Source organism: Watersipora subatra, chromosome 9 (genome assembly GCF_963576615.1).
Source record: "Watersipora subatra chromosome 9, tzWatSuba1.1, whole genome shotgun sequence".
Lineage (NCBI taxonomy): Eukaryota > Metazoa > Bryozoa > Gymnolaemata > Cheilostomatida > Watersiporidae > Watersipora > Watersipora subatra.
The window spans coordinates 59,230,572-59,352,439 of record NC_088716.1 but is presented as its reverse complement, the minus strand read 5'-3'; the positions used below and the strand labels follow the sequence as shown (position 1 = coordinate 59,352,439).

General features: G+C 36.7%; 4 protein-coding genes across 5 annotated transcripts; 1 reads left to right on the top strand and 3 right to left on the bottom strand.

Annotated features, from left to right (window-relative positions):
- Nucleotides 1–17,838: 17,838 nt before the first annotated feature.
- On the bottom strand, nt 17,839–23,896 carry LOC137404563 (biogenesis of lysosome-related organelles complex 1 subunit 6-like). The gene is made up of 4 exons (XM_068090790.1): nt 23,660–23,896; nt 22,593–22,680; nt 21,954–22,040; nt 17,839–18,291 (listed from the first exon to the last, which is right to left on the bottom strand). Exons 1-4 carry the CDS (start codon nt 23,890–23,892, stop codon nt 18,010–18,012), a joined length of 690 nt encoding a protein of 229 aa, XP_067946891.1. The 5' UTR covers nt 23,893–23,896; the 3' UTR covers nt 17,839–18,009.
- Nucleotides 23,897–37,538: 13,642 nt separating this feature from the next.
- On the top strand, nt 37,539–84,097 carry LOC137405291 (kinesin-related protein 4-like). The gene is made up of 43 exons (XM_068091520.1): nt 37,539–37,588; nt 41,139–41,236; nt 42,563–42,643; nt 42,746–42,873; nt 43,614–43,721; nt 44,349–44,501; nt 44,825–44,881; nt 45,189–45,322; nt 45,496–45,625; nt 45,962–46,207; nt 46,394–46,469; nt 48,602–48,772; nt 48,905–51,678; nt 51,765–51,856; nt 51,980–52,085; nt 52,397–52,462; nt 52,617–52,740; nt 52,851–52,980; nt 54,541–54,697; nt 54,794–54,892; nt 55,134–55,395; nt 57,884–58,050; nt 58,192–58,254; nt 58,395–58,659; nt 64,079–64,245; nt 64,377–64,439; nt 66,515–66,577; nt 70,732–70,996; nt 71,232–71,416; nt 71,539–71,601; nt 71,731–71,793; nt 72,648–72,728; nt 72,908–73,042; nt 73,147–73,236; nt 73,811–73,912; nt 74,140–74,259; nt 74,366–74,443; nt 74,604–74,703; nt 75,641–75,743; nt 79,472–79,545; nt 81,119–81,255; nt 81,772–81,958; nt 83,473–84,097. The coding sequence occupies exons 1-43, from the start codon at nt 37,539–37,541 to the stop codon at nt 83,568–83,570; spliced, it is 7,911 nt and encodes a 2,636-aa protein (XP_067947621.1). The 3' UTR covers nt 83,571–84,097.
- Nucleotides 84,098–84,946: 849 nt separating this feature from the next.
- LOC137404497 (uncharacterized) lies at nt 84,947–94,003 on the bottom strand. Its single transcript, XM_068090721.1, has 8 exons — nt 93,865–94,003; nt 93,539–93,629; nt 92,723–92,840; nt 91,866–92,037; nt 90,584–90,670; nt 87,682–87,778; nt 87,347–87,508; nt 84,947–85,718 (listed from the first exon to the last, which is right to left on the bottom strand). Exons 1-8 carry the CDS (start codon nt 93,944–93,946, stop codon nt 85,205–85,207), a joined length of 1,323 nt encoding a protein of 440 aa, XP_067946822.1. The 5' UTR covers nt 93,947–94,003; the 3' UTR covers nt 84,947–85,204.
- Nucleotides 94,004–97,786: 3,783 nt separating this feature from the next.
- LOC137403979 (uncharacterized) lies at nt 97,787–115,954 on the bottom strand. Of its 2 annotated transcripts, XM_068090128.1 has the most exons (7): nt 115,716–115,954; nt 111,715–112,481; nt 109,043–109,187; nt 103,436–103,725; nt 103,091–103,132; nt 99,903–100,050; nt 97,787–98,158 (listed from the first exon to the last, which is right to left on the bottom strand). In XM_068090128.1, exons 1-7 carry the CDS (start codon nt 115,733–115,735, stop codon nt 98,035–98,037), a joined length of 1,536 nt encoding a protein of 511 aa, XP_067946229.1. In that variant the 5' UTR covers nt 115,736–115,954; the 3' UTR covers nt 97,787–98,034. The 2 variants fall into 2 exon arrangements, with proteins under 2 accessions (XP_067946229.1, XP_067946231.1); XM_068090130.1 differs by lacking the exon at nt 103,091–103,132 and having other exon boundaries at nt 115,716–115,949.
- Nucleotides 115,955–121,868: the final 5,914 nt, after the last annotated feature.

The following is a 121,868-nucleotide window of genomic DNA, read 5'->3' as shown; positions in this document are numbered from 1 at the left end:
ATTTTATCTTTAAATTATTTTAATATAAGATTTAGCTGTGACATCATCACTGCTACGCCTAGTTATAATCTATTTTTGGGTTTTCATTGCATTTGAACATTTGGTAATATTTGGTGGCTGTGAAACCACATCCTTCCCTGTGGTGCCATATGCTGGCGCGCCAACTGGTTTAGTTTGGCAGTTCAGCTAGTTCATCACAAACATTGAATTGCATTTATTGTTTTATAAAAAAATATTCATTCATCTTAATAGCAAGGCGATATTAGATTGATCTACGAAATGCTTGTGAGAAATGGAAAAACATAAAATAGTTATTGCTGTTAAAATGGCTGAAAACTGAAAATAAAATTAATAAATATGAAGCTAGCTAAGAGTAATAAGTTTGTTTCTTGAAACATCCATTGCAAATAGTGATCCATCTATGTAATTAAGGCTGTCCAAGGTAGAAATACTGCAGTTCCCCGGTGGCCCACCTGCAAGAGAGACAACCACTAAACTAGTCCCCTGTAGAACTTTGGACTGTAGAATACTGTAGAACTTTTATGTATTAATGTACAGCCAGCAACTGAAGCTGTATTAACACTCTTTGAGTGCACAGGCTTGTATGAAAATTATTTACAATACAAATGTACATGTAGTTGTGTACGTATCTATCAAATGATGAAATAGTCTTAGATCCATTAACATCGCTGGCTGCCAGTCAAAACGACTTCGCGGAGCGGTTAAAATGGATAGCAAGAATGTTCTAGATTAAGATTTGACTGCAACCCTTTTATCTACCTTGTGCTACTACAACTTTGCTCTGCTTTACTGCTTTGTTTCTAATTGATTTTAGATACGATTGTAATAACTGCCTACTGGAGTTTAACAAGCCTAACAAATCATATAACCGGTGTGCAACTCAAACTAACCTTGTGTAATGCGATTACGGTGACACAACGTGTACATGTAACCTCTTTCTAGGTTAATGTCTCTCAATGATCCTCCATCATTCACCAATATATGCCCATTTACAGCCACAATGTCTCTAAACATTCCTCTTGCGTTTGTTTTCCCCGCTAGAAAGCTACCGCTGGTGCCTGGTCCACGCCTCAAACTCACAACTTTTTTGAGATTAGTAGGTCGGCCATGCACGATGTCGACCTGCAACAATTATTACCATTTTACAGTATTTAGCAATCACTTGACTTGAGATATTATTTTGGAGCACAACTCGAAGGTAATATTTATGTAATACAATCGAAGATTAAGATTACAGGTACGCACTGAATAGACATAAGAGCGCTGTTGGTCATTTGCTGTAAAATGTATGTGCGAGTCTGCGCAGCACATAGCCTCAAACTCTACGTCATCCGGTAGGTTAAGAAGCGTTGAGACTTCCACGTTCTGTTTCACAGCTTTTAATTTGGAGTTACCCTGATCCAGTACATAGACAGCGCCTGTGGAAAAGATTACATAAAAATACATAAGAATATGAATTGTATAAAACAGTTATTGTTGTGTTGGTACACAATAAGAATCTCCTAAATCGTTGGAAAACAGTTGTGCCAAAGCTAAGACGCTTTCTTTACAAGAGGATTGTTCGAAAACCCCCAACGCATTCTTCTAAGCCCACGATTCCATATACATTGTGATTGCTGTTTGGAATGGCAAGCATGTTCATAGCAATGATTTACATAAACTTAAGATTATTAGAAATAAAATTGTTAGGTAGCTACTCCAATTTATTCATAACTTCTAAAGCTGATTAGCAACCTGGTAGATTGACCACTCGCAGTTGACGTGATGGATCTTGCTAAGTAAGCATCTTAAAGGAAATCTCGGATAAGGCAGCAAATGGCATGCTGCTGTCTATGATTAGACTGCGCAGAAAGAAGGGTTCAACTTTAATCCAGTTCATTAATGGGTACCAAAAATTAATGGTCAAGTATTAATGGTCAACCTTGTTGTATTCAACAACAACCTTGTTGTATTCAACAACAAGCTTCATGAACATCATTAAAAAAACAGAAAAGATTATCTAGCAATTTTTTATATTATTAAAACTGTTTCGTGAAGAAAACAGTTTGCCAGATTAGAAGATACAGAATGTATTAATCAGTGACGCTAGCACCAGGCACTTATCATTGTGTGTCTTTAAAGAGTGCCACACATGCAGCTAGCATCAGGCACTTATCATTGTGTGTCTTTAAAGCGTGCAACATATACAGCTAGCATCAGGCACTTGTCATTCTGTGTCTTTAAAGAGTGCCACATATGCAATAGTATTCTTAGTTCTTACCTGAAGGATAGACACAGAGGTCGGCAGGTGAGTTGAACTTTGCTGCTATTCTTGCACCATCTTCATCACCAGATGTACCACACATGCCGGCCAACACAGAGAAACCTTCAAAAGTAAATCTATTCATGAGGTCTATTCTATAGAGCAATGAGATTTTGCTTTTAAAACTTCAGTCTATTACTCGCCCTCATCAACAAACAGCTGTAAGGGTATGCGGTAGTCATTGTTGTGGAGTTGTCCACTCATTAAATATGTATCTAGTGTATATTATAATTGTCTCTATAAATATTAGTGTTTTTGGTTTGGCATATGTACAGTTACAGTGATTGAAATACACATGGAAAAACCACGTCACACTAAAATTGAACTCAAAAACAACAGTTTGCAGATAGGCGGGCTAACCGCTACACACCCTGCCAACCTAGCATACTATGGAGTAATTATTTGGTTACTACTAACATGCTTGAAGATCATGATTGTGTTAGAGATCATGACTCTTAACGGTTATTCCAAGTACAATTATGCCTCATTGTCATGAGCGGGCTGCATGGCTTAGTGGTAGTACACTTTGCTTCACATTTATGCGTCTGCTGAATGCATGGGTGTGATTCCTGCGAGGGGCAATCTCTTTTTTTAATCACGCATGCTTAAGAGCGGACGCTCCTCTTATTATAATAAATATTAGATTATTAGCTTAAGTTACTAGATCAAGTTACTCAAATTCATCGGGTAAAGAAACTTAGCCAATGGTAACTACATTACCTGCCACTGTTTATAAGTTGTTTTAAATATTGAGTGAGTGTGTAGCATAAGAAATAAGATATGTTTTTCATCAATTTGTTTTAGCTGTACTTTGAATTTTTGAATACTTGAATCATGCATTGGCTGGACACACACAGAAATCAACAAGCATCTTCATTTAAAAGTTAGAATAATAAATGTTGTATACGCTGATTACAAATAAATTCCCTGTGCAAAAACAGTTTTTGTTAGCCGTGCAACACAGAGCATTCAGTTAGTCTTTAGTATAAAAAACTGTGTCCGTCCAAAGCCACGCTTATGTTAGGAAAAAAACTTATTGAGATTCGAACTTGCAACTTTTGGCTTTATATAACGAAGCGAACGGGCTGTGGACCAACCATTTAGAATGACTGTGCAGGTAGTTACAATCTGTGCCTTATCAGCACACGTGATGATGTCTAGCAGCGCATGAGACTGCCAGGGTACTAGTAGATAATAATTAAAGGTCGACTAAGGATCTTTGTTGCCTATTGACAAGTTCGCATCAATGTGTAAAATTTTTCAGTTTCATTTCAGTTTCAAAGCATTTTCAATTTACAAGCAGATATTGGTACTTACCGGAATCTGACAATGTGAGCAAGCAGTGTCGTCTCTTATCCACAATATACAACGCCTCATTCCACATTCTTATTCTTCTCGTTCCTTCTACTAGTACTTGTCTTCCTGTGCAAGGAAAGAAATATTATCTCTATACTAGTCAGTAACTTATGATTGTAAAGGATTGTTTCTTTGGAGCAGATTTCTACCCTTCTTACTAACATTAATAGCAATTGCTGGAAGTACAAGTTCGGGTGAGTTCTAAGCCGTAACAAAAGTCTTTAGTAGATTATTTTAGCAGTTTTCTAGCAAACTAGATTTGCTTTTAGTACTAGACATAATGCTTCCAACTGATTAACATATATCCATCCACAAGAACTATCTATTTCTGCAAACAGTCGACTCGCTTTAGGAATACAGCTTTTTTTATCTGGTTTGTCATATTGAGGAGTTATCATCTACTGTCACAATTCAAACATGAAACTAGCTGTTACATTGTGTATTGTACATTAACATTGTATATAGACACCTACTTTGCTCAACACCATATTTTACATTTAATTGTTGTTCAAATCTGCTAAGTAAGAAAGGAAGCTCACCCATACGCTCTATATCGGATCGTCGGCTCCATACTTGAGCTACAAAATAATAGTACAATCTTTATAGAGTCACAACTGCTTGGTAACACATCTTATTGTTGGATATTCCTAATCAAAATACTAACGTTAGGTTAAAATGAACTTGAGTGTTGTCAAAAGATTTGAACAAGAAAAAATCAAGTCCAAATGTGGAATGGTTTAGATACACAACAAATAGATGAGTACTAAGTTATTGTTCTAAAAGAAAACTTCTAAAAGATCATTTTTGTTTGCAAAATGGCTGAAAATGTTTTTCTGTGAATCTGTTTGCACTTTCTTTTTAGGTATTATTGATATAATTTAAAACACTGCATGCAGTTTGTCACAACGGATCAAGAGGGCGAGAAATTACACATGCGGATGTTAGTGCTCATAAAATAATGCTCTTGAAGCCCGTACCTTCATATAGGGGCATGTGAGTGCCTGGCGTGGTGTCAATGATCTCGATTCCACTACCTCTTTTACCAAGAACTAGGAAACGATTGTTAATGAACCGTTTTGGATACCAGGCTATCTGGCCATTCCAATTGGTCGTGTTTGTGACTCTGGATAAGTCAAGGACTGTCACATGTCGCACTGCCAGTGACGTCCCTGCTGGAATATACGCTAGTCTTGTAGTCTCGTAATTGAACAGAGATGGAGGAGGTGTGGTGACCTGAGCTCGGCTTGTTACCTGGAGCTCATTGTTTCTTGATGAGGAACGAATTTGGTTTATGTTTGTATTTTGACGTCTTCTTGTAGCCTCAAAACTGGTAAACTGACTGCGTTGCTGAGAGCTTCTAGCAAAGAAAGTGGAGTCTTCATTAGAACTATCAGCGTCTTTAGTATCTGTATTCAAGGTAGCTGCATTCCTAGTTGATACTGTTGCTTCTGTGGTAGGGATGATTACAATTGAAGTCAAAATGGTGATGTCAGCATTAGAAATGATGTCATTTGTAGTAGATGTTACATCCGTGGCTATAATTGGTGTATCTGTAGTAGAAGCTGTTTCATCTGTGGTAGAAGCTGTTGCATCTGTAGTAGAAGCTGTTTCATCTGTGGTAGAAGCTGTTGCATCTGTAGTAGAAGCTGTTGCATCTGTAGTAGAAACTGTAGCTTTGGTAGTAGAAGCTGTTGCATCTGTAGTAGAAACTGTAGCTTCGGTAGTAGAAGCTGTTGCATCTGTAGTAGAAACTGTTGCATCTGTAGTAGAAACTGTTACATCTGTAGTAGAAACTGCTGCATCTGTAGTAGAAACTGTTGCATCTGTGGTAGAAACTGTTGCATCTTTAGTAGAAAATGTTGCATCTGTAGTAGAAGCTGTTGCATCGATGGTAGAAACTGTTGCATCTGTGTCGGAAGCTGTTGCATCATTGTTAGAATTTACTGCACTTGTAGTAGAAATGGTGACATCTCCAAAGTTAAGGGCTTCAGGAGTGCGCTCATCTGTTGTTACTGGCAGTCCAAATGAGCGCAAAACTGAAGCTTGTTGCTGTTCGTCTGTCACCACTTGGCCATTTGATATGACGACTGTCGCAGTGTTTCGATGTAGTTGTTGTCGGCCACCATTGTGCTCAGGATTTCTAGCTGCTCCTGCAACATTTTCTCTATGGTTTAAAAAACTCGATAAAACAACATCAAAAAGTGATGGATTGCCAATAGACCTGTTGGACGTACCTTGTTGTCTTCGTTTTTTCTGTTTCTTTCTTTTTAACACAGAAGGTCTTGTGGGTGAAGCAGAGCTTGTGGAATCATTGTTGGGCGTTTTGGTTGTACCAGAGGTTTTATTAACTTTAGTATTGTTTCTCATTTTTTTTGTAGATTCTTCCCCCGATGTTTTTTTGTTCTGTGATCTATTATTATTAGAGTTTTTAGAACTTCCCTGTCGAGTCTTTTTTGCTGATTTTTTTGAAGAGTTTCGCACAACTGGTGGATTACCAAAGAGTCTTCTGATAGCTGAGATGTCATCTTCGGTAAGCAAGCCTGAGTTGCTCCTTGAGTAGCGAGGATACATGATTGTGCCTTTCTTGCTGGAGTGTCTTATGCCTAGAGCATGCCCAAACTCGTGCAAAGCAACAGTTTTGAACTTTGGTCCTACAGCAAAACAACAACGATATCAAAATATAATTATGTCAACATTGATCTCTACAGTAAATCAGCATCAATCTCTAACAGTACATCAACATCGATTTCAACAGTAAATCAGCATTGATTTCTAACAGTATGCCAAAACCGATATCCGTTAACATATTCTTTACAGTGACACCGCGTAATCGCACTCTAACAGTACGTGACCGTTTGACATGAGAGAAGATAATCTTAGATGACATAAAATCAGTTGCAATTTATCGAAATACAATTCATTATTAATTTATTCAAAGCCTAACTTATGTAAACCACAATTGGCAAGTGATAGATATATATTATCTTTTAATAGGACTAAGCTAAAAAAAATGAATATGATATCATTGTCAATCCTCTTTTGAGGGTGTTAGCTGTTATTTATACTGACAGCGCCAGTGCGCTTTATTGGTTGCACAACTAGAACAAAAAATACAGAAAACAAGAAGAAAATATTAATAATAAGACAGCCAACATTGAATCTTAGCAATCTTTTATCATCTTTCTAAATTTTATCATGCGGGTTTAACCGAAGTTCAATTACAAAGTTTTGGCGGGTGCATTATAACCACACTGATATTACTTCTTGGAGCAATTTGGAGTGCTTGATTCCACCAACAATTATTTTACCTCGAACATCTCCGTCATTCGTGTCACCAAAGTTCCAGCTTTCAGCTAAATCAAATATGATATCTCCTATAGGTGGGTAGTGTCCGAGGCCGAGAACATTCAGTTTGCTGTCGATTCGTTCAAAGTTTAGTCTTATGTCTGAGTTTTGTCCTGGCCTTACATAAGTGAGAACAAGGCCAGAAGCATCCGCCCATTGCTGAAATGTTTGGTAATATGCTGCAACTTTGTTAGTATGAGGAAATACACTAGTCTGTCAACAAGGCTTCTGGGAAAACTACAATTTTTCAAGTAGTCTATAGCTAGCTATAGACTATTTAAAATATATATCCTGTATAAAATATTTTATATTTAAATATAAAATACTGTGTACAATAAATATATAAAAAATATATGTCGTTACAAAAAAAGTAAATTTGAACAGAGAGCTCTTAACTCTGTGAGTTGAGTATATTAAAACTTGAAAATTTCAGTCAAAAATCATCTAGTTCATGTACGTAAAAAAATAAAATCTAACATGGCTATAGCCAGTTTTACGTTTAGTACTAATGATTCTGACTTGACCATAATTATTAGTAAAAATTAAAAACCTTAATATAAAATTTATTAGTAAGAGTTTTACTGTTTTTCATGCATTATGATGCAGCATTTCGATTAGCAAAAATCCTTCTTTAGCAAACCAGGGCTCACGGCACGCGTATGAACAGCATACAAGGACAATATAACAACTAGTGTGCTTTAATGAAGCAGCTCATCAACCAGTTTATGTCACTTTCAAGCCCTGTCTTGTAAATACAACCAAGACCCCTGATTCTAGACAGTATTAACAACTTTTCATTGACTGTGAAAGTACTTATGATAGCACAACTCCTTATGATAGCACAACTCCTTATGATAGCACAACTCCTTTTGAACTGAATTTCATATTGAAGCCCCAGGCTTAGAAAACTCAACGAAAAAAAACAAAGATCAAATATTATAAATACGGTAATTTTTTTCATATTTTTTCAAAGATGTGACTTTGCAGAGGTAGCTGAAGAAACATAATAATTGATGTACACCGAGTCTGATAGAGTCTGTATATTTGTTATGAATAAAAAATAAATATATTTATTGTAAAGATCTTGTTGTTGCTGGGAAGAAACTTTCTAGTTTTCCCTATTTTTGATTTGCATTACTAAGAAGTTCAATCAGCATGTCCTTAGAAACTAATGTTCTGTTGACAACCATTTTTTATTTTTCGAACAGTTTGAACTCACCTTAGCAGCCTCCTTAACGACCTTTAGCACCCGAGCGCGGTTGAATCTATTGGGTATGCTGTCAAGCGTGTAGGTGAGCTTATTTTTCCTCCATTGGTTACTTCTTGTCACTAAATGATATTTAGACAAGTGTCACAGAAGTGTCACACAAGTGTCACAGAAGCTCTCAGCAAGTATAATTACTTGTTTCGTCAGTTCTATTGTTATCAACCAAATAATTGAAATATTTTTATTTTTTGTACATTTTCAAAAGATTTGCTACTTAAATAGTTTCGACTTGAAAAAAAATGTTTAACCATATTTATGGTTTTTAGGAGTCTCCTGAGTTATGAGAATTTGGAAAAACCTATAAGTTTTTTCTGAATATGGTGAGTCTGACCAATGATATACAGCCCCCAAGGATAGCCAACGGCTATCATACGGGCGGGGTTTAATGATGGAGCTCTGTTAGGATTGTGCTAGCCTGGGTTTCGGAGCAAACACAACTCTCGCGGGGCGGTCACGTTGCCTTGTTAGGTTTTAGAAAACACGACTCGCTGTTATCGTTTCATCAGCTCATTCAGTCAGTAGGCCTCGCGGTTCACAATAGTAAACCTTGAATTTCTACAATGTAGGTGTGATACCTAACCAAAATAATGGATCCATGCAAAATAAAACATTTCAAATTACCTACTTTTAGTAATTTTAAAATTGGTAAAGGTCGTAGTAAATGCCTAAAGTTAACTATTTACTACCTCTTTATATTACATTATTATTATTATTTACTACCTTTGTGTTAGCCTTTGGATTCCATAATAATACATAGCTACATACTGGCTAATGTAGCTTAGCCCGTGTATAATAACTGTTACTAAAAGTATGTGATACGCGATGTGATAGGTATGTGATACGCGATGGTTTCCCAGGCTATCAAATTAGAATTTGATAGAAGAAATACTTGAGTAGCTAGACACACACTGTGTCTAAAAATACTCCAACAATGGTGGCTCGGCAATAAGCTCCAGAGTTGTCTTACCCTGTCAGTTATCCAGTTATCCAGCGCGGTGACAAGTCCAGTAATAGATAATCCAAACTATTACAAACATTTTGAGCTTACTCTTGTCAACATTGATAGTTTTATGATGAAAAATATATTTAAGTATTCAGTTGGATGATTTGGTACAAAATCTGGTGTTGTTCAAGAAAACGCTCCAGCAATCTTATGCCTCTACCTGAACGCTTTCCTCGATTCTTTCTTTTTTTAGAGCGGCTACTACTGCTTGTTTCCTCTTCGTCATCTGTGTCTGTGTCTTTAATTGCGCAGCGTCCTTCCAGAAATGTTTTTCTTGTTTCTTCATCTAATCTGCCTGCAAATATTATAGGACAGGTGAGATTCTCTTTTAAAGTCATTTGATTTTTTTCAGATTGACAGCAAGATGCAGGTGCTAGCATAGTGTCAGCAAAACGGCTGCTGTCGTTTAAGCAATAAATTGTGTATAAAAATGTGTGAAAACATATTGTGTCAAATGCTGCATAACTTGCTGAATATCCAACCATAAATGATTTGCACCTCAAAAATTATTTTTAGATATCACTTATTGATAAATTGTATTACATTTGCAATTAATTCTATGTATCTTGAAGCAAGCTCCACAATTGTGGTTTTCCGCCCGCCTTAAAAAGTACATTTTGCAGACCGTTTCCACTTAGTTTTCACTCCTGTCTTGCCATAAATGACTGCTAACAGGAGCAAAAAGAGCTCATTGAATAAATAGTTATATGTGTTGGCATCCTTATAGTTCTTCAGACTTTAGTTATTTGTACCCGATGTTTAAAAATGTCTACCTTATAAATTTAGTTTGTCAATTTCACTAAAGTTTTTAAAGCTTTTTTGTCAGTTTTGCACAGGTTGTGTAGCACTAGTACACTAGTAGTCCCATACGTGGAGATCATGTATCTAGAGGTGGGTAATAGCTGCAGTAAGGTAGTCAAGTGGTGCAGACGTAGCCAAATGTGCTACAACTTCACCACCTTGCTGCAGGGGTAGCGCACTTGGTTTCAAATCCGAGTACCTGGGTTTTAATCCCTTGTAGGAAAATTCTTTTTTCTGATGCTCTTAGCGAATTTTGGACAGATGGACAGACACGACTCTTTTTATAGTAAAGATCAACCAGCTCTGCCTACCTGGTTGGTTGCAAAAAGATGCCATTTTTGTTAATAGCTGCTAGCTAAATGTTACAACTTTATTAGAGATATGTGCAATGCCCACAGATATCTGACTACTCCCTAAAATATTACTTGTGAGACTCACCCGTGATGTTGAGGTTGTTATGTCTCTGATACTTCCTCAAGGGTCTCACCAGCAGCTCCTCAAGACGTTTATCCTTCAAACCTTTAACTGTAACTCCCTCATTCATATATCCAAACTGTTTAAGATATTTAGCGGCGTAAACGAGTCTGTTTTCAGTCATAGCATAGTCCAGCCTGTCTTTCCTCAGCTTGCCCTTGGCCTTTCCTCGAGAGATAATAGGTCTGGCATCAGCGATGACCAACAAGTTGCATGAAATCATGAAAAGATTCAGAAGGAGCATGTTCGGCTCTCTCCTACCGAAGTAACAAATGAAAATCTATAAGAAGCTTAGATGGCATTGTTTCACTCATAACCGTCAGTTGTAGGAAGTATTTCATTATATTCATACGGTAATCTCTGCTTTTAAGGATGCTTAAGGAAAATCCGGTTTCTGATCAGAAGCTGCGTGCAAATGATAAAGCACCCTGGGTTATGACATCAGTTGTCATCCGTGTCACGGGCGGGCTCCTTCATAAATCCTCATTATACCCAATTGTAATGGCATTTGTCTGTATGAAGTATCATTTTTGCTAGCTTTTAAGTGACAACTATCTACTCCCACGTGATAACTTATTATTAACACATATTCAGCATAATTTAATGTCAATTCAACTGATGCTGAGAAATTTTAAAAGCAGATTTTTAAACTTCGTTAAAAAAGTTTTTACATAGGACACAAGTTTACTTTGTTTATCCCCTGATTGTGAATGCATGTCTCACACCTGATTGTGAGTGCATAACTCACACCTGATTGTGAGTGCATGTCTCACACCTGATTGTGAGTGCATGTCTCACACCTGATTGTGAGTGCATGTCTCACACCTGATTGTGAGTGCATGTCTCACACCTTATTGTGAATGCATGTCTCAAACCTGATTGTGAGTACACGCCTCACTCTTGATTGTGAGTACATGCCTCACACCTGATTGTGAGTGCATAACTCACACCTGATTGTGAGTGCATGTCTCACACCTTATTGTGAATGCATGTCTCACACCTGATTGTGAGTACACGCCTCACTCTTGATTGTGAGTACATGCCTCACACCTGATTGTGAGTGCATAACTCACACCTGATTGTGAGTGCATGTCTCTCACCTGATTGTGAGTGCATGTCTCACACCTTATTGTGAATGCATGTCTCACACCTGATTGTGAGTACACGCCTCACTCTTGATTGTGTGTACATGCCTCACTCCTGATTGTGAGTACATGACTCACACCTTATTGTGAATGCATGTCTCACACCTGATTGTGAATGCATGTCTCACACCTGATTGTGAGTGCATGTCTCACACCTTATTGGGAGTGCATGTCTCACACCTGATTGTGTGTACATGCCTCACTCTTGATTGTGAGTACATGCCTCACTCCTGATTGTGAGTACATGCCTCACACCTTATTGTAAATGCATGTCTCACACCTGATTGTGAGTGCATGTCTCACACCTGATTGTGACTGCATGTCTCACACCTGATTGTGACTGCAGAGCTGTTCTTTTAAACTACATAACAGTTTGCAGTCGTTTCAACAAACTTCCAAGCTGCTTGTGTAGTAAATGCCTGATCGTGAAGTAACCTTAATTTCTCACAATTTAACAATGGCAAGTTGGGCTTTACTAATATCCCATCTCTAAATATAAACTCCACTATGTATTGGAAGTGCAAAATAACTAACGCTAGTTAGACTCTCTTAGCATATATATCAGTAAAGTTCTTAATCGCTGATATCAATTATATACACCATAGACAACAGTAAGACATAGACCATAGACACCAGAATCCATAGACAACAGTAAGACATAGACCATAGACACCAGAATTCATAGACAACAGTAAGACATAGACCATAGACAAAAGACACTATAGACAACAGTAAGAAATAGACCATAGACAACAGACCCCATAAACAACAGAAAAGCATCTGGACTTTAATGTTTGTAATTTATTGATTCATTGAAATTATTTTTAAATATTTTTTTCTGGTGACTAATCTGCCGTAAGCTGAGCTTTACTAGGATTTCTATCCATTTAAACACCAGCATTGTGAGACTCTTGGAGTATATTAGTCCTTCCCAACACTGGGAAGTTAGAAGTAAACTCGATTATCTTCAGTTATAATTTTTTACTAACCGTATAAAACTTTCTAACAACTTCAGCCTCAGGCTAGTTATCACATAAATATGTTTATGTAGAGCTAAATAAAAATTGTACTGGGGTTGTTAACACGAAGTGGAACAAGCAGTCTTTTAAAAACTGTCAAATAAAGAACAGCAAGAAAAATTTAACATGAAATAATTTTAAAAACTTCAGTACCTGGACATGCATTGATTTACTGGCTCTGACAGCTCTTGATATCTCATGTGCTGACCACCAGCTGCCCGAGCAGGCAGCTTGCTATGCTAGAAGCCGGGAAAGGTTGATGTTTGGTTCTGCTATTCTTTGAAAATTCATCTCACATCCTTCCAAGTTTTTCAGCTATTGTTTTATATTTCTTGTTTCTGTTTTTGCTCATAATCTTATACTCCTAAAACAGGTGAGAATAGATCCACCTAGAGTGATCATATTCAACTGGTGGTTTGGAACAACCATTACAGAGGTAGTACATACACAGCCTGACAACCATTACAGAGGTAGTACATACACAGCCTGACAACCATTACAGAGGTAGTACATACACAGCCTGACAACCATTACAGAGGTAGTACATACACAGCCTGACAACCAACAAAGTAAGTAGATTGGTGGAAAGTTTAATCCGTCACAATAAAATTAATGATAGATTAACGCAGTAATATCATGAGTAGTTGTCTGATTGAAATTTACTAATTCTACAGATGGTATTACATAATATCCAATATTGATTAATAGCAGTATAAAGCTCTTTGCTGATCACTCCTTATTATATATTCACAAAACTGAAATAGAAATATAATACCTTGTTCACTTTTTAGAGAAAAAACACTCATTTATCAAAAGGTTAACAGTTAATGGCAAATGTTTGACAGCGCTAATAATAATAGCAATAATTATGACCTTTATCAGCAGTAGTTGTAAAATGTTGTAAACTAAATTTATTTGTGCAAATTTGAGGATCATGCTATAAAATATTTATTTAATTATAATAAACACTATATTTTAAAGATGTATGTGTAAGTACACTCATGTATATTTAGTTTTAGGCAAATGTTACCCAATATGAGTATGTTAGCGGTCTCAGATGAACGATATAATCCAGCTAAGTTCTCTAGTTCTTATGATAAAACAGAGTGACAGAGATGTCTAGTGTCAACAGAAGTTGTAGGTAAACTGAAACCAACCAGGAATTGCTGCTTTAAAAACTTGAGAGCCTCTCCAGCTTCTGCCACACTAAAGTTATTGTGATGATTACTGTCTAACTTGCAGGGTTCGATGGCAGCAGTTCATATTGCTCAGTGTCTAAGGTCGGTTATTCAAACCCCGGTGATTCCATTCAGGACTTTGTCTATGGCTCTCAACAGCAGTTATCTTCACCTGGAGTTCTTCCTATTACCTTGCTATCCGTCTCAGCCATGTGTAACCATAAGTTCATAGGTTTCGCTTTTAATAAGAAAATGGTCATAATAATAAAGAAATTAAAAGATTGCGGACTAGGTTGTTGCCATGGTAGGCTGAAAACAGCTGAAAAGGCTTGTTCTATCCAAAAGCCTTTGAATCCTGGTGACAATAAAATGACTATGTGGAAAAGTCTTTAGTTTCCTTGCAGCTTCTTGAACAAGGCAACCTCTAGTTCAACTGCACTGAAATACAAATATTATGCTCCATTTTGATCATGCAACGTCAGTATTTAAGACGGCCATTCAAGCTAAGTTTATAATTGAAAAGATAAAAGTTATGATTTTATAAAGTAGTTTGGAATAAATGGATTTTTCAATATTTTTAGATATTGCTCTAAAGAATGTCATGCAAACTTGAACTTTTTATGTAGCCTCGAAAACCTCACAGGGAGCAAAAGATTAGACTCGGTAACTGCAAGAACAACTTGGTCTAATCCTAGGCATTACAGCTAATCATATTCTCACCAGTGACTGGATAATAGTCTCATCGCTAGGGTCTCTCACGGCCAGGATGTCCGGTAGACTCTCACGAGAATATGATAACACGAATTCAACTCTTGAATATGCTATATACTCACTCTTTGTAACCTTGACTATTTTTCTGGTAGCAACGAGAAGATAAACTTAGCCCATGCAAACGGCTAATTATTAAAATATAGGAGCTTAATTGAGACTTAGTGGCTGGCTGTTTCCAGTGTATACATTCACCATAGGACTTTTATTTGGTAGCGGACTGACTGACCTGGATGTCAAAGCTGATCATGTGACAGACCTGGATGTTCCAAACTGATTGCCAGACAGTCGTGACTTTACGAGCAGAGCTCTACACTACCAACTGGCCATCTATTAGATTTAGGCATTATTAATTGAGTTCTCACTAGACATAGACTCCATAGACTCCCCATACCACACATGCATGTTATATGATCACACTATCATGACATAAGCTAATGTTGTAACTATCTTAGCAGTGTGCTGTTCAACAGACTCACAAATGCCAGACTGTCAGATGACCTGATGGCAAAACCAAACCTCACGTGTCGAGTCTTGTTGATGTTTTTCCGAAGTCTATTTTGCACTCCTTTTATAAAAGAAATGTAAATGCACGCAAAATGAGCCAAAAGAGATGTCGCTAGTAAAGGTGGACTACATATTACCGACAATGTAGATAAAGAAGACAAGTCCTACACCACAACACAGGAATGAATACTGTAGCAGTTATCAGTGAAGCTTTTAGCATTGCTTCATTTGCTGCCCTATTGTAGCAATACTTCTCAGCTGTTTAGAGTGCGCACCTACATTTAATTGTGTTGCTATGGTTACTCAATATTAGATCTCTAAATTTAGAGTTGTTTTTCCTTTCAAAAGCTAATTGTGAATTGTGAAGCACTGTTTTCCTGTGCCATCATGATTTTTTCTCCATTCCCTTGTGTCAGCTGTGGAGTATGATGTCTGCTTTATTTGTAAAGGTTATGTATTTCTAAGAATATTGTTGCACAAACAATGGCTCAGTGATCTTGGCAGGATAAATCTAAGCCCAGTGGCAAAGGAAACCTCGACAACAGGAGACATGCCCAGTTGCAGAGAGCTACATAAGGTTGGATACTGCTTCTGTCACCACTGGTGGTCTTTTATGAGAAATAAACTTAACTTCCTGTTTTGAGGTCAGGCGCTCTAGATCACAAAACCATCTAATCATCTCTTGCCAATTGAACTCAAGCTCACTCCAATTGCCTAACCTTAGCTTTAACAACTGTATTCCTTGACTCAAGTTTAACCCTTGAAGGTTAGTTTTATTTCATTATTGATCAATATCTACTGTAATATAACTTTATTTTGTTGAGGTTCTTCCAAGGTAGAAACTGAAATCTCGACTTATAAATACTCTTCAATAGATACAAACACTGAGCAAGCAGTCATCAGCCAGGTATATCACGGTTGGGTGCTGCCATCAGCTAGGCATGTCACGGTAGGGTGCAACCATCAGCTAGGCGTATCACAGTTGGGTGCAACCATTAGCTAGGCATATCGCGGTTGGGTGCTACCATCAGCTAGGCATATCATGGCTGAGTGCAACCATCAGCTGGCATGTCACGGCTGGGTGCTATCATCAGCTGGCATGTCACGGTTGGGTGCTGCCATCAGCTAGGCATATCACTGCTGAGTGCAACCATCAGCTAGGCGTATCACAGTTGGGTCCAACCATCAGCTAGGCGTATCACAGTTGGGTGCAACCATTAGCTAGGCATATCACGGTTGGGTGCTACCATCAGCTAGGCATATCACAGTTGGGTGCTGCCATCAGCTAAGCATATCACAGTTGGGTGCTGCCATCAGCTAAGCATATCACGGTTGGGTGCTGCCATCAGCTAGGCATATCATGGTTGGGTGCTGCCATCAGCTAGGTATATCACGGTTGGGTGCTACCATCAGCTGGCATGTCACAGTTGGGTGCTGCCATCAGCTAAGCATATCACGGTTGGGTGCTGCCATCAGCTAGGCATATCATGGTTGGGTGCAACCATCAGCTAGGGATATCACAGTTGGGTGCTGCCATCAGCTAGGCATGTCACGGCTGAGTGCTACCATCAGCTAGGTATGTCATGGCTGGGTGCTACCATTAGCTAGGCATGTCATGGCTGGGTGCTACCATCAGCTAGGCATGTCACGGTTGGGTGCAACCATCAGCTAGGCATTATCACTGCTGAGTGCAACCATCAGCTAGGCATGTCACGGTTGGGTGCTGCCATCAGTTAGACATGACACGGTTGGGTGCTACCATCAGCTCTACTATGAGTGTCTGCTAAGTAGCGCAGAACAGAAACTGATCATAAAAAGGCCATCATTTACGTTCACAACGAGCAAGACTTCCATATGCTTCTCATTTGTTTAGATTTCATGTAATTCAACTCTGGAACACTCAAGATGACATACAAAAGTAAAAAATAACCCAATTTTTATAATAAAAAAACCTGCTAGGGTTAGAAAAATACTTGCTGCATGCACTCGTATATGCATTTAATGATTGGCAAAAGTTACCCAACATGGATATTTTGTCAGTCTAAGATAAGTGATATCATTCAGCTCAGTTCTCTTGTTTCTATGATAAAACAGATAGTGACAGAGATGTCTAGTGTCAACAGCAGACGTAAGCAAACTGAAACCACTAAAGAGTGCCTGCTTTAAAAACTTTAGAGCATCTCCAGCATCTGTGATACTAAAGTTATTGTGATGATTACTGTCTCACTCACAGGGTTTAATGGCAGAAGTTCATATTGCTCATTTTGAGAATAAAAGAGAAACACTTTGACACCCAACACTAGTAATTCAGTAATTAGTAATGTTAGTTACTATTTTATGAATATACATAATAAAATCTAAAGTTCTACCGCTTTATTCCTACTAGTTATTCCTGCTGCCAGAGTAGGAGCTTCTGTACAATGCTGACTAATTTGAATGTCAAGTGTACTTTTATACAAAACAAGGGTTGAAGATATCGAGCATTCTGTAGAGACACAAGATACATAGATTTAAAATTTCTAGCCAAACAGAAGAACCAACAGAAATGTAACATCATACTTATACTCCACGGGAGCACAACTCCTCAAAGGCATGTTTCAAGTTCGACAGTGATATAAAATGCTCAAATGCATGACTTAGTACACCGGATGAATGAGACATTTATAGTTTTGGTAAAGAAAAACAGCTTCAGATAAGAGTTTTGTTATTTTTTGATCGCTTATATTATTTAACAAATAATAACTTATTGAACAAAATATGATGAAAATTTAATAAATCATTGATAACAAGACAATAGCTAATGAGATGCTAGCAAAGGAACTTCTAGTCAGCAGGCATTGTAGCGTCAACATGAGGCTTTGTAGGGTCAGCAGAGGGTTTTGCGGTGTCAGCAGGGCGCTTCACGGTGTCAGCAGGGGGTTTCATGGGGTCTGCAGGGGGCTTTGCCAGGTCAGCAGGAGGCTTCGCCGGGTCAGCAGGAGACTTTTTAGAGTCAGCAGCAGGCTGAGCAACAAGCAGGTTTTCTCTCTCTAATTCCCTTCTCTTTGCTTCCTCGTCTTCAACTAGTGAACGAGCTTTCCATTCCTGCAGCCGGACACACTGCTTCTACAGAACCATTGAACAACCTCTCAGTCACGTATGTCAGTGGATAGTTCTTTAAAACATCATAAGTAGTCAAATTAAATGTACAGTAAAACTTCGACATCTCAGGCTAATTTATTCCATATCTGTTTCATATGTCAAACCCAGTTTAGGTTAAAGCAAATATCCTTATAAAAATACATTTGATTTCATTCATTCCAGAGCCCAAAAACTTGACGATAAACAATTGTGGTAATTACATGTATGGCAGGTGTTCCTTGCCTGTCTTGACAAACTATTATCATGTTATATCTTATAAATGATAATCTAAGCAATTTACACACATATTTAACAATTTACAATTTAACACCCAATGGCTCTTTTCAGGGTCACCAATTATTACAAGAGTTGTACAAATTATGTTGCAAAAGCATCATAAAATTAATTAGTTTAAAATACAATAAGCAAATAACTAGGCTGACTTGATTTTTGTCAAGGTCAGTTGCCTATGCATTTTCATTGAAACAAATTTATTGCCAATTGCTGCTTATTGTAAAGTTGCTCTATGTTAATCGTTAGAAAATTCTGCATCTAATGTAATATGGTTTGTGGTGATTTCTAGCAATATTAAGGCAGCAAATCATCGCTACTAGCAAATGAATCTTAAAATATGAGATGGTCTCAAAATTTCTGAAGGCACTATATACCTAGATATACAAGGACTCTAACCTCAGAGTCCTTGTTGTCCTTAGCCTGTCTTGTCAAACTGTTGTTTTTGCAAAGTTTTTCCCCCGTCGCGCGGGCGAGCAACACAACAGCTTGTCACAAGACGTACTGCACCTACAGCTGCACTTATAGGGAGTTGTTCTCTTCCATCTATGCGGCTTGGTTGCGATGTTATATCGGTCGCTCCATTGGTAATCATAACTGATTTCGCGCAAAAATTTATGTGGAAAAAAATAAGATTACAACGTTTAATCAAAGACTGTTGGTTGTTTACAACTCTGCTGTAAACTTTAGTTAAACTTGAGAATAAAATAAATGGAAAATAATATTCATAAGAACAAATAAAACTGACTGATACAAAAATAGAAGTAAAACTGACTGAGCGCACAAATAACGACATGTTTAGTCGCTGTTGTTGCCTAAGTTCTCAAGTTTTACTAACGTTTACCGCAGAGACCGGTCGCTGGTTAAACGTTGTAATCTTTCTTTTTTTTCTACATAAATTTTTGCGCAAAATCCGTTATGATTACCAATGGAGCGACTGACATAACATCGCAACCAAGCCGCATTGAAGGAAGAGAACAACTCCCTATAAGTGCAGCTGATGCATCAGGTGCAGTACGTCTTGTGACAAGCTGTTGTGTTGCTCGCCCGCGCGACAGGGGAACAACTCCGCAAAAACAACAGTTTGTCAAGACAGGCGAAGGAGTTCCCAACCTATTTCATTCAGTTTCCCCCTTATGCCTTCTCATGAATTTGATTCCCAACATACTTTTAACTCACATGACTAAAAACAACCAATACAAATTATAATCCAGTTTTATTGTACATATCTAAACACATAACAAAATATAATTAATTTTTAATTTTTTATACAACGCGCATACAACACGCAACAATACATGACCTTCGGCATGGGGGTGAATTGGTTGATGACTAGACTAACTTATTATTCAATCAAAATCTGAATGGATGTGTTGACATATATCTGGGTTCTGACTACTAGCTCATTATTAGTAACTAGTGTTATAGATATAACCAAAATGTTAAATAATGAAACCCAAATCGCACAGCACTGCAGTACATAAAATAAAAATTTAACAATTCAGACACCTCTCTGTTCCCTCCTTGTATATTCAAAATTCCCCCTAAGAGGGAATTCCTCCCTAGTTGGGAACCCTTGAATTGTAGCATTAAAACAAAAGCATTATATAAAATTATGTAAAAATCAAAGGTTTACACTAAATAAAATGTTGATCAATAGCAGATAGTTTTATTGTCACACCATTTTTATATGAACAACAGGTGAGTTGAGGTATAACCACTGCTATACAGGATACAGATAAAGAGGTGGTGATATACTGCAGATAGAGAGTTGGTGACATACTGCAGATAGAGAGGTGGTGATATACTGCAGATAGAGAGGTGGTGATATACTGCAGATAAAGAGGTGGTGATATACTGCAGATAGAGAGGTGGTGATATACTGCAGATAGAGAGGTGGTGATATACTGCAGATAGAGAGGTGGTGATATACTGCAGATAGAGAGGTGGTGATATACTGCAGATAGAGAGGTGGTGATATACTGCAGATAAAGAGGTGGTGATATACTGCAGATGGAGAGGTGGTGATATACTGCAGATAAAGAGGTGGTGATATACTGCAGATAGAGAGGTGGTGATATACTGCGGATAGAGAGGTGGTGATATACTGCAGATAAAGAGGTGGTGATATACTGCAGATAAAAAGGTGGTGATATACTGCAGATAGAGAGGTGGTGATATACTGCAGATAAAGAGGTGGTGATATACTGCAGATAAAGAGGTGGTGATATACTGCAGATAAAGAGGTGGTGATATACTGCAGATAGAGAGGTGGTGATATACTGCAGATAGAGAGGTGGTGATATACTGCAGATAAAGAGGTGGTGATATACTGCAGATAAAGAGGTGGTGATATACTGCAGATAGAGAGGTGGTGATATACTGCAGATAGAGAGGTGGTGATATACTGCAGATAGAAAGGTGGTGATATACTGCAGATAGAGAGGTGGTGATATACTGCAGATAGAGAGGTGGTGATATACTGCAGATAAAGAGGTGGTGATATACTGCAGATAGAGAGGTGGTGATATACTGCAGATAGAGAGGTGGTGATATACTGCAGATAAAGAGGTGGTGATATACTGCAGATAGAGAGGTGGTGATATACTGCAGATAAAGAGGTGGTGATATACTGCAGATAGAGAGTTAGGCTAAATGACATCTTATATTCTTTCTTTCTTACGTTCTTATATTTGATATTTTTCATATATTATTTTTCATTATCACATTCCACCAGCTTTTACTCATTTCAGACAGTTTTTTTATTTACATTATCTTCATTATGATCACTACTAGATGACTCCATAAAGACAGCAAAAAATTGATCTAAAAACGCTTGATTTTTTATAGTTTTGTGCTTTAATTTTGAAAAAGATATTACCTTCTCGTCGTTTTACTATTACTACCACTCACACTAGTCATCAGGCAACCCATAATTAGGTACTACACGCTATGCAGATATGTTTTGTATTTCTTTTTACGAACTAACACAACATATGTGTTAGTTTGTGATACTGAGCATTATACAACGCAGATATAGTACTTGCTGCCACGTGTGGTACATCAACATATGATGATAGAGCTGCTGAAGATATACACATTAATAAAACATTATTCATGAAGATGCGCAGTGATTAACAAACCTGGGAAGATTAAGACCAACAGAGACAGATAATCAATTACTCTTATTACACGGCCATCTTAAACGCAGGTGGTAGGCGCATGTGCACTATTCTTGCTCTGGTTGGATCTGAGGACATTCCCACGGCTTTCGGATTGAGAGGTAAACGTATGACAATGGGCGAGCCAAAATAACTTAATAAATAGGAAAAGAATAGTCTGATTTGATAGAATACCTTTACTTTAGCTGTCCTCAGTGAAATACCATGCATCATCTTCTGTATCCTCAAGAGTTTGGAGTTATAGTTCCTACACTTGGACAACTGGAAAATAACATGAATTCAATAAGAGCATCCCGGAGCCCTCTGAGAGCAGCGGAGACATCCCGGAGCCCTCTGAGAGCGGCAGAGACATCCCAGAGCCCTCTGAGAGCGGCAGAGACATCCCGGAGCCCTCTGAGAGTGACAGAGACATCCCAGAGCCCTCTGAGAGCGGCAGAGACATCCCGGAGCCCTCTGAGAGCGGCAGAGACATCCCGGAGCCCTCTGAGAGCGACAGAGACATCCCAGAGCCCTCTGAGAGCGGCAGAGACATCCCGGAGCCCTCTGAGAGCGGCAGAGACAAACTTAGTGACAGCTTAAACTCACGAGTGTTCTATGTTACTATAAACATGAATTTCAAGTTATGTTATATACATATGCCCTGGTGATATGCGCATATGAGTTTATAAATGCTAGAACATTCTTACGTTGAAGTAAATGGGGTCACCTGTCTGCCCTCCTCAATTGCAGCATTAAAAAGGTAAGTCTAACAATTTAAAGAACTGGCTAGATTGTTGTTAGCTTCTACACAATTAAGAGACTGTTCACACTAACCATGTCTTCCATCTGATTGAAGCAGCTGCTGGCTGAGAACTTTTCATTCTCGTGCTGGAGGGACTCGAGAAGGACAACCTGATTGTTCCTGTAGTAGAAAACAAGAAAGAACTGAAGCTTAAATCAACCAGCCACTAGTAGGCATCCAACTAACTAGTAGTTAGAAATACATACCGTATATGGTATATGCAAACTTAGCAAGCAGTGGATTGTGCTCAAATTGTTCATAAAGTATTAGATGTTTCACTCGGTGATGAATACTGGCTTGAGATTGCATGCATTAATGGTTTAGGAATTTTGGCCTTTTTCTTTTAAATAAAACACTGTTCTGAGCTTGCATCACCAGTAATGACTATACTAACAGTGACCAAAAGAAAGAATAACTCCTAAAGACAAAATAGCTCCTGAAATTTTCTTTAAAAAAGGTCCGTGAAATAGAATGACCTGAAATTTAGTGATTCTACATAAGACTTGGCTGAATAGCATAATGGTAACAGATAGTTTCATCTGAGCATGGTCATACAGAACCTGTAAAAGACAAGCAGCATAAATTCTAACAGTTAGGCTATTTTATGCATGTTTTCCACCACCTAATCTTGTGATTACTAAATACTAGCAAGATAGTGAACTACCATCACTGTTTTCACTGAGTACTTGTTTATTTTACTTATTGTATTGATAAAGATTTCAGTTTACTCTACCAATCTAAATCATTCGAAAGAGCGCTCGCGAGAAGAAATAATAGCACAGGGAACAGTAATAATAACAGTAATAATAACAGTAATCATAATAATTACAAGCAACGACAACGGCTAATGTTCAACAACATTATTGGCTTTTTGCCATAAAACTCTACTTTGCAGCTACAACAAATGTTCAAAACTTGACCGTTTATGGTTATAACTCAAACATGATGACAACCAGATTCTTTGGTTAAAACAAGGGAAGGATTAGTAAATCGTAGTAAATTAGTAGGAAATAGTAAATTCTTTACTATTTCCTAGTACAGGATTAATCACCTAATGGCTTTCTAATGCACTTGTGATTGTTGTAGTCAATTCCCTTACATGAGCTCTTGTAGTTTATTTTTGTTAGTTTGAGATACTTCGGAAATGTGTTCCTTAGAGATCAAGGCAGCGTGCTCAGCAAACTTATCTCGGTCTATCAACTGTGCAGACGGCAAAGGATCCTTAGGTGAACCTTCTAGATCTGACAGTTGGTCAGAACTAGTCACCTCCTCTACGATGTGCGGTGCCGTCACTTCTGTGTCACAGGATTCTCCACTCGACGAATTCTCCATCGATTACAGCTAAAAATAGCGCTAATTTTCAACAAAATTCAGTGAAAAACTTAAAGCATGAGCTGAACAACCATATTTTACTAATCCATGCTAATCCAATACTAATCCATGCTTACTTGAGGTAGAAAAACTGGCATCTCTCTGTCCATACCTGATTGCTAGTGGTCTGTACAGTGTTATACTCAAACTGCATGTCATGTGCAGTGTACAAACTTATTGTGAAAATTGCGAATGGTGAAATAACTTGGCTCGTAACAAAAGACAAGCAACAAGTACATAATATATGTATATATGTACAAAAAGAAAATAATATGGTACTCAATAATTATAACTGTATACAAACCTATCGAGGTGGTCAACGTATAATTTTACTACAACTACCATATTGTACGCTAGCTCCATCAATTAATTTCTGAAACGTATCTGACCGCTGTAAAATCATTGAAGATAGATAGGCAGCCATATTGGAGAACCTTAGTTTCATAGGCAAACAACATATCATGAGAACTAGCCTTAATTTAATTCACAGCACCCCCCCCCCCCCTAACTCCCAATAGCTACCATGATTTAATTTTCTATCTAAACTCGATAAAGACTTTTATACTATGGAGATAGTCACACTAGCAACTGATGTGACTATCTCTAAAATAGTTTCTTCCAGCCATACATAAAACAGAAAAAATGCCTAATGTTATGGTAGGCGTGTAACGCTGCAAGTAGAGACGATAACTCCACAATTAAGCCACCAGTTATTACAAGGCAAAACAACTCTGCATCTAATCAGTTCAGTATTACTTGGCCAAAGCCTAACATGAACTTAATGACAGTGAGTCGCAGTGTTTAGTACTGAAGCTATCCAGCTAACCTATATGCAAGGCTGCTTGCGGCTCATTGTTAGAGGAAAGTCAATATGTAAGTCGCTATAGTAACAATGGGTACGCGATAATGAGTAAGTCGCTACATGTTTGCGGCTCAGCATAATATATAACAACCTAGCGCACTTTACAGAGACATTTTTTGGAGAAATATGTAAATATGAGAAATATCTATAAATTCATAGAAACCATTTCAAGTCAGCTCTACTTGGAATACTCAATACTCGGCAGATCTATGACCTCATCAATCTTCCACAAATTTACTAGCATTAATGTCATAAATATATGCCAATGGCTGCAAATTGTCTTTCAGTGCACACATACTTGCTAGCAATAAAGAAATATTTGTTTACTAAACATACTAGTGCCTGTGACTTTGTATTTTCTTATAGACTGGCTCATTAAACCATAACTGTCACGTACAACTTTTATCGTATTTACTAGATACATCAGACACGCTGATTTTGATTTTGTACTCAAAATAAAGATTGGTCTACTAACTTTCAGAGTATTGAAGGCTTTTTATAGCCTTTTAATATCGGTCTCGAAAACAACACAGTCGGCACAACAAGCTCCGCCCATAAATAAGTGATGTAACCTAGCTTTTTAGGAACGGAAGTTAGGAATGTGTAGACCGATTTAGAATAATATAGATATTTTGGAAGCGATTCAAGATTGCGCATTTTTGACAGGTGTAATGAGTATGATTACAATTGCTCTTTGTATAGCAATATAGCCGCATAGTCCAGTGGATAACACATCTGCCTACAGACCTGGCGGTTCCAAGTTCAATTCCAGCGCAGAGTGGAGTTTTTGTTCCTGTAACTTTATCACTATAACTTTATTACTATAACTTTGTCACTATAACTTTATCACTATAACTAAACACACAAATGACAGACCAACAAACAATAAGATTTATACCTTATAGATTAAACCATAAATGTCGAGTACAACTTCTATCGTATTTACTAGGTAAATCAGAAGTGCTGATTCCGATTTTGTACTCAAAATAAAAATTGGTTCAATAACTTTCAGAGTATTGAAGGCTTTTTACAGCGTTTAAATATCCGTCTCAAAAACAACACGATCGGCACAACAAGCACTGTCCATAAATGTGTGCCGTAGCCTAGCTTTTTAGGAACACAAGTTAGGAATGTTTAATCCGATTTATGATAGAGATGGGTGTTTTAAAACCCATTATTATCTAAATTCAGCCTTAAAATTAAACTCAGTCTTTTCTGAAAGGTAAATAAGCTATTTAACATTGCATAGTTAAAAAGCGCGATAACAACGCTAGCTTGTGATAAAATCGCGCTTTTTTGAGCTCCTTTTTCTAAGGGTTAAGCCTATTTAAACATCATGTAACAAGCTACGAGCAATTTTAAATAGTTTATATACCTTTCATAAAAGACTGAGAATATTTTACAGGCTGAATTTAGTTAATAATGGGTTTTAAGACACCTATCTCTATTATTTTAAATTGGACTAAACATCCCTAACTTCCATTCCTAAAAAAAAGCTAGGTTTCGTCACATATTTATGGGCGGGGTTTGTTATGCCGATTGTGTTGTTTTAGAGACGGATATTGAAACGCGTTAAATAAGCCTTAATGACTTTGAAGGTTAATGTACCAATCTTTATTTTGAGTACAAAATCGGAATCAGCACTTCTGATTTACTTAGAAAATACGATAAAAGTTGTACGTGACAGTTATGGTTTAAGCAAGCAGTTATTTATAGAGTATCTGAACATTATTATACATCCACGTAGCCAATAAACAAACGTTACTAGACCTTTTCAAACTGAGTTTTCATTGTGAAGTCCATCCAATGAATGAACAGATAAATGTTTATATTAATTGGCAGCGCAAAAAAATTATGTTGCCTATTGTACAATTGCCTATGTACAATTTCTAAGCCCATAAATTTTGTGAATTGACAGCAAATTTGACATCTAGGTGATTTTCAATACTACATCGCCAGAATTGTAAATTACATCTTCCGTAATGGTAAGAACAGCAGAAGAAATGCACAAGAAATAGCACAAACACAGCACAAGAATATGCTGTGTTTCAACAATATATAGAATGATGCGAGCACATACATTGTAACATGTACAAGAAATAAATATTAAATATAGCCCACTAAAACTGTTAGCTTCAAGTGCCTACAACTCGTTTACCAGTAACTTGAAATAATGATAACAGTTAAAAAATAATAATCAGACAGCAATCGTTAGCACCCATTTAAAATAGATACTAATATTTTAAATCATGGCTTGTACAACAGTACAAAACCTGCAGTTATTACTGTCTGGATGACTGCTAAACTACTGTAATCTTCAATGTAAATCTGATTCTCTGGATGAGCATTATTCAAGTTTTTAGTAAATCTTGTCTAGTCTGAATGCTGAAACACATCTTCCTGCTCAGTGAAAACCTATGATTTTTTGCCCATCTCTAATGCATGTTAGCCATGAATGGCTTTGAACCTAAACTTGATTTAGAGGTCACGCTTTTGGCACACGATTCTTATTCTGTAGCTTTACTTGATGTTTTATAGCAACTACTTGCTCGCAAAAAGCTTTATGGCTGAAGGTCAAATTTAACTGCTACTTTTAATCTACATTTTTTATTAAATTGTGACTCTCACACACTATTACTAAGCGTTCAATAAGAGCACTGTTGTAATCAATACTAGTTGCCAGTACAGCGGACTCCCGGGTTACTGGCTGTTCCTATTCCTATCAACAAAATGTGATGCAAAATAATGGATTTCTTATGATTACAATGGTTCAATTCAATTCTGTGTGCCAGCTTTGGCCAAAATTTAATACTCTTGTGTTTGTCTCCATCGTAATTATGTGCTGTTAATGTAGCAATTGGTGGCCAGACGTGGTCTGAATTGCGACAGTAAGTAGATAGGAAAACCATGAAAACAGTATAATTCTTTCACCAAATAGAGTATCTTAATCTTAGGTTTTGCTGTTTATTGAAATTGAAAGCCTTCACCTACTACATGATCAATCTATGAAACTTTAATAGTTTTAGTTTGTCATGATTTGACTTCAAATTGTATTGCTGTTGAGCCAGAAAAATCACTAACACAATTTTACAGCTTGCTCATAAAGTACTTAGTGCCCCATGCATACTATAAGTCACTAATTTAATGTCTTTATGCCTTGTGCGCAACCTTTAATCTCATCTGAAATTCTTTGTAGCTGCTGCTCATCTCCAATGACAATGTGTTCCTATGTCATTAAATAACTGATTTTCTTGCAAAAAAACTTATGCTTTACAGTCTATTTAAACAAAAACGACAGTATAACTTAGAATACATTCTATTAGTACTGGAAGTAGAGCCTTTGCTTGATTCTTTTGGTTAAATTTGTAGAATAACGTATCATTGTTGTTACCAAAAATGGCTAAATAATCTCTAAAACTAGTTGCTCTACCCAATACTTGTAGCATTTTTTTAATAATCTAGTTTCAACGCAAACCTTTCAAATTACAAAACCAATACAAACATGCTAGTGAAATTGTATGCCCTAGCATGCCTGTATGATCATCTTCCTCATTAAATCACTAGTATCGCAACAGCTAAACATCTTTGTTACCCTCTTATTTTAAGTTGAGAGTGCAAAAAGACTGCATTGTAATGCTGTAAGAGCCTAAGAGTATCGAGTAAGAGTTGTTAAACAACTTCCTAAAGCAAAGTCGTTCCTGAACTATGAACGTTAATGACAATAGCACAAATCCTATCAAAATCAGATAACCTTACTAAATGCAAAATGCTAAATCAGTGCTACGGTCAAGAACGCAACTGCTTTTGGACTGCATAGCGATTTTTGGCTAATAACGACAACCCTTGCTTCGGTTATCTAGCCAATCAAAACGCTGCAGTTCGCCGCGATGTTTAATACGAAATTTTTGACCAGGATTACGCTGACCATTTTCTAATTGACCATACGTATTTTATCATGAGTTAATGGGGTTGATCGTCATTAAATTTTAGTATATCTTCAATAGTGGCTCTACAATCGATTGGTGTCTGCTTATAACACACCCAGTTTGTGAATAACTTTGTTGTAACACAATACTTCGTGACTGGTGAAGGCTGGACTTAGGTATTTGATTCGGCAGATCAAACATTGTTAGTATTACCTAACTGAGGTTGATCGAGACTTCGTATTTGCATTAATGCGTTGCTAGTTTAAGTTCATAATATTAGGTTTTCATACTTGCACGCCTTTGTATTTTAGTTTAAACAGAATTAAACTGTCATATCTGACACACTATTCATTTATAGAGATCCTCTCCGAGTGGTTTGATTTTTCTTCTGTGAATGCAGTTTTTCCTATCTATAAAATGTAAAATACTGATTCTTGTGATAACTTTATTCAATGAATCTAAAAACTCCATGACTATTTGACTTAATTTTTTGTCTATTCTTTTTTTTAATTGCAGTGTTATGGGTAGATGTAGAGAAATTATGTTATGCAAAACTAATCTGAATCCACACACAACATCAGTGTTAAAATTGTTTTGTTATTCTATTTTATTTTGACTATGTTTAGTTTGTGCACTTTTGCTTAGCTTGTGGGAGCTAATTTGATTATTACTGGTTCAGGTACAAGTGAAGGTGTTAAGCTATTGTAAGCAATACTGATATTTACCAGTAAAAGTTACTTTATTCTATAAGTGAAACAATTAAAATACACAACTAACAAACTTCTAAAACAATAATATTAATGACAAAAGGTTAGAATAGCTAATAAAAGTTACGTCCTTACTCGAACAGTCGTCCATGCTTGTTTGCTCAGCCTCTAATTTTTCTTGTGGTTTTCTGGTGAGGTTGGTTGGTAGGTTTAATTGCTTCGTCATGTTTTTGGCATGTTCACCATCTGGTTCTGATGCAATTTTTATGATTGAATCCAATTTTGAAGTTTCTAAATTGATTTTGACATTTTCTAATCATTTGATCTTTTGATGTCTTTGGGCGCCTTGTTGCTTGCACGTATTATATGCTTTTCCTGTGGTCTGGCTACATTCCCTGATGGTATGTTGTTTTTGCAGTATCTCCATTCAACAGCAGTACGAAGAATAGCCTACTAGATTTAGTGTTTACTACTAATTGCATTGATTCAATATATATGCCTTCTACTTCACGGCTTCAACTAACGTGGCTTCGGTGTATCGCAGGTTTTTGAAAGTCTTCGTTTAGGTACGTATAGCAATACACTGCCAGTCTATTCGCTGAAGCTGCTGAGAAATTATAAATTGTGGCAATCGAGAATTATATACTCGCCCTTATATATACAAAATGCAATATCAACCATTAATCTAGTTTTTTAAGTAGAAATTGTGGTGTTCCTCAGGGTTTTATTCCGTGTCCAACTTTATTCTTGATATATATTAATGATCTTATGTTGTCTAATAATTATTTAAAACCTATTCTGTACGCTCACGATACAAGTTTATTTTTTCAGTAGCAATTTAAATAATGCCAAATATAGTTAATGAGCTTTAAAAAATTAAATATAGGTGTAATACAAATTAATTACCTGTAAACATGGACAAAGCAACGTACATTGTAATGAGAAATTATCAAAACAAAATTAAATCAGAAAATCGATAAAATTATTTGATTTGGAGCTTCAGAAGATCAAATTCTTAGCAGTTTATTAGAACCATAGACCTATTAACTATACTAGACTGGGCAATGCGAAGCCACGGTGTCCTACATAAATAGCAACATTCCTCGTAACGTCAACGCTTTGTTCACTTGCAGCTGGTCAGGCAAGCGAGTCATCATTGTTTACATTGAGAGAATGGCTGAGACAGCTTTGTTGCTACATGTAATTTGAGATAACTACTAAAGTACACAAGATATTGGTTTAAAATTTTAGATGCAAAGCTTATACACTATGCTTTTCCTACCCTGCAAATTTGTAAACATAAAGTTGAATATTTCATATGTAAAGTGCCAGTAAAAATGTATATTGATCTATTCAAAAATATTGCAAAATTATCAATGTCGCTCTATGCTATGGGCTAACATGTCAGATAGCTAGGTGTACAAACTGATTTCAAATGCATACACTTTGGTAAATGGTACACTGATCGCAGTCTGCCATGAACATAAATGTTGAGTCTTAGGTGTTATGCAAACAGCATCAGAAAAATCGTAGAAAACAAACGACAAATGGTACACTTTTCTAGACATAATTATTGTGACAGGCTACACATGACTAAAGACGACTAGTCGGCTGAGCTTTGATCTAGGATTACTTTTGTTAGCTGCTACCTTTGTAGCCTCGTGGTGAATTCTAATTCTGACATATCTGGATGGGATAGTTTTAACTAAGCTGGCTGCGCTGTGACTTGAGCATGGAAATTCCTGATGCAAATTGCTTTGTAAAGCCAATGAAAGAGTCTTAGTGACCACCAGCTTGTGTATGTCTGCAGTGATTCCTTGTAAGTCGACACAACGCCGTATAATCTGTTCTGAGCCTAAACATATCTTTGTGATGACAGGATGAGGTGTAAACAGACCACCTCTATCTTTTACACTGATTAGTGTCGCATCATCCCTGGTGCGTAAAGGCATGGTCACACGAGCACCGAACCGAACTAAATGACGCAAAACGACGTCGCTCTCAGCTGTAAAAAGTTCGGCCGAAGACATTTCTAGCCGAAACGAACTATTTCGGTACTGCTCGAAATTTCGGGCCGAACCCTTGCTCTTATTGGCTGGTTAAAATTCTAGAATTCTAGCGAGCACGCGTCACATTTCTCCTTACGTGCGTATGAGTAAAGTTAAAAAAGAAATGGGACGATACTTTTATTTCGTTAAATAAACAACATGAAGCAATTTACGACAAGGTTCACCCGGACTTGTGATTGGGTTGCATAAATGTAAGATCTTGCACTTAAGTTTTGCATAAATGTAAGGGAATGGTTGTGATTTTCTTTCGTGTAGAATATAAGTAATGTGTCATATTCATCCTGATGAAGTATCGTTGACTGATTTATTTATGTAAAACCACAGTACTATGATAAAGACTGTTTTTGTTTGTTATGTACTCAGCATAGAAAAACATTCATATGTTAATAAAAAAATATAATTATGTTGATGGGAAGGGTTAGCAAAATCTTAGTATCGAGTGATTTATTTTGAGTAACTGAACGATCTTCTGATAAATCTGCTGTGTAATTATAATTTATAACTGTTCCTCAAAGTTTTTTGTTTACAATAGAAATATTTAACTCAAATACATAACAACTACTAATGAAACCGTGTCCTGTCTCTATACGTATGGTATCTAGGAAGCGAAGTGACTTCGGATGCCGTGTGACATGTGCCACGAACCGAACCAGCCTCCGAACCGATCCTACGTCGGTTCGGTGCTCGTGTGACCACGCCTTTAACCTGGACAGGAGGCTATAAAGCTGGTGCAGTCATTGCAGTTGAGTTTTAAGCTCCGTACCACATAGCCTGCTAAATAAATATTATATGTTAATATTATTATAAAAAGTATATGTATCAACCGTAAAATAAATTTACCTACATCTCACTGATCCGCTGCAGTATTATTTCAAGCCACTCTGCTACCTGTATATCTGTTCTATACACTAACAATAAGTGAAAGTAGCTAATACCAAAATACATGTACATACCTAAATCATGTACCACAATATGGGCAGTCATGCAGTTTAGCACATGCAGCTAGGCTGCAATGTGTGCCAGATCTCTTGTTTTGTAGAAAATTTGGAGGAATTGGTTGTATTTACCTACCGATGTACTCAACTATGTCCGAGACAGATTTTGACAGATCGATTTCCAGCCGTTCGCTTGATTCCAAATAATCATGGAAGTCATCTTCACTTTCTACAAGAATTTTTCTTCGTTTAGATGAGAGAAGTAGGGAGCAGGAGCCATCTGAGCTATCACAATCAAGACAGTTAGCACTCGTGCTTGGTGTGATGTCTGTTTTCACTAGTTGAGCTCTCAGAGCAGATTTGAAGCTCCGGATATCTTGATTATTGTTGAAACCTCCCTTGGCCCGAATCTTTGAGGACAGTGTTTCTATATGCTCTTGTTTAAGCTTGTACAGAAGTAAATACTTGGCCTCGCGAAATGTTTGAAAAATTTAATTCCCTATTCCAAGGTATGAGGTACGCTTATGTAGAGGGTCGGGAATGATCTCTTCAGATTGCTTGGCGGCTGTTGGCTCTTCATAGCAAAGTGAAAGTTCCCGGACTGGCTCATCTCGGTCTGGTGGAGATGATTTAGATAGTGTTGGTCGGCATAACAGTCCGTCTATGCTTTGGTTGAGTCGGTTGTAAATATTTTGGCGGAGAATCAAATACCCTTGGTACAGCAGTAGGTTCTAGTATGGCAGCCATCACCATACTCATTTACTAGCCCATGTCCACCTGCCATGGTCATGAAAAACTTCATGAAATGGACAACACTTTGTCTACTTCGCGGTTGGCACCTCTTTGTGCGAAGCAACTTTTCAAATATTAGTGCCAACAATGAACTTTAGGAAAACATTTTGGAATAACTATTATTTGTATGCATATCTCGAAAAAATCTGCAAGATTTCTTGCTCTTCATATCTAGGTACCTCTCACAACCACACTTGAAAACAATTTAAGTAAAATTTACCTTTGAATCATTTCCAGTGCTGGTAGTTGCTCCACTCTCCATGGCTTCCTACTTAAAAATATGGCCTGGACTAGGCAAAGTGAACAAAGCAACAAAGTGAACATAGACCTATTTTCTGATGCTGTTTGCATAACACCTAAGACCCAACATTTATATTCATCGCAGACTGCGATCAGTGTACCATTTACCAGTGGGTATGCATTTGAAATCAGTTTGTGCACCTAGCTATCTGACATGTTAGCCCATAGCATAGGGCAACATTGATAATTTTGCAATATTTTTGAATAGATCAATATACATTTTTACTGGCACTTTACATATGAAATATTCAACTTTATGTTTACAAATTTGCAGGGTAGGAAAAGCATAGTGTATAAGCTTTGCATCTAAAATTTTAAACCAATATCTTGTGTACTTTAGTAGTTATGTCAAATTACATGTAGCAACAAAGCTGTCTCAGTCATTCTCTCAATGTAAACAATGATGACTCGCTTGCCTGACCAGCTGCAAGTGAACAAAGCGTTGACGTTACGTCGCGAAGAATGTGGCTATTTAAGTGGGACACAATGCTGAGCCGTGATGCATTGGATTGCCCAGTCTAGTATAGTTAATAGGTCTATGATTAGAACAGATACCTGGTAAGGAATGCACACATTGGTGAGCTAAATAAGCAGATAAGATCCATGTCGAGTCTGATAAGTAAATAATCCAAATTTTTTCCCAGGAACTAATGTTATGGAACTAATACACCACACATTAGCTAAAATTAGCTAGTGTGTGGAGTCATGGGAAATGCTCCATTTTTATTACCATTGTTATTGTTATTTTGTACCACAAAAACGTCTAATGCGCATAATCTTTGCTAAACCACCTAAACCAAACTTCATCTCAGTCACTGTTTGTTCAGCTTTTTTGTGTTGCCTGTTGATGAACTTTACCAGTATAAAATTATCTTTATTACGAATTCAAAATTTTATTCAAGTGATTATAGAGTAATAAATTCTTGCTATGATACTAGATTTTAAAAAACTAATCCACCATTACCAATATTACTGCTTTTGTTCATAAAACAATTGCATACAGAGTTCCAAACGGAACAGCCTTCTAAGACTAAGCAAATTTTCAGTATTTAATAGCTGTAAAAGAAACATTAGAAGCCACTTGCTAAACCTAGATTGATCAAGACCTACTATTCAAATTTCGATGAAATATGCCAAATATTTCAACTTAGCAGTCACAATATGCCAACTTCTGTGGGCCCAGCGCCTCGACTAACTGCAGTTATACTGTACATGTGGGTTTCATCATACCTTAATATGTAGCAATTAATTGAGCTTTCATTTATTTTTTCCATTTAATCAATATTGTGACTATATCTTCATTTTTGCTTAACGTTATGTTTTTACTAATTGATGAAATAAAACTCATGCTACACGCACAACGAAACTAGTCAATCACAAACATGAATATTCAATAGGCCTATTGTCAAAGTATATATTATAGCATAAGTGCATTTTCTGACTTAAATACTGCAACTAAAGTTAAAACATAAACTGAACATCAATCTAGAAAACCTAAATTCATCTACTTATGAACCTCAAATAATATTCTCAAAACAGAGTATGAATGCAAAGTGAACAATCTGTTCATATGAAAGCTCCCTAGCAACAAGCTGGTTGATGTCAATGATAGTGAGAGAAGTACAATTTTTTCCAACAAAAACTTAAAATTGCTTTACAACTATTGAATGGAATTTGATAATTCCTCCATCCATAGAGAGTTGTCAATTTTCTCGTTTTTTTTTTCATTTTGTTATCCTGACACTGATTGCCTCAAGGAGAATCAGCATTGCCTTTACTTTAATTCACCCCTTCTCATGCTTCGCCGTTTAACTCTCATTAATCTTCTGCAGATTTCAGTAAATACCTTTAACCCTTTCGCGGGTGAATTTTCAAAACTAAATCAGACTCCCATGGGTGAATTAATTTTCTAAAAAATCAATTTTTCTTAAAAAGGTTCATACACTTTTCTGTGTGTTATTATGTGCATATATATATATGTTTAAAGGTGCATATGTATACGTGTATATGTCCATAGGCATATATATATATATATTATAAACAAATAAAAATGTATAACATAAAATATATGCTTTTCATAATAATTGTCTATTTACGAATGGTATTTTCGAAAGCATTCTCCTTTACAAAGGCCCCCATCACAGTCTTTGCACCATGTACTTATTCGTGTAACAAAGAGCTCCCACAAAGATGTACTTCCTGGATTGACAGGCTCAAAAAACTTTGCAATATACTCTACTGGTTGAGCATCTATCGAAGTAAATACTGGGCCTGTCACTGCTATAAACTGCTGAATTGTAGGGGATTTATCTCTGTTTATGTTGGTTATATTCTTCCAGGCACTGGCATCACTCCTACTCACATCCTCATCATTACTGTACCAGCCTTTTCATCACTGTCACTTCCAGATGTAAAGTCATTCCAATCACAATCCAAACCTGATTCACTGTCATCTCTTGCTACTAAATCTAAAAAGTCACTGTTAGCTCTTAATCTCTTAGTAATTTTGTTACTAGTACTTGCTTTATTAGAATAATCTCGGGAGGTTCTTTTAGAAGTCGCCATGACGGTAAACTAAACTCAAACCCTCGAAAAATTCGGTAAATAAAAGCTAAAACCGAACCAAGAAAAATAAAAGTTTATAAATTATTTAGAACAATTTTCTAATTTTTTTTGTAAGTTTATTTATTCATCACTGCTAAAAACGATCGTTTTTTTTCAACCTTAAAGTCAATTTTTGAGGCTAACCGAAACTACTATATCGTAGCTTGCTATTGGTAAAAAAAGTAAGCAAAAAACGGCATTTAGCTAACCATAAACTGCAATAATAAAATACGTTACCGAAACGACAAAAACGTCGCACTGCCCATTAGCAGCCGTATTGCAAAGCGACAAAAATGTCGCTCTGCCCGCGAAAGGGTTAAGCTGCATGTAAAAGGACATGTACTTAAAATGTACATTAATTGTGAAAGTTTTGGAAGCGTTTCAAGCGTTTTGAAGTAATGAAATTATGGCTTAAACTGACATAAATTACTTTTTATTTCTCAAAATTCTCTTTTCCTGATTGAGTTTCAAGCGCAACCCCTCAGAGTAGAAGGTAATATTGTACATAATACTGTCATGAGTTTCTAGTGGGCGATTACAGTGATTTTTTATACACTTGAATGATATCTTTTACTTTTGTACATTCGTAATTGAAAGGTATAAAACTGCGCATGATACAGCTCTGGTGTAATGTTCACCGTAAATGATGTTTAGTCTTTAATTGTAGCTTTTAAATAGAACAAATATTGTGTTTGGTTTCGAAAAATTTGTTACATTTGAAATTGTGCCCGAACAAAAATTGTTTTCGTCTTTATATGGTGCAACTAGCATGTTATAACTATGCACAGTCCGGTATGCTGCAAATATGCTGGTCATTGTTAATAAGATATTTTTAATGATTCCTCAAATCTTTGCCAAGAGCAATGGCTGAATTCCTTTGCATCTAAGGTTTCCATTGATTGCTACATGGAAACAGGCAAAACTACAACATTTTGATCCTCCACAAAACATACTGTGTTGATTATACTTTAAAGTATGGCTCTTACAAATAATTCTATAACACATCTAAAATTATAACTTAAATATTTCAAACATTATCTCTAATATCTGGTTTATATTAGAGACTTCTGTAATAATTTCTATGGATTAGGAATTTAGACTAATCAATACTGAATAAGCTCAGTAAGTTATTTCGATGGGTACATAATACTTTGAACATTTGGGTCCTACTCACTTTGGTTTCTTACTGAATTAGTTGTCATGAGACCGTATCGGTTTATTCTTATTTTAGTCTGTGCATCGATATATATATATATATATATATATATATATATATACTTATTTTGACACTTGTAGGTTATTATTATGCACCAGATTGTTGAATTCTATTAACAAGTATCATTTCTCTTGTTTTCTATTTCATCGATGCAACTTATTGTTACATCTTTTACGCAGATTCTTGTGTGATCAACATGGTAGATCGGCAGGTTGTTGCGGTTAGAATTCGACCTCTAATAAAAAGGTGAGAAATTTGTGCTAGTGTACACTTCTCTCTAATGTTGGTCCGTTGAATCCTAATAAAAGCTTCCATTAGTTTAAAACATACAGTCATACTTCAACTTACGAGCTTAATGCGTTCCGAGACTGAGCTCGTATGTCAATTTACTCGCATGTTGGTGCAATTAATTTATATATAGAACAATTAAATATATATTGATTGGTTTCCATACTCTAAAAAAGCAAATAAAACACTCAAAACGAGATATTGTAACAAAAAGAACATGTTGGTTATTGTCCTTACGTACTACATGCTTTCAAAAAGCAACAAATAAAAATAATGCAAGGAAATGTGATTAATTAAAATGTAAAATTAAATACATACAATAGCAGTTAACACTCGCATTTGCCAGGGAGGGAGATATAAGTTATCCTTCGTTACAACAGTTGACTTTGATAAATTTGGATTTTATCAGTGTTAAAAGACAAACTTAGAAGCAAACCTAATAGCAAAATTTCATTTTCAACTAAACGTAATTAAAATTTCTTCGGCGTTCATAGTTTCAAATTTCTCGCTGGTTAGCGAGAAATTTTTCCTTTGTTTCGCTTTCACGACTAGCCAGCCGTTTTAAGATAAACCTATCTAAGGACGTTTGCCTTTGTCGCCCTTGCAACATGTTGCGATTAGGACGAACACAAGTGTCCGTCACAAATGGTTAATGCACGACCACTAGCCAACTTTTCCGAATGTCTATTAAACAGTTTGGATAGATAGCGCCGGCCTTTTCACATAGCATCGTTTCAGTTACACTGTCACCAGCCAATTGTTTGTCCAATGCCATCAGCGGTCGTGAAGATCGCTGCACCGTTTAGAAACTATGGTTAGTCCTTTTGCGAACTAAATGCCCTGAATATAATCCTTCTGTTTGATAATTATGAATGTATTTCTGTCATATTGCCAAGCTAGCTCAATCACGCATACACATTTCACATATTTTTCCGTTTAATATCGACTGTTATCATTTGCTTTTTCTTGGTATTATCTTTCATTTTACTGGCAAACTTTCGGTCTACGCACAGTACTTTTAATTCACATAATTCTGCACAGAAAATCGTGCACAAAAACACGGTACAACAGTATAACCTGAGCAGTTGAAAAATACAGAGTGAGCCTGTTCTCATAAAACACCTCCGGCATACTTGGCAACTGACTCAAGTGCTCGTATCTCAAACATGGCTCGTATGTTAGTGCTAAAACTTGCTTGAAAGCTGGCTCGTATCTCAAGTTTCTCGTACGTTGGAGCACTCGTAAGTTGAAGTATTACTGTACATCGAAATAGTTATATATTCTGCAATGGCTTTTATTGGTTCATTTCTTTGTGTCTTTAAAGTACATGTGTTAACGTAGAATAAACAATTTGTAACGTTGACAAAATAAATATTCATATGACCCAAAAATTAAAATCTAATGATATATCATTTTCTGTTTATTTTTCGAAGTCTACTAGGCATTGATAAGTTACTATTACTATAATAATATTATACCAGTAACAGGCTCTGATCAAAGGAATTCATGCACGACAAGCCCATAAATGTTAGTTCTTGCAATGTTGACAATTGTGTCAGCGTTCATATCCATCAGTGGTCATTGTAACCTGTATTTATTTCAATATATTTTAAAACGTGAATAATTATGTCTATTATTTGTAATACGTGCGTGTGAGAGCCTATAATGTTTAGATATAGCAGTGCAGCTTCACAGAATTGCCTTTGCTTCCATTTGGTGTGCATCTTTTGTAAGGAATAATCTAACTGTTCTCTGACTGTTTGTAAACTGTACATAAATCTGTGACGCACAGGCAGCTTTTACTAGCATCAACTGAGGCCCGGCCCAAGCTGGCCAATAATATACGTCGTAACAAGGAATGTTAGCATTTCATCGTATAGTTTAATCGTTAGGCCAAGGCCGTTGAAATGATCACGAACATTTTAGTGTAACCATTCTTTTGCATGTGTTTGTGATGGCTACATAAGCTAAACATAAACGAAAACATTTATTCTATATACTAGAAATTTCCCTGTCATACAGCCTACGACCAAAGTGATATTGGAAAAAAGAAAGGGCACTGATGGCTGAGAAATGCAATATTAGCAGTCAAATGGCACTGCAGCGCAATAGGATAACTGCAATGGTAGCTGTAATGTACTGGGTGTGGGTGTTATTTTATACAACAAACAGCAATAATGAAAGGAAAAGATTATATGTTTGTATTTTTACCCCTGCAATAGGAGAAATGCAATATTGGCCAATATTAGAAGTAAAATGCACTGCTATTATTAGAATAGCCAATATTATTAATATAGTAATAATAGACAACCAATGCACAATTTTGTTTACATTTCAAAACGTCATAGCTAACAATATCAAGAAGTTGTGATATTTATATAGATTTTTAGAAAATCTATTTAAAAAAGTGTTTGGTCATGACAAACAGCAATAATGAAAGGAAAAGATTATATGTTTATATCTCTCCCCCTGCAATAGGAGAAATGTAATATTGGCCAATATTAGAAGTAAAATGCACTGATATTATTAGAATAACCAATATTATTAATATAGTAATACAGTAATAATAGAAAACCAATGCACAATTTTGTTTACATTTCAAAACGTCATAGTTAACAATAACAAGAAGTTGTGATATTTATATAGATTTTTAGAAAATCTATTTAACAAAACTACTTACAAAAATTAATAACAGTAACATATTACCCATCATCGATGTTGTTAGTGTGACTATAACACTTCAATAGTCATCCAAACTTATAATTAAATATTGTAATAATCTCATAAGAATCGTTAGAAAAAATATCATCGTCATTTCCTTTACTTTCACTGCTTTGGACATCAGTTAGAATACCAAAGTACTCAAAAAAGAAAAAGAATCGGCAAAAAAGAAACGATTTTTGTACTTCTACGTTAATTACAGAAACCTTCGGCAATTCGACAATGCTATAGACTGGTGAAATGTGCACGTTATTTTTTCGTGAAATGCGCACGACTTAATGGTTCTATTCTCTGCCGCTCGGCATTTCGTTTGCCGGTCTTAACTTTTATTAAACCAAGCTTTTCAAGCGTTTTTTGACAATTTTCGGCCAAATTAATCTGTCTATTTGTGTATAATCCGATCAGATGGGTAAGTTTTAAGAGACTGTCGACAGTTTACAAAGACTTGGTAACATATTTAAATAGGCTTATATGTGTTTTGTATCGTTATTATACTTTAACGACTCTACAAAACGATGGTTAAATTTGTTGATGATATTTCGATCCAAGGGTTTGCGACGTTGTTGATGAATAATTTTTCGTAAGTTGTGTGCACATGCATTTATCATAAAACTCTCAAACTTCGCTCCGCTTGTTCGGTCGTGGGATTATATTATATATATGCATCTTATTATAGTTTACTTGTTCTTAAGGGAATATCTTGGATGCTATTGGATTGTTAAACATTTGTCTCTAGCTTTTATATTTATATGAAGACATTCTAAAGCTTGATTATTGATACTTTTAGGGAAATTGATTCGGACTGCAAGATTCATTGGCGAAAGTTGAACAAGGAGGTTTTACGCACAGGAACAGGCGTAAGCTCGCAAGGCAGCTATGCATTTGGTAAGGTTAAGAAGCGCATCGCTCGCAAGTATCTTTGAATGAGTCTTTCCCTTAAAGGTTGACTTGCAACAAAATTCACATTACAGTTATTTGGTATCAAAAGATTCACCATGTCTTACTCTGTTGTGTTGTAGGTGCAAAATATGTGGAAATGCGATTACAAGCTCTTAAAAGCTCAAAAACGAAAAGCCGCCGTAGATTGGAGTCTGTTTATTTCTCTGACGTAGTCATTAATTGTGTCACGTGAATTGAAAGGCCAATAAAAAGCTCAATATAAAACTTATCGTAGCACTAGTTTATGACAAACACTTTGGGTTTTACCAAAGACCCCGTATCAAATATAGATGCTTGCTACTTTAGTTTCGTTTCGGCTTGATCTAATCGTCAAATCGTAATCTGATCATGTGATACAATACTTCGCAAATAATTTTTGCAGCACTTTTCGATTATCACAGGTGACCAACAGGCTCGTCATGATTATCAGACAATGATATCTACTCCTTCGAGTTAAGGTTAAAAAATTATATGAATTTTTACGGTAAGATATCAGTGCTAAAAGTGACAGCATTACAATAACGATAAATTAGACGCGTAAGAACGATAGACATGGTTTTATTGAATGCGTGAAGTATATTTGTGAAAATATTTCGACGAATAAGGTTGCATGAAAGTGTAAACAGAAACCATCTCCCACAACTACGTCACATTTGAGCCGTTTTGGAAAGAGAATCCAAACTACGGCGGTCTCGTGTGGCTGCAAGTAACTGTTCGTTTTTTAGCTTTTAAGAGCTTGTAATCACATTCCCACATATTTTGCACCTACAACACAACATAGTAAGACTTGATGAATCTTTTGATAGCAAATAACTGTAATGTGAATTTTGTTGCAAGTCAACCTTTAAGCCCGGTTCCCATATCGATTGCGATATCCCGGCAGTAACTTGCGCAGCAAAACGCTTGCGACGCTAGGTTCGGTGACATGCGTTCACATACAAAGTTGCATCGCTAATAATCGCCTAAAATGTTCGCCCGCCATTCCGTTTCGTTAATGGTGACCTTCACCTGTGCAGTGCATTTCGGGAAGGTTTTGTCTGCGGCTTTTCGTAAAATTTGAACAGTGCTAAACTCATGCATTGGCAACAGCTACCCAGCTGGCAACTATTGGCAGTCCCCAGCATGTAGGTTCACATTTCACCGCAATAGCCTGCGGTGCTGTCGCCGGTGCTTTGTGATGTATTTGGGAACCTGGCTTTACCTAGCTCTGTGTAGCAATGATAATAGAACTTGATTAGCTAACTTCATTAGCTTCTGGTCCTGTAATTGTAGACAAAGTGATTGGTCCAGATGAAGATAACCTAGCTGCTTATAAAGCCATAGCCCAAGATCTTGTGCACGGGGCAGTGAAAGGTAAGCACCTTATAAACCCTCCTTGTTTGTGAGCATTTGTATATGACTCAAAAGACTCGACCCACCGCTCATAACCAGAATGACTCATACTTGCATTGGCAGGCATAAATGGAACAATCTTCGCTTATGGTCAGACGGCTAGTGGTAAAACACATACGATGCTAGGCTCGCCAACGGAGCGTGGACTTGTGGAATACGCTGTCAATGAGCTCTTTGAGCTGGTTGCCGAGGTAAGAAATCTTGGCTTTGGCATCATATGTCAGTATACATGTAAAAGCTAGCGATGGTAGATTGCCATCTTGCAAGGTGCATGTTGAATGCAAGGCCTTTTTACTTGTATTATGCTGGTATGAACATGATGGCTGGGAATGCTGACTGGCGTCACTAGGTTGCCCGTGATATTAATGCACAAAGAAAATTTTTGCATTAAGGCAGTTTTATAGTGAAACCTCAGATGGCAAGGCATTCAATTGATGTCCCAACACGACCAATAAGATTGCAGTGAACAACCCAAATCATTTGAAACAGCCAATCATCACACTAGTAGTACGAAATATACTAATCACGCTTTCTTCAAAAAAACTCTGCAAACTTAGTTCTCCGTGTAGCCCATATTTCCCTGCAATGCTTTAGCATTGGTGGTGGCAGCCACATGATCCACCACATGATCTTCAGTTGGTAGATTGCTGACTATTAGAGAATCTCCATGCATTAAACTCGGTCACTTTGGTGTAACGGTTTTGTCAGCGGCTCATCGAATAACCAATGACCGTATGTCTTACAAACGACCAGGCAGTCACTTTTTGCAGTACAACTGAATTATGGTTTCAGTCATAGTTGCTTGTGTTTTATGCAATGATCATTACACCACTCAAGGTCGTTATGCAATCCACTCTATCACAAAGTCTAAAGCTTATAATTTATGGTCAAGTTGGCAGCATATATAAAAACCTACCGGTCTGTTTCACAGGCAGCTGATAGAGCCTTTCTTGTCAGCATGCACTATAAGGAGATTTATAATGAAGAGGTCATTGACCTTCTGTCTGGCAACCAGAACCTGAAGATACGGGAGTCAGAGGTAAGGAATCAGCAAGGTAAACCAGCCCAGTAGATGGCAGCAAGTTAATATAAATGGCTAGGCTGATATGGCAACCTGTTGAGAGATTTTACCATTGTCAAACAGACAATTGCGTAGTTTGTGTATGATTGGTTAAACCTACGCGCGCGTACATCTTTCTTACATCACGACGATCTTCTGCAGACATGATTTGTCATTTGATGGAAAAACTTCCTGCGATGTCTTATCGCAACTTATGTTTGAGGTGATCTGACTGCCAGGATGTTTCAAGATTAAAATCCAAAAAACTTGATCGCTGTTAAACCACTCAAGAAAAGTATGTACGAAATGACATCACTAGTTGCTATCATTGCTATAGTTAATATCAGCTGTTGCTTTCAAGAACTTTGCAGTGTTACGCGTCTCTATTCATACGGTCTTTTGCAACAATAGACATCATAATCGCACTTTAGCTTGATCTGTGCGTTTTAACCGCGATCAAGTTTTGTCGATTTTAATCTTGAAACATCTTGGCAGACAGATGACCTCAAACATCAAAAACAATCGCAAATGGTATAAAAGTACCGATACTTTCTGATAAAATTTACCAATATTTTGTGCAGGCTCATGTTTAATTTCGTTTTGCAGGATGGCTCAGTTTATGTAGACAATGTTCGTCAGGAGCTCGTGGAAAGTGCATTAGACTTTAAGAGACTTCTTCGTTCCGGTGACAAGGTCCGGCACGTTGGCAACACAAATCTTAATGAACGGAGTTCTCGGTCTCATGCCATAGCGACGCTGGTTTGTTATATTTGTCCTTAGTCTCTGTAGGCACCCTCTTTAAAGGGAGGGCTGCGGTGTTACAGCAGTAGCTGTAACACTTCCTGAGCACTTCCTACCTTATAATACTCACTCTTAGCCATTGATAGAGCTTTGTTTTAGAACGATGGTAAGTTGTATTCTCTTGTATTTTTCACAGCTAAATTTTAATTCGTTTTACTATTCGGTATGACAAATGGCCTACATGTTAGTGTTCTTTTAAATTGATTCTTTGCTCCTATGTGCATTGTAAACAACAACAATCATGTAAAGTCTCATACATGTAGTGAATAGTTTTCTTGTAGATAGTAGAAAGCCAGCTTAAAGGAGATGATGATGGAGCAGTTCTTGTCTCTCAACTGGTAAGATTGCCTCCTTTCCCTCCACAATTATCATGTGAGCCTCCCATATAGGCTCTCTTCTGTCTATGAAGACTTACTTTTCGAATGGTTGGCTGGATTGATGCTGATGTAATCATGCTGTTTCCAGTTCCCATAGTTTTTCGGGACCCGTGGACACGCTTCGGAGTTTTTTTGTGTCGAAGAGTGTGAGGAAAGCAATTTTAGAATTCTGATCCTGGGTTTTGTCAGAAATTTTAAAATTGTCCAACATTCTTTCTCTGTATGAAGCCTCAGTTTTGGTTGAAATTCCATTATCGGTTGCTTACAGAACTTTGTTGACCTTGCTGGCTCTGAGAAGGCGAATCAGACTGGAGCTGTGGGAGTGAGGCTCAAGGAAGGGAGTCGCATCAACACATCATTACACGCTCTAGCTCTCTGCATGAACAAGCTGGCTGAGAAAAGGTGTCATACATTTTGCCGCATGTCTTCGGTTCACCGGACTGTCCTTATTGAACCTAACCAAACTAGTAAACTCTTCAGAGAATGTTATTTGTAAGAATACTAACAGAGTAATGAGCGATGATGCTAGTATCAAACCTTAGTAGTACAAACCTTTTTTTGAACTACTTTTTCAGCTCTCACATTCCTTATCGAGACAGCAAACTTACGAGGCTCCTTCAAAATTCAATTGGAGGGAACTCACGGACAGCCATTATCGCCAGTATAACCCCTGCATCTGTTGATGAGACGGTCAGCACATTGAGAGTGAGTCTTTCAGCTTTTTCATTAATAGAATATATACATGTATGATCTATGACAGAATGGCTGTAAGAAGGCTTGTGTAGACAGTGTGTCTGGGACATGCCAAGCGAAACATTTTGATTCCTTTTGGTTGACTGATTACTTAGTACACTAGACACTCCCACAACTTAAATAATCTGTTCCAAGAGCGTTATAAGAATTTTACGCTGTATGAACAGTAAATTACTTTTAAATTGCCTGATCCATTCCAAATTCTTCCCAAACTCACCCAATTGGCTCTTTAAAAAGAAAAAACCTTTTAGAGTTGTCTACTGTATGTATTTATTTACTTTTGGGCAGTTTGCATACAGAGCGAAGGCAGTCTCCACAGAGCCGATTGTGAATGAAGTGATAAATGAACACACTCTGACCAAACGACTGGAGAAACGAATCAGCGAGTTGGAACTGCAACTGGCGCAAAAAGCCAATTTGGTAGGTTTAGCTCTGCTTTTATTGTTCACTGTGATCTATGAGCTGAGCTTGTATGAGTGGAGAGTCATCATTGATTGCCACTGTGAATGCACTGAACAGATGTGGTACCGAGTCGTTTGTATGGCCGTAGTTGCAAGCCCTCCATCCGTGAGGCTCTTATCAAATAGTAAATACAGTTTGAAAGTCTAGCTGTTGTATGCAAAGAGATATGTGCCTTTTGTTACCAAAGTTTAAATTATATGTGTATTCACACCTGTGAACAATACAAGTATGTCTATGTTTGAAAACTTTCTTGCCTAGGACTCTGAGGCTAAGAGTGTACTTCTGAAAGAGTTGCTACAGTCGGCTGTTCCAAAGGAGGATGTAATTGCTGTAGGTATCTTTCCACTGGTTTGGCATTGTATTTACTGTTTTTCTGGTATAATGTTCTTTGTAGACACTATATATGGTTACACTTGTATGATAGAGTGTAAGCTGTGTGTTGCTGCTCATTCCTCAACGCTAGACATAAAGCTGATAATTTGAACAATATGAGATATGGCGATATCATTTAGTAATTTTAATTGGATGAGCAAGCAGTGCATTGTCGCTTGAAATTGCAGAAAAACCGCCGAATGACATGGTGTGCCTCAAAAATCTCAGGACCACTTCTAAGCTTGGAGCAGGCAACAGCTGATAAAGGTACTACAATATTCTCTGTCAGTGATATGACAATGTAGCAGTACTTGTGTTGAGCTAAAGCATTGAGAGTGTAAAGAATTTGCCTCTGGCACATCGGTGAAGTTGTTTGAGGGTGTGCGCTGATTGTCATTTACTCCACCAATATTACAAAACAAACCCTAGTTCTATTGCGTAATGTCTGGATTTTAGATACCAACAACCCGAACTCAAGACATGCAGTTATGATTTTGATGCATCGACATAGTTGCATGAAAGTTCATTGACCATGCGAATTACCCCCAAGACAAAACTGGTTGGGTAACCTACCAGCTCAATAATTAAACTGTTTCAGCAAAGTTCACAATGTTCTATTTTTAATGAAGACAGAATTTGTTAAAGAACAATCAGTCGCAAAATATTAAGTGTAAGATGCTATTTAAGTAGTTGGAACAAAATGAATCAAAATAAAAATCAGTAAAACAGGAGAAAAGGTTAATAGATTACATATGATCCAAGACTTTAAGTTTTAAAATAAGTGTATAACTCTCAAATGATAGGACTCAGCAACTGCCTTACATTATATTGTAAAATAGCTCAACTTGCCTTGCTCTGTGTAGATCCAGTGGCTGAATACTGAACATAGAAAAATGCTGCAGTATTTCTGTTTTTACTATTTATAGGAGATAAAAATAAGTCAGGGTATCATCGGCTAAAAGAATTGTGACGTGCAAAAGATTACAACATGTTGTGAAAGATCCTGTGAAAAAGTTATGAATATTAAAGTTTCAAAAATAGTTACTTTTTTGGCTGTGTCTGATATTAAATTGTCATTTCTGGCTGGTCATTTCTTGCTTTGGTTTGGTCTTGGTTTGGACGTTTAAGGGAGGTAGTCCCTAGGCACCGTCTCAGGTGTGTATTTCGCTGGCTATCCTTTATTTACTGGATTTGGTCTCTCCTAACCCTTGGTCTGGTAGCTCAGGTGTTTGAAGGGACGGGTCTTGTTACCGCATATGAGATAGTGGAATTGCAGGTTATGGTAGTGTTGGCTCTCACGAAGTTGCAGCGTGTGTAATTTCCTAGCCATGGGAATGATCCTTTAGGTGTCGGATAATTAGGTTTTCGTAAGTCAAGACTTCTCCAGTTGGTGATTAATTGCAGCTTGTTGTTTCAGAGGTGTAGTGCTTTCTTTTTCAAAGGCCTATGTTCAAACAGCTTTTCGACGAGATTGGCAGTAAACGCTCTCTTTTCCAAAATCATGTTTATAAGAGGGTTGCTACTTTAATGCCCATCACAAGCAGTTGTGTGTTAATAGATAATGATTGGTTATCAAATGATTGGTTGAGACCATGGTTGTTTTTGAGTTGTGGCCAAACTCTATGTAAAATTTAGTCAGTAACAAAAATACGGATGCTCTGAATGACCTGAAATTTGGTGATTCTACATAAACAACTCCTTAAAAATGTAACGGTAACAGATTGTTTCATCTGAGCATGGTAAAGCATGGCCCCCTTTAGGGCTTGTTACAGACACGCAGCATAACCCATAACAGTTGCACCATTTCATGTGTGTTTTCCACCCATCTTATCTTTTGTTTACTAAATGCTAGCAAGATAGAGGACTACCATCACCGTTCTCACTGAGTTCTTGTTTATTTTACTTACTGTATTTATCAAGATTTCAGTTTATTGTAACAATCTAAAATGCTAATAATTGTTTGGTGTTGAATCATTATTTATGTATAGCATTAAACTTATAACAAGAAAATATATATGGATGCATTATCAGTGGCTATTGTTTATACCTTTATAAGGCTAGTGTATCCACGACCGCCGTTGTATATGACTGTAGGGGAACTTTTTGAAAGTGGGGCTGGTTCAAGCTCTTTCCGCAGGCCATCATTTCCTGGAAATGTTAGTCGGAGACGAAAAAGACAGGCTTCCGATCGGGTTTCTGCCAGCTCTTTTATTGAAGAAGAAGATGTATTCATGGAGCCACATAAAGTTTTCCGTCTCACTCCTGGTGTGTTTAGTTTCAGAAAGCACTATTCAATTATAAAATAATAATTTTTATTTTCAAGTAGTATGATAGTTTCCTGATAGATAATACTCTGGTCTTATGTCTTTGTTTAGTTTTTGTATGTACCTTTATCAGAACGGCCAGAGAGGGTCCAGGAAGATGATCAAGAAGAAGGTGACTCGATATGTTCTCTCCAGTCCAAACTATCAGTTGCTCTCAAACATAATCGAACACTCCAAGAGTCATTTGAAAAGTTGCAGAAATCTAATTCAGCATTAGAAATTGCAAAAAAGGAAGAAACTGTGAAGGCCCAAATTTTGGAAACAAAAGTGAAGGAATTAGATCAACAAAGATCAAATGACCAAATAGAATTGGAGCGAGCACTTATGAGTGTATCAGATGTTGACAAGCTCCCTCTTGATCTGAACACTCAGCATATGGACCAGGCAAAGCTATTTGAAAACTTTAAAAAGAAAGTAGCGAAAAAGAAACAACGAGAAAATGAAATGAAGGCTGAGCTCGAGCAAGCAAAAGCAAGAATATCTGAACTTTGTGGTGTTTCTTTAAAGCTAGATTTGATACAAAAAGAAAAATCAGAACTTCAAGAGAGACTGGAAACTAATTTAGTAGCAAAGGAAAAGCAAATAAAAGATTTGCTTTGTGAATTGGAACTAGCACAAAAAAAAGTGTTGGAATCTACTAACGTGTCAATAGATTATGATTCATTGAAAAAAGAAAAGGAGGAACTACAAGAACAGTTGAAAGTGAGTCTCGTAGCTAAAAAACAGGAAATGCTTTCTCATTTGAAGCAGGCCCCAGCTGATTCGGATTGTGTTTCTTTTGTGTCTGGTTTGCTACAACAAGAAAACACAAAAACACAAGAACAGTCGACGAGCAATTCGGCAACAAAAGAGCAGGAACTGAATGAAATGAGTTCAAAACTTGAGCAAACGGATAATATTGCGTTGGTGTCAGAAAATAGTTTGCTAGATCTCAATTTGTTGAAAAAGGAGCACGCAAAGATGCAAGAGACTATGGTGGCAAAAGAAGAACAAATAAAAACCTTGCTCGCTGACTTAAAACAGGCTCAGTCTGAGTCGGCTCGCATTTCACTCGAGTATGATTCACTGCAGAATAAACTTTTGGACACACAAGAACAGTTGACAGCAAATCTAACTGGAGAGCAGGAGAGGAAGGAAGTGAGCTTCAAACTAGAGCGAACAGAAAGGATGGAGCCAGAGTCGAGTAATCGTGTGCTAGATCGTGAATTATTGGAAAACGAGCGGGCAAGACTGCAAGAGCAGTTGGAAATGACTCTAGTAGCAAAAGAGCAACAAATAAGCGAACTGCTCTCTGAACTAGAACATGCACGGTCTGAATCGGCTAGCATTTCACTTGAGCGTGATTTACTGCAGAAGGAAAAGTCTGAAATGCAAGAACAGCTGACCGATCTAACCACTAGAGACCAGGAGAGGAAAGAAAAGAGTTCCAAACTAGAGCAAACAGAAAACGTTGAGTCAGGATCCAGTATATGTTTGCTAGATCGCGAACTATTGGAAAGTGAGCGGACAAGACTGCAAGAGCAGATGGAGATGACTCTCGCAGCAAAAGAACAACAGATAAAAGAATTGTTATCTGGCCTAGAGCAAGCACAGGCCAAGTCAGCCAGCATTTCGCTAGAGCACCGTTTATTGCAAAAAGAAAAATCAGAAATGGAAGAACAGCTGACAAGAGATCTTGCAAACAAACAGCAGGAGAAAACTGAGACGAGTTTAAAACTTGAGCAAGTAGAGAATATAGTGTCGGAGTCAGCTAAGCGTTTGCTAGATCACGACTTACAAGAAAAAGCGCGAGCAAGATTGCAAGAACAGATGGAAATGAATTTAATGGCAAAAGAACAGCAAATGAAAGAATTACTCTCTAGCTTAGAGCAAGCACGGTCTGAGTCGGTTAATATTTCACACGAGCGCGATATATTGCTGCAAGAAAAAACAGAAATTCAAGAACAGTTGACAAGAAATCTAGCATCCAAAGAGCAGGAAGTGAGAGAGATGGGTTTGAAACTTGAGCAAGCGGAGAACATGGTGTCGGGGTCAGCTCATAGTTTACTGGATGATGATTTACAGAAAAAAGAACTCACAGGACTCCAAGAGCAATTGGAAATGAATTTAATGGCAAAAGAACAGCAAATAAATAAATTACTTTCTAGCTTAGAGCAAGCACAGTCTGAGTCGGTTAGTATTTCACACGAACGCAATTTATTGCAGAAAGAAAAAACAGAAATGCAAGAACGGTTGACAAAAGATTTAGCGACAAAAGAGCAGGAGATGAAGGAAATGAGCTGGAAACTTGAAAGAGCAGAGAAAATGATATTGGAGTCAGCAAAAAATTCTCCAACATTTGACTCTCTTAAACAGGAAAAAGTCGATTTGCAAAAACAGTTAGAATTAAATCAAGTGGAAAGCAGTCAACAGAGAAATCAACTAATGCTGTCGGAGGAGGCACAGTTTCAAAATGGAGTTGGAATATCTTCAGAGGTCAATGCACCAACAGAGCATACAGAAAATATGCTGGCTATTAGGACAGTGAACTCAGCAGAAAAACAATCTTTTAAAGAAAGTTTTTTACAAAATGTGCCTTCAACCAGGAGTGAGTCGGACTCCACTGAAATGTCTTTTGCTTGTGACACATTTCACATGAAAGAATTTGGTCCAATAAAGGACACAAATGCCAGCCAAATAGTACAAGAACAAGAGAGTGTCGATATATGTTCTGACCTGAAAAAAGTGGAGGACGAATTGGGTGAGCCTAATGAAGTTTCTATTCGGTTTAATAGATCAGGAATGGAAAAGAGTCATTTGATGTCCAAGTTTGCTGAGGAACAAATAACTGAGCAAGCAGAAATACTGGTAAGTAGCAGAGAACATAGAGTAAACATATTGTTAGGTTGTTGTGAGATGGAGGCGTCATTTAAGCTGGTTCTTATAATTGTTAGGAAGCTGCAGGAGAAAAGTTGCAAGAGTCTCTTGCAGAAATTGAAGACTACCGGAATAAACTGGCTTTAAAAGAGAACAAGATTGTTGTATTGTAAGTCAAACTTTGCTGCAAGTGAAACGATCTTCTTGTGATTATTTTTTTCTTTGGAGAGTAGTTCAACAGCTGAAAAGGAAAATAGTCATATTACAACAGGTAGATGACCATTTCTTGTAGGGAGAAAGATTACGATGCGCTATACAAAGAGTATAAAGAACTAGCTGAGTTCTCAAACTTGGAAAAGGAAGTCTATAGTTGTAGAACCCCTAGCCAGATTAGAGAGGTCAGTGAGGAAATTACAACTGCTGTGTTATCAGCCTGGACATGGTTAGGGGTGTGAGTGCCACCAGACTGTTACTAGTCTGCTACAAGTAATTGAGTTCTATAGTAGAACACTGTATATCATTTGTTTCTCCTAACAGCAAAACACGAGTTATTGTTTGTCGTAATGTAAGAGCTCATCAAAAAAATGACAATATGCTGTGCTTAAGGAATTGTCTCCTCGTTACGATACACGAGTTTTTACATATTTGACTGAATGGCGATGTGGTAAACAGAAAGCTCTACGTGGATGTTATGACACTTATGTTGTAGAAACAACTTAGACTCGAGTTGGTGGATGTAAAGAGGCAGTATGATGCTGAATGTGGAAAGTTAAGGGTATGCTCCAATATTTCTTGTAGCTTTTTAGCAACTGCAAAATATTTATCTATTGTAGCAATAAGTCGTACCATATCCTCATAAAAAGGCACCAAAAGAGGTGGTTCGGGCCAGTCTGTAGTTTCTGACCCTTTCGTTCCATGAATCGTTGTAGGCAGAGACTAAGAGACTGACTGAGGAAAACTTACTCATAAAATATCGCTTAGAAGCGCGCCCTTCACCGCTTAAGGCACAACTTTCTCCTTTACAGGAAAATAGCCCATTTACAGAGTTCGGAGGTAGGACTGATCAACTTCAAGCTTGGACAGCATTTTTATGGAAAACTTTTCTTCAGCAGCTTTTCTGTTCAAAATGGCGTTCACTGCGGGTATGTTATATGCTTATACAGACGTGTCTCTGGGGAGCCAGTCGATGCCGACATCATCCATAACATTGATAGAATCGCCTTGTTATTCAGAGTCGGGGTCATTTACTTCCCCTGTCAAGGCCGGCAAGCTGGATTTCTCTGAATCTTGCAGGTCTGTAAGGCTGGATTCAGACCAATGTCGTATTTATGGCATAAGGGGTCCTGCTATGCAAGCTTATACAGGTGTGCGATTAATGTGAACTGAATAACTATGAAATTACAGGGTAGTACAACTAAATCCTTCGTGCATTTCACAAGAGCATTGAACTGCGTGGTCATGCATAGTCATTGCTATGCTAGGATCGAGTTGAATTGAGTGAATCTCAGACTCATGTGTCCCGCCAGTGGAAAGTAAAGACAAATGGGTGCAACTATCAATTGCGCCAGTAATAACATTTCTTTCTGTAGGATGTAATAGTTGTGTGATTGTGGAGTACATCCAGGAAAGCTTGCGTAGCAGGACACGGCAATTCGCATGCCATGCATATGATACTGGTTTGAGCCAAGAATAAGGAATGGTTATAGCTTTATTGGTATCTACTAGTTGTCCTTGGGATGGGACTCTTATGCGCCGCCCAATCAGCTCTTGTGAACCTGTCTGGTATTCGTTATTAAGGGATGAGGGTTGAAGAGCTGTCACATTATCCTTTGATTAAACTGAACTGTTGTCATCCATTTAGACATTATAAGATGACTAGCGACCTTCAAAATGCTTTATATCGTATGTGAAATGATTATTGATTAGTATCTCCTCGGCGATTACTGTTTGTTTAATAAATTATTTATTGTAGCATATAATAACTAAATGGTGATATATTTCAAACAATTGCTTTCAAGTTATAGAATAATATGTTTTATTAAGGCTCTGTCTCTCACATCTACTGGCTACAAAGTCAGCCAATAATTTGGATTCACTCGCTCTTCCTTCGGCTGTTTGTAATCATTTGGTGGCGGCAGTAATGGTTACGAACAGCTGGTAATATTAATAGTAACAGTAATGGTAATATTATTAAATATTAATAAATACTTATTAATCAAAAGTCAGCTGAAGAGGTAAAATATGCAGAAATTGTCATAACACAGCATAATATAGGTATATACTGATCTCATAGCAGGCTCATTTCAACCCCAAAGTTCTAAAATGTATAAGGATGTTATGGCACCAAATGTTTTATATTTTAAGACAGGCATTCATTTAAGAACACGCAAATCATGTTCAACTATGTCCCATTTGAGCCGTTGCGGAGAGGGGTTCCAACATATGGCTGTCTTCATAATGGTTGCGATTAACTGTTCGTTTTTTAACTTTAAAGAGCTTGTAATCACATTTCTACATATTTTGCACCTACAACACAGCAGAGTAAGACATGGTGAATCTTTTGATGCCAAATACCTGTAATGTGAATATTGTTGCAAGTAAACTTTTAAGGGGTTAATACCACCTGTTCTCACAGATTCTACTTGGGTAAACTTGGTTGTTTTAAAAATCAGACACCCTATGCACTCTCTTTGTAAGTTCCTTCTCTTTAACTGTACTTCAATTGTACTTTCGATTGGTAGTTATTATGTGTCGCTAAGTTGTTTAACCAATGTTTAGGCAGTCAGGGCACCGATGTCGGTTGGTTAGCTGCGGCAGCCTTTTTTAGTTGATACAAAATGCATGCTGTTTTAGGCCCAGCACAGTTGACATAGCTGTTAACACCGACATTGGATTCCAGTGGTTCGAATTAGATGATACTATCTTGGGTGTCAGAAAAACTGGTGTTGCTGAAATCAGTACCTTTACCCCCGAGGATCTACCTTCATCTCTCACATTTCCTACCCCTAAGGTATCTTCAGCACCACTAGTGTATTATCAGAAAGATATCTTAAAGCGCTATGAAATGTGGTACATACAATATACTGATGGGTTCGCATTCTTATAGAGACTCATGATGGAAGTGAAAGATGAGGTGTCAGAGCTCAGATCCGGCTTACAGATGGCCTATGATACAATAGCCAAGCTAACTGACAGACAGATTGATGTAAGACACTCGCAGTTCATTGTTAAACAATGTACAATTTAAATCAATGCCAGTCATGCAACCTCTTGCAAGCGAATTACCTTCTATTTGAGACACGATACATTGATTTTTATTCGCTGGCCAACCTTTCTCTATTTCTTGAGCATTGCTCAGCAGAATTATTCTCATTGACTTTTCTATATATGACTGTCATTACTGTTCATGCTCGGGTGACTCGTCATTTGTTCTTTTTCTAACATAGTACGATGCCGTTCAGGAGGTTGTGCGTAGAACACGAGCAAAGGTTTGTGGATCTTGCGATGCTTCCGTCATGGACTGTGAACACCTGCGGTTTGTACCAAGCTGTGAATGGAAAGAAGCGCAAGAGGAACTTCTCTCTCAGCTAGATGCCCGGTGCAATGAACTGAAGGAAATTAAAGCTGCCCACGAAGAACAGATGTCAGTGCTACGGGCTGAGCAAGACTTCTTGGTTAGCGCTGCTCAAAATCGGGAGTCGGTTACTAGTAAGTCGTAATCACTATTAGTATTAGTTTCATGTTTAAATTTACATCGCTTCATTGTAGTGACAAAAGTATGTTCGTTGTTTTAATGATACTCCTCGATCTGTCTTCTCGATGTTATTGTTCAACTAGTCTAGTCCAACTAGTCTGTGTGCTGTGAGAGATCATCATGACGAATTAATAATAACAAAATGTACATACATGTAGAAGTGTGTGTATAAAAAAGGTTACTGTTACTGTTGAAGCTATCCATCAAAATTTTGAATACGACAATACTGGTACATCTCAATGTTCAATACTGGCACAAATGAAAAAATGAAATATCAAAATAGAGAAAATGTGGAGACAATTTCTTCTCGAGAATGTTCATGGGACAATTTTTTAGTTTTTTTTGTGGTTACCCTTCGCAATAACCGGAAGTTGAAGATTGAAACTGTGCCGTTACAGTTACACTGTAATGGAACATTTGAAATCGAAACAGCACATTGGAAAATTACAAATTGAAACAAAATGAAAAATGGTTTTTGAAATGGCTTTAAAAAATATTTTGAAAGAAAAAAATGCAAGAGGTAATATTAATTCATAATAAAACGTACATATTTACCTTTCATCGCTATAAGGATACCATAGATGAGCTAAATAAGGTAAGAACGGCTTAGCCTCGTGGTTAGGTGCACGTGTTTGCATGCCTGTAATTGCAATGGTCACGCGTTCAATTCTAGTACTGTGAGAATTTTTCATCTCTAGATTATAATGCTACAGCTGAACACAGCGATGGCAGAAAACAAAAGACAAGCAATGAGATTTATATGCTGTAAAACCTCTATTTGAATGTCATGCCGCTCTGTTTTTCAACCCTTTCCTTATAGTGGCGTTCAAATAGAGGCTGTGGTTGTATTTTCCCAATAGCTTGTCAAAATTTTGGGAAGGTAGGTTTAGCCCTTTTACGACGAAGCGAATGTTGCATATATTTTGCCCTCTCTTTCCGGAGTAGAGGGAAAAATATAGGGAAACCTTTTGGATGCAATAAATAATCCCTTAATAAATCTGGATTGGGCCGAGAAACATCTCTACCAGTTGTTATCTATTGCTTGCAATTAACCTGCGATGATATTATAGCCTGTGGCCCTGCTTTGAAATTTGTTAGAGCTTTAAATTTTTATTTCAGTCTAAATCTGAAGACATATTTTTATTGTATAACTATATTTATCAATACTGCGTAAAAGCTAATTGAACTTGTATGTTTGCTACAATTTGCAGCCAAAACTGGCTTTTTATGTGCAATAGAAGAGGATCAATTGTAAGATCAGATTGCCGCAAGGATGCTATCAAATAATATGCTATAATTTATAAGTTAAATAACAATAATCTATCAAATGCTACAAATATATATTCATGCTATATATATTCATGAACATGTGACATAAACGAACCATACCTATAATACATGCATTAACAATAATTAACGTTTTTGAAACAAACATATTTGCATCGTTTGCTCGGCCATTTGGGTTCCGATTGTTGCTTTCGATGGAACAAACATTTTCTTTTGGTTGTTCAATACCTTCCACAATGTCTTCTGGTGTAAACTCTTTTTCTGCACTGCTGAACTAGTCAATATTAGCGTCCAACAATTCTTTTAGGAGAGCAAAACTTACGCGTTGTATTTCACACAAATAAATGTAATGATACACTTTTAGCTGCATTTAGCGGTTTAGCGTTAAATTACTGTAGTTGTTCATTTGCCATCGCAAATGTAAATTATTTTTCACATGCGTGGAAGTACGTTAAACAAGGAATGACTATTAGCCTGATACAGTAATTAATTGCGTATTTCTAGTAGTGCAGCTTTCAAACTTTTAACGCAAAAAAAAGGAAAAGCCTTGGAGAGTTTGACAACAAGAGAATTAATTGTTATTGATGTAACCGAGTCATTATTGATAACGATTTTGTGGACGCTTTTCTTTTGATCACTCGCTATTATGGGTTCGTAAAGATCAAAGCGTGTCAAAGTGGCGGTCAAGTGGAGGTGGCTTTCAATTAAAGGGTGTTGCTCTATTTTTCAATCCTTCTCCCATAGTGATTGTCAAATAGAGGTGTCGTTCAATTAGAGGTTTTACGGTATAAACATTAATATGTGTGCTTGTCGTATATTGATCAATCACTATTCAATCAAAGTTTCTGTTATTATTAAATGCTAAAATACTTATTACAATGGTTGGCTTAAAGCAACAAGTATTACCCATGGCATACGTAATTAGCCAATGAGGTGTGAGCCGTGTAAACATGTTCTGAACAAGCACCAGTACATTTTACTCAGTGCTGATGGCAATCAAGCTTAAACATGAAGCAATAACACAGGCTTCTGTAGCATGCTCTGTTAATATAGAAAATTGCTTTTGCCTTCCTTTTTGCTGATGCTTCAGTGAAATCTGTGTTATTTTATTTGTTCTTGCGTGTTGGCATTTTATATCAAGAGCGTATTTTTTAGATGAACAACTAGCCAATCACAATGAAGCATTAGCTAATCTTCAGTCCACTCACGAGTGTGAACTTGAGAAGCTGAAGTCAGCACACGAGCTTGCTGTCGCAGAGCTGAAGTTGAGTTTAGAAGAGAAGGAGAGGGTCAGCGCTACTCTGTTAGAAGATAAGTTGAAGGTAAGTTACCATTCATCTTATGATCATCACTTGAACGGATCAATTAAGATGAAATTATATGAGTAGTTTGGTTGGTAAGTTGCTAAAATATAAACATAAAATACTTTCTAGAGTTATCATAATTAGAGTTAATATTTGTAGATCTCTGAAGAGCTGGTTACGAAGGAGGAAACTGTATCGCTATTAGAGCAGCGGCTGAATGAGGTGGGCTCCATTACACTTACCCGTGCTACTTTCTGTTACAGCAGACCATGAATCTTGAGTGATATGTATCTAACGTTGTCTCTCTTGTTTTAGTAGAAGGTATTACTCTTATCATCCTATTGCTGTTATGTATCTTGTAGTTGGAAGGTGTAAAAGAAGCTGTATCCAGGATGAAGGACAATGTGTGTGGATCATGCGATGCCCCTGTAATGGACTGCGAGCATTTGCAGTTCATACCAACTTGTGAATGGAAGACAGCGCAAGACGAACTCATCTCTGAGATAGCTGCTGGACAAAAGAAGCTGGAGGAGGTGAAGGAGTCACATGAAAAGCAGCTGGAGAAACTAAGGGCTGAGCAGGAACTCGGGCTAACCCGTGCCAAAAGTCCACAGTCTGTTACATCTGGTGAGAAGTGGCATCTTTTGGTTCGATAATGTTAAATATGACTAGAGCTGGGTGTTATCTCACACCATTTTGAAATTAATATTATTGCTACATACTGTAGGTAGGATAAAATCTGGGAGTTGTCTGATATCATTCTGTCATTAACCACCGTGCTGCCAAGTTATCAATGTAGACTTAATTATATGTTAAATTACCAACGCATCTTCATTTGGTTGCTTTTAAGTGCATTACAGCCATGATGGGGCCTGTTGCCTATTGATACAAAGTAACACAATTGATCTTGATAAAAGACTATTAGTGATATAAATTAAAATTCCATTCAATGTATCTTACCAATGATAACAACTATTACAGCTTGTAAAACCCATTTAATATGTTACAGAGTTTAAGTGCTGCTGTTAGTCGTTGGAATTGTTTAGCCTGTTCAATATTACAATAATTTTCATATTTATTCTTGGGGTGTTTTAAAAATAAATGTTGATTTACTAAGATTTTTAGGGATTCACTTTATTTGAAGGCTTAAAGATGTGATTGCATCAAATTTGAGTTGATTTTAAAAGAAAGTATTTTTTGTCTATCAGTTGATATTTTGTTTGTCGTGTTAGGCTATCTCATTGTCAAGATATTTTAAGATTAAAATCGAAAAAAATTGATTGCAGTAAAAACGCTCAGGCCAAAAAAAAACATGCCCAGATTTGCCCAAAATGATGTAACGCGTGATACATCCTGTCTCTATCTCTCATATTCACATCGGCTAATGCGATAAAAGTTTAGTCCTATGCGGCTCTATTGGCATATATTTTATTTTGTATTTGTTCATGTTGGCGAAAATAAAATTTTAAATCTAGCTACTGATACATTATTATGAATGTTTCAAATGCCTCAAATAAGGGAAATTGAAAACTTGTCATATTAACTTCCTCTAAATGCTGTGTAAACAGTTGAGCACCGACTACCAATTCTACCGATCTATGGTAATTAGGTCATCGAGTTAGCTTATTTCATCATGGCCTTTGTATCAGCTAAGTTCTCAATTGCTACACGCACACCGGAAACTAACTACTAAATAAAATAGGCACGCCGCCATATTTGAAAATAATATGTTTGAATATATGGCGAAACCAACTGCATCCCAAAAAGTCACGTATAGTCTGCGTTATCTAGTCATTATTAGGATCAATTTGTAGAAAATTTTACTGGTCCATTTTCTTAGTTAATTCAAGTACAAAACAAATGGTTTTATGAGTTGACCGAAATGTTAACGCAAAACAACGTCAAGTTCATTGAAATCAATTAACCCACCGATTCTGGCAATGGGTTAATAAAACCATTATTGCACCTGGTTGGCGGTTTGTGGACTCAGCTGTTTTCACTTAGTTGGGTGAAGCATAAAGTTTTTTGAACTTAATATTTGGCCCGTTGGTATTGAGTTGAGCTATTCGAAAGTACCTGTCAATACAGCTCTGATTACACTTCATAATTCCATCTATCAGATAAGATTTCAGCACAGATGATAACAAGGCTATAATGTAATGTGTTCAGTATGTTCTGCAAATCATGTTTTGCATTGTCTTCAACAGTATTATTTTATTGTATAATTTTTACAAGCTAAAATTTTTCATCGCAGTACAAAGTTTTTATTAAAAACATTCATCCAAGTCGTGGCCATTCACATAGTTTCAGTTCATATACATGTAATAGGACAAATTAATCTACTGCAGCAAACTCAAACAAAACATATTATGGTTTGTGCAGCACACATTCGTGTCTCTTTTTCCCATTTATGGCAGTTTCCAGACCGACACGACTGCTCCGCTAGTGAACCTGTAAACATAAACATCCTGCAACATTAAAACAAATGCAATAATAATATGTCGTTCTAACGCGTATCTACTGAAAGCTTTCAATCTGAGAGTTAGATAGATTGCCAGTGTAATTTTCAAAACGAATAAATGTTTAACAAAAGCATAAATACGCCAAGCCAACAATTCGAAGCTCTGTTTCTGAGAGTTGAAGATAAACATTGATCAATCGATTTTCCTCACTTTTTACACACTGAACATAAATTCTAATCATAAATCTAATTTACTAGCTAAAAATGTCAAAGAAAATGCTATAGCTAGGTGAAATGATTAAAAGCTGTGAAACGATTAAAAAGTTATGCAGCAATGATTCGTGATAGCAACAAGTTATAATGTTACTTATTAGAAAATGTACGTATTCATGAGTACTAAAATTATTACTGTTAGCTTAGAATATATGTATAGGATACTCAAAGTTTAAGATAAATATACCTCCATTCTCCTATCTTCCTCTGCAGCATAACGCTGCTGACGCCTGTCTGCTCTAACCATACCCTGTCTGATGATTAATGTAAAATAAATATGTCGATGCATGTAGCTACTAGAATCTACTAGTAATCGATGCGCGTAACTAACTAGTAATAGAGTAATCTCCCTAACAACGAGACTTCGACATCACAGACGACTCATTTTACAAACGATTACATTTAACGTGACCTATATAAAAATTTCGTCCTGATGATTGGCTAAAGAAGAGATCTTATATTTATCGCTTGTGGACTCTTTTCACATGTATCACTCATTCCGTCACGAATGAAGCACCCACTGGAATCTGAGCTTTTTAAAAGATGGCCTCACTCAAACGCATATATCTCTGGACATGGTTAGCCTACAAAGTCAAAAATGACATCAAATTGTAGCTGATTTTTTAGCCTTTTATTGGTCTTAATTTCATTAAATCGACCTTTTTGACGCAACCACATCTTTAACTGCCCATGGCTAATCTTAATATTTGGAGCTTGTTTGTCCTTTGACACTTTTTAAATATAACATTTTTTGTGCATAAATTTTAAACAAAAATAGATTTTTAGTTAACTTTTCACATTTCCCAGTGCCATTGAAAGCAAATACTTTGTTGTGAGTGGCTTCCAACCGTTTGTTTAGCACCGCAGCTGTTAATCCAAGCAATAAATGTTTTATGGGAGAGTTATCAACTATTTTTTAGATGAACAGCTAGCCAATCACAATGAAGCATTAGCTAGTCTTCAGTCCACTCACGAGTGTGAACTTGAGAAGCAGAAGTCAGCACATGAGCTTGCTGTCGCGGAGCTGAAGTTGAGTTTAGAAGAGAAGGAGATTGTCAGCGCTACTCTGTTAGAAGATAAGTTGAAGGTATGCTACCATTCATCTTATGATCATCACTTGAACGGATCAATTAAGATGAAATTATATGAGTAGTTTGATTGGTTGGTAAGTTGCTAGAATATAAACATGAAATACTTTCTAGAGTTATCATAATTAGAGTTAATATTTGTAGATCTCTGAAGAGCTGGTTACGAAGGAGGAAACTGTATCGCTATTAGAGCAGCGGCTGAATGAGGTGGGCTCCATTACACTTACCCGTGCTACTTTCTGTTACAGCAGACCATGAATCCTGAGTGATATGTATCTATCGTTGTCTCTCTTGTTTTAGTAGAAGGTGTTACTCTTATCATCCTATTGCTGTTATGTATCTTGTAGTTGGAATGTGTGAAGGAAGCTGTATCCAGGATGAAGGACAATGTGTGTGGATCCTGTGATGTCCCTGTAATGGACTGCGAGCATTTGCAGTTCATACCAACTTGTGAATGGAAGACAGCGCAAGACGAACTCATCTCTGAGATAGCTGCTGGACAAAAGAAGCTGGAGGAGGTGAAGGAGTCACATGAAAAGCAGCTGGAGAAACTAAGGGCTGAGCAGGAACTCGGGCTAACCCGTGCCAAAAGTCCACAGTCTGTTACATTTGGTGAGAAGTGGCTTCGCTTGGTTCGATAATGTTAAATATGACTAGAATTAGGCTGGTTCACACTATGTCGCCGTATCTCGGCGTTGATGCCGTAATACTTCGGTGATTGTCGATGATGACAATGTTGACACTAGCACAAATCCATCCGCGTTTGTATCAGGGAACAGTCGTCGACATCACGTTCTCATATATAACGCGATCACCGAAGCGTCAGCGATGGGCGTGGCCTAATTAATAACAGACCATTGAGACGCATGTAAACATTCGCATTTCGGTTTAGTAGCAAAAGCTACTACCACGCGCATCGAGTGAGCGCTTTTGTTGAAGATGGATAGAAAATTAAAACTAAAAAAAGTACTTGTCTTAACATTGCTCAGACGAAGAAACCGGCTTAGACAGCAGCAGCAGAGCTTTACATCTGAAGGAGGAATACAAAAAGATGGTGGATGGGTCCAGCCTAGAAGAGAAGAAATCAAGAAGACAATTTAACGCTCTCTAATATACATTGCGCAATGAAGACCGTGAAATGTTTTTTCGGTGAGTAAATATACATGGGCCTTACAAGAATATTATCATACACTTATCATAAACAAAACGAGTCAGTATAAAAAAACTTTGTCGTGTGTCTGGTTCCTGCTAGTCCAACGAGTGGAGTATAGTCCCGCAGCAACTATCATAAACAGAAACCACGCTATCCGCGATCGCGAATTGGCTTCACCGAAATGGTTCACATTACACGTGCTGTCGTCGACGCTCCGCGAACTATCGGGAAAGTTTGGCATCTGCAAACTTTTCCAACGTGTCCGCGATGCTTCGTCGATGCCATCAATTCACGGTTCACATAATCGACGATGAACGCCGAAAGGGAAACGCCGAGATACGGCGTAGTTTGAACCAGCCTTTAGGTGTTATCTCACACCATTTTGAAATTAACATTCTTGCTCCATACTGTAGGTAGGATAAGATCTGGGAGTCGTCTGATATCATTCTGTCATTAACCACCGTGCTGCCAAGTTATCAATGTAGATTTAATTATATGTTAAGTTACCCAACGCATCTTCATTTGGTTGCTTTTAAGTGCATCACAGCCATGGTGGGGCCTGTTGCCTATTTATACAAAGTAACACAATTGATCTTGATAAAAGACTATTAGTGACATAAATTAAAATGCCATTCAATGTATCTTACCAATGATAAGAACTGTTACAGCTTGTAAAACCCATTTAATTTGTTACAGAGCTTGAGTGTTGCTGTTAGTCGTTGGAATTATTAAGCCTGTTCAATATTACAATAATTGTCTTATTCATTCTTGGGGTGTTTTAAAAATAAATGTTGATTTACTAAGATTTTTAGGGATTCACTTTATCTGAAGGCTTAACTGTCCATGGTTATCTTAATATTTGGAGCTTGTTTGTCTTTTTACACCTTTTAAATATAACATTTTTTGCACATAAATTTTAAACAAAAAGAGATTTTTAGTTAGCTTTTCACATTTCCCAGTGCCATTGACAGCAAATACTTTGTCGTAAGTTGCTTCCAACCGTTTGTCTAGCAGCGAGCTGTTAATCAAAGTAATACTTGTTTTATTATAGACTTATCAACTATTTTGTAGAGGAACAACTAGCCAATCACAATGAAGCATTAGCTAATCTTCAGTCCACTCACGAGTGTGAACTTGAGAAGCTGAAGTCAGCACACGAGTTCGCTGTCGCAGAGCTGAAGTTGAGTTTAGAAGAGAAGGAGAGGGTCAGCGCCACTCTGTTAGAAGATAAGTTGAAGGTAAGTGTAACTTGGCAGCTGTCGTTTGGTTGGTCATCGAGTGAATATGTTGATAAGAAGATGTTTAGAAGATGTTAAGGTTGCTGACTCTGTTATGCTCCTAGTCAACGTGTACACTGTTATATACATAGATCTCTGAGGAGCTGGTTAAGAAGGAGGAGAGAGCGTCAACACTGGAGCAGCGTCTGAGTGAGGTGGGTTTGATGAACTTTAACCCTTTGTCTGGTGATTGTTACTCGAACATATAAGTTCAGACGAAGTGATATGAGTAGATCTATGGAGTTGATCGATGAATGATACATGAAACAGCACACCATAGATAGATCTTCTCTCACTGTACATAAAGGAGCTATATATCTATCTATCCAACGGCACACTTCGCTCTATTTTTGCTGGTTTTGTTAACATAACTCTTTTAAAGGCCTGAAGATATTTTCGTATGTCTTTTTTATTATTTGTTGTTTTATTCTCTGAGAAATTATTGCTTCCGTCTCAAAAAATATTACTTCCATCTCAAAAAAGCATTGCTTTTTCATCTCGATACCAATGGTTTTACAACTAAAGAGAAATGCCATGTATGTGCTGATTACCAAAGGTGCTTTGAAGGACTTTCAACACCAAAGTTGGAAAGCACTTAACGTGTCAATACGATGATTTACTCAAAATTTAGGTTATATTTTGAAAATGTTGTATCTAGAAGGGGCCACATGTCGGGGTCTAACTGTAGATACTGTAAAACCTCGAATTAAACGCCATCTCCATTTGACCTCCACTTTGACATTCTTTGATCTTAGTGAACTTAGGATAGTAAGTGAACAAAAGTGTCCACAAACTTGTACTAGCAATGACTCGGTGGCATCATTAGCTATTAATTATGTTGTTGTTACTGTTCGTATTGAAGTCCGTTTTCCAACTTCCAAGATTTTTGGTTTTTTTCATTAAAACTTTGAAAGCAATACCTAGAAATAATTAATAACTATATCAAGCTAGTAGTAGTTCCTTGTTTAACACGGGTTTAATACTTTGACGTACATGCAAAACAGTTTATATATATGGTGGTATATGAATGACTAGTTTTAGGCTAAAAGTTGTGCTTAGTGCCCATGCGACTAAAGATTTATCATTACTTGTGATAATGCAATGCATAAAGGTTGTGCTCGGCTAAAAAATTATTTGGACGCTAACATTGACTAGTTCAGCAGTGCAGAGGAAGATTTGAGGTCAGAAGACACTGTGGAAAGTATTGAACAGCCAGAAGATGTTCGTTCCATCAAAAGCAACAACCAGAATGCAACTGGCCAAGCAAATGATGCAAATATTTTTGTTTAAAACATGATAATTTTTGTTTTTTAAGTGTATTATAAATATGGTTCATTTATGGCACTTGTTATCAAATATATATATATGTAGCATTTGATAAATTATTATTATATAACATATAAATTTAAGTTTAGTATATATATAATAGATAATATATAAGCCTATTATTTGAAAGCATCCTAGCGATTATCTTATCTAGGCTTACTATGGATCAACTCTCATACCTCCTCTTTTATTGCGCATAAAAAGCTAGTTTTGGCTGCAAACTGTTGCAAACATTTCAATGATTGCAATGAGCTTTTATTCCACATGATAAATATAGATACAAAATAAAAATATGCTTGCAAATTTAGAATGAAATGAAACTCAAAGCTGTAACAATTTGCAAAGCAGTGCACTGGCTATGGTATCATCACAGGTTAATTGAGAGCAATAGATATCAACTGGTAGAGATATCTTTCAGCTTCCATATACATGATTATTTAGAGATATTTGACAAGTTCAGGTAAGTTAGCATGTTTATTGCATCCAAAAGGGTTAATGTCGCTCTGCCCGAAAGAAAGTGCAAAATATAGGCAACATTTTGCCCTCTCCTTCAGGTGGAGAGGGCAAAATATAGGCAAACCTTTTGGATGCAATGAATCTGCTAACTTACTTTTTAACTTGTCCAAGATTCCTTTATAAATCTGCATAATTTTAACCCGTAAAAAGGTTAAATTTATTTTCCCAAAACTGATGTGCTATTTGAAAATACAACACCAACCTCTATTTGAATGTCACCTCTATTTGACAGCCACTAATAATAGGGAAAGGGTTGAAAAATAGAGCGTCATGGCATTCAAATAAAGATTTTGCAGTACATGTGTATAAAGATATTTTCGAAGTCGCTCTATAATGAGATATAATCGGTAATAGACCAGTAAAATATGCATTTGCGTCTTGATTGTAGATTGAGCAACAGTTGGCGTGCAAAGAGCTGGAAATTGGAGAGATGACCTCGCGTCTAAGGGAGGTAGGGTACTTCAGCAGCTGTTTCTGGGATAGCAGAACTTGCAGGTCATCAGTAGATTTTTTTCTTATCGACTGCGAATGTACTCCAACTCTGCTATAACTGTCATAAACGCATTACCGTTATTGTACTATAGCATGCTGGCTTTGCGAACTGCTCAACATTCCGTGTTTAACCAACACTGCAGAGCTCAGAAAAATCTTTATTTTGTTCAAGCAAACAACACACATTACAGCTGCTATAAACGTTCAAACCTCAAAAGGATTGCGTTTTTTCTGAAAATAAACAATTTCATAAAAGTCTATAAGGAAAAAGGTGAAATGAGAAGAAGACATTCATCGCTAGAGAATTGGTCGAATCACTTAAAGAATAGAGAAAGTGTTATATTATTATGCTTTATTATTTATCTTGAGGTGTTGACTGATGTTCTAAAAAAGAATCAAGGAGATTGACCAACCAGAAGCTGAGATATAGCCAGCCAAACACAGGTCTACCAAAATACATAAGTGTTTCGGTAATACTCATATTAGCATCAATATATGACGTATGAAATCGACTTGTGTGCCATTGGTCAATTAAGCCAACTAATGCGCTCTCCTATAACAATCACCGCGTTTTAATTGGTTTAATCCCTGGAAGTATAGAACAATCAAATTGGGCCTAACAATCATTGCTCTGAGAATTCCCAACCAGTCCCTCTGACGTGTAGATTAGTTTTAGCATGAAATAATTACACACATATATTATTTCGCAACATTTCGCTACTTGCTAGTTCAGCTCAGTTTTGTTGTTCTCCCACTTAGCTTCCCTATTCATACTCATATTTAGCGCTGTTCAGATTTTTTTTATCGATAGCTAATAAATGGAATCAATTAAATCAATCATCAATCTCAGTTATCATTTATAATTTTCTACAAATTATATTAGTTACATCATTTATTCTATACGCAGTTGTATTATTATTTTGTATAATATGCATTATGATTATTATATTAATCATAAAAAATAATCATAGATAAGATAATAGATAAATAGAAGAATCAAATCACAAGTTATCGTTTTCTTTTCTTACAGCAAGAGCAGCACGGTTAAGTTATTCTTTTTAAAATTATGGCTGTAGTGAACTTACAGTCTGTTAATAGTGACGATAATCATGAAAATCAACTGAATGCTGCAGTACGTACACAGTAAAAAGATGATGAATGAACAGAAATTCACATTCCCATTTCTTGTTCTGCGAACATAAACAAACTGCAAATCACGGATATAGTATAATATAGACTATACACGCGCCGTTTGTTGAACAGAGGATCTTCGGAGCATATCCGTAGAGATCGAGTTAAAATTTGAAGCACAATAGTCAAAATCTGCTCTTCTGTTTTGAAAAATCATGGCGAGGGGTTGTGGGCAAATGCCTTTACCACACAATGTTTGCTTGGTTTTCTTGAAAAACCAGAGCTAGTCTGTAAACTCTTTACTATCGCGAGAAGCGTTTCACATCTCGTCGCCTAAAACAATCAGTAAGCGTGACGGGGGTAACGGTACGCAACTCCGGCACATGTCCAATAAGTCGATTTCATACGTCACAATTCTCGGGATTTTTGAAGGGTTTTTCCTCTGATTCATTATTAGGTAGACCTGTGTTTGGCTGGCTATATCTCAGCTTCTGGTGGGTTGATCTCCTTGATTCTTTTTTTAGAACATCATTCAACACCTCAAGATCAATAATAAAGCATAATAATATCACACTTTCTCTATTCTTTAAGATCGACTATCAGTATACATCCCAGACGGTAGTAAGGCCTGCGTGTATTATTAATTAGTCAAATTTGTTGTCAGACCAGCTTAGTTGATTAACTGCAGAAGACTTAGCCAGTAACTTAGCATGCATCACTCATAATCTCTAAACTTGAGAATGTAAAGGTGACAGCGTGTTTAGGAGCAGTGAATTCAACGAATTAAGTCTAATAGATGTTATTATTTGAGAAAGTTCTGTGTTCACCAAAAAAGCTTTTAGGGCAGTTAACATTTGAATTTGAATATATATGGTCAAATAAAAAGCTTTTGATGATCTACCGGTAAACAATTAATAATATGAGTGACTTGAATGAGGAAGTTACAGTACATTTGGGAAGTTACAGTACATTTTAATAGCTTGGGCATTGAGTAACCTCAGATGGAGTGTAGGGGAATCATTCTTTCAATAAGTTTTGTTCCAATACTTTTAATAGGTTTTTCTATTTTAAAAAAAGGAATATATGTTATTTTTTAGAAGTCTAATAGGGTGTTTTAGGTTATTTTTGTGAGTTTGCAGATTCTACTAGTAGATGCGTTTTTAGTAAATACTAGCTGTGCTACCCGGCATTGCCCGGGTAATAAAAGTCTTTGGACATAAAATTGATTTGTAGTTGACATAACACCATTTGCCATGCCAACTTTCAAACTACATATCATGAGAAAGGTTTTGATAGATAGCTTCTGATGGAACAGTAATCTTTTTATACACACTTCTATGCAAGGATTGTTATTATTAATTCAACAAATGTAGGATTTTTATTTGTTTTTCTCAGTTCGTATTAATTGTATCGTTACCGAATCATATTTTATTGTAATTGTAGCAAAACAGACTTAATTTGGCTATTACTAGCTAATTATTTCACATTTACATTTAAACCCTTTTATAGTTGTTTTATTTTTTTCAATTTATTTGACCTGAACAAAAAACTTTCCCTCATGATATGAAGCTTAAAAGTTACAGTTATTCGACAAAGTTTGAAAACCTTCACAGTTGTTTATTTTTTCTCTTAATTTATTTCAACTACACAAAACATTACAAAAACAACTACACAATTAATACCGGCACAAATGTATAAATGACATATCGTACTGTCTTTGTCTGACCGAACGGAGAGAATTTCGAAGCTCTTCCCATAAATGTCTGCGCGAGAATAGTTGGCCTTGACTCCACATATAGTAATTGAAGCTTACAAAACAAAAATTTCTTAACAGTGGCATCGTAATGTGTGGGCATATTACTAAAATAATTAACGTGTGGTTACGGTATATCGAATATGATAACGCCTTAGATTGAAATTTCTTAACAGGGGCATCGTAACGTGTGGGCGTAATGCTAAAATAATAGCTATAGCTGGACAATCAAAGTTGCGAATACACGAATGCACACATGACAAATTTTGAGAAATATATATAAATTGACAAGACAGAAATTGGAGTTTGAGGTTGCTAATTTATTTCCAAATACAGTGAAACCTCGTTTCTTGAACACAATCCGTTCCAGAAGGTTGATTGAAAACCGAAATGTTCGAGATCCGAAACAGGTTTTCCCATTAGAATTAATATATGTAAGTTCGAATCCGTTCCAAGTCGATTTAACAACGTAAGTAAAGTATTTTTTATTGTTTTACACCATAAACTGTACTGCATACTATAAATAAAAATGGGTAGATATAGATCGTGTTTAACTTTAATAAAAGATTTTCTATTTATGATGATGAAAAAAGGAAACAAAGTAAACATTTCGTATGCTTTGCTCTTAAAACATCGAAAACATTAAAGGTTACGATACAATACCAAAAATCGCAGAAATTAATAACGAAACAGCAAAAAAATGCAACAGATTAGTTACATCAAAAATCATGTGAAAAACAAAATAGAAACAGCGATGGCACGTTCACTTCACATCTTTGAAGAAGAATCCTTCTCCAAAACAATTTTGGGTAACTCGACTGGAGGAGTTGTGTTCATAGAAAATCTCTTTGGTAGAGGCAACGTCCTGCCAGATGGCTCCTTTTTGTAAAGAATTAATGACACGAAACTTCTCCTTTTTCTTGAGAGCCTTGCGAAAGTGGCTCATAACAACGTCATTAAACTTATAAACATGCTGTTTCCGGAGCTGTTTCGAACGTTTAATCCAAATGCGCATGTTCTGGTTTGGTCGAGATCCGAGACGAACAAATCTCAAATTTTTGATCGAAAACCCAGTTAGTGGAGAACCAAAGTGTTTGAGAACCGAGGTTCCACTGTATTTATTTATTGATATAACTAGAGGTTATTCCATCAGCTGACTGATGATGCTCTCCGACTACTAGGCAATGTTGTCTCCCTTTTATAACGGCAAGTTTCTGTCTTCTTCCTAGTTTAAAGTCATCAAAGAGACTGTATGCAAAACAAAAGAAAATGTGTGTGGATCGTGTGATGCCCCTGTAATGGAATGCGAGCATTTGCACTTTATACCAACTTCTGAGTGGAAGACAGCGCAAGATAAACTTATCTCTGAGATAGCTGCTGGACAAAAGGAGCTGGAGGAGATGAAGGAGTCACATGAAAAGCAGCTGGAGAAGTTGAGGGCTGAGCAGGAACTCGGGCTAACCTCAGCCAGGGGTCATCAGTCGGTTACAACTGGTGAGTCCATCTAGAAATTTGCGCAACAGTTTTAAATGTTCATTGATTTCCTGTGTGTGCATCACCATGCTGATGTTGATCCGTGTATACCTCTGACACAGATAGGCATTTACAGAGGCATAGCTTGGAAATGGCACTGATTAACAGTTATGTTGTGTTCTCTCACCGATCAGGGTTGTAACTCTATCTTGTTCAAGAGTTGTCTTTTGTTAGCCCGATCTAGATTATTTCGTAGAGGAACAACTAGCCAATCACAGTGAAGCAGCCAATCACAATGACGCATTAGCTAATCTTCAGTCCACTCACGAGTGTGAACTTGAGAAGCTGAAGTCAGCACACGAGCTCGCTGTCGCAGAGCTGAAGTTAAGTTTAGAAGAGAAGGAGAGGGTCAGCGCTAATCTGTTAGAAGATAAGTTGAAGGTAAGTTGGCAGCTGCTGTTTGGTGGATCAGCGAGTGAATATGTTGATAACAGTTTAGAGGATGTTCAGTTTGCTGACTCTGTTATACTCCTAGTCAACATGTGGTCCTGTGTCATACGTAGATCTCTGAGGAGCTGGTTAAGAAGGAGGAAAGCGCATCAACACTGGAGCAGCGTTTGAGTGAGGTGGGTTTGATGAGCTTTAACCTTCTCACTAGCGAATATTGAAGCTGAAGGGTAGGATTTTGTTTTTATTATTAAAGAGTGGTGTGTATCATGAGGGAATGAAGTAATGTCTCTCATTTGTATCTGTAGATGGAGCAACAACTGAGTAGCAAGGATGATGAACTTGCGCTGATGAAAATGCATCTTAAGGAGGTATTTTGGTAATCGTTGTTCATCTAAAGTTAAGGATAGGCACTCTGGTTTTAGACAACTCCGTCACGTGTTCATTAATAAAATAACTGGATTTTCCATTTTCTGCTATTGCTACCAGTTAAAGATGAGCTTACAATAATCCAGCATAATAAGCTCAAGTAGATAACTTCAAGTGCAGATTACTCCTAAAGCCAATGACAGACTTGTGTAATATTGCAGCCTTAGGCTTTTGGTTTTTGGAAAGCCATTGGCAATAAGAAGATAAATCTAATTTTCTAAATACAGGATTTTTGTTCTAAAATTACTTGTTTAAAGGCATGTTCACACGTTACTATTCTGTTTTCATTTACAAAGTTGCTTTTTTCCGTCCTTTTTTCAGCAGATGCTACAATCGCATCCTAAACATTCATTTACTTTTGTATATATATTTTCTGATAAAGTTGTGGCCCATCAATGGCGCACACATTTTGCATCACTGTAATGATTTATGGGTTGACCATGTTTTTAGAAATATATAACATATGGTTTCTGACCTCCTTAAAAGAACTAAGTGCAAATATTGTTTGAACAAAATCTTATACTTATCACCAAATATATTAAATCAGTTTCCTTGCGATACCCTAGCTTAATGCTGGGTGGCACTAGCGTAGACTTTCAGTCTCAAGGTCAGTTTCTTTGCTAGACAATGTTTTGCTTTTTACGTGTTTGCCAAGGTCACGGAGGTCTGTCCTTAAATTCAAAGATTTTAGAAAGATTACTTTTAACAATTGCCATTGAATCTTGTTGCCTCATGAAATCATAGACCTCATGACATGATAAATTAAATGGCTGTGTATCCTGCTATATTTCATTAGGAGACGGCTCGGCTGGAAAAAGAACAGCAGGACTTGCTGTTTTCACTTGACGCACTGAGAGTTGAACACAAAAAGGAGATAGTAAGTCTACTGACAGCCAGGCCATTAGCTGGCGTGTCTGTGCACCTTTTAATACGTGGACCTCATCACAGTATAATGTTTTACCATCGGGGCGGTTTTACGATTTTTGTCACAACTCTCACTAATTGATCTGTTGTTTATTGATGACAGCCGTTAACTAATCATTTGTGTATCCCTAGTTGGAACAAGTGCGGATTAAAGATACTGAGTTGGATGAGTTCATGAAAAAAGCTCTGGCCGACCGAAGGCAGCTTGCTGCAAAGTACCAAACCAGTAAGGAGACAGCGGAAAGATTGGAAGGGGAAGTCTCTCGGGTAAGTTTGATGTTCAAGACGTAGACAGAACATCACCGCCAGTGCATTGAGATGCTACTCGATTGTGCTGTGTTCCTTCAGTTACAAGTAACTTGCTTTTCTAGTTGAAAGAATCGGCAGCCGAGCAAAAGGCAGCTACTTCTGTTTCTCTGACTGAGACACCAGCGGCAGATATGGAGGCACTAAAGAATCAGGTAGTTTGTTTGGTTGACTACAACTGCTACTGATATTTCTGTATTCTGAAGAATTTAGGTCTTGACAAGGATTTCTGTTGAAATGGCACACAAATAATTTAAGAGATGCAGTGCTCATTCAGGTCCTGAATAGATAATCATGCGCTCAGGTAGAATCATGTGCAGTCAGATTTCGTTAACTCTCCGCTTGTTTTGGTTGGAAACTTACCATCTCAGCCTTGATTAGTTTCTGGTTGTTCTTTAATGACACCATATTACATTACTGAGGAGTCTGTTGCTTGAAAATGGAGAAGTTTCATATAAACTATGTAAAAATGCAGATGATGACTTGTAGTTTATGTACTAGTAAAATCAACCGCCTCTCATAGCACGTAATATTCTCTTTTGGGATTAACTGATTTCATTCCTATAGAAAAAGCAGTTCATCAGGACCCATCTGTTTAGACAATATTTGCTCTATCCATTCCCAAGCTGCCATCATCAATCAGAGTGTCTTTACACAAACATTAAACAAACAGATGTGAGTTGTTCTCTCCTGTAAAGTGCTCTGAATGATTTGGTTTTATATTTGCAGATTAAGAAAGAAGTGCTTAAGCCATGTGACTCACACTTGAGGCTACTTGATAAAGTGAAACGAGATAATGGGAAACTAGAGATGCGTATCCGCAGTCTACAAGTATGTTCGCGCAATTATGTGTGCATAGTCCTTAAAATACATGTAACTATTAATGCTTACTACCGTAATACCCGCAGTATAATATGATCATTTTTTGTCCCCAATTTCAACATCAAAGGTTAGGGAGAGCATTATACTTGAGTATGTAGGAAATCCTATTTTGTAAAATCATCTACTCAATGGAATGCCAGCTGCGTTCCATTGAAGGCATTTCTTTTTCATTGCAGAAAACCCTTGACAATCCCGAAGGACGAATTAAGGATGCCCAGTTCCTTCAGCAGCAAGCCAAGGATGAGAGTGAGAAGTATCACGATGAGCTCGTATTAATCGATGATAAGATACTCAAAGTTTGTTGATTAGCATGTTTCATATTTGCATTCGTGGGCTAAGAACTTTTACAACTATTAACTACTACTAAATATAACTGCTACTAATTATCTTTATTTCTTGCAGTTTGGAGAGACTTGGCTCGGTTTTGGTAATTGGAGTCTTGATTCATTACTAGAAGCTATGTCTGCCCATCTCCCTCAGGTAGTATATATTTATATGTTAATAACTTTTTATTAAGAGGCTAAAGGTGTGAGAATTTCTATCATGTTGTGTTTGCACATACTACCACGGTTCTTTTAATAATCAGTAAGCCAACTGATATGGTACTAATGTGTTTCTTTCTCTGTAACTGTTTATTTAGAGTATGAAAGAGGCTGCAGCTGCATCGATTGCTAAGAATCCTGTTCCTAAAGATATTATTGAAGTGTCACCAAGGAAGGTAGAGAACCCAGGCGAGCTCTGTAAGTATATTATACCTTATTTGTATAATACATTATCTGTAAGTATATAATAGCTACTCTGTTAGTGTTTGACAGTGTAGATGGTGGTTTTAAACTCCCTACATAGGACTAATGTCACCTGTTGTATAATATTGTATAGAAGGCAGATTTTACCCCCTTTTCTACTGGAGAAAACATCGGTATACCCATGAATGGTTCTTGTCATCGTCACCTATTATCGTCGTCATCTGTGTGAGGCATGTTTGAGCTTGTTTCTGCATATCTGTTGGGTCGCTCAACCCAACTTGATATCATACCACCCAAGCAGTACTGTTATCTTATGTTTTAACTCATCAGTTTTTTCTTTTAAACCAAATGAAAGGCTATCTCATTGTATGTGAGCTCGGTCAATCTATTCTTGAGTTGTTATGGAGAGTAACATAACAGTGTCATCCTTATAGGTGGTTTAGTAAACTGCTAACACCATGCTATGTGTAATAACAACTTTAAGTCAATGTATAAAAAGGCGTACCGTTTCAAATATCAGTAGAAAATATGGAAGACTCAAAGCTAATGACAACCATTCTTTGTATTTTTTAACCATTATTGGTTGTAGCAATAGTATTTGTGCACGCATGTACATGTAATTGTTTTCTGTTCGACAGTCGGTTCACACACCAAGTTGATGTCAGGTTTATTTGGGTGAAACATCGATTATTGTTTCGAAACAGTATTTTGTCCAAAAAAAACAAGGAAAGCTTAAAATTTGATCTATAAAATGATACAGTTTCACATCGCCTCCTTACAAAAACCTTGTCGATTCATTGTTCATTGAGTTGACTGAAACTCAACTGAAAGTAGTATTAGTGGAAGTGAACCCATAGTTCACTAAGAACAAAGATGGACAGCCAGTTACATGTAAGTCTGGGTCGTATAGATGTGGTGATATATTTTGTAGATCCTCACTTGCGGGCGAGACAACACTCCAAGATAGTCGCGTTAGAGAGTTGTAAAGCAGGACTCGAGTGTGACATCAGCAAACTTAAGAAGGAGAACAAACAGTAAGGGAAAGTTCTCTTTCATGATTTGACTATTTTTACTTTCAAAGGAGTTTGATGTTTAGTAATGAACGAGAGAGCGAGGGAGAGCTTACTCTCTATCAGGGCATTACGCAAATCTTGACAAGATGGGATGATGCAGACCGTTGCATCGGGAAAAATGCTAAACATTCAAAACGTGATAATCAAAAGCATTTTAAGAAATGTCTTAAATATAGTGTTTAACCAAACGTCTTGGTTGAAGAACATCCAGTTTTCACAGTAGGTGGTATGTATATTTCCAGCCAACACATTGAAGTTAAAATGAGCTTGCACACATGCTAAGCATCCTTCATGTAAAGGTTTTCAGCCAAGAGATCTGTCAACCTTGAAGTAAAGTAGGATTGTACCTAACAGACTTGTCAACCTTGAAGTAAAGTAGGATTGTACCTAACAGACTTGTCAACCTTGAAGTAAAGTAAGATTGTACCTAACAGACTTGTCAACCTTGAAGTAAAGTAGGATTGTACCTAACAGACTTATCAACTTTGAAGTAAAGTAAGATTGTGCCTAACAGACTTGTCAACCTTGAAGTAAAGTAAGATTGTACCTAACAGACTTGTCAACCTTGAAGTAAAGTAGGATTGTACCTAACAGACTTGTCAACTTTGAAGTAAAGTAAGATTGTACCTAACAGACTTGTCAACTTTGAAGTAAAGTAAGATTGTACCTAACAGACTTGTCAACCTTGAAGTAAAGTAAGATTGTGCCTAACAGACTTGTCAACTTTGAAGTAAAGTAGGATTGTACCTAACAGACTTGTCAACTTTGAAGTAAAGTAGGATTGTACCTAACAGACTTGTCAACCTTGAAGTAAAGTAAGATTGTACCTAACAGACTTGTCAACTTTGAAGTAAAGTAAGATTGTACCTAACAGACTAGTCAACCTTGAAGTAAAGTAAGATTGTACCTAACAGACTTGTCAACTTTGAAGTAAAGTAGGATTGTACCTAACAGACTTGTCAACCTTGAAGTAAAGTAGAATTGTACCTAACAGACTTGTCAACCTTGAAGTAAAGTAAGATTGTGCCTAACAGACTTGTCAACCTTGAAGTAAAGTAGGATTGTACCTAACAGACTTGTCAACCTTGAAGTAAAGTAGGATTGTACCTAACAGACTTGTCAACCTTGAAGTAAAGTAGGATTGTACCTAACAGACTTGTCAACTTTGAAGTAAAGTAGGATTGTACCTAACAGACTTGTCAACCTTGAAGTAAAGTAAGATTGTACCTAACAGACTTGTCAACTTTGAAGTAAAGTAAGATTGTGCCTAACAGACTTGTCAATCTTTTTGAAAAAAAATTGATTTTCACCCAAAATGTCCATTCATTGAAACTTGTTTGCAGGGTGTTGGGAAAGGTCTTGCGTATGTTTAGGTAGTCCTCTGTTAACAATGATAATTCGTTCCATAAAACCCATCGATAAAGAATTTTGTTGTTAAATAGTTTATTTCATCTTCATTCGGTATTATGGTATATTTTATTTTTTTCATCTGTTATACATTTAAAGATTTACTGTTCTAGTAGTTTATTAAAGTCTTATTTAATACTTTAATCAAAAATTTCAAGATTTTAAAAACTTGAAATTTCAGAAGTGAATAGATTTAGCAAATTCCTCATCATTAACATTACATACTATATTGCACTACCAAAATGTGCAGCATTTTTTATTTTCTAATACTTCTCATATTATATATTTATATACCCTACAGGATGAAATTATACGCAGAGTTAAATTTCGCGGAAATTGTCTTTTCATGCATATTCGTGGACCAAATTATTCGCGGTTGAACATATTCGTGAATAAATTAATCCGTGAAAGCAGCTAGCAATAGAGTAAAGCCTTCACGTGCGTATACCATAGAGGTGGAACGAGACACAAGACGTCTCGATCTGTCTCGTCTTGACCTATCTATTGCTAAACTCGAGGCAGGAAATAGAATTAAAGCGCCTGCGCACGGCTGTTAAAACATGGCTTCTTGCGGTAACAACTCCATATATTGTAATGGATTGTGGGCAACTGCCTTTAAACTTATACGAGGTCTGTTACTACCTGTTGTTATTGATTATGTTGGCCTCCGAGTCTAATCATGTAGTCCGGACAACGGCCCCGTTAACATATTGTAGTCCAGTTCTTTGTCCTAAAAACAGATACCGGGTCGTATCCAATTACCCTCCGGATAATCTCCGGATAATCTCCGGATTTAATAAATAAGACTGTTGCGGGTAAAATATCTGTATTTTATCGTATCGTGTCTAAACACCATTTGCCCTTCATAAAATTCGGGCCTCTTTTGTATACTACCAATTGTGGGTAAAACCTGCCCGTTTACGGAGAAACCAACTAAAGGCCGTGTCGACCATAGTCCGTGTTTGGGTAACAATGACATCGTTAGTTCAATATAAGAATATATACAGTAATTCATATAATTTCGTGAGTACAATTTAAATATAATTCACATACTGCAGTTAATACACAAACAAACTTGAAACAAATATACATGTACAAAGCAATATGTTTATAATAATTAGTATCAATCAAGCTCAAAATTCTTAGAAATATATAACTTCGCTATTTTAGAGCTGTTTGTGTCACTTTTGTTTACAAAAAATACTTGCATATCGCAATTAAAATGTAGTATTTAAATTGTTTGCACCAGGTGAAAATTCAATTTAAAAAGAGGTTTATCAATTTTATATATTAAGTATGCTAGTCCTTGTGTAGTGAACTCATCACCAAATGCACATTATTTTACTGTCTCGAGTCTCGAATTTTTACAAGACAGTGTCTCGAGTCTCGTCTCAAATTTTAAAAACCTGTCTCGTTCCACCTCTAGTATACCATGTGCTTAGGTTTCTATTTAGCTGGGAAATTTATGTTGATCACGCTAAGGTATAAATTTTTGGTTGCATCCACAGGTTTTCATGAATGTTCATCAATTTTGAGTCTTTTGGTGAACCAACAAATTGTGGTAAATTATGGGTTTTTTCAACGTAAAGAACTGTAGGAGAGACTTTTAGATGATGCTGTGCCAAATTCCAAATAGCTTGTGACAACCTTGAATAATTTTGTCAAGAAGTGTGATGCATTGCCAATGGGCTTAACTTAAAGCCACGGCCATGATTTTAAAAGAGTTTGAAACTCAGCTACGTTTACTAACTCTGCCTAGTGTCTAGTTTTTAATTTGAGGTAGTAGTTATTTTCCCTTGTGTTAAAAATAAAACTCATTTGCAGATTTTAATAATTCGCGGAATTGACCGTACGCGAACTCGCAAATTATTAAATCCATCGAATAATTTCGTCTTGTAGAATATATATATATTTATTGATTTTTGGGGAGTAGTATTTTTTATTTTTTCCGACGGGGTATAAAAGCATTGAATTTGAAAACGGACACTACTGTGATACATACAGATATAATCCTAGAAAGTGTATGACTAACACGTGAAGATACTGAGCGAGGGATGGGGAGAAGGTAGCTGTGTTGCCTTGGCAAACTTTTCGTATGTATGCTACAGCATGCAGTTACGCTCGCAACTGAGCTTTCACAGCACTTTCGTAAGTACAAGGGATTTGCGTTAGGCGAATATTGGAGCAGTTTCCTCGAAGTCCCGTGAAACGAGGATTACCTGTACATAAGAATTTTAGACTATATTCTTGTTATTATTATTGTTATTGCCATGTTATTTTAGACTCCAAAAACTGCACACAGAGATAAATGAGCTCAAACAGGAACACCACAACCTCAAGCAAGAACATAAAAAATGTAGGCCATGTTTGTCTCACTTGTTTTTATTGTATGTACGTACGTACATGTATGTACTTGAATTGTCTTCTCCAGGTTTGTTTTGATTTGGGTTCTGTGGCACCATTGCATTTTATGCTCATTGTAGTAGTGTGAGGAGAATTGTCATAGACTTACTGTTATGTTGGTCACGCGAGTGCCATAGTTTAGTGTGTGTTATCAGCTGATCATAGGTGTACACAATTCTCACTTCCAATTTCAAACTCAGCTGAATACAGTCAAACATGGATAACTCGAACTTCAAGGGACCGAGCAAAAGTGTTCGAATTATCAGAGCGTTCAAGTTATCAGAGCACTGTCACAAGTCCATATATTTACTTATTTATTAGTAGATACATGTACATATACAAACTATAATATAAATCAAAAGCACAAATGGCTTGTTTCAAATTAAATGCTTCTAATGTAAAGTTTAAAACGTTTTCATGAAAAAGTATAGAGATTTTTCTATCACTTGAGATTGGTTTGTTGTTTGAGGTGATGTTATTGCCAGGACGTTTTTCAGATTGACATTGGCAAAACTTGATCGTTGTTGAAATGCTCAAAAGAAAAGACATTTTTTTCTTTTGGGGTTTTACCCACGATCAATTTTGCCGTTTTTTCTTGAAGTTTATGCAGATTACCTTACTTTACCTGGGATTCGTTAAGAGCAACACTCCGAGGCAGTTCAATTAAAAGTTTTACGAGGTTTTACGGTACATTCTATATCACTCACGCTTTTTTAATAGATACTTATTGAATGTACACACGTATTCTGTGTTTAGGTCAAACGATGAATAGTTTTTTGTAGCTCAGACAACGTATACGTTTAATTACACCAATTTTAAGACGTTTTAAACATTCAACATTCCGACGTTGACTCAACACGGAATCAACGTCGGAAAACTATTCATCACGGGCTAGCCGGGTCACGCACTCAAGGATTTTCGCCACGCACATACAAAACAACATGCGATTTTTGTTTTGTATGTGCGTGGCGAAAATCCTTGCGCACGTGACCCGGCTAGCCCGTGCTATTCATCGTATCGCAGTATAAATCAATTTTCACCAAACTTTTAGAAAAGTCGTTGACAAAAATATTTTGCCGATGGTGGTAATAACGACGCTTATGAATTACGAAAAGATGAAGTTTACCTCTATGGCTTTGAACAAAGTGATTTTCTAAAGCGATAACAACTGTTTCGGTAGCCGTTGGGCAAAAAAACAGTTCGAATTAACAGTGTTGAGTTCGAGTTATCTATAGCAATTTATCATTACGTGGGAACGGACCAAAGGAAATGTTCGAATTAACCATGTGTTCGAGCTATCCGTGGACGAGTTATCCATGTTTGACTGTATTTGTAGCTGATGTTCATTTTTATCCCTCTACAGACTCTGCAATCAGTTCCAGCTCATGTAATCTGGAGGAGCACTATCTTTAGCCCGTATTCTAATGTGCTTATAGGCAGTCTGGCAGTCCGACCCATAAGCAATACATTGGTTTCGTGGTCGGCGAATTAGCAAATTATTCCTTTGACTATATATGTCTTTGCAGTGAAGGACTTGTTCGAAAGGACTGAACAGGAATTATATGCTGCCAGAGAGAAGGCATCAATAAGGCCAGCTAAAGGTCAAGTAAAGACCCTTTTCCCAGCTCCCGAGGCGGACATACATGTCCAGATGAAGATTAAGGTAAAGGGTGTCACTGTAGAGCTGTTATTGTAGGGCTGTAAGACTGTCTCCGTAGGTCTGTCATCGGTGTATTATAACTAGTGTGATCACTGTAGTGCTGCCATTGACCTGTCATCGCTGTAGTCCTGTCAATATAGTGTCACATAAGGCTGCCACTGTCAGCCTGTCAACATACAGGCTGATAGGCTGTATATTGACAGCTCAACTATGTAGGGCTGCTGTCGCTAAAAGTGAAAAAAGCATTGCATATATCTTTCTAAGCAAATAGATTTACGAATCTAGATATCAGTCTCTAAAGGTAACAGTGTGTACACGCGGTATACAGTAGCGTGTACACTGCGTGTTGGCATCATATGCCTCCCTCCCAGGTTACAATAGACATACATGTATGCAATGTTTATACGTCAAAATCATATTATACATGGCTGTACAGTAGGTATATGTGCAGGCATTTGATGGGTAGGGATATCTTTACAGCGCCTTACAGACTGGTTTCTATTTAGCTATTTTGTTCAGGGCCTAGAGTTTGAGAAGTATTCCCTCTCACGTAAGAACAATGAGCTGGAGACGACCCTTGATAAACTGAGAGAGAAGTATGTAGTGCTCAGGGAGAGGTATGACAGACTCCAAGCATCCAACAAAGGCATGTCCACTACGCCTACAGTGCTCACAAGTTCAGGGCCTCGCGTCATGTCTGCTTCGGGTAAGCTCCTCTGCGCACCTCTTCACTGGTTTGGTAGAAATTTCTGACATTGCACAGTTAAGGGCATCATAAGTTATCAGACAGAGTGCAGGGGTGGGTGCTATAGCGTCTCTCCATATGCTCTCTGGTTGGTTCATACCGTTCTGTTACTAGTTAATTTGTTCCACTAAATTCAACTCATTTCAAATTTAATAATTCATCTCACACAAGATATTCTGTCACACATAAGTTACCCCGTCACACTTAATATACCCCGTCACACATAAAATACCCCATCACACATAGGTACCACCGTCACACATAAGATACCCTGTCACAAATAAGATACCCCGTCACACATAAGATACCCCGTCACACATAAGATACCCCGTCACACATAAGATATCCCGTCACACATAAGATACCCCGTCACACATAAGATACCCCGTCACACATAAGATACCCCGTCACACATAAGATACCCCGTCACACATAAGATATCCCGTCACACATAAGATATCCCGTCACACGTAAGATACCCCGTCACACATAAGACACCCCGTTACACATAAGATACCCCGTCACACCTAAGATACCCCGTCACACATAAGATACCCCGTCACACATAAGATATCCCGTCACACATAAGATACCCCGTCACACATAAGATACCCCATCACACATAAGATACCCCGTCACACATAAGATACCCCGTCACACATAAGATATCCCGTCACACATAAGATATCCCGTCACACATAAGATATCCCGTTACACATAAGATACCCCGTCACACATAAGATACCCCGTCACACATAAGATACCCCGTCACACATAAGATATCCCGTCACACATAAGATATCCCGTCACACGTAAGATACCCCGTCACACATAAGACACCCCGTTACACATAAGATACCCCGTCACACCTAAGATACCCCGTCACACATAAGATACCCCGTCACACATAAGATATCCCGTCACACATAAGATACCCCGTCACACATAAGATACCCCATCACACATAAGATACCCCGTCACACATAAGATACCCCGTCACACATAAGATATCCCGTCACACATAAGATATCCCGTCACACATAAGATATCCCGTTACACATAAGATACCCCGTCACACATAAGATACCCCGTCACACATAAGATACCCCGTCACATCTAGGATACCCCGTCACACATAAGACACCCCGTTACACATAAGATACCCCGTCACACCTAAGATACCCCATCACACATAAGATACCCCACTCCATATAGGATAACTCATCCAATCAAAGGTAACTGATTCCTGTAAGAAAATCCTTCATAAGAGAGAGCTCATCTCACCTAAGTTAAGTTATCCTACAGGTTAATTCCCAGCAATAATCAAGGTGTAAGTTGAGTTAATATTTGTGAAAAACTGTATCTACATATAGATACACCTCGATCATACGTGCCCTTGCATTTGTTGTTGTATTTGTCATTCACTCAGTAAAGGTCCTGTCTTTTTACTCTAACCTTATTTGTTGCTTTTTTAGCTATTAATAGTCCTAAAAAAGCATCAGCACCCTCACAGCCTCTCAACCTTAACCAAGATCTCGGGTTAGATGAAACAGAAAACTGCAAAACCCAGTAACATTGAGGGAGCCAGGAGATTATCTTTTTTCATAACTTGTACTTGAAGACTATTTATATCTCTGTAGAATTGAGTTGTCTACTCCTGATGTAAATCTGTTTCCTTTTTTATTTATATCGTAACTAGGTCTGTATCGTATCCTACAACTACCGTCGCATATGCATGTGATGTGCGTTTTAGTGCGGTCTTAATAGTAATTTTATCAATATATTTATACTTACTCTTAGCTCTGTTGTTCATTCGGTCATAACTTTGCATGTCATCTGTATCTACAGAATGAGGTTTAATGAATGATACCTATTTTATGACATACAATCGTTTTACGGCTTTTATTATACAAGATACACAAGGCAAGTCAGATTGTTATTCAGGTTGAAACACAAGTTGCATTTTCTTACATCATGTCCTCCACCCCGATCATTCTTAAAAGCCCAGTCCGTCACTGAGGATGGTGAGATCTGAGTTGATCAAAGCATTTTTTTGTTACACAAAATGATGTCATCTGAAATATGCTAGATATTGATTAAGGTTGAGTTGTATTACTTCTGTTAGTATTGTAAGCTGTCTAGAGCGCTTGAGTAGAATTTCTTTCATCCCATAAAATTGTCGAAATGTTTTTAATTATTGTCGTACGTTATCGTAGCAGTTGAAAATTCTATCTCCATGAGTAATTTAATTGATGAAATGGTTAAGGCTAAGTGCCAGGATGAGGTCTGTAATCACTGGCGCTGGCTTATTGAGCAGCTACAGGTGCTGTATTTTGACCCTATTTTGTAACAGAATTACCTGCTATCATATGATATTTATAATACGGTAATATAAAGTGCACTCCACTTGAAGGGGGCAGTAAAGTAGCCATTGTAATACAGATATTAAAGTTTATTTGAGGCAGTAGTTATGCTATTCGAGGCAGTAATTATGCTATTAGAGGCAGTAGTTATGCTGTTCGAGGCAGTAATTATGCTATCAGGGGCAGTAGTTATGCTATTCGAGGCAGTAGTTATGCTATTCGAGGCAGTAATTATGCTATTAGAGGCAGTAGTCATGCTATTCGAGGCAGTAGTTATGCTATTCGAGGCAGTAGTTAGGCTATTCGAGGCAGTAGTTAGGCTATTCGAGGCAGTAGTTAGGCTATTCGAGGCAGTAGTTATAGTAGTTAGGCTATTTGAGGCAGTAGTTAGGCTATTCGAGGCAGTAGTTATGCTATTCGAGGCAGTAGTTATGCTATTCGAGGCAGTAGTTATGCTATTCGAGGCAGTAGTTATGCTATTCGAGGCAGTAGTTACGCTATTTGAGGCAGTAGTTACGCTATTTGAGGCAGTAGTTACGCTATTTGAGGCAGTAGTTATAGTAGTTACGCTATTGCGCTATGAGGATTACAATCCTGTTTTTATTAACGGCCTGAAATAGTTTAGCACAAAATTCACAAAACATGTACTGTATTTTGGAAGTTATTTGGCCAATCTTTTCCTTGCATTCAAACAGTAAACTTCAAATTCAGTATTTGCAAATCAAGTAATCGGCAATAGTACATTTGGAAGAAAAAAGGATATGGACAAACAAGTTTGAGCATAGGTGTTGCCACTTTTTGTAACGACATTGTTCAAGGATTATGGAGAAAACAATATCAGAGGCTACAATTCTGTATTATTTGCAATTCTCAGGCTATCCTCATCAAACCTTCGAGACTGGTCATCTTTACTTGCTGTACTCTCTCTGTCTGCACTGTCAGCACTCTCCTCATCTACTCTTTCAAGTTCTTGAGCATCTGACTTCTCATCACTCTCCCCTTCTGCACTGTCAGTTTGAGCTAGATCAGAACTACATGTACACGCATGCTCTTCTTGTATGGAGACTTTTTCATAATAGACATCATCCGGAGTTTTTTCTGCCGCATCTCTCTCTTGGGTTGGTGTTTGAAGGTTTGCTATTTCTCCATCAGAGTAGGTACATTTAGCCATATCAGAGTCTTTAGGCAGGCTACTGACCTCGCTTAGTGTATGGTACAAGTTTGTTTCGGTTGCTCGTTCAAAATCACAGTTTTCTTTTCCTGTTACCAACAGTTCAGCTGAAGTGACTGTTCCTCCTTGCATTGTGTTATAGCGGGAGTCTCCTACTGGCTCGTAAAGTGGCTCTGAGTGAACATATCTACAATATAACTAGACATCAGTGACACGAATTCGGTTTGTTTGTCTGGTTAGCTTTGGATGAATGTTAAAGACATGCTTTCAGTGTTAGCCATTTTGAAAGTATTTAGTTTGTGAATTTAACTCCATGATCTTGGTTTAAATGTGTTTAACCCTTAAAACCTCTAATTGAACACCACCTTTATTTGAACGCCAACTCTATTTGACCACCACTATAAGAGAAGGGTTAAAATATAGAATGCCACCATTTAATTAAAAGCCACCCCATTTGACCACCACTTTTACATGTTATCTTTTTGAACCCATAATAGCAAGTGATCAGTAGGGACATGTATCCACAAAATCATATTAGTAATGACTCAGTTACATCAATAACAATTAATTCTCTCGTTGTTCAACTTCAAGGCTTTTTTTGTTGTTAAAACTGAAAACAACACCATAGAAATACGTAATTATTAACTGTATTAGGCTAATAGTAGTTTCTTGTTTAATGCGGTCTTGATACTTTGACGTATGTGAAAAACGGTTTACGTTGACAGTGGTATACAAACGACTAATTTTAGGCTAAAAGTTGTGTTTAGCGCATGCGGCTAATAGTGTATCATTAGCCTAAACGTATTTGTGCGAAAGGCAATGCGTAAGTTTTGCTCTGCTAAAAAAATTGTTTATAAGCTAATATTGACTAGTTCAGCAATGCAGAAGAGTTGAGGTCAGAGGACACTGTGGTAGGTAAAAAATTGTTTATAAGCTAATATTGACTAGTTCAGCAATGCAGAAGAGTTGAGGTCAGAGGACACTGTGGTAGGTATCGAACTACTAAAGGAAGATTTTCGTTCCATTAAAAGCAACACTAGGAACACCACTGGCCCTGCAATTGATGCAAATATTTTTGTTTTAAAAATGTTAATTTTTGTTACTGCATGTATTATAAGTATGGTTTGTTTATGTCACTTATTTATGAATATATACTTGTAGCATTTGATAGATTATTGTTATATAGCTAATAAATTTGCAGATTTATAGCATATTATTTGATAGCATCATTGCGATAATCTAATCTTACAATGAATCATCGCTTGTAAAAAGCCATTTTATGTGTAAATTGCACATGGAAGTCCAGTTTTGGCTCAAACTGTAGCAAACATATCAATGATTGCAATGAGCTTTTGTGCAACATTGTTGAATATAGTTATAAAATAAAATACGTCTTCAGATTTAAAATAAAATAAAAAATTGAAAGCTACAACAAATTTCAAAGCAGGATACAGGCTATAATGTCATCACAGGTTAATTAAAAGCAATAGCTATCAACTGGTAGAGATATTCCTCAGTTTTTTCAATGCATATTTATTTAGAGATCTCTGACAAGTTCGAGATAAATTAGCTGATTTATTGCATCCAAAAGGGTTAATGTGCTCCACCCAAAGGAGAGGGCAAAATATGTGACATTCGCTTTGCATGTAAAAGGGTAAGTTCCAAAACTGACAAGCCGTATGAAAAATACAATGCCAGCCTCTATTTGAACTTTGAAGGCCACCTTTATATTGCAACACTATGGAGGAAGAGCTGAAAAATAGAGCGCTATGGCATTCAAATACAGGTTTTACGGTAAATAACAATTAACTATACCTAGCCTCTGCTCCATGAGTTGCATTGTCATAACCCAACATTGAAGCGGATTTGTTCTGTAGGTTTAAGGTATTAAGGTCTTTTTGTGGCTTGGGAGATGGCAATGGATTGGAGATGTTGGATCGAGAGGAATCGTGATAACTCAGGGTTTGACTGCGTTTGCTAAAATAACACATTTATCAACGGCCCATTTGAAATGTTAAGAAAATAAACTAATTGACTCAGACATCTTCCCTGATCGATGTTTAACAATTCTGCATATGCTGTGTCAGATTGAAGTATTTAGATTGTGAGTCATACAGTAAATACATAATATTAGTGACTAGAGTACTCACATGACCAGGAAATAGAAACCGAAGCCACCAGCTGTGATGAGTAAGATGAGACCAGCTCCCACTCCTATTCCTACCTTTATTCCATATGACTTCTTATCTGCAATTAATAATCTATTTGTTATTATCAATTATATTATATTAATTATTATTACAAATATTAGTAGGTTTTCTTGTAGAACTGGTCTTGGTCTAATATTAGTATCATATTTACATAGTTACATATTAACAGTACTGTAGCTTGAATATATATACCTACTAGCTGTGCTTTTCGGCGTTGCCCGGTTTATAAGCATAGCTTATAAACAATGAGAAGTAATGAGAGTTGTGACGCACTTGCTAATAGCTTGGCAGATTGCCAATGGAAAATTTTAGTAAGCTAACTAATGACTATCACTTACTTACTAGTTACTACGCAATCACCTTGCAGGGTATGCAAAGCTTATGGGTATTTGCTACGACAACGATGAACGACCAACTTTGAGAAATACATATACGAGATGTATTTCTCAAAGTATAGATGTATATATATACATACTAGCTGTGCTACCCGGCGTTGCTGAGGTAATTAAAAAGTATTTGATCGGAAACTTGATTCGTATTTAACATATAACAACATTTGCCATTCTAAATTTTCAACTACATACCATGAGAAAAGTGTTTTGTGTAATGAGAGTTGTCTGGCAGATTGCCAATGAAAAGTTCTAGTAAGCTAACTAATGACAATCACTTATTTAACGCAATCACCCTGCTTAGTACGCAAAGCCTATGGGTATTTGCTCTCATATAATGACTTATAACGACAAGGTTGCAACTCAATCTTGTTGGCCTAATGGGTACGGCGTCGAACTGGTCAACGGTGGGGCTGAGATCAATTCTTCTTTGATACGGATTCTTTATTTCAAGATTTTAATAGCTATAGCCGGAGGGACACACATACACACATACTTCGAGCAAAATATATATAAATAAGCAGAATGGCTGAATGGCCGGCGTTACCTGGGTAATACAAAAATCTTTACACAGAAAATCTATTTTTATTTAACAAAATTTACCATTCTAACTTTTAATCTTCATATCATGAGAAAAGTGCCTTATGCAGCTGAAATCATTTAAAAGAAATAATAAAACAACTTTAAAGGTGTTTAAATGTGAAATAATTAGCTAGTCATGGATAGATGAAGTCTGTTTTACTACAAAACTTACAATGAAAAATGATTTGATACAGATACAATTAATACGAACTGAAAAAAATGATATAAAAATCATGAATATGTTCAATTAATAATAACATTGAGCATATGATAGTGTGACTAAAAAAGGATACTGTTGCAGCATTTATCAAAATTTTAAAAACCTTAAAAAATCTTTAAAAATTAAAAAAATTTTTAAAAATTTTAAAAAATTTTTAAAAATTTTCAAAACCTTTTGATACTGGTACAAACGTATAGCAGTATCGCGCACGAGAGTTCTTTGTCAGACCGAACGGAGAGAGAATGGAGAGGCAAGTCCTAGTCCAAGTATTGACCTTTACCGCAATGTAGCAATTAAACTTTACAGAAAACCGGAAATACAAGCTCACGAAAACGCGAAAAAGCATCGCGTTTCATAGAGTAAATAGAATTTCAATTAATATGTCAATTAGTGCGTGCAATTGAAAAAGGGTGTGTAGAGTATATAGTAAAAGCTATGAATCGTAAGAGCTTTTGTAGTAGAGAAGTAGTAGAGAATTGAATTGCAATCCTGGGATTGCAATCGTCATGAGTTCGATTGCAGCAAAATGCAAAATTTTGATATCCAAGATTTTATTAGCTATAGCCGAACAGACGGACAGACAGATATCCAAACAGACGACGACAAACTTTGAGAAATATGTACAGTATATGTACAATATATGTACAATGTATATATACAGCATATATATACAGTATATATACAGCATATATACTGTATATATACAGTATATATATATATATACATATATATATGTATATATATATATATACTGTATATATATACTGTATATATACTGTATATATACTGTATATATACTGTATATATACTGTATATATACTGTATATATACTGTATATATACTGTATTTATACTGTATATATACTGTATATATACTGTATATATACTGTATATATACTGTATATATACTGTATATATACTGTATATATATACTGTATATATATACTGTATATATATACTGTATATATATATACAGTATATATATACTGTATATATATACTGTATATGTACAATATATGTACAGTATATGTACAATACATGTACAGTATATGTACAATATATGTACAATATATGTACAATATATATATACAGTATATATATATACAGTATATACATACAGTATATATATACAGTATATATATACAGTATATATATACTGTATATATACTGTATATATACTGTATATATATACTGTATATATATACAGGATATATATACAGTATATAATACTGTATATATATCCTGTATATATATACATTATATATATACTGTATATATACCGCATATATATACTGTATATACTATATTTTGTATTTAGACTAAAACTTATCCGAAAAGTCAAATTTCCTTCACTACAAGTCTGCATCGCAGTGTCCCTCATCAAGTCTTCTTGTTTGTAAATATTTGTTTATATATATATAGAAAATATATACATATAATATAAAGAGTACTTAGCTGTTGGTCAATCACTACAAACTCGTTCCAAATTAATTTAGACATGATCTCATCAGGTTATCACCAAATGAGAGCAAATATATTTCTATTTGAAAAGAATTAGGTACTCTAGGCTAAACAATAAGAACATGAACATATTTTAAGTTTTACATTTTATTACGAAGTGTTAGAATATTGAGTAAGACCACCAATTTTACCTGTCATATCCGTTTCTGATTCCGTGCCTTCACTCACAGCAAAAACTTGTTCTTGACCTTTTTGAGTGCATGTAATCGTGACCTCATCTGTTAAATAAAACGGTATTATTGTACATGTAATCTAAACATAGACATATGACTAGTTAGCTTATTATATAGTGGAAAATGATGGTATTTCGCAGTCACTGTCATATTGATATCTAGATAATAACAAATAGTGATACCTAGATAACAAGTAATGTGATATCTAGATAATAAGTAATAGTGATATTTAGATAATAAGTAATAGTGATATCTAGATATAAGTAATAGTGATATTTAGATAATAAGTAATAGTGATATTTAGATAATAAGTAACAGTGATATTTAGATAATAAGTAATAGTGATATCTAGATATAAGTAATAGTGATATCTAGATATTAAGTAATAGTGATATTTAGATAATAAGTAATAGTGATATTTAGATAATAAGTAATAGTGATATTTAGATAATAAGTAATAGTGATATCTAGATATAAGTAATAGTGATATTTAGATAATAAGTAATAGTGATATCTAGATAATAAGTAATAGTGATATCTAGATATAAGTAATAGTGATATTTAGATAATAAGTAATAGTGATATTTAGATAATAAGTAATAGTGATATTTAGATAATAAGTAATAGTGATATTTAGATAATAAGTAATAGTGATATCTAGATATAAGTAATAGTGATATTTAGATAATAAGTAATAGTGATATCTAGATAATAAGTAATAGTGATATCTAGATATAAGTAATAGTGATATTTAGATAATAAGTAATAGTGATATTTAGATAATAAGTAATAGTGATATCTAGATATAAGTAATAGTGATATCTAGATATTAAGTAATAGTGATATCTAGATAATAAGTAATTGTGAGGTCTAGATAATAAGTAATAGTGATATCTAGATAATAAGTAATAGTGATATCTAGATAATAAGTAATAGTGATATCTAAATTATATGTAATAGTGATATCTAGATACTAAGTAATAGTGATATCTAGATAATAAGTAATAGTGATATTTAGATAATAAGTGATCGTGATATCTAAATAATAGTGATATCTAGATGATAAGTAATAGTGACATCTAAGTAACAATCAAACAGTTACCAGAGCAGTTCTAAACAAAAATGATCAAAATCACCAGATATTTTTTAACTCAGGCCTACAAGCTGTTTAGTTCGCAAATACCATGAAATTCACGCATGTAGTATACATCATTTAAGGTGTTTGTGATGCTTCACTTACTTCTTGTCTCCATAAAATTTAGCTTAACAGCGACCTCCACAGGCCGTGAGTTTAGGTAGATAGCCAGGTTTACGCAGTTATCTTTGTTATAGAGGGATGTAGAGAATGCCCCTTCATCGGTGTTGTTTGTCCATTCACCATTTATGTAGCTAGTGCCATATGGGTAAGAGTACTAGAATAGTAAACAAAAAAGAATGTCTTCACTTTCAACTTTAAATGCTGATAGCTAGAGTAACAACCCACTCCAATGACCAGTGTCTGAGTAATCCTTTAAAGATTTAGTATGATGTCAACTCAGCTTACTGCAAGCAGAGGCTGTGCATCAACAATGGCTCTGTGATCTTGGCTGGACATGTCTGAGACCAGTGGCAAGAGAATCTTGGCGATTGGAAACGTGACCAGACATGCACAATTAAAGGGTAGATGTCATACCTGTTGCCACTAGTGACCTATTAAGGGAATTAAACCTCAACCTGTTGTTTGCAGGTCAGGTGTGCTAGACCACTAGGCCACAGTTGCATGCCTAGTAGTTCCTTAGATTAGTATGTAATTGTAATGAAGAGGCCATTCTTAAAGTTGAAATTATTTGAGAATCTTTAGTGAGTGACTACCGAATTACTGTCTACTGACTTACTGCATAAGCCTACAATATGCTTCATGGAATGTCAGAAGTCAGTATCAGTAATCAAAAGTTCATAAACTGAAACATACTATGGTGGACGTAGTATGTTGGTGTCACAGAAGAGAAAATGATGTTTTTCAGATGTGTGGAAGACAAAAATACACTTTATGGAATGCCAGAAGTATCACCAGCGCACTTTGAAATAGTATGATTTTGCTGAGGGCAGACGACTTACAGTCAAATTCTGTGTTACATCAGATAATAGCACATTTTCGATAGAAAACTTGTAATTTTCTTCCCTCCTTTGCTCATCAGAGGAAGTGTCACACACATTGCAGGAGCATGTTTCATATCTGAAACACAGATTCTCACTTGCTGACTCCGCAGTCAGTTTAGATATCAAGGATGCACTAACCACTAAAGGCGCAGTATGAATAACGCAGCCAACAATGGAGGAGAAGATAGATAGTTAGATAAAAGATAGATAGAAGTCGAGGATAGTAAATAAATAGATAATGAAGAACATGGTAATAATTGAAGACTTGGTATTGATTGAGGACACAGTAAATGCTGAAGGACACATTAGTTGATGGGGACACAGGAGGTTATGGAGTACGCAGTGGGTAATAGTGGACCCATTAGTGATGATGGGTGCATCAAATGATTGAAAACAGTCAAGAGAATGGGCAATAGTAGATGATGGGGTCACAGTAGATTCTAAAGAACACAGTAGATGATTGAGATACAGTAGAAGATGGGGACACAGTAGATGTTGGAGACACAATAGAAGATGGGGACACAGTAGATGATGGAGACACAGTAGATGATGGAGACACAGTAGATGATGGAGACACAGTAGATGATGGGAACACAGTAGATGATGGAAACACAGTAGATGATGGAGACACAGTAGATGATGGGGACACAGTAGAAATGGAAACACAGTAAATGATGGCGACACAGTAGAAGATGGGAATACAGTAGATGGCATAGTAGATTATACACTCAGTAGCAGGTGGTGCACACTTGTAAACTTAGCTGAGCAACTAACTTGGCAGAATCTGCAGTCGAGTTATGCTGAAGTAGACCTTGAACTTTCTCTTCTATCTTGTGCTGAGATGGCTGAGTGCAAAAGTCTATGGCTGTAACACCAGTAAGTTTCCTGTTTCATGGTTGTGATAATTAATACTAGCTCTGAATGTACAAGGTAGACAGAGTAACTAACTGATCGTCCAATAGAGTTTACATTGTACCATGCTCTCGCTATTCACATATGTAAGGTCTGTGCTAGGATAGAACCATCATAAGTCACAATATTGTAAAACATTTACTATTTAACAAGAATTCAATAGACAGATAGTGTTAGTAGATACTCACCGAAGTCGTTTCCTAGCGAACCTCTAATGAGAAGAGAAAAGAAGACGAACACAGTAATTGCTGTTGGTTCTACACAAACCATTATGTCTTACTCAGGCCACAAGAGGTCCCTTAACAGCTCCAGTCCAACTACTGTTTACGATGAAATCGACTAGCACAGCTGGCCAAGCTTGTATTGACAAATCTATTCAATTCAGCTAGTTCAAGAACATAACAAAAGGTATACAATATTTAAACACTATCGATTTATTGTGCGGAATGTGCTAGCTAATGGTAATGCAAGATAGCCGATTGTGCAATTTGAGAGTAATAAAAATGCTTGAACTTCTATTCAGTAACCTGCAAGTTTAGCCGAAACTTAGAAATAGAAACTTATTTTTGATTTCAGAGTATGCAAAAGAATTGAAAGCTAAAGGTATTCATGTGACATGATTTTAGTAAATCAGAAAGGTTTTATTTGGTTCTACCCATTGTGTACCTGCTATAGAGTCTTACAGCTCATACAAAAGGAAGAGTTTGCTTAGCTGTTGATTATTGTCTAGAATTCTAGATTCTCCTTTTAGTAAAGAAGTAATTTCAACTAAAATAAAAGCCATTTCTGGCCATTAGTGTAAAACTGGTGTTGGAGGTTAGAATGAAGACTTTTCAACAGGGCTCCAACTCATGGTTTTCAGCTAGCAGGCCAACATTGTAAGGTCACAGGTCACACCTGTGCCAATTAACCACCTTCTGGCACTTCACAATAATTGTGCTGATACGCTGTGTTTTATCAGCACACTTGACGGTCGCTCACAGCACATTAGACTACTAGGGTACTAATATTGAATAATCTACCCAGAGGGTCCATATAAAACATCAAACATTTTAAATTTTATAATAGCAAGTGAACTCATTGGAATTACTGTTCATGTACAGGAAGCTTCTAAGGTGCTATAATTGTCTGTAGACAATATTTAGCTAGTTACAGTCAGCACTTGCCACTTTAGCTAGTCTCATCACAGGCTGCAGCAACTTTAGCTAGTATCATGATAGGCTGCAGCAACTTTAGCTAGACGAAGTCTTCAAACGAACTGGTTTTCGCCTTCTGTTCATCAGTCAATGAACTTTAGTAATATATTTATTAACAATCGTTCTTCTACAGATAAATGAGAGATGCTGGTACTGATATATTACCCTACAGGATGAATTCATTCGCGGAGTTATATTTCGCGAAAGTTGTCTTCTCATGCATATTCGCGGATGAATTTATTCGCGGCAGAAAATTGCCACTCTCTAGGAAAAGTTAACTCTATTGCGGCTAATAATAGATATTCCTACGCATGCGCACACCGAGTGTTCCGGTTTATATTTAGCTTACAACTGCTAGGCGATCATGCTATTCTACGGTAAACAATTTTTGCTGCGTCCAGAGGTTTTCACGAATATTTATCGCTTTGGAGGCCTTTGATAAGCCAACAACTTGTGGTAAGTAATGAGTTTTTTACATGTACTAAATTAGTTGAATTTTACTTTGGCTCTTCGGTAAAACGCAATACTAATTTTTTCCATCCATACTGCTTCATTATTTGTTTTAGTGTGAGAGAGATTTTTCATCATACACCGAAGAACAATGATTGCAAGGGTGGTAGATGTCATTCTTAGAAGATCACCAATCATTCAGGGAGGTCTGGAAATTGAGGTTGAAGTGACCGCAGCTACTTACGAGAAGAATATATCTTTTTTTTTAAAGGAACAAAAACGCCTTTACGAGCACAAATCTTTGGCCAACCGGCAGAACTTTGCAATAGTAAGCCACGAGGAGAGTTCTGATGATAACTTCCTTACCAGCCATGTAGTAGCGAGAGAATCTCCTTCAACACCTACCCAAGACGGTGACAGCGACAAAGCTGCTATTGCCAAAATAACTAGTCAGAAAGCATCATTACACGCTAGTATTCACATATCAAGAGTACCAGTTTAATTTTATTGCTAGACAACCGCCATATGTACTAAACTGTTTATATTTATTCCATTCATCGTTTGTAAAATTTTATTTGTATTTGAAACATTTTATTTGTACACTCAAGTTTGTAATAAATTATAATACATCTATACATGAAATAAAATATATAATTTAATCATGTTTGCTACAGCGATATCAAGGAGTTGTTGTCGATGAAGGGGGTCTAGGTTGACTGGTTGCCTCTCTGCCAATATTCCTGCCTTGATAAATATTATTACTACTTGTCTCTAGTTTTCGTAGACAACCTGCAGTAAACACAAAGAAGAAAAAATATTAACGAGTGTTGAAGAAGTACAAAAACAATAGCTGAAGTATTTGATGAAAGCGATCAGTTTTTAAACAAAATAATTAACTAATGCAGTTGATTATGGAAAAACGTATCTGCACTGCAAATCAAATACATACCATAATGTCCAGATCAGAATCATGATCGTCCTTGACTTCGGTATTAGAGATTGATGGAGTTGATTCTAATGTAAAAATACTAGGAGAGTTTTTTTGCTATGCTGAAGCCATGCCGAATAACTTGTAAAAACTTTGAATAATTTTGTATAAAGTTTGACGCAATGGCAATAAAGCTCGAAGCCTGGCGATGATTTTAATGAAGTTCTGGAACTCGGCTACGTTTAGTACTTCTGCCTCGCGGCTATTTTCGCGATGACGCCATTCTGCATATCTTGTGACAACCTCGAATAATTTTGTAAATCAATGTGATGCTTTGCCAATGGTGTCAGCTCAAAGCTCAGACAATGATTTTAAAAATGTTTTGGAACTCAATTACGTTTAGTATTTACATTAAAAACTAGGCTAGCGACTAGTTTTCAGTTTGATGCAGTAGTTATTCTCTCTTGTGATTAAAAATGGAACTAATTATTCACTGAATTTAATAATTCGCGGGATTGACTGTTCGCGAATTCGCGAATTTTTATGACCAACGAATATTTTCATCCTGTAGGGTAAGCATTATCAATAGAAGAGTATTGAAAGACATTTGCTTCTTATCTCGAAGTAGTTGTCTTCCCATGTGTGAGTTGATTACTCATTGCTACGACAAGCCTCATCATTCTTGAAAGATTAAATCTTTAGAAATGTTGCCAACCTCCCAATACGTTTCCCTCGCAGTGTGAAATTTCATTGAATAGGAGTCACTTTCTAAGAGCTTAATGGAAAGCTACCTGATCCCAACTCCTAAAAATGACTGCTCAATAAGGAAGGGTTTACTAAGCCAGGGAGTTGGTAGAGCATTCAAACTGATATTATGAATATGTAGGTATCCCTGTAAACGCGTAAGGCAAAAACATGGATGGGATGAGTCCAGTTGCTTGCATAGTACTTTTTCCAGATTTAAAATCACGTGTGTCTGTTTGAGACACGTCATTAAAATCAGCAATCGTTACTATAATTTGAGCAGTGTCTGTCCGTCTGAAGCCTCGCTTACACAGGAAAAAAATGCATCACGACAGGCCCGACATTCCGACTAGCTATGCTAATGCGTATAATGGGCTTATTATCACTCTTTCAGCCTTTTTATCTTTTGTTCAATTACTATTGTTGAAGAAAATAAATCAAAATCAAATCACGCAGTAATTCAACAGCAGCATCCAAGTTTTGCCACCACCACTAACAGCACCACTGAACCATCATCATGTGCAACATCATCGAATATTTGTACAGATAGTGATCACACATGGCGATCTCTCACGGAGCACAGAGTCAGTCTACTAGTACTGCATAAATTAAAAGAACTTGCATTTTGCATCAATTTCGCTTATGAACATGCGCCCAGTTAGGTCCAGCCTTCTTGCTGGGCAGGACTGCGTGTACATGTATCTTTTGCCAACCACAGAGATAGCTGCAACCTAAATGGGGATGAGGGGGCATTATATGACAAACGTACCTAACCGATCATCAATCTTTTGTTCAAAGAAACTCAATATTATTGATGCTAATTATTAATATTTTGTAAAAATATTGAAAAATATAACTTAAAAGGGAGCATAAATCCCAAAAGTGTTTGGTTAGTCACTGTTCTGCCGGAAAAGTAGGTATCACTGTCATTATTCTCAAACGTTCTTGAGAAACACGTCAAAAGAAAATTCAAAAGTAAAAGAGCTTCAAAATAAAACAGCTATTGCCAAGTTGAATAATGTTTGATAGCATAAATGAGATTAACCAAAGTAGTGGCTTTCTGGTAAAGCTCCGTTGGGCTGGCGAGACTTGAGTGCAGGTCTGTCAACATTGGCATTTATATAATCAGACTGCTGTGAGATATTCTGGTATGCTCCTGTCAATCTGTAACAAACAACAGAAAGACCAAAAATAGACACTTATAGTGGAGAAAGAACAACTCCTAAATATGCAACTAAAAGTTCGAAGATTTTTTAAACATGGTTAGACCAGATTTTCTTGAACAGTATATAATGAAAAATTGGCCCCATTGAATTTATGAGTTACATGCAAAACTTTGCCACGCATGTTTAAAACGTGAAACAATAATCAAAGAGGATACTAGGCCTATATTCTAACATGACTGATTGACTGACAGTGAACCACTAAACTAGAAGGATGACTGCAAGGGCCAATGATTGCACAGAAACAAAAATCAGCACTAGCTAGGCTATGGCGAGCGACCAATCTTACTAATATATTCTCCATGAAGCCTTGTACGATACCCTACCTTCTACGATACCCTATCTCGTACGATACCCTACCTCGTACGATACCCTATCTTGTACAATACCTATCTCGTACAATAACTATCTCGCATGATACCTATCTCATACAATACCTATCTCCTATGACACCCTATCTCGCATGATGCCCTACCTCGGACGATACCCTACCTCGTACGATACCCTGTCTCCTACGATACTCTGTCTCCTACAATACCCTATCTCGTATGATACCCTATCTCGTGCGATACCCTATCTCGTGCGATACCCTATTTCGTGCGATACCCTATTTCATATGATACCCCATCTCGCACGATACCCTATAGCATACGATACCTTATCTCGTACGATACCCTGCCTCCTATGATACCCTATCTCGTACGATATCCGATATCGTGCGATACCTTATCTCAAGCGATACCCTATCTCGTACGATACCCTATGTCGTGTGATACCCTATCTTGTACGATACCCTATCTCGTATGATACCCTATCTCGTACGATACCCTATCTCGTATGATACCCTATCTCGTACGGTACCCTATCTTCAACAAGACCTATGCTGATTCTATAAGTATAAGTCGAAATTCATTTTCAATTGTTAGCCTAAAGTTTCCAGTATCACTCCACAACATAGTTCGTGAACTCGTGGCTCACAGAATCAGCCAATGAGGCACAGGCGATAGAAGAGGTTACTAAACAAGCATAAGCAAGCTGAACCTAATCTCATTTCTCACTCCTGCAAGAAATAGTTACTGCAACTCATACTGAAATGTGATTTAGTTTAGAAAAGACCAAAGTTGAGCCGGCAAATAAATGTTTCACTCACTAGTCGAGAACTTTATTTATATTACACATAGTTTTATATGTAAGTTGTGGTAATATGCTTTGACCACGTCATCTATGTACCAGACTCCATGTGCCAGACTTGGTAATTCGGCACAATACAAAATAGTAATATTTACGGAGACACTTTCACAATAGACGATGGTGTATTGGAATGTTGGCCGAAACATATTACATCGACCAACACGACTAATATCCAGATAAAAGTTCATCAATGTATAGTTGAACCGATGGCTCATACAATAAAAGAGTTAACATTAAAGACATGTTGCTGAGCTCATTTATTTCACAAGAAAAATCTGACAACAATGATTTAGATAATTTCAATATCGTCAAGTGAAGTTGTGTTATTCCTGGTGAAAGAGCGTTGAAGTTCTAAACCAACGTGATTCTGTAAAGTGTCGTGATAATACCACATTGGTGATGTTAGCTGACCCTCATGACCTATCTGACAAGTTAGCTTTAGGCAGGAATACAACACACGGCAAGCGACAAGCGTTAAGTGAATAAACTCTCACGTGGGTTTAGGTGTGGCACCAAACACTGTAAGGTAGCCGGGCACATGCACATCGTGGATATTCCCAACTGGAATCTTTGTGTCCAAATTGTAGCGAGTGCGTGGATGGGCTGAATGCTCTGAGTGGTCGGGGGCTGCATTCTTTTGTGCTGTAAATGTTATCCAGGTGTATATGTATGTCTATAGTGGTCTATATATGTCATATGTCTATATATGTCTATACATGTCTATAAATGTCATATGTTTATATATATATATATATACACTAATGAATGCTCGGCATTGCCGAGGTAATTTTGTTTTTATAAAAAAATCTGGGTGTCACTAGGATGTATTTTTATGCAACATAGGCAACATTTACTATTCTAACTTTTAAACTTCATATTATTAGAAAAGTGTTTAATGCAGTTCAAATAAATTTAGAGAAAAACTAAAACAACTGTAAAGGTGTTTAAATGTGAAATAATTAGCAAGTAATGGCTAGATAAAGTTTGTTCTACTACAATGAAAAATAATTTGATACTTATGCAATTAATACAAACTGAAAAAATAAAAACCACGAATATGTTGGATACAACATAATTATACAACTATACAATAATTTTGAATACAACGATACTGGCACATCTCCATACTAGTACAAGCATAAAAATGAGATACCGGTTTTAGTGCTTTTTAGTGTTTACAGATTTTAGCGATTGCCCTTAGGAAGAACCGGAAATTAAAGCATAAAATTAGAAATGCCTATGTAAGTTGCTTTAGTCTATATGTCTATTATATATGTTCATATAGTCCATATACATTGTATGTTCATAGAGTTTATATACATTGTATGTTCATATAGTATATATACATTGTATGTTCATAGATTCTATATACATTGTATGTTCATATAATCTATATACATTGCATGTTCATATATTATATATACATTGTATGTTCATATAGTATATATACATTGTATGTTCATATAGTCTATATACATTGTATGTTCATATAGTCCATATACATTGTATGTTCATAGAGTATATATACATTGTATGTTCATAGATTCTATATACATTGTATGTTCATATATTATATATACATTGTATGTTCATATAGTATATATACATTGTATGTTCATATAGTCTATATACATTGTATGTTCATATAGTATATATACACTGTATGTTCATATAGTCTATATACATTGTATGTTCATATAGTCTATATACATTGTATGTTTATATAGTATATATACACTGTATGTTCATATAGTATATATACATTGTATGTTCATATAGTATATATACATTGTATGTTCATATAGTCCATATACATTGTATGTTCATATAGTATATATACATTGTATGTTCATATAGTCCATATACATTGTATGTTCATATAGTATATATACACTGTATGTTCATATAGTATATATACATTGTATGTTCATATATTATATATACATTGTATGTTCATATAGTATATATACATTGTATGTTCATATAGTCTATATACATTGTATGTTCATATAGTATATATACACTGTATGTTCATATAGTCTATATACATTGTATGTTCATATAGTCTATATACATTGTATGTTCATATAGTATATATACACTGTATGTTCATATAGTCGATATACATTGTATGTTCATATAGTATATATACACTGTATGTTCATATAGTCCATATACATTGTATGTTCATATAGTCTATATACATTGTAGTGAATTCTTCATATAAGCTCTACATTTGACTAGATTTGTTACAAGTAAATAGAGTAAAAGAGATAAAAACCACACACAAAAAAATTTCAAAACACAAATATGTATATAAAACCATCTACAATGCAGAGCACAGCCATGAGTCACCATCAGCGATATAGAACTCCGCGTCATCAGGTGGATCAGTAGCAAATTGCCCCAAGTTGGCAATCAAATAACTTGCTAATAGTTAATCATAAATTTGTAGATTTGTTTCTTGTTTATTGCAGAGCTATTTCACTGCTAACAACCTGAAAAATCACACGCTTTCATAAAAAATATGGAAACACAGGGGTGTTTCAAGAAAATTGCAAGTGAAGCTAAAGCAGTCATTATTTAAAAAAATCAATTTTGTACGAAATACACTCACAATAAAATTTTAACAGCTAACCAATCATAGTAAGCCAACTGGTAAACCAACAGGAAGTCTGGTCATCGTTTGATAAACAACCAAATCAGCTAAATATTTTATTATGCAAATAAGTTTTTATACCATATCTTGCTAGAGTTAGTCTACAACAGCAAACTGAAGGCAGAGATAACTTCCCTACGCCCACAAATATTCTACTGCTTAACCTATTAACTTCCTCATAAACATCTCATGGTGTAAACATGTTTGTTGACTAAATCATCAAGTCATAGTAATTAAAAATGGGGATTAGGCGTGTTTGAAGAGAAAAAGTTACTGACACACAATTATGTGAAGAAAGATAAAATATTTCAGATGAACTGCAATGGTAATGACCGAGTGGATCAACTGAAATCCCATTTGATCCTGTAACATCTAACAATGCATACACCATGAAAGATGCTCAAGTGTGCCGGTAAACATCGAAAGGCATTACAAAGATGTAACAACTAGGGAATGTGTTACAGTTACTGACAGGGGATGGTGCTCAGCATAACAGAAGCTGGTGAAAAATGAACAAACATCAAAAATCAGAGAACTGTGCTGAGGAAAGAAAAAGATAGAAGGTGACAAGCAAGATTTGTGATTGCGGATAAAGTCATCTTTGGTGCACTCAACTCACGCAGCAGATCTACTCGCTAATCAGGTAGGAACAACTTTATGAATGTGCGTACGCAAATTTCGCATTGAACGCCACTAAATGTTTGCTAGCATCCTCCGTTTAATCAACAAGTTATGATATGTTCATGCTCATTGGCCAAGTTCAGACGGCGAACTCAATATTATTTTTGTATAAGCTTAAAGGGAAATTAAGCCAATTAAAAGTGACTTGCAGGTATTTGCGGATAATCAATGCATTCAAAACAAGAGCATTCGTAGCAAATGAAAAGCAAGAAAATATAGAATAGGTTTGTAAGTTTTAGGAACATATTTTGACATCAGCATTTCGTTTTCCATCTAAAGCAGTTTTCAGCGGATTCAATTCTTTGGAGTTGTATCTACCTCTAGCGGAAATTTAGGCATTACCTTTAGAAGAATTAGTCCCTGTGTAGGGCTTGCTCACAAATTCTACAATATAGTTATAGCATTCCCCTTGATCAGTCAAGGTGAAGGACAAATACGAATCAAAACTATATATTCGATTAGTCAATGAGACCTTGGTAGAAACTTCTCACTATTGAAAGTTAAAAAAATGCATAACATATTCATGTTTTATTTCCTGTCATGTGTAAACTTTTTGCATTCGACAATAACTCATCCGTGTTTATAAAATATTGCATACATTAAAGTCGTCCTCTCGTGTAAGCCTTAATGTTTTATACTCTACACATACTCGCTATTACACTCTACATATGAATTTGGTAAACCAACCTAGCGTCTTGGGGTTTTGATCCATAGGCAGGTAGCTGTACTTCTTATTTTTCAGCCCAGGTTCTTCTGAGTGCGTTGGTATTCGAGCTGTAAGGTCAACGGGCGCCGATACAGGTGTATGTAATAAGGCAGCGTTGTTGGGGTGAGGTAAGAGGTCATCTGATGGCTGAACGTAGTCTGCCTCTGTAACATAGCCTTGCGCGATTCTCTGTTGAATCTGGGAGTGGCTGGCAGGCTGAGGAGGAACTGTCTGGAAGAGACTTTCATTAGTGTCTAGGCCGAGCTCTCCGCTAGAACCAAACAAACAACTACAATTTTAGAGAAACAGGTCTACTGAATCTTAGAACTTGGACACAGATTCTATGATCCATTTTAAAACGCAATAAAGTTTTGTCGATTTTAATCTTAAAACATCCTGGCAGACAGATAACCTCAAACATAAAAAGCAATCACAAATGATAGAAAAACCCTGGTACACGCTCTTATACTGTTTACCTACAATAACTCATACCTCCAATAATGTATACCTTCTATAATGTAAATTCGACATAACGCAAAAATTTTTGAAAAAGTTTTGTTTTGTACTACATAACAAATTCCATACAGCGTGAAGTGTCAAGTTGAGGCAGGTTCTCACTTTCGATTTGAACGGTAGCATATCTCACCACACTTGTGAACAAAAACGGTGTACATTATATAGCGTTATATCTAATATATGTACAACTTCCATGACATTTTAGTTCATAGGAATATATCGTCAGATGTGTCGACAAAACAGAGAATAGGTAGCTGCACAATTGTTCATAAAAACTTAAACCATAACTGTCACGAACAACTTTTATTGTATTTACTAGGTGAATCAGACACGCTGATTCCAATTTTGTACTCAAAATAAAGATTAGTCCACTAACTTTCAGAGTAATGAAGGCTTTTTACAGCGTTTTAATATCGGTCTTGAAAACAACACGATCGGCATAACAAGCTCCGCCCATAAATACGTGATGTAACCTAGCTTTTTAGTAACAGAAGTTACGTAGGGATGTTTAGACCGATTTAGAATAATAGATATGGGTGTTTTAAAATCCATATCTAAATTCAGCCTTAAAAATAATATCAGTCTTTTCTGAACGGTAGATGAGCTATTTAACATTGCATATTTAAAAAAGCGCAATAACAACGCTAGCTTGTGATAAAACCGCGCTTTTTGAGCTCATTTTCCTCGGCGTCCAGCCCATTTAAACGTCATGTAACAAGCTACGAGCAATTTTAAATAGTTTATATACCTTTCATAAAAATCTGAAATTATTTTACAGGCTGGATTTAGATAATAATGGGTTTTAAGACACCCATCTCTATTATTCTAAATCGGACTAAACATTCCTAACTTCCGTTCCTGAAAAAGCTAGGTTTCGTCACATATTTATGGGCGGAGCTTGTAATGCCGATTGTGTTGTTTTCGAAACGGATATTGAAACGCTTTAAAAAGCCTAAATGACTTTGAAGGTTAGTGGACTAATCTTTATTTTGAGTACAAAATCGGAATTAGAGTGTCTGATTTACCTAGGAACAACGATAAAAGTTGTTCGTGACAGTTATGGTTTAAGGGTTGACTTGCAACAAAATTCACGTTACAGTTATTTGATATCAATAGATTCACCATGTCTTACTCTGTTGTGTTGTAGGTGCCAAATATATGGGAATGTGATTACAAGCTCTTAAAAGCAAAAAATCTCCCAAGCAGAAACCATCTCCCACAACCGGGTCACACTTGAGTCGTTTTGGAAAGAGAATCCAAACTACGGCGGTCTCGTGTGGCTACGATTAACTGTTCGTTTTTTAGCTTTTAAGAGCTTGTAATCACATTTCCACATATTTTGCACCTACAACACAACAAAGTAAGACATGGCGAATCTTTTGATACCAAATAACTGTAACGTGAATTTTGTTGCAAGTCAACCTTTAAAGGCGATCGATAGGAGCAGGTGTTACAGCGTCGGTCTACCATATTGAATGTCATGAGTTAGAGCATAGTCGAAAGTTCTCTTTTATCCTAACCTTGACCCCTAGATTCGGATAGATACTGAACAGGTAAACATCGCTTTTTTATAGTAAAATATGTTTTTGTTTTGCTTTATAGTAGACCTATAAAATATTTGTTATTAGTTTTAATTTGCAGAATAAACCTTGTTGTCTAGAAGAAATCAAAAAATCCTTGTAAATGGACGTCGAAGATGTACGTTCCCTTCAACTTATTGTAAAATGACCGCAATCATAGTTTATAAAACAAGTGCAATTGATAAGAAAAAGGAGAAAAGGTGTCGATGCAAACTAATAATGATACAGCCAACAAATTAAAAAGTTAATTATAATTTTTTCTTTTTGTACGGCCGACGGGGTGAGTCTAGAAATGGTGAAATATAGAAACGGTTTAGGCAATTTATACGTATTTTACTGTTCGTATAACGTAAAATCCCTACAGTGTAAACGTTCCTGGATCAGATTAGTTACGTTGTAGAAACACCTACTGTACTATCTGATAAGATCTACTAAGATTTTGTGCAAGTTCATCTCTAAGACTACACATTCACACTCAACTATTTAGTGATGTGTCGCCTAGGTAAACCGATATGACTTACACTTAATATGACTTACACTTAATATGACTTACACTTAATATGACTTACACTTAATATGACTTACACTTAATATGACTTACACTTAATATGACTTACACTTAATATGACTTACACTTAATATGACTTACACTTAATATGACTTACACTTAATATGACTTACACTTAATATGACTTACACTAAGCAAGTACTCAACTATGAATTTTATTAAAAATTTAGTTAAATAGTTCTTCTTTATTTTTGTAGCGCATTATGCATGGTCATGGACAGGATTTGAAATTAAAGCAGTACATGATGTTTAATATACAATAAATATGATTTTTAATATATATAGTATGTATTAGACCTAATGTATAATAGATGCAACATGTAATAAATGTAATATATAATACATCTTATTTTATAATAACTGTCAACACAGTTCAGCATCGCTAGCAGCAAGTTATGGCTCTATGATCTAGTTGCAATTTGTAATTGCCTCCCTTACCTTCTAGTAAACCCAGGCTAACTAAATCATTGGACCAAAATAAAATTTCCAATTAATTTAAATTATGAAATTTTCAGTCTCAATCTTTAGCAAATATATGTGCTGTGTACACGAATGGAACCATCTGCAACTCTGTGATTCATTAGGGTTTGTTGTACCGCCTGTCACAAGCAGACCACTTCCTCGGTTTGGTCTGGTTTTAACTAGGTCACAAGCACGTAATGGAAGAGAGATGTGAAGGAATTGGTAGAGTGGTAAATAGCTTACGAACACATTACCATTAGCCCTCCAGTTTCGCACGCCCTAGTAGTCACAGCTAGTTGAGTGCAATGAATCTCTCAGTACCAGCTGTGGCTCACATATGCAACCGAAATTGAACACGCTCAACTCTATTACCAGAAAAAACATTTTTTGTCGCCGCAGTTTACTCTAGATGAGATCTGTAGCATAAAATATACCAACAAATAATTATTGAATTTCCATCCTTCGAAAATCATCTTCTTTCCTTTAGTTCTTGAAAGAAGCAACTGTATATTCTCTATATATTCAACAAATATTATACGCTATCAATATTCATAGCTTCTAGTATATTGGACTGATGAACCAACACACTAATAAGTGCCGAGTACACTTCCCAAAGCTGTTAACTTACTCCTGTTGGTTGTTGATCATTCTCTATCTACAAAACCGATGACTCCCTCGAGTTATTTAAAAGTTTAGCTGCGATCAGTTTTCCCAATTTGGAATGAATTTTAAATTGGGTTGAATTAATTTCATACTATAGCTAAGTGATATGAGTGGTCACTGTAGATATTGTATGCAGAGAAACAACACATCGCTCACAGCTCTTGGTATGTTCTAATCATATTGTTTCTTTTTATAGCAAAAACGTTTGTATGACCCATTATTTAGTCTGATTAGCCTGAGTGAGTGAGCCAAGGCTATGAGTTTAACTATTAGATTACTTGTTTGTTATATAAGATGGCCCTAATAATAGCCAGCCTGAGATCTTTAAAGATGATTTCCACCAAATGATGTTTGTAAAATTTATCAAACGGTATTGGTATTTTTCTATCAGATACGATTGTTTTTGTTTGAGGTGATCTAACAACTAGGATGTTTCAAGATTAAAATTGATCAAACTTGATCGCGGCTAAAATGCTCAGATCAAGCGAAAATTCAATTATGACCCCTATAGTTGCAAAAAGACCAACAGAATAGAGACACGTAACGCTGCAACTGGAACGCAATAGTATCAACCATTGCAACGAAAACAACTAGTGATGCCATTTCACACATGCTTTTCATCTGAGCATTTTAACTACGATCAAGTTTTATTGATTTTAATCTTGAAACATTCTGGAAGTCAGATCACCTCAAGCATTAAAAACAATCGTAAATAATAGAAAATGTCTACTTTTTGATAAAATCTACTAAAAATTTGAGTAAGTTCACCTTCAAGGACTATACCGAGGACTATACCGAGGACTATACCGAGGACTATACCGAGGACTATACCGAGGACTATACCGAGGACTATACCGAGGACTATACCGAGGACTATACCGAGGACTATACCGAGGACTATACCGAGGACTATACCGAGGACTATACCGAGGACTATACCGAGGACTATACCGAGGACTATACCGAGGACTATACCGAGGACTATACCGAGGACTATACCGAGGACTATACCGAGGACTATACCGAGGACTATACCGAGGACTATACCGAGGACTATACCGAGGACTATACCGAGGACTATACCGAGGACTATACCGAGGACTATACCGAGGACTATACCGAGGACTATACCGAGGACTATACCGAGGACTATACCGAGGACTATACCGAGGACTATACCAAGGATAGCTACTCAAAGTATAAACCAGAATTGATTACCATAGATTCTCCTGAGATCTTAATATCGCTAATGATAGACACTGAGAAACTTTGGGAGTTTAGCAATAGCTTATCTCTTTTAATAATCTGTGGCTATGCACAGTCAATGAACTCATCTAATAAACTTAGGATCATCTCCTCCTGCTCAATGCACATTATTTCAGAGTGTCTGTAATTTTTGCTCTAAAAGTTGCTTATAGCGAAACCTATAAGTAGTCTCAAATGTACCAGACACTTCTGAAGAGGAATACAAAAAATAAACGAATAAAAAAAACAATAGAAGATGCAGGAGGCTATGAAATAGAATTGCAACAACTAACGCGCCGTGAAATATTGACTATGGTATGTTACAGTAGCTTACTAGGTGCGTTACAGTGATTAGGATTCCACAATAACTAGTTATAGCCTAAAAAAGCCAGTAACCCACGCGAGTCAGCCGTGAGAGGGTACATAGTCCCAGCCTCTGAGCATGTAATACCGACACACTTGACATGGAACAGGTCATGCATCTGCAGTGCAACTCTTTTGATGTAGGTCAACATTCCGAGGAGAGACTGGTTATCGATTTACAACATACTAACCTTTTAATATCACTGCGGACTCGTGGTTTCGGTTTGGGAGCACTCGGTGACACCCGATCGGGTACAGGAAGATGAACCGAACGTTGAATCACTGAATCATCACCGAACGCTGTCTTCATATTCTCGTAAGCAAATGCTGAATCATCTGTAACCAAATAGCTGGTAATTTATAACATACATTGAGCAGTGATGTCGGAGTAAAGTGGCTACTAGATGTCTTTCTGCTACTAGATGTCTTTCTGTAACCATTCAAATGGATCACACGTGAAGATGAGTTGTAAGCAATTGGAGGCTCTAATAGGAATGTCTTAGTCATTTGTAGCTGAATCACAAATTATTTATTACAAAAACATAAGTTTGGCTAAAACCAATAAATGATCAAGCGTAAACGGATGTATTGAAATACTATTTAGGTTTCAAGGTGGGTCATACGACCACAAATCACGCATAGCATCATAATAAAATCGGTAAAAACATCAAGAAATGGTGAGAGATTTTGAAAAGGATTACACTAACTTCAGCCCTGCCATGTTAAATAACTACTATCTACAATGTATGTAGCCACGCAGGTTATGTTAGATAATAACTATTAAATGTCTCTAGTACATGCATCCAGTGCCTGCCAGCAGTAATGCTTTACGCTGGTACTATTATTAGACTAGTTCTCACGCATTTTCCAAATCAAGAAACACACCTAATAAGGTAGTGCAAGGCTATGCACAGCTCAACCTGCCTTGTTATATAATAGTTCAACAGAGATCCATTATCCTGCCACGAAACACCCCATATGACTGACCATATGAATGCACCGTATGGCCGCTGGGAATAGTGAAGTTAAAAACACCGGACTATACAAGATTCATAATGATTTTACCTCCACCCTTGAAGTGTTGGCTAAGGTCATGCGTTGGATTAAAGATGAACTACTAAAGATTGGAGCAAACAGTGAAAATGACGAGATACTGGCATCTCTCAGGCAGTATAAAGCCTGGTTTCCATATGACAGCGCAAGGCGCGCAACAAGGCGCACGACGTCCTGCGTAGGCCAGTTGTGATATGGAAACGTCAACGCACGACGGTCGCGCGACGTGCGTACGCTGATCGCAAGTATCCAACAGAATGGATCCTTGCGATGGGTGCGTGCGATTATGTATCCCACAATACACCGCAAGACTTTTTCAACCTATCCCACAATTCTAGCGAAAGGCTTTGTTCCGAAGAAATCGGTCTCCCGTACGAAAGAGTAAGCCTGATTTTTATATGACAGCGTAATTTCGCAACGGAGGTCAGTTTTTCCGAAGAAATATGTCTCTCCTACGAAAACGTAAGGAAAATATCCACCTTGTCCAATGCAAGCATGGAGCTTACGCGCGATATGGAAACACTGCCACGCGGCCCAAGAAATGCATTGCGCAAGATCACTGGGCCGCGCGCGATCATTGCGCTGTCATATGGAAACCAGGCTTTTGAGCCATTTTATACTTCCTTTTATGGGTCAACAGCTGGTGACTCTGATACCTTGTTGAAAACCACTGCTCCTTCATGCTTCATGGTGTTCACCAATAAAGGAGGTGATGCAAAAACGCAAACATTTTGGTTGCGAAGGAAGCTTACCTCGATACATTTCTCTAGAGCACAGGCTCTATGAACGAATACTTTAAAGAGTGGAATCGCTACTAGTGACATCGTGACTAGCCATATCAGCTCACAACTCAAACAACTGATCAAAACTTAGAAGCAACCCGCAGTCGCTATCAATAAATGTTATTGGAATTTATCAGTTGTTGAATTGAATGAGTCTTTCGTACCGAAATTATCTGCGAGTTGCAAAATTGACATTACACGCGATATTATCTGACTTTTGAAATGTGTTGATGAATACTTCTTTAAGGAATAACAATCCATACGAAAGATATCTTTGATGTCGGCAGTTAGTAGGAACATTGAGCTCTAGTATATGAATAAATTACTGAGCGTCGCTCTCCTAGCAGAAAACTAGAAATTTTAAAATTTACAAGTAACGCAGATAGGTGGTAGGACCATGATAGAGCATGACATCAACTTCCTGAATTACGTGCTATGTCCCTCCATGAAGGAGAAAGTCAGTTGATTTAAAAATGGCTATAACACTTCTCTTTATCAACATGTAGCATAATTTTTTGTAAATATTTTGAACAAGAATAACGTATGCTAGATTAAACTTTTACAGTAAACCAAACACTTTTTAGTATACCGTACTTTTCGGACTACAAACTGCACCCCTATATAAGCCGCATCTGCTTTATTTAAAAAAACGATAATAAAACAATACATAGGCCGCACCTTTTTATAGGCCGCAGAACTTAGGACGGTGCTTTTTAACACGGCAGCAACTTTGTTGGTTAGGCATGTTCCGTATTAACCGACGCTTTTTAACCCAGTGCCTAACGAAACAGTACCGTTCGGCATTGTTTCGTTTTTTCTTTCACCGCTAGAGGCACACTAACCGGAGATTCCGGTTAAAGCGCCCTAGCAGTGAACGAAAAAATCACAGAATAGCTGCACCCTTATATAAGCCGCATCGCTCAAAACATCAGAAAAAAGTAGCGGCTAATAGTCCGAAAAGTGTGGTAACTAAATACAGCATAAGTTGTTTAACAACTTCAAAATCTGCAATTCTTCTCACCGCTTACCGCTGTCGCTGTTGGTAAGGCTATGTTTCCTTGACGAGTTGCCAGAGCCAGTTGCACGCGGTACTGGCCTTGGCCTGCGGGGAGATTTGATTTGTTCCTGATCACTATCAAAGCTCGCTGATTTGGATGTAATGCCTAAGTGCATGTTTGGTTTACCACTGTTCGAAAGAGTTGCTGATTCGTGCATCTCAGCCATGTTGGTATAATCTGGCAAGGATTCTGTCTCCTCTGAATTGTCACTATGTATTGCCGGCGGTTTCGAAATAGGACTGTCTGGCGGGAAATAGTCACTGAGTATTTTTGAGCGTTCGTCATCAGTGATGCTAGCTTTATATTTGCTTCTGATAGGCGCGGAGTCAGTGTCCGTCTCTGTATGAGGAGATGCTGAAATAGAACGAGGATTAGGTTTTGGTTGCGGGTCAATGTAGTCTTCACCGCTCTCCTCTCCAATTGGCTCCTGCCGCTCCAACTTCGGCACGCCAAGAGGAACAGGAGTAGCAAGGACCTCTGACGATAATTTCTTCTCAAAAGGAATGTTTGGCTTTTTATTATCATGAGTTTGATTTCGAGGAGAGACTGGAACTGGATCAGCAGATATTCCTTCCGCACGCATTCCTTGACCTTGACTAGACGAAGATTCATGTTCAATATACCGGCTTGGTAACGGGGGCGGACCTAAGTCATCCGCATCTAGTCTGGCGGGCCGATCAATAGATTCCCGAGATGGCGGAGGAACACGCTGCTCTTTGTTCCTCTTTCCTTTCCCGCTGCCAAAATAATGCTCAAAGTGAATGCAGCTGATAAGATGATGATAATAATACGAAGGAATTAGCAACTAGCAACTATCTTGGAATGTCATTTTATTATTAAGGTAGTCAATAATTGAGTTGTCTTGAACGGGTTTCTTCAAATATGAGAGACCTTCAGATAGAAATCATAAAACAATTCTTCTCAAACACAGCAGACGCTCTTACCATCTAAATAACTTTCTCTCTCAAAGTGCAGCAAGAGAGAAAATGATACTTTCAGGTCAACTATGGGACTCTCGTCTCATCATTCAAATCGAAGTTTAGAGCTTGCACCAATTGGACGCACATAACATTATATGGAATTTCTTACATAGTACGACGCAGACTTCACATGAATTCTTTAGGTTCAGTGGAATTTACGTACAAAGAAGTTTACGTTATAAGAGTATACTATACAATTCATTGAACTATAAAACACATAAACCTTATTACTTAACCCGTATTATTAATTATTAATAATTATAATAATTATTAATTATTCTGATGCACCTTCGTGTAAAAGAACAGTGTTACTTACAGAAGATGTGATATCAGGTAAGTCTATACATTTTCCAAACATATTCTCAAGACAGATAACTCTAATTATATCAAAAGCTATGTCCTCATGGAAGAACTCCTAACAGTTTGGCAAGCTTGAACACAAGCTCTTGAGTACGGCTTGTTGTAGTTATGTAGTTACTAGTTATTCATGTAACTATAAACTTAAAATAATATATAGAATTATATCTAAAACATATTGTTTTATCTCTTCCAAGGTTTTTGTAGAACTTTATTTAATAATCCGTCATTAAAACAAATTATATTACAAATTGTTCTTTCTGTTTCAAATTCTGTTACAAATTATTCTATTACTATTGTTATCAAAATGTATTTATTGTCTGCCCCTGTCTACCAGCAGAAGCAGTGCTATATTACTGCTGCAATAGCTCGAAAGTCAACAAAGCTTAATGGTTTAAGTTCAATTTTGGTTTAGATTCTGTAAAACTTGTTTAATAATTACAAAACCAGCAAATGCAAAATCTCACATTTGTTAGATCTTCGACATGTGCGCTTTCAAAATGCATTGTAAAGCAGTCGGCAGAATCTGAACAGACCAGAATCAAATCACTAAGACCAAATCAGAATTTGGTTTAGATAAAATTGTGAAACTTTTAAAGTTTGTGTTTCTGCCTCCTTAGACAGTTTTTGTTAAGAAAAGACAAACACAAGACCTAAGGCTATATAGTAGACCTAAGGCTATATATTCACAGAGTTCAGGAAAATGTGATATATGACACTAAATATATATAACTTAATGTTACAAAGGACTTTCGCTATAAAATTTCTACGGTAATATTAGCTGATCTCGAGTCTACGAAGCCCTGATAACATTATTAGAAAAATAACTTTCAGACAGAGTTATTGTAACATAGTGTTGTGGCATCGCAGCGAACAAGCCCATATAGTCTCCATCTTGCTGTCTCCCAGCAGAGATGACCTCCATAAAAGGTTTAGCCTCCGTAAGATTTTAAATTTCACTAAAAAGAGTCGGCACTACTTGGAACACGTGTTTACATGAATTCTTGCTTGAATGGTGCTAACAGAGGAAAAGCAAAAAGTCAAACGTAAATGACACAATTCACAAATATAGTTTTACAGCCCCTGAACACATCTACAAGTTAAAATGTAAGAAACTGTCCGTATTAACAATTCTGCATCATTTCTTTGACGAACAGCCAGTTACTCAAATAGTCTTCCAAATTATCTGATGATAAAAGTAAGATCAGAAGGACCAGCTTTAAGAACCGTATACAGTGTAACCTCGGTTTTCGAACGACTCGCAGTTCGAACAAATCGGAGTCCGAACAAAAAATTCAAGCAATTCTTGCTTCGTAGTTCGAACAAAAATCGGAGTTCGAACGCCGGATGCTGAGCGGCGTTGACCGTGACCAACTGTTGTCGCCAAGAAAGGATGCCCCGACGTCCGAGATTAAACAAATGTGTAGCAAATGGGCCGAGGTACAGAATTTCGGCAAACTCCACCACCCCGATAAAGCTGCAGCCACAAGAGTCATCAATGACTTTAACGGCACTATCATGAACCACTTCCGAAAAGTGCTAAAAAGAAGGCAGAAGCAAGTGTCATCGGATAGATATTTTAAGAGAAAAAAACATCCTGTATCCTAAAAAATCCTATTCATAATTCTTTTCTTTATCCTTTTTTTATTTTTACACGTTCATGTTAGCGTAATCTTTTGTATGGAAGATTACGATAGTAATTACATTACGTTTTACGAGTTACATTTATGTTATTTGTCTTTGCCATTTTGCTGTACAAATAAATGTATGTGTACTAACAAGGTAAACATTCAGGGTGTTGGAACGGATTAAAACGATTTGCATTATTTGTAATGGGAAAAATGATTTCGGTGTTCGAACAACTCGGTGTTTGAGCAACCTTCAGGAACGGATTATGGTCAAGAACCGAGGTTGCACTGTATATTAAACTCTCTTATCGCCAATTGCACTTACTTATTGTAATAGTAGTTCACATCAAAAGCTATTTGCTGTAAATAAAAGGCGGTAGATGATAAAGCTCTGCGATTGGCTTGCTAGACCTTAGTGCCACCAGAAAGGACAAATAGTGGTAATGTATATTCTATAGCGTGTTAGCACTAGAAGCAGGCATTATGGAGTGCTGTCACACCTAAAGACACTAGTTAGCCAGGGCATTCACCAACTAGTACCCTATTTGAAAAATGCAGTCAAGACAAGCTCCTGACTTTTGTCAATGATGGAGACATGCAAACAGTAAAACAGAATTTTCCAGGAAGACCTCTACTTCCTTATATCATAACAAAGAATAGTTCCTTCATAGTACAGTATGAATGCGCACTTCTTTCAGCGTTGTATGTCCTACACTGCTTTTAATCGCTCATGTATGCGCCCGGTACAGTTGGTTTGACTAGTAAAAAAGCAACTTAACGTCATTTACATCACCCCTTTTAAAAGCTATCTTAAAACAGGACCTCAATCCATATGCTGACAGTTCCTTGATATTCATCTTCACAACAACTTTGAGAATATGGCAAAACTTCTACGCATGTATATACGTGCATGCTGACTACTAATGTTTGGGAGTGGTCGTGTACGTGATTAAGCAATGCGATACTTGCTGTTGCATCGCAGAAAACTAAACGATGTTATACTTACAAACAATCCAGCAAAGGCATATTGTAAGCAGAATGCGATGTACCGTAAATCCTTTGGGCGTAGTAGTAAGATCTTTCTTTTGCACTTTTATCTATTAGAATACATATACAGAAAAAGACATATAACGCTCGTTTTAATCCATGAGATCACGAATCACAAATCATTTGAGTCAAGTCACACTCGTGACGCGTCAACTCGCCTAACTACAGCCCAGCGTTGAAATGCCTAGCTTGTATTATGATGAAGAGATTGCACGCTTCATCGCTCTTCGACTATTATAGCAGGATAGATAGAAACACTGGCTTTTACAGGGGCGCAGAACCCGAGGTCAAAGGGTACGAAGACTCGCTCAACTCGCAATCGATCGCATGATCGACGGGAAAATCGTATGGCGTTTACCATTTCCTTGAATCGCGTTGAAGACTAGGAACGAATATTTTAGGATTTAATATTTCAGATTTCTCAAGTTGGTTGTTCACTTATGAGTCAGGAATAAAACCTTCTGGGTTTTTTGTTTAATAGACATACAAAAACATTAACAAAATTAAAATTTTGGCCTCCACAACCTTTGGGAAGTATTTTGTCGCTTCCATCATGATTAATCTGAGGGGTTCATGAATAATGTAATTGCAGGCAGATTGAGGCAGGTTAGAGATAAAAATGCCCCATAATCTGTCCTTATCAATAGCAAACTGACAAATAGCAGATTTGGCCTTGCACCTCTTCATTACATATTTTGCCAAACTCAGAACTTACACTGAAATCTGGAAATACCATTGGACACCTGAAGGTTATTTGCATCATCAGAAATGGACTTTGACAGATGCTTCACATAAGATTCTAATACGAGACAAAAGTGGCATCTTCAAACTGCCGCCTAAGCAATTATGGTATATTCTTCCGTTTATCAGAGCACCTTTTTGCTTTTGCCTTTACATACAGGTAGGAGCTGCAGTCAAAGTAAAGTCTCCTCAAAGGCTTCCTAAAATAGCTCTGTCAGTAATGTTTTATTTTCCACCAGAACTCTCGAAATAAGGAACTCGGACTTGTACAAACACAATAAGAACAATCCGACCACTTTTTCAAGTAATTTGATTTTGTTGCAGTTTTTCGAAGACTTCTCCTAAACGCTAGAAAAGAAAATAGTTGCTCAGTGATGTAGTTTCTTGTGATTACTACCATCTTGATAGCAAACAACTCATGAATCGAGCTATAATGTGCTTGTCCCAATGTAGCGCAGTGTCATGTAGTTATAAGCTAAAGTAACTGAACATACACAGTGATCTCTCAAGAGCAGCCATCTATGATACCATCCCTCACCGATTGATCAGATATGACAGATTCAACATTCCACACATGCATATAACCATGGAATGCCTAGAGTTCTACTTTACAATTACATTGTAAAGGTTTTCACAGGTCATCTTAACAGCTTAGCACAGATTTCTATCACTTTTTTGTGTCTCTTTTCAGATTAATATGCTAGAGCGCTAGAAAATACTGATTGCTCCAACTCACCTTTTAGAAATCAAATTAAGTTTACTGTCAATATGAGTAGGACCTTTACTCATTACCGTTCTAACACTTCGCTTGCAACCATTTGTTTTGCATGCTATCTTTTATTTGAAAAATGTAGAATTTGTTATATCCCTTTTTGTGTTTGTAAAAAAGTCCTTGATATGTACTGTGAATCTGCCGCCAAGGATCACAATTGCGCAAAGGTGAACTATCTCTGAGATCTAATGTACAGCTGTATTCTACTGCATCCTGTAATCCACCAGGTAGGAAACCCTTTGCCTTTCAGCCAACTTTTGTCAAATGCTGAACAAGAGCAAGGTTTAGATGCATTTGGTTTGTTCTGACTGATAACGGATCCGTTGCCAAGGTGGTTTCCAAACTCAATTGATTTGGTAGCCCTCCTACTAGAGATGTTGGCTAATAGCCTATACCGCTGTCAGCTATGAATATTCATTATCTGGCTGAAGAGACTGATGCCCTCTCAGCCCTACTATAACGGCATTAGCCAGCATTTCTCCTTACATGATATACGTATGCCGACTGCATAGGTATATCATCTTTCTTTGACACTGCATCTTTCAATGACTCTTTAAAACAATAATATTAACAATAATAGCTTCCTCTAAATATTGTTAACCGATGAATATCACATCAGAACAGATGAGCAGGTAAAACTGTACGATGGAATCCTAAAAAGTCACAACTTCTGTAGTGATGGTTGTTGCTATGGCAACGCTGAAGTATGCAACAAACTTAGCACTGCAAGCCAAAGGAGGTATTCGTACCATCTTTCGATTGTTAGTCAAAGGCTGAGGCATGTTATTGGCATGTTATCGGCACGCCTGTATGCAGCTTATGAGTGATGCTTGACAAATTTCAACCAGCTACTTACTGAGGCATGGTAGTGCATCACCCTTAACGGGCAATCCTTTGCTATGGAGCTGGCAGCTGGTCACAATACTATCATAGATGTTTGACTCATGCATTGGCATTGCTCAATTCATCTCTGCAACAACACTGTTAAACTAGAGTACTATTTGCTCACTCCTAGTTAGCTATAAATTTTTGTCTTGCTGTCTCGAAAGAGACCTTTTGTGATATGAAATAGCTAGAAAAATCTAAGCCGAGACGATGAATTGAAATCAAGTCACGCAACTCGATCTCATTGTACGACTGAGTACGCAAATAAAAAAAATGTTTATTATCGGCCATGAGCCACTTGTATGTTGATTTTTTGATTCAGGGCAATACTTCTCATGGCCCGTAGCCTATAGGCTGCTGACTATAATTTGTTTGCACAGAACAGCATGAATGACATAAAACGGGAGAGTTCATGAGATGCCGCTGTGAAATGTGCTTTGATAATGAAATGCTACCAGGGCCAGTAAGCTGATAAGAAGGCACATCATGGCGAATAAATTTATATTACAATGCCTTGTGTTCCATGCCTTTAATGCTTTACCTTACAAGCTTTTGCATCAAACCTTGTTTACAAGGAAAATCATCAAAATACAAAGAGCCTTGTTTGAAGATGTCTAGTAGCATATGGAATGATATTGGGAGAAAGATGGTAACATGTAGTGTGTTGCATGGAGAAGTATGGTAACATGTAAAGTGTTGCATGGAGAAGTGTGGTAACATGTAGTGTGTTCCATAGAGAAGTATGGTAGCATGTAAAGTGTTGCATGGAGAAGTATGGTAACATGTAATGTCTTGCATGGAGAAGTATGGTAACATGTCATGTCTTGCATGGAGAAGTATGGTAACATGTAAAGTGTAGTATGGAGAAGTACATGTATATAGCATGTAAAGTGTTCCATAGAGAAGTATGGTAACATGTAATGTGCTGCATATGTAAGTATGGTAACATGTAAAGTGTAGTATGGAGAAGTAACGCCAAGTGTAGTTTATAGGACTCGTTTGCATGATCATGGTTGTGAGCATAGTTGAGCAGCATGATGATTGGGTACTTCAGACATCTGTATGACAGTATGTTTAGCTACTGGGTAGACTTTGCTGGTTCAATATAGGTTTATATAAAGCAAATGCAATATACAAGTACACGAAAACATGTTTTTGTTTAGTATTCAAAGAAAGAATGACCTGTATATATATCTTTATATATCACTTTATTAGCAATAACTTCATCTTCAACATAAATGTTTCTCAAATTATGCCATATGAATCGTAATACAAAAAAATACAAAAGGACAAGTCAAATAAATGGTTTGACATATAGCATTTGAATAGCTTTCTCTTTTAAGAGACCTATTGAAAAATAGGTAGAAGATTGTTAAAACAGCTAATAATTTGAATGCTTTAAATAATGGCTTGGATGAATTTTTTGTTATACTTATGGAAGTCTGATGCGTCATACTGTAATGACAGCAAGCACTGCGATAGCCTTAAGAAAAGACTTTCAATGCACAGATGGTTTGTAACATTTAACAACTGCCCTAAAGGTAGAAGGATAAGAGAAGCTAACGTTTATTTTCTTTGCGGTGCTAAAACTTAGGGATACATTTGCAGCTGTTTAAATTCTTCAGTGGTAAGAAACTATTAGGCTGCAATCATATAATTTGCCACTTTTAATATTCTGTTTATATCAGTTCTTGTTTAAATCATAGACCTTGCATTTGTCGGTCTGAACTTCACAGCCTCTTCCTTTCTGGTTGATCTGCAATGCACCCCACTTAGTAAAGCTGCTCAACTTACCTTCTATACAGTATGGCACGTGAGTGCAAAGGTGGAAGACACCTGTGTATAATATTTGCTATTTTCTGAAATAGACAGCAGTAAACAATCAAGGCATCCAGACAGCTTTTGCATTCCTCTAAGATTCATAAGGCCTTAGGCTTTACCAAACATTATATAATAGCGCTCATGCCACGATATGTACAAGATAAACATGCTTAGCTAACTTATGGATCTGATATGTCGGATAGTGCATATCTGACATACAGATATCATGGCCTTCAAATGTCAATGCAGTACACTCAAAAGGCTCTTGACTTTAACATTTAACTGGTAAGTTAGACATTGGCTAATATGCAAGGATATACTGCATAGCCGTTATTAGTATACCAGTATATAGTCAACCGGTATGAACAGCAACAGCCTTATGAAGATGTAGCTAGATATCTGTAGTTTATAAACAATAGTATGTTTTCTTAATTTAGTCATCTTAATGACTTTATCTTACTCTTGACATCTCGACACTAATTTTAATAGATTCCAGTCAGAAGTTGTGTGGTTATAAATTAAGTCTTTTGATTCTGACGTGGTAAACTAAACAATGCTAAGAATGGACTAGTAAAGATGACAGGCTGTATAATGAGTATGTAAATTAACTCATAGACTGTTAATAAACCTATACAAAAATTCATTGTCTTCAGATAATTAAAAACAAAGTCTACACAGCAGTTTGCACAACAAGACAAGTTTAGGCAAAGTACAAGTATGTATGTCAATTACAGGCAGCTCCTAATTAACAGTTACTACACACACCAGTTAGCCAGGAGGCATACGGATTACTCTCTACTTGCCCGTCAACAATGTACACTGACGTGGAGATCCAAAACTGCTGTAACTGTTATGTATTCCTTTGAGTAGACTGGTGGAAGATCCGACAACTTTGGCCCTTCATAGCCTTTAATTTATAGATCACTGAAGAATTTGTTTTCCATCAACTGTTTTCTAGGAATCGTGGTGGTAAGCTGCAGCTGAGTTTTTTCTGAACCCGCCATCTATCCCTTCCAATTTTTTCAAGACCTCGATTAGAAATTTCCCCACATCAGTGTACTAACACTGTCTCCACCGGTAGTGACCCAAGAAGGCCATCAAAGAGAGAACGCAAAGCCGAACTGAAGAAGATGCTGAGAGAATTAGATGACATAATAGTGATGAACACGCTTCAAATGAACATATATTCCTGCACATATGTTATATCATGGGAAGGTTAAAAATTCTGAGAAAGCAGTTTTATTATTAAAACCATAGAGTTATCTATGGTAAGATAACTCTATGATTAGAACTTTTTGTTCTATAATCAAACAAGTGACTTATGGCTTATATGTCTTTCCACCTCATGTTATAGCAATTCTCGACATTGAATCAAATGAAGATGACGAATAGACCAGCGAGTACTCTAGTAAAATGTCCACTATTAGTAAGATAACTTAGTAAACTGAATAAGGTAGAAATAAACCAAAATATAGCAGCTAGCAGCAAGATCTATAAAATAGTTCCCTATGATTGACAATTGCTCAAAAGGAATAGTTATGATTCAACCAATCCAACCAATTCAACCAATCCAATAATGGCGAGCATCACTTCGACTTGTCTTTTGAGTTTTCTGCTGCATTAGAATGACTTTCAGCTTGTAGTAATACTGTGGAACAAAACGTAAATACGTGATTCTTTTCAAATGCCCTATCTTTCAGCTCTCATAAGAATAGTGTATGCGTTAATCATATACCAAATGCTTATTGCAATTCTTTGCTCTCTAAAATTATTGGCTATAAAAAGACATTAATAATTTAGAGTAGAGCTCAAGGCGAAAGTTATTAGTCAGTTAACTTGACTTGACCAAGCCTTAGATCATCGCTATATCTTCTTCCAAGACTCTACAAACGC

Bases quoted from the DNA above. Each gene is read 5' to 3' on its own strand.
- LOC137404563 (XM_068090790.1), bottom strand. From the start codon at position 23,892: ATGGAGAATTCGTCGAGTGGAGAATCCTGTGACACAGAAGTGACGGCA. The intron at 22,681-23,659 runs GTAAGGGAATTG...TTTCTACTACAG, and splicing joins AATAAACTACAAGAGCTCAT to GAACAATCAGGTTGTCCTTC. The intron at 18,292-21,953 runs GTATTCTATCAA...ATGGTTCTGTAG, and splicing joins TGAGGACAGCTAAAGTAAAG to AAGCAGTGTGTCCGGCTGCA.
- LOC137405291 (XM_068091520.1), top strand. From the start codon at position 37,539: ATGGTAGATCGGCAGGTTGTTGCGGTTAGAATTCGACCTCTAATAAAA. The intron at 64,246-64,376 runs GTAAGTGTAACT...TTATATACATAG, and splicing joins TGTTAGAAGATAAGTTGAAG to ATCTCTGAGGAGCTGGTTAA. The intron at 75,744-79,471 runs GTAAGGGAAAGT...ATGTTATTTTAG, and splicing joins CTTAAGAAGGAGAACAAACA to ACTCCAAAAACTGCACACAG.
- LOC137404497 (XM_068090721.1), bottom strand. From the start codon at position 93,946: ATGGTTTGTGTAGAACCAACAGCAATTACTGTGTTCGTCTTCTTTTCT. The intron at 92,038-92,722 runs GTAAGTCGTCTG...TTACTATTCTAG, and splicing joins ATGTAACACAGAATTTGACT to TACTCTTACCCATATGGCAC. The intron at 87,509-87,681 runs GTGAGTACTCTA...GTGTTATTTTAG, and splicing joins GGTTTCTATTTCCTGGTCAT to CAAACGCAGTCAAACCCTGA.
- LOC137403979 (XM_068090128.1), bottom strand. From the start codon at position 115,735: ATGCCTTTGCTGGATTGTTT. The intron at 103,133-103,435 runs GTTGGTTTACCA...ACTATATTGTAG, and splicing joins TCAAAACCCCAAGACGCTAG to AATTTGTGAGCAAGCCCTAC. The intron at 100,051-103,090 runs GTAATGCCTAAA...TAACATTTACAG, and splicing joins AGGGACTAATTCTTCTAAAG to CACAAAAGAATGCAGCCCCC.